This window comes from Anabas testudineus, chromosome 24, assembly GCF_900324465.2.
Source record: "Anabas testudineus chromosome 24, fAnaTes1.2, whole genome shotgun sequence".
NCBI classification, from domain to species: domain Eukaryota; kingdom Metazoa; phylum Chordata; class Actinopteri; order Anabantiformes; family Anabantidae; genus Anabas; species Anabas testudineus.
The window spans coordinates 4,249,319-4,391,018 of record NC_046632.1 but is presented as its reverse complement, the minus strand read 5'-3'; the positions used below and the strand labels follow the sequence as shown (position 1 = coordinate 4,391,018).

At 40.8% G+C, this 141,700-nt stretch overlaps 11 protein-coding genes and 1 non-coding gene across 19 annotated transcripts; 4 read left to right on the top strand and 8 right to left on the bottom strand.

Annotated features, from left to right (window-relative positions):
* Nucleotides 1–44,166: 44,166 nt before the first annotated feature.
* On the bottom strand, nt 44,167–47,644 carry LOC113149662 (alpha-1-antitrypsin homolog). Its single transcript, XM_026341884.1, has 5 exons — nt 47,564–47,644; nt 46,825–47,443; nt 45,529–45,799; nt 45,186–45,333; nt 44,167–45,011 (listed from the first exon to the last, which is right to left on the bottom strand). The coding sequence occupies exons 2-5, from the start codon at nt 47,435–47,437 to the stop codon at nt 44,814–44,816; spliced, it is 1,230 nt and encodes a 409-aa protein (XP_026197669.1). The 5' UTR covers nt 47,438–47,443; nt 47,564–47,644; the 3' UTR covers nt 44,167–44,813.
* A 1,980-nt stretch (nt 47,645–49,624) lies between these two features.
* On the bottom strand, nt 49,625–52,498 carry LOC113149663 (alpha-1-antitrypsin homolog). The gene is made up of 5 exons (XM_026341885.1): nt 52,460–52,498; nt 51,074–51,711; nt 50,679–50,949; nt 50,305–50,452; nt 49,625–50,143 (listed from the first exon to the last, which is right to left on the bottom strand). Exons 2-5 carry the CDS (start codon nt 51,696–51,698, stop codon nt 49,952–49,954), a joined length of 1,236 nt encoding a protein of 411 aa, XP_026197670.1. The 5' UTR covers nt 51,699–51,711; nt 52,460–52,498; the 3' UTR covers nt 49,625–49,951.
* A 4,424-nt stretch (nt 52,499–56,922) lies between these two features.
* zgc:100997 (uncharacterized protein LOC445211 homolog) lies at nt 56,923–62,433 on the bottom strand. Of its 2 annotated transcripts, none has more exons than XM_026341025.1 (10): nt 62,235–62,433; nt 61,796–61,857; nt 61,607–61,702; nt 61,181–61,264; nt 60,966–61,058; nt 60,632–60,858; nt 60,107–60,300; nt 59,729–59,811; nt 58,139–59,634; nt 56,923–57,777 (listed from the first exon to the last, which is right to left on the bottom strand). In XM_026341025.1, the coding sequence occupies exons 1-10, from the start codon at nt 62,308–62,310 to the stop codon at nt 57,651–57,653; spliced, it is 2,538 nt and encodes an 845-aa protein (XP_026196810.1). In that variant the 5' UTR covers nt 62,311–62,433; the 3' UTR covers nt 56,923–57,650. The 2 variants fall into 2 exon arrangements, with proteins under 2 accessions (XP_026196810.1, XP_026196811.1); XM_026341026.1 differs by having other exon boundaries at nt 61,607–61,665; nt 62,235–62,290.
* A 1,429-nt stretch (nt 62,434–63,862) lies between these two features.
* On the bottom strand, nt 63,863–64,138 carry LOC113149883. Its single transcript, XR_003297601.1, has one exon.
* A 71-nt stretch (nt 64,139–64,209) lies between these two features.
* Nucleotides 64,210–65,297, bottom strand: prkrip1 (PRKR interacting protein 1). The gene has a single exon (XM_026341029.1). The coding sequence runs from the start codon at nt 65,167–65,169 to the stop codon at nt 64,591–64,593; it is 579 nt and encodes a 192-aa protein (XP_026196814.1). The 5' UTR covers nt 65,170–65,297; the 3' UTR covers nt 64,210–64,590.
* A 154-nt stretch (nt 65,298–65,451) lies between these two features.
* On the top strand, nt 65,452–68,041 carry glrx5 (glutaredoxin 5 homolog (S. cerevisiae)). The gene is made up of 2 exons (XM_026341030.1): nt 65,452–65,869; nt 66,485–68,041. The coding sequence occupies exons 1-2, from the start codon at nt 65,572–65,574 to the stop codon at nt 66,655–66,657; spliced, it is 471 nt and encodes a 156-aa protein (XP_026196815.1). The 5' UTR covers nt 65,452–65,571; the 3' UTR covers nt 66,658–68,041.
* On the bottom strand, nt 67,831–75,102 carry ints9 (integrator complex subunit 9). Its single transcript, XM_026341028.1, has 17 exons — nt 75,094–75,102; nt 74,661–74,788; nt 74,497–74,557; nt 74,269–74,331; nt 73,812–73,951; nt 73,574–73,660; nt 73,301–73,421; nt 72,845–72,979; nt 72,083–72,194; nt 71,636–71,816; nt 71,433–71,493; nt 71,119–71,290; nt 70,881–71,005; nt 70,070–70,237; nt 69,731–69,829; nt 69,487–69,624; nt 67,831–69,175 (listed from the first exon to the last, which is right to left on the bottom strand). Exons 1-17 carry the CDS (start codon nt 75,100–75,102, stop codon nt 68,999–69,001), a joined length of 1,977 nt encoding a protein of 658 aa, XP_026196813.1. The 3' UTR covers nt 67,831–68,998.
* A 526-nt stretch (nt 75,103–75,628) lies between these two features.
* pla2g7 (phospholipase A2, group VII (platelet-activating factor acetylhydrolase, plasma)) lies at nt 75,629–81,613 on the top strand. 6 transcript variants are annotated; one of them, XM_026341677.1, is made up of 11 exons: nt 75,629–75,954; nt 76,473–76,604; nt 77,155–77,305; nt 77,711–77,804; nt 77,916–77,984; nt 78,983–79,154; nt 79,390–79,503; nt 80,460–80,551; nt 80,824–80,994; nt 81,074–81,222; nt 81,295–81,613. In XM_026341677.1, exons 1-11 carry the CDS (start codon nt 75,895–75,897, stop codon nt 81,393–81,395), a joined length of 1,305 nt encoding a protein of 434 aa, XP_026197462.1. In that variant the 5' UTR covers nt 75,629–75,894; the 3' UTR covers nt 81,396–81,613. The 6 variants fall into 6 exon arrangements, with proteins under 6 accessions (XP_026197462.1, XP_026197463.1, XP_026197467.1 ...); XM_026341678.1 differs by having other exon boundaries at nt 75,630–75,954; nt 76,476–76,604; XM_026341682.1 differs by having other exon boundaries at nt 75,632–75,860; nt 76,476–76,604.
* Nucleotides 81,614–82,347: 734 nt separating this feature from the next.
* Nucleotides 82,348–94,903, bottom strand: tdrd6 (tudor domain containing 6). The gene is made up of 19 exons (XM_026342203.1): nt 94,668–94,903; nt 93,624–93,701; nt 87,875–93,414; nt 87,634–87,698; nt 87,419–87,505; nt 87,109–87,163; nt 86,618–86,670; nt 85,946–86,000; nt 85,607–85,674; nt 85,456–85,519; nt 85,294–85,373; nt 84,964–84,982; nt 84,682–84,749; nt 84,258–84,312; nt 84,134–84,162; nt 84,001–84,046; nt 83,791–83,858; nt 83,108–83,162; nt 82,348–82,855 (listed from the first exon to the last, which is right to left on the bottom strand). The coding sequence occupies exons 3-19, from the start codon at nt 93,336–93,338 to the stop codon at nt 82,776–82,778; spliced, it is 6,411 nt and encodes a 2,136-aa protein (XP_026197988.1). The 5' UTR covers nt 93,339–93,414; nt 93,624–93,701; nt 94,668–94,903; the 3' UTR covers nt 82,348–82,775.
* Nucleotides 94,904–97,919: 3,016 nt separating this feature from the next.
* On the top strand, nt 97,920–100,444 carry sf3b6 (splicing factor 3b, subunit 6). The gene is made up of 4 exons (XM_026340715.1): nt 97,920–98,045; nt 98,707–98,825; nt 99,575–99,713; nt 99,916–100,444. The coding sequence occupies exons 1-4, from the start codon at nt 98,016–98,018 to the stop codon at nt 100,003–100,005; spliced, it is 378 nt and encodes a 125-aa protein (XP_026196500.1). The 5' UTR covers nt 97,920–98,015; the 3' UTR covers nt 100,006–100,444.
* A 2,362-nt stretch (nt 100,445–102,806) lies between these two features.
* On the bottom strand, nt 102,807–129,607 carry vsnl1a (visinin-like 1a). Its single transcript, XM_026340713.1, has 4 exons — nt 129,322–129,607; nt 122,898–123,064; nt 104,585–104,800; nt 102,807–103,693 (listed from the first exon to the last, which is right to left on the bottom strand). Exons 2-4 carry the CDS (start codon nt 123,057–123,059, stop codon nt 103,496–103,498), a joined length of 576 nt encoding a protein of 191 aa, XP_026196498.1. The 5' UTR covers nt 123,060–123,064; nt 129,322–129,607; the 3' UTR covers nt 102,807–103,495.
* A 297-nt stretch (nt 129,608–129,904) lies between these two features.
* Nucleotides 129,905–136,758, top strand: LOC113149492. 2 transcript variants are annotated; one of them, XM_026341651.1, is made up of 6 exons: nt 129,905–129,959; nt 131,111–131,163; nt 131,433–134,551; nt 134,871–135,020; nt 135,558–135,638; nt 136,316–136,758. In XM_026341651.1, the coding sequence occupies exons 3-6, from the start codon at nt 131,443–131,445 to the stop codon at nt 136,423–136,425; spliced, it is 3,450 nt and encodes a 1,149-aa protein (XP_026197436.1). In that variant the 5' UTR covers nt 129,905–129,959; nt 131,111–131,163; nt 131,433–131,442; the 3' UTR covers nt 136,426–136,758. The 2 variants fall into 2 exon arrangements, with proteins under 2 accessions (XP_026197436.1, XP_026197437.1); XM_026341652.1 differs by lacking the exon at nt 134,871–135,020.
* Nucleotides 136,759–141,700: the final 4,942 nt, after the last annotated feature.

Sequence of the window (141,700 nt, the reverse complement as noted above, 5' to 3'; positions counted from 1 at the left end):
GCCAATATTAATGTCAACATGTCAATGCTGTAATTTACCTCCTGTCACCCTGTCGCTGCATGCCAAATATTAGCCATCTGGTGTGCCAGTATGCGGGGGTACAAATCTATCCTATCTGTATACTGAGGAGCTGATTATGAGCGATGTTTAACAGGCAGTCAGCTGAAGCTTTTGTGAGTGAGGATTTCCATATCTCATTATGCTGCAAGTTTAATAACTGTAATCCCATTAATCCTATGAGTAAAAATACACATAAATCAAAGATCTTCATATTTCAAACGTACGGTTTCTAATGTACAATTGTTTATTATTTTCTGATGGATTCCGATTGGGCTGTCAAGTAAAACGTATGTCTTAGGTCACAGAATGAGTCAAACAATGAGTTTCAAACTACAATGACCGCCTAGTACTTTAATACAAACAATATCTACTACTGGGCTATTGCTTAATTTTAAATTCTTTTGTGTATTTTACCTGTAGCCTATACTGAATTTGGTTAAACACATAAGCTGATAAGGGCATTGACACTCTGACCAGTCTGTAACTACATAGTATCATATGCAGGAAGCTGTGACGCACTGTGTGTTTTGACACCTGCCAATCATGGCAACATTAAGGACTGGGACTTGCAGGAGGACTTGTCCCATTCAGATGTGCAAAACACTGGCGCAGCCTCACTCGCTTTGAATGCAAAGTGACGCGTGGATGATCGATTTTGCGCTAATCATATGTCCACTGTCGGTCGGCGGAAACCTCAGTTATAGAATGATAATTAGATAAATTGGAGCTGGTTACCCACAAAATACCTGACCCGTGGCAGGACTGTGCTGTAAAACACTGTGTTATTAAGGTGTAGTTAAGCCGATTATTAGTTATTATCATTAACTAAATGATAAAACTCCTATATTAAGTTTTAGGTTTGTCTTTTGGCACAGTGACAGTAGAATGCTCCCCTATAGGGGTGAATATAGTTCAGACATCCATTTACTATCTGGCTGACAGTCTTTAAGACACCTCATTAAGAAAGTGTACAGTGACCTTTCAGGTCATTAATTAACATGTGGTTACATTTAATGCAATTTACCCAAGTGTCTGATGGGTTTTCATGTACATGGTAGGGCTGCGGGTCAGTAAAACAGCCACTGTAATGACCTTTTAATAAAAACATAACCTGATGCTATAGCCAGCTATATATTGTACTCATCAATGAGGTAAAGAAGCCAAAGATGTGAAGGCATCATTAGAACTGGCTAACATCTGTGTTCATGAGTCTAAAGTAGGTAAAACATTCTCTATGGCAGGACACCATAAAGGAGGCTGAAACTATAGTGAACAATTTGAAAAGATGTGAACAAGTAAAAACTTCTTCCACTTTCACTATGAGCTTTTCATGGTTGTACTGAATAAAGACATGGAAGATAATTTGTTTAGATGGATATCTTCATCTGAAGTAATACTGATATTTTCATATCTTTACTCGATGCGAGGCCGTCTTTAATTACAGAGCCATGTGCCCCCGGAGTGTATCTTCAAAGCAATTAATAGGTATTAATCTCAGCCGTGGTGCCTCTCAGGCCAGAGAGACAGGGTAATGAGGTGCAAAGAAAGGCGAGAGGAAGCAGGTTGATCAGGAGTGGCAGATGAGCCTTTTGTCCGGTTGCAAGGTCAGAGGTGGATGTTTACAGTATCTAAATGAGCATTCCCCTTCTGCCATCAGCACATTTATTTATGTTAATGGAGTTTATTCTCTGGGGGATGTTTCGACATAGGGAGAGTGCAGCATTAATGTGTACTTTGCCTTTTCTCTAACACTAATCACGCCTCATATTACAATGCCCTAATCACACCTGATTTGTTACATGCGTCACAAATTATGCTGTTGGCTTTAAAGTTAGTCCCAAAGTACCTAATCCAGCTTAAGATAATGTGTGATAAAGGATGTTTTCTCTGGTGCCAGAGAAACTTCAGCCTGAGAAATTAATGTTAATTCAAGTCCCATTTCCCGATCAAGACTGAGATTTGGTTCAAAACAGGAAAAAAAATAGAAATCAAATCTTGAGTTAGGTTACTTTTTAGAATCGGATCGATAATGCAAATCACAGCATAATCATCAAGACCTTATTGATGCATGTTGTGAAATTCACAGCAGCTTTCAGAGTCATTTAAATTCAATTTAGAATTATTGCATTCAAAACATAAACATGTGGTTGTGTATGTGTACTTTGAAGAAGTTCTGATGATACCAGCATCCACATTAAAGTGACAAACATAGTAATACATCAGTTAATCTAATAAAATCATCTTGAATTGTAAAATAAAAAACATTCTGTGTAAATGTATTTTTTTTATTTAATTTAATTTAATTCACTTATATGTCTGCTGGATTTCTGTAAAACCTTATTTGTAGCTTAATATATTGCAAATTAGTTAGTCAGAGGCCAAACGTACTAATGCTGGTCAACAGTTAATGCTATCTCTGAGTGGATTTATTGACTGCTGCATTAGTGCGCGGGGGCATCAGGCTGTTTACCAAATGACAGCTCATTTATAAAGCATACAATGGAGGAGCAGACAAATGAAATGAACAAATTAGTAAACACATTACAATATATGTAATGTTAATGCTTTTTAAATAGTTTTAAATGACAGCAATTTATTCACTGCTTTAAGACAGTGATAACATTAAGTTAATAGGCACATATTATGAGTCATTTGTGAATAAGATTGACATTTTTTTCTTAGCTTTCATATGCATCTACTAAATAATCAGTGCACACGCATTGTGTAATCCTAAGTAAACAGGCTTCCTAAGACAATAGATAATGTAATACTAAGTTGTGTGAAGATGAAACTTAATAATTGTCAGTAAAAGTAGCACTTTTGGGAATGAATGGTCTGACATTTTCATTGTAAACTCTACGCCAAAGGAAAAAAATGTGCCAGCTCAAACATGGAAACCTAATTACTATTAATATTGAAATAACCAGTTTCCATTCTACTTTTCTAATTCATTACATCATAATTTGCATAAACTACTTGGACGGAAGGCCAGCTATTGTCTCTGCACATAAGTGATGCGCGTGTTTATGCTTACAACGACCTCCATAGGGTATCTGTGAGTGATGTCCTACAGCGGCACCAAGCAGCGAGGCAGAGCTGCGATGAAACCAACGTGACGGACCACACTGATTCTGTCTGGTCTTCAGCCATTTCGTAAAAACATTGTAATCATCACGGGGTGCTGCTGAGGACAAAGAAATCGTCCCAATTGTTTCTCGCTCCCGCTGCTATCTAGCCGTGCTGTTTCCTCTGCTGTCTGTCAAGATGGATTGGCAGGCGAAAGTGTGGAGCTTGTGTGTGTGTGTTTGTGTGTGTGTGTGTGTGTGTGTGCGAGAGCGGATACATTACCTGTGTGAGCAGGGTGATTGGCAGGCTGGTGTCTCGAAGGAGTGCCACAAAGCTGTCACCTCAGTTGATGTGCTGGCTTGTGTTGGTATAAAATTGAGGATGTGAACGTATTCCTTAGTAACTGTAATGATAATGCTGGATAATTCAGCTATTAGATACCATACGAACGCTGAATGAATACTTACCCTATGTAATTGTACCAGATCTATCACTGTTTACATCCTATGCTGCCATATTCTTTTTCTTCAATAAGTGTTATGGTTACTATAGATACTGATATAACATCCATACTATACTATGGATGTTATAATAAACATCACACAGAATATCTGGTAAAGAAAAAAGGTCATTTAAATTTGTATAAATAAAGGAAGTGATCTGATCAGCATTGTAAAGTAGTGTTGGGCTGCTTATTCCAATCTGGGTAGATAAAGGGAATAGCAATAATAAAATACAATCTGCATGTGAAAACTGCTTAAGTTAAAATCACAATTCCTGCCTGAGAGCATCTGCTTCAGATGAAAGAAATCGGAACCTCTTCAGAATTTCCCTTCTCAACTGAAGGCACTGAGCAAGTGGCCTGAAAGTGAGCCATGAGTGTTGTTTCAGTGGGTGTTGTGGCTTGTGTCACTTAGTCACACAGAGCAGCCGGCCGAGCCCACACGGTTGTAGATGTGCAGAGGCAAAGTGTGGTACTTCATCAATCAAGTGAAAATACAGAGGGAGACTGGAAGTAAACAGAAAGAGAAATTAAAGGGGTTCAAATTGAATTACATCCACCGTAACGTGCATGCATGGGAGAACACCTACGTACTGTACAGTAGTAATGTAGTAATGTTTTTAGCAACTGTTAGACTAAATTTAAGAAGTTAAATACATTTCACATTTAAATTATGTTCATTTGAACTAACATTAGCAATAACACCAAATAACATCAGCATTATGGCACAAAGTCAGAACAATTCTTATATCTGTGATATTCTGTGTTTTATTTTTTAGTTTTGTACTTCGCTTTACCCAGGACTGGAAAGCTGATTCGCTACCCGGTACCGTCCTTGGTAGCTTGAGCTACTGCACATGCATGATTTCTTGTGAATCCCTCTTGCATAGATAGGCAATCCCAGGAAAGACACATAAGACCACATAATAAAAACTACCACCAAGAGAGGGAATTGCAGCACTAGACACACCATAAACACTAGCTGAAACCTTTGACCAACTGAAAGACATCAAGTTATCATTCTGATCATACACTTGTAATCCATTGGTCTGATTGCAGGTTTAGGAAGGTAATCTAAAAATCATTACAGTTCTCATTCTGAAAATAATCCCCGCAGCCTGAGCTATCGGTGTGACAGTGTTGAGTACCTGCTCTCTGGTGTCTGTCACTCTCTGCTGATTGGCAGGTTGCATTCTGGAGGTGAGCCATGAAACTGTCACCTCAGCAGGCGCCTGGGGGCCTGGCTGTGCTGATATGATTTATGTAGGCGCTGATTGTGTCAGTTGCTCTGCAAATTGATTGTGTCACTCCCTCCTGTAAACCAGTGCCCTGCAGAGGCTCTCACCTAGTCAGGAGCGAAAACCTGCCCAAAGACCATTTTAAAGAGGAAACTGGGGCGAAAGGTGTTCTGCAAAACTTGTAAATTTTTAAATAAGTGTCAAATACCCTGATAGTACTTGTAAGTGTACGGCGGATGTAGGTCAGCGAATCTTTGAGCACGGTGAAGTGAGAGGCTTCAAAGGAGGAGAAAGAGGTGGTTCTGTGACCAAACACATGGTTCATCACGTGGTTCAGTCTCACTCATTTTACTCTGCTTATGCATCAGGCTGCTGCAGTCAAGAGGACAGAATTTAGATGAGGAGTGCACCTCTGGCCCTGATTTGGTATTATAATACAGCCAGAGGACACCGGCAACCAGAAAAAATGAAAACAGTGTTAAACTGTGGTTGAATACAGGTTGATGAGGTTGAACTGTGGCACTTCACAGGCAACAAAGAAAGATAATTCACCTTATATCTGGTTTTAATTAGAATTTACACACACATTCACAACAAGTGGGTATGTCCGCTTTTACACTAATGTGGATATTGATTGACAACCTGCCCCAGTACGCAGCAGGACTGGTTTAAACTGTTCGTAGTTCGGCCCACAGGAAGACTTCCACAAGCTGGCCAATCAGAGCAGGAAGAGAGGAGGGTCTTAAAAACACAGGACCTCAAACAAACCTTTTTTACTGCAGGGCCAGAGGAGCTGTTGCCTTCCTATTTCAGTATGTAGACATACTGTATATATTAGTTAAAAATAAAATGAGCTGTCTATTTGTTCAAATAGGACCTGCTCTATCTCCAGCATGGACCAGTTTAAAATGTTTTTTAGGCTAAAGCTGTTCTTGGTCATGCCACTGTTTAGCCTTGGTATTGATCACAGCAGCATTTTTAACTTATGTCGTTTAGATGGAGTAGAGTCGAGCAGTATAGATTTCAACTTTGGTAAATGTCAACCTTGTAAATTTATCTTGACGTTGCAGGAGTCGGAGGGAATCCAGAGACCTCAGAGAGTCAAAAATGGGCTAAATGTGCTATTTGGCATACTATCAATTTTAAATGAAGCAACACCAACACAGTTGTTTCTTGAAAAATAAAATCCATTTTCCATGAAAAGAACAAGATAACACTCACAATCATTTTTTGATTGATCTTAGGAAATATTCTAATAGCATAATAGATTTTTAGGAGCTGTAAGCTGTAATCATTGAAATAAAACAAAAATAGACTAAATGTTTTGCTTTAAGTGTAAATAATCTAGACAAGGAGTTTTACCATTTGAATTAAATTATAAAATAAATCTGCTTTTTCACAATTCTGATGATTTTTGAGATGATTGAAGTGATTGTACAGTATATAACCAGAACCACTAAGTACCACTGCAACTACTCAGCTAACTCTAACACAACTAGAACACAATTATGGAAATGCTTGTGAAGGAAACAAGTCCGAAATAGTCTCAGAAATACAAAGTCTGGCTTCCCTGCAGCAACAGTTGCTGCTCCATCACGGCACGATACCCATCTATTCTTGGTTGGCATTTAAAAACCAGACTGGGCAAGTCCATTTGCATTCAGAGTCAATTTGTTGGGCAGTTCCTATGAATGAATGCATAATGAATAACATTTTTGTCATTCTTTTTGGCTTCATAAAATACACATTACCACATTACCACACATGAAGTGTGTGCATGTGATACTGTTACTTCGCAAACTGCTGTTCCAACCTGGCAATGTTTAAATAGACGTTAATTAGGGCCCCTTTTCAGAGCATTATTCTGCTATGTTTGAGCAGCTGAAATTGCATTAAGTTGAGGCTTTGTTTCCAAAGTAGAGTATGAGCCAGCAAGAAGTTAATGAATGAGCTCCCAGTGCACAGGCGTGCTGTGCAAGACGGAGGCCAGCTAGAGCAGGAATAATACAAGGTGAGCATGAGTGCTTTAAATTTACATTAAAAGCTGCACTAATCAATATTTATATTTCTATGATACAAAAAATGTGTAATGTAGAACAGGTCACACCCAAAGAGATTCTCAATTATGCTGTTCCCCTTTTTCTTTTTTTTTTTTGGTTTTACAACATGTTGATTTAAAGTTTTCACCACCATGCAGATAGATACAGTTATTTACCAGCAAGTTATTTAGTGAAGCATTTATAAGGCTGCCAACGTTAATCTAGGTGAAAGAGAGCTAATAGTAGTGCCAGAATAATTCCTACTATGCTGAAGGTGCTGATCGATTCAGTATAACTTCATAATTTGATATTATGCTGTGTATGCTTTGTCAACACATAGTATTGTTTTTACAGTTTGCTGCACTTTTCCAAGTGGCCAAAACAATCAATGCATCCACTTTAACTCATGCATGATCTTCTGAATTGATCGTTTACTTATTTGCTGTTTTTTTATAGATAACCTCTGAAAAGAATAGTCTGGCTTTTGTGTTTTATGTGCCAGCTAAATTAAATTAAAGTAAACGTGAACGATCCAGTTTTACACTGAAGAACCGAAAGTCAAATTACACCTATAAGGTCATGCTAAGTGGCAGCAATAATCCTCGGGTGCTCCAGCAGCAGTGCCAGTGCGGTTTCAAAGCGTATTAAACGAATTAAATGGGTCAGACGAGCTGGTGCACGAGGACATGTGGAAGGGGCTGCTGTTCTGCCTGCTGTATGCTGTACTCACTGAATATTAAATTAGCTGTAAATTTGAGCTGCAGTGCCAATCACAAACGCAATCTGGGGGGATTTTTATGGCTCTGATATCTGCACAACCAACAGCCCGTCTGTGAGTGTAAACAGCAAATTTAGCAATGTGTTAACTGATGCCTCAATTATAAGGTGTTAAAAACAACACCAAAAAAAAAAAAAAACAGAATGGTCCTTTTAAAACTCTTCAGAATGGTGGGTGCCAAAACAGTCCAACCACTACAGAGGTGATGGGGCGTTTTCTGACCATTTTCATGTCTGCATTCAGGTTTAACTGCCGTGTTTGATGACTGTTTGCAATCAAGGTAATTTTAAAAATTAGAGGATTTGATGTTTTCGCAGCGAGTGACTTGATTGCTTTTGCTTGTGATTGAATAAACCTCCTGGGTGATGCCAAGCAAAACTCTCAAAGGAAACGTGGCGTTAAGACAAAGGGTTCTTAACATTTCTTGACTTTTCTTTGACAGTTGTTGTAAATGGAAAAGCTGCGGATGATGCACATGTCAACCCCCCCACACACAAACGAACACGTACTCAGGCTGCGAGTGTGTGTCCCCTGCATGAGACATCGCAGTCGTAGTCATCATCAGGAGGTCGAGAGCAGATTTTTGTCACTCACATTTTGTGTCTCCCCTTAATGCCTCGGTGTCATAACAGCACATCCCACACTGCAGACAGCCTATCACGACCTGATCGTCCACCCACACACTTGTCACGGACGGTAATTGTCTGGGGTGAACGCCTGCTGTAGACGACTGTTTTGATTTGTCTTATCATCTCCCTTGGGGATTGTCGGTTACGGCTTCGGACTGTTTGCATGAAACAACTAAATAATTTATAAAAGCAATAATTTATAAGTGTAACACAATTCCCACGGGCTGCTACTTCAAATGTCCCCATGCTTTAATATGTAAGTAATATTCTACTGCTAAAAAAGATTAGTGCCTCCAGCCGGCACAGCATTGCCATCTAGCTGAATTCATTTTAAGAGTTTTCAAAGTGAAAAACACTGCCTGCATCACTCACTGTACAGTATGGGTTTTGTTCAAAGGTATTAAACTGAAGGGGGAATTCGAACGATCCACTCCTACTTGCCATCTTCTTTAATCCTTGGGAAAACTGCAAAGCTTTTAAAATATAGAGATGACGATAGTTTGTCCCAATTCTCAGTGGGTAAGAGATTTTGGCAAAAGCATCACAGGAGGTCAGCTGGAAAAAGGAAAGCTGTGGCTGAATTCATTTGGGGCAATCGGGCTGTTTTAACAATATCAAAGATACGGACTCAAACGAACAATATCGTACACATGGATTCACTTAAAGCTGCGGCGACATCATCCCTCCAGGTCTGAAAACTTGAAACAGTGAGAAACTCTCATCTGCATCTAATTGACAGACAGCAGATAAGATCATTCAGGCGGTCTCGGAGGCCCCAGCAGAACCCTCTAGGATTACTAAGAGCAGAAACAAACACACAAGTCGTGTGTACTCGCGCACGCGCGCACTCCCAAACCCACACCTATAAGCTTGCAAGGAACTCAACGGCCAGATCCCAGCTCCCGCGAGAGCCAGCGTTGCCAGGTTACGTGTGGTAGGTTGCTCTTAGAGCAGCTGCGTTAAGCGCGGATGGAAAGGTCAGCAACGGGGTCCTGCCAAGTATTTTATCAAACCACACAGCTGTGTGGCTCAAGAGAATTAGAGGTGTGTGTGTGTGCATGTGTGTATTGGAGTCTTTGGGACCAGCTGTGCTTGCTCGACTTTTCTGATGTTGTCTTCAAACGCAACACGTAAAGGGTTATTCTTGTTGCTGTTGTTCTCAGAAACTACACTTCATCCTTGATTGAACATCATCCGTGATTAGAATTGGCTGATGTCACGGTGCGGGAGCAACAGCAGAAAAGAAGAAAAAAAGGGAGTTATTAGTGCCGCAGCCCCATGCAGTGGGATTGTGTTGAGACTGTAAATCCCATCAGTTTTGGGGCTTTAGACTCCAGCATTCCTTCATTCTCTGATTGGAACAACTGAGTCCTTTGAGGTTTTTGACACACAGAGAGAGAGAAAGAGAGAGAGAGAGAGAGAGGCCGATGGACGGGAAAGTGAAGGAGCAGACCGTGAGTCTCGAAGTCTGCTGAAATGCGACAGCAACAGATGTGAAGACATAAAAACAGCTTTTCCCTACAACATGCACAGCAGCAGTGGGCTCTGGTCAACTGTGCTACATCACGGGTGACACAATACATACATTCAGGTGCAGTGAGCGTGGCCCTCTCAGCATCACACTTCCACAACAGCTATAGATTTACAGACTCCAGCTAAAAGCTCCACTCTGAAAAGGTTTATGTGCAAAATGTGCAAAACATGATCTGTAATGTTGCTAAGTTATAGTTTGAGTTCATTTAAATGTGATTTTAATAAATTTTACAATGTGTTTATCTTACATATAGTATTCATTCATGTGTGAATTAATGTGTGTTATCCTCTGGTGACTTTTGGTGAAGTTTTAGCAATTTCCCATTGGAAATAGTTGGCAGCAGTGCCAACAAGTGGCTTTGAAAATGATCTACAAAACTCGCTACTACATACAAAGTTATGTTTAGCATTTTAAGAGACCAATGTTTCACTCGGGAGACCAAAATAAACTATAAGGAATGGGTATTAGAAAATATCAAGAAATTAGTTGCATGAATCTCAATTAATTTTGCCACACTGTCAAACAAATGATGTAAAAAAATACAATGGTTTCCTTTAAAACTTCGCAGTGTCAAGCAGCATGAATTAAACAGGTACTGCTCACTGGAGGACGTGTCGTCCTTTCTCTCAAGAGAAATGCCAACATTACCCAGCTGTATTTCAAGTTGCCATTCTGTACGTTGCCTTTACAATCATCAGTCTCCACTGCAATCACAGTCATACAAACAAGCTGGGATTTAACCTGCTGCAATATAACAGAAGTTCCATCTCTGTGTCCATCTACAGCGACGTGGCTATGGAAGGCCACCTCTTGATGCTAATTATGCCATCTGGGATGTACAAAGTGAAGCGGAGTGAGCGGAAGCGCGTGGCGACTGAATGGCCGGTTTGTGCATATTTGACAGATATGACGGCGGCTTTAGAAGGCAAGAAATGTGAAAGCATGAAGTGTGACATTGAAAAGGCATCAGCGAGATGATGTGACTTAGCAGGCAGCCTTGTGGTTGGTGGAACACTCAGCTGGTGTATGACTCTACCTCTTTTCTTTCTTTTTTTTTTTTTTATTCTTCTATTTCTGTATTACCCCCTGCCTTTGTTCGACCCTGCCGGGTGCAGCGCACTCGTCTGCCCAACAGTTTTTGCAATGAATACATTTAGCGAATCCCCTCTTTGTGGAACATGATGGATGAGGACTGTAGAAAATGCTTTACATTCATTGCTAATGCTTTCCCCTTGACCCAGTCTCGCAACCGTGTATGTCTATATTTTGCATTTTAATGGGCTTTGAAAGTTCCCCTTTTAGCAGCTTGACAAGTAAATGCACATCCTAACAAAGGAGAGGCTCTCCGTGCATTTCCATAAACACCATCCTTCTCCCGGGAGAGAAGCCACTCTCCCATGGAGCGAGGTAGATCGACAAGCAATCAGTCGACTCTTAGAACTGCTTACTTAGCCCATCACTGTTACTGAACTGCGCTGGTGTTAATACAGCTGGAAGGGATTTGGAGAAAGAGTGCCTGTAGAAGTGCTTCAGTGTACTTCTTGCCTCATTCTGTCTTCTCCTCCCGTGGCGTTTAGTCAGTCAAGGGAGACATTAGGGGAAGGAAATATATATTACAAACTTCCATCAGTCTTGGGAGAGCCATGAGCGCGATGTTGCTTCGGAAGAACACATCAATCCACCCGACCACAAGCTATAAAAGTTTGTTGAGCGAGTGTGTAATGAATCCTGTGACATTCTCCCTGCACACAGCCGAGCGGATCCACTGTAAATCTGGGATCCAAAATGAACATCCGACTGTCTGTCCGCAGGAACAGGCAGGCACCTGCAGATGCGATGCTGAGACATAAACTATTCACATGCAGACCCCTGAGTCCAGTCCACCACCGGTTACAAGAAATTGCCTCGAACATTTAAATCAAAATACATGTTTGTTTCTATTCTCACTCTGAGCACTGCATTTGCTTTTTGTTCACAGCTCACAGAGAACAGAAAAGCATTTACGCTCTCTGTGCTGGGGTTGTTTTTTCCTCCCCCTTGTCTTTTGAATGGAAATACCAAGTGATCTAGCCCAGTGTGTACAGCATTTTTACAGGAGGCAGGTGGCAACGTGCCACGAGCTACATTAAATCAGGTTACAGTTACGTGTTGTAAAGGGAGCGCGGGTTTTATTCACTGCTGCTTTGTGCGTCATGACAGTGGGATAAAAGTGTCTTTTGGTGGAGCTCCCAGTTTCTTCGGTGGGCAGGCACGGAGAGGGTGACTGCGATTTGCTTGCCCCTCAGTTGGAGCAGTGGACGGGTGGCATGTTTGGCTGCATTAAAATTTTACTGTGCGGGGAAGGAAGGAAAGCAAACTGGCTGTCGTGTGCATTCCTCATCGCTGGCTTTACTGGTCCGCCGGCGAGCGACGACAAAGAAGTCGAGAATTCATTAGAGAGCTAAAGCAACAGAGCTCTTGTAAAGAAACTGCTACTGTCCTTGAGGTCTTGGGGAAGAAAAAAAAACTGCAGCTGATCAATCATTTATTAATACAGTCATTTAGTCTGTGTCATCCTCATTGTGTCTGGTCTTCGAGGTCGAATTAAGCGATGAACTAATGAACACATCAGTAACACTTGGCTTGAGGTGATAAGGGATTATAACGCAGCACAAGCAGTTGATAAGAACATAATGAGGGCATTAGCATCATTATTATTAGGACATTATATAATATTTGGAAATCATCCCAAATCCCAAAGGATTTCAGGCTTTCTAGGGCAAAGGCATAACTAATAACATTTAGCTAACAGAGTCCTTGCAGATTTTAAATGTTTTTTAGAATTGTCTTACTTTTGACACATGAAATATTGTGTGACAGAGGAATATGAAAACACACAGTCCCCTCTAAAAGTATTAGAATGATGAGGCCAGTCCGTTTGTTCTGGCTGGACACTGAATGGTTCAGCCGGGTTAAAGTATGTTGTGTAGTTTGGACCATGAGCAGAGCCTTCATTTGTCTTTTCATCACTTTGGCTGAGTTGAAGTTTGGTCTCAACAGTCCATAAAACTTTTTTCCAGAGTTTTTGTGGCTCAACTCTGGACTTTTTAGTAAATTCCAACCTAGCCTTCTAATTATTACCACTGATGAAAGCTTTGCCTTTTGTGGTATGGCCTCTGCTCTTCTCATGACGTCTTCTTTTAATGGTTTATTGTGTGGCACTTTCCCTTGCTTCACACTTTCTGTGCGTGTTGCTCAGCACCACAGTGGTTTTTATCTTTTTCAAGACCTTTTCAAGACTGTTTTTACCATTTCTCAGATCCACATATCCTATGTGTGTAAATACAATCAAGTAAAGTCTTAGTTCATGTTTGTATGACAAAAACAGACAGATCAGCGTTGACATCTCATTACTTTTATTCGCTTATAACTCGCTTGTAATGCAGCTGCAACTCCATTATCAAAACAAGTGAGGGAAAACTTCATTAATGTATTATTGGATATGATTTTTATTTTTATTTCTCTCAAAACCTCTTTGAAATGTTCAGCAATTGTGCAGAGTTGTTTCATATAAAATTGCACCATTCCCCCTAATGGCTGTTCCCACTCATAGAAATGACAAATGGAACAACTGTGTGGATCTGAAGTGCCAAATGCGTAGCCACTTTCGTTAGCCTTAGTCTAATTGAAGAAAACATCTACATTCATTCTTTACAAAAAAAGAATCTACTAACGAGGAGCAATGAAAACTTTACAGCTCATTCCTGCGAGTCTAGTGGGGATGTCATGGAAAACATAATGAAACTCAAAGTATAGAGGTTTTTCCCTACACGTGCTCAAAAAAAAATTGGTTCTGTCGCCACAGATGGTGCTGGAGTCAATTCACAAGACGTTCTCTGTGCATAATTGGGTCACCTAAACAGACGTGCAGTGTCTTGATACGGGCCTTAGCAGACAAGCAGTCCCATGGAGCCTGAAGTGCACCAACATTTTATTTGCCCATTAACGGCGAGGATGTTCAGACAAAACTTTCACAAAACAACGCTCTCCCTCTTGTCAGTAGTTAGAGAAGAGAGGTGGAGACATTAGAGAGGCAGCGGGGAGTTTTAATTTCGGAAGGCTCATAAACACGACGTGCATCCACCGGTGTTTACTTAATGTTGCAGCAGCTGCTGCTGCTACTGTCTCTCCATCAGCGCCTGGATTTTTTTTTTTTTTTTCTTGGCCCACATATACTGGAGGAGGAGGAGGTGGTGGAGGATTAAATGAACGTACTGATGAGCCAGCGTGAGACTGAAATATTTTGTCACCGCAATCACGCACACAGTCATCATCATTATCGTCATCATCGCCTCATCATCATCTGTAAGAACACAGTAATTGTAAAAGATGTATTTGTGATGATTCTGAGAAATGATGAGATCAATTTTTTATTTATTTATTTATTTTTTATTTTGTATTGTTGTGTTCGGTGATATTCCAAATGCTGGTCCAACTAAAATAATAGCTACACTTTTGTTATCAGACTCATGTAATCCTATTTGCATGCAGGCGGAAATGCAATAAAAAGATTTCTGCCACTGTACAGAGGAAGATGGCTTCTATGTATGAGCTGTTTTTTTATTTAACCTTCATGTAATAACCCCACAGATGCTCAACTCAACCAGTGCACATTACAATCTGTGTGAACCAAGTTTCTTTTTCCTCTCAGCAGGCGCCACAACAAGCTAATCTCCTTCCCGCTAAGTTGTCCTATAGTAGCCCATTACAGTCAGCTCACAGCGGGCCGTGCCACTGGGCCCGGTGACAACAGGGCCTGATAAGCTATGAACATTCCTCTGATTTTGGCAGTCTGATTGGCCCGTCTGGCCTATCAGACCCCTTCAGTGGATCAGTGCAGCATGAGCACCCACAAGAAAATCTCTCTCCCCTTCTCCGCCAAGTTTCAAACTCACTTATATTTTCACTCACACATGGGTCATGTGCGAATAAAATGTGTCTTTCTTTAAAGTGGCCAATATACGACTGCAGATTGAAAGCGAGATTGCCAGGCTTAGCATCTGCGACCCTCCTCCTACCCCTCCCGCTGCTACTCCTCTTGTCTGCTTTGCAGCTATCCAACATTTCTGGCTCTGGGTATTTATCTGTGGCCCAAATATGGAACTCGTGTCACGCAGAGCAGCAGGCATTTCAGCAACATCACAAAGATGGATTAAGTCATGCATTAAATTGCCTCTTTGAAGGAAATGAATAAATAAATTTGAGGGACTAATTCCTTGACTGTGCACCATCTCTTGTGTGAGTGAGATTGCATAATGCCGGCTTAAATGTTTCCCTCCACTCTCCTCTGTTCTCTGCTGTGTTAATTCTAAAATTACATTTCCCATGACCTGGCAATGTCAAAACACTATAAGTGCATTTGTTTACTAAATTTATTAGCACACATTAAATCAATAACAAGTCATTTCTGTGCACAAAACAAATAACATGCCGCGTACACTTTTAAAAATCGTATGCAGGATTTGACTCTGAGTGCACCGTTTGTGCAACAGTAGCCCCCTTAAAACATTAAATGTCCTGTCACCGCAACCTGCTTGCATCCATTTGTCCTCTGTAAATGAGCAGGATTAATCGTTTTATTGAGAGTCACTTCTATTAATGCTTTTTCATTCTAATTTGACAACAACATGTAATAGTGAGCTATTACCTCAAAAATGTGCTCCGCAAAACAGCGTTTGACCTCATCAGATACAGTGGGTTTGGTAATGAGAGAAGTGCTTTTTAAAAAAGTTGGTTTTGGTTTTCAGAAATATCAACAGGAGTCTTTAGTATCTAGAAACCTTAGTAGCAGCGATCACTTTGTTAATATAAAACCTTACAAGCTGAACATTATACTGTATTATACTGTACAATAAAGTATATACAATACAGTATGTATTGTAATACAGTATGTACAATATATACAATACAGTATGTATTGTAATACAGTATGTACAATATATACTATGCAAACTGTACTATAGTATACTATACTGCATTATATCAAACTATAATGTACTATGTCATACTATACTGTACTATACCATAATATACTATACTATACTATACAGTACTATACCATACCATACTATACTATACCATACTATACCATACTATACTATACTATACTATACCATACTATACTATAGTATACTATACTATACACTACTATATCATACTATACTGTATTACACCATACTATACTGTACTATACCATACTATACTGTACTATAGAGTACAATACAGTACTATACTGTACTATATCATACTATACTGTATTACACCATACTATATCATACCACACTACATCTGTGTAGGTATCTTTATTGATTAAAATCAACACTGATTCTCAGGCTTAGTTTATATAACATCTGATGTCTTGAGCTTTACTTGTCAGACATAAGTTTACCATTACCTGAAATTTACCATTAATACATTTAGAGCAGTAATCACTTCATTTTAATTCCAATGATACGTTTTTTAACACTTAGGTTATAGTTTTAGTCTTTTTTCCAATACATTAAGTAAAAAACAGTCATGGTCTTTACATTTCACACGCATTGTTATAGCTAAAATCATGTCATGATTTTTGCAGCTAACAGTAAGTGAACACATCTTACTGGGAGAAGAAGTTTCAGAAAAGCAGCTAAGGAAGACAAGCTCTGGATGTTTCTGCACAGACTCGCTTCAATGCGCTGTCACTTGGCACTAGCATGCTCCTAATTGATGCTGAACATCTTTTTTGCCGTAGCTTATAATTCCCTCTGCATATTGTTAATAGAATCATTTTCTTTATTCCTTAGGTCATTTTGTTCTCACGTGGATTTAAATGTTACATGCAATGTTTCTCAACCTTTTCATCGGTTTATCTTGACTTGAATCATTCCAGCAGTGTGTTGCAGTGATTGATCAGGGTGGTAAGGGAGACTGTTGTAATCATAGTAACATAAAAATTACCACTCAAACGCCCCAGGAAGAAACCTCATGTGATTTCAATCATGCTAAAACTCTGCTCTCTGATTTCATTATTCATTACACAGTGCCTATAAAACAGCACACAGTGGGAAACATTGTGGCAGAATCTGTCAATATGACAATTCTGTACTCTATTACAGTAGTTTTGGGGACAACATGCACACTTTGGTTGGGTGCAGTGACAGTAGGAAACTATAGATTTTTTTGTCTGAAGTATTGTCTGAAATTGTATAACAATATATCAAACATAATGTAATCATATTAAGTCAACCCCAGGCTGTAACATAACCACCAGCCCCTTGAAAGGCTGTTTTCCCATTATCCTACCTACAAGGTCATGCATTAAATTTTTTTATAGAATTTTATTGCAATATATGTCACATGACTTTATTCTGACATACATAAACAACTTATATTGGAAAGTTTGTGAGTGTATCCTGACAACATAACATCATATAACGTGCAACCAGAGAGGTCTCCTGATGTAAAACCAGGTGTACTTAAAAACACTAGATGTAATAAAAGGTATCAGTGATTTACTGTGATGACACTTTAAAACTCAGTGTTCAGACATCTGGAAAAATTGTAAACGGCGACCAGTTCTTCTCTGACCTCAGCCAACATTACCACCGACCGAAAATAGGATGGCGTTAGAGGCCGAGGTGCTTTGAAATTGGACTTATAAGAGGTCATAAAGAGAAAAAGAAGTCAGATGAGACGCAAGGGGGAGACCCTTAGGCAGAGTTTCAGTCCTCTGTTTTGTTAACCCTGACATTCAGTTGGAAATCATACGGTTTTACAACTCAACATGGTTGTGTAGGAACCTTTCTGTACAACTGATGAATTCGTCAATATTGAAATTTATAACTGAATCACACACATTAACACCATCATAGGCTTCACTCTTTGTGCACCATGAGCTAATTATCATCTTCACTAACATCATCATCAGCCTTATTAGTGTCACTTATAAAGCAAGTACGGTGGCTCAGGTTTATCTACATTAGCTGAAAGGTTCCTGCTCTGTCTGGAAATGAGGAAAAGTCAATAAAAACAGTGACGTGGACCATTAAACCAAAAACAATGAGCCAAAAGGTGCTAAAACGTGCTCAATAAAGCTGAGTGTTTTATTTATTTATTTATTTTAATTCTTGTTTTTTTTTTTTTTTACAGTTTTCATTTTTCAAAGTAAAACACAGATAACTAAAAATAGTTCTTCTCTTTAAAGTGAATTACGTGCTTTAAATGAGCAGTGCATGCTGAAGCATGTCGTTTGGTGTTAGGTTGACTGTATTGATGCCGATGCTCACTGGGTACATGACAGTAAATGCATCAGGAGGAACAGCCCAAACTTAAATAAAGCACTCTGGCAGGAGATATATCAAGAGGAATGATAGGCGAGCCAATTTAAAAACATCTGGATGGGTGTAAGCGATGCCGTGTCTGCGCTCAGCAGACACGATAGAGGGCAGAGAAATATCAACAGCTTGGTCTATTATCTGGTCTAATGGAGGCCCTTCTGTTAGAAACAAAAGCCCTCAGTTGTTTTTGCATCAGCTCTTCTGATGATTGGCCGACATTCGTCCCACGTCGATGGAGTCAATTAAAAGCTCCATCCGTCAAGCGGCTCCGGCTCCCTGATGCCGAGCCTCAGTGGGGGAAAACACACGGGCACGCTCACTCACCAATTTACTGTCATGTGTGTCCTTTTTTTCCTATATTTATCTTATTTCGTTTTCACTTTCTTTACTTGTCTTTCTTTCCTTTCCTTAGTCTAAGTCTCCCTGCCAGGCTTCTAAAAGCAATTTCATCCTTCCTGTGCTGTCACGCTCTGTGTACACAATTTCCTATTGTTTGGTTTCGAGTGTGATTTCTAAATTTTCAATATATACTGAATATATTGGAAATATACAGTGCGTGCCGTATTTAATATGTACCTCATAAGAATAGCCTTGAAACTAAACCTGAAATTGCAGTAGCCACGGTGTATTGGATATTAAGAGGTATTTAATGAAAGTAGGAGCTGTAACAATGAGCTTATAAAAATTCACATCCACATGTTTGTATTTATCCTTAATAGCGTTATAAGGATTGTTCCTGCCAGTGCTCAGCATGATGTTGATGCACTACATTATATAAAGTGGTATGTCCTAATGCTCACACACAAACACAACTAGTGAACCTTGTTTAAACACTGTGGCATTATGCAGGCTATGTAAACATCAAATAGATGTTGCTGTTCTTAAATACGTGCTCATGGCCCACTTTAACTAAGGTGTAGAGTACACACCATTCAAGATGAACATCAGAAAAGGTTCTATTTTAAAACTGGCCTTAGCCGTCTTCTGCTTCCTCACTGGCATAAACAGTAATAAAACTAGATAATCTCTTAAGAAGTTACCAAATATCAATATTAATAACCACGTACACTTAGCCTGAGGGTAATATCGGTATCAAAACAGTCGATTAAATCACCTTGATGATGACACAGAACTACTAGGATTGTGTTCATTCACACACAAGCAAAGAATGGTGTAGAGGGAATAACTGCGGAGGTCCTTCGCAGCTCGCACAGAAAAAGCATCAGTGTGAGGAAAATAAATTTCCCCTGTGCAAACAGCCTACTTTAGAGCATAATTTGGCCATTTGGGCTGCAATCGCAACTGATTGTGGCTTTAAAGTCATTCATGAGCACAGCAATAAACAGCAGCAATCAATATTTTTAGATTAACAAAGGGGTCAAAATAGTGCGCAAAGTGAAGGGGGTCAGTTGTAATGACAAACATGCAGAGAGTTATCACCTGAATCTGCAGTCGCACAGCCAGCCCACCCCTGTAGCTTTTTACAGTCCTCCAGCTCATTGTTTTAGTGTGTGTGTGTGTGTGTGTGTGTGTGTGTGTGCACGGCCCTATGATTTCACTGCCTTGGTTTTGCCCTCCTGGCTCTCATCAACATTACCTTCAGGCACAGCAGGCGACTGTTTTCAGCACAACAGCTATGATAAACCAGTGACACTGTGCAAAAACAACTAGACAAACAGCTAAAGTGAATATTAGCACAGTATTTTACGATCTACCGTGTACATGTTGATTCAGAGTTACATTTTGAAGATACTCAGTTACTGTGTAGTTTGCTTTTTTGCCGTTAATCCCTTTGTAACTACCTAGGGGTTGTGTTTCGCTTAGTGTTATTTGGATAACCGTGAAAATCAATTAAACTGAGGTGCATATGCCACTGCTTTTCTAAATAATGCCCGACTTTTGTGAGACAAAACCACTTTTTTTCCTAAAGCGATAATGATTTTTTACTTCTTTAGCCAGTAGGGCCCGAAGTAATCTCACAAACGCTCACAGAAGCTAACCCATGAACATCTGACCTTCATCTATCATTTAGCAGCGAGCAGATTTTTTTTATCTTTGATAGCTGTTAAAGAGTCTTTAGTGAGGAGATTGTCACCTGGTAAACAAGAAGAGCTCAGTATTAGACTCTAATGCTTCACTGAGCAATAAATCAATGGCCAAGTGGAAAGATATAAAACAGACATCTGGGTGTTTTTCTGGTTGTTGTTTATCACAAACACCTGAGTAAAGTGCCCCTCTTCACTGAGAAAGAAAGAGTCCAGATGAAAAGCAAATTAAAGCCTCAGAGGCACATTACAGAATAAAGTGTAACCAAGTCCATTAGAAGATTTAATGTGCTACAAGTCTTAATATCATTTGCTATGAAAAACAGATTTAGGATAAATGATCCAGAAATGTCTAATGAACAAGCGGGACATGAGAAGACTCTCTGCCTGTGTGTGTGTGTGTGTGTGTGTGTGTGTGTGTTGTGTGTTCAAAGGTGATAACGAAACACACCCTCGCTACATCTTTAGTGGCTTCTTACAAGAGCGGTGACCATCACAGTAATGTAACCGGCATGAGTTGGTGGATTCATTTTTAACCTTGGTATTGTACAAGCTTTGTGTTATTAGCAGTGACAGTGTTACCTTTAAGTTAGAATTTGTGGACAGTAGAAGATGAATTTGAAAGTTGAAATATGTACCAAGACAGTTATAAACTAAATGCTTTGTAAAATATGAATTCAATGTTAATTGTAAGAAAACATTTAAATAAAACACATTAACAAGTGAATTTTCAAACTTCACAGACGAGAGCAAAACTATACCCAGTGGATGTAAATAGAGCAACACAAACAATAGCTTATGAGCCACTAATGCAGATTCTATTTTTCCTCAACCGAAGACCATCGGCTCATAATAGTGAATCCTTATCCAGCAGCCACATTAACCTGCAGCCATTACAGCCTCACAGGGATGCTAGCATGGCTGTAGACATTTGAAACACCCACATGACAGAGTGCCGGCATGGGTTTGAATATAAAATAGGCACGGATCAAGGCACAGATAAATGATACGATAATCCAGCGAGGTCTTGTTCCTCGAAGCGTTGTTGGAAAAACATAAAATAGACATTTGTATTTTTTATGCTGCCTTTTGTGACAAGTACATCCAACACTTGAAACAGACACATGACAGCTTGAACAGTCTGAACTGTTACCCAGTGTGACCAATTTATAAATTATGAGCTGGAAATCACACAGTGCTATCTTTAAATGATTATTTTCCATTGTGTACATCCACAACACTGGAGCCATTATAACTGCACCTGCAGTGGGCTTCAGTGGATTGGACCACAGAGCAATGGAAGGACGTGGGCTGTACTAAAAAAAAAAAAAAAACACATTTACTTTTACATCACATGGACAGCAGGGCGCATGGGCATCATTCACCTGAGAAAGGGATGGCACCAGAATGCATAATGGGAATAGGGCAAGCTGGCGAAGGCAGTGTGATAGTTCTGTTGGAGAACCTTGGATCCTGGGATTCACGTGGGTGTTACTGTGACACACACCACCTACCTAAACATTGTTGCAAACCAAGTACAACCAAATACAGCGTTCTTTTATTTCCAATTACATCAGCTCAGTGTTCATTCAGTTTTGTTTGTCTAGACTTCACAATTAGAAAGTTTTTGCCAAACATTTTATTCAGGAAATGACTTTGTAATGACTCATAATAACCAATCTCTTTTTATCAACACAATATGAATACAAATAATCTGATCTATACCACAATACAGTGTTTACGATAGTAATTGAATGAAGGGAGTGGTAATAAAAATATTTACCAATTCTTAAAAATTTCTGATTACTGTTTATTTGAAAGTTTAGGGTTTATTTTACTAATTTGCTTTTCCGCAACCATCTGGTACATGTTCATATTCATTAGTCAGAGGCTTTGAGAGACAGTCACATCCACTGCAGAATATTCCAGGCTATAATCAAAGCCATTTAGTTTGACTATTAACCAGTCCCATTGACCTATCCTTTCTATTATGTACCACTGCCCTGCATTAGCCTCTCTGCATCTGTAAACATTAACCTTTGCTGGTATTATTACACATGCTAATCCAGTTAGCTGGCTGCCATCGACATCCGCCCTCTCATTTTGCTCCCTGATTTACTTTCTGTCTCTCTCCATCTCTCTCTCTCTCCACTTCTGCATGCAGGCCGTGGGTTCAGAGCTCAGAAAGTCATCATTTGATAGCCACTGAGCTATGCTTATCTACTCCAGGGTCATCAGACAATATTTCTCCCAGTTATCTTCAACCCCTCCATCAAACCAGCCATCAGCTCACTCACTCACTCTAAATGATATATTGAAAAGAGGTGACGTGTCAAAGGTGGAAGTGCCTCTATTGGGGCTAAACAATGCACTTTTTTGATGCATTGCACATTTTTTCTGTCTCATTTCTGTCGGATGAGAGCGGGAGGCCAAGGACTCGCGTGTCAGCAAGATTCTACATTTTTCAAATTTCCTTGAGCGAAGCAACGAATCTCAAGGTTGTAAATTAAAATCTATATAGCAAAGAAAAGGTTGTGTTCCCGCGGCTTACGAATAAAATCAGTGCAAAAACAAGTTTAAAAGTCTGAAGCTCTTCAACCGAAGAGCATCAGTTGAAACTAACCTGACCTCTCTCGGACCTCAGACCCTCCTGTAGGGGGCTTATCATGTAGTCAAAATGTGTCCAATACTTTAATTTACAACTAAATACATGGAAAACTAATGGCTTTCCCATCAGTTCAAGCTCTGTTACAGCTCCATCTCAAGTTTCTTGTACGATAGTTTTTCACTCCACGATCCCTGCTTGACCTGGAAGTCATTCTGGTCTTACATCATGAAAAACGTCTGGAGACACACAGGACCATCCTTCATATGTTAGCATGGGTGTAAGCCCTGGATCTGACACACATTTGCTCTGTATACAGTGATAAGACTTGTAGATTAATCAGTTGAATAGATGCCAATTAATGTTCAATGAAATGAACCAAGCCACTCTAAATGAAATGAAATTCTTGGCAGGAAATAAAGCTGCCATCATCATTAAACATAGACACGGATCAGTAAGTAGGAGCCTAGAAAAGCCTAGTCGTGGTGGTGGTGTGGTTAACTGGATTTAAGAACACCAAGTGGCTTACTCACTCACTCACTCACTCACAAACACTGTCCCTTTGCTGTTGAAGTTGAAGCCTCCCTCTGCTGAGTGGATTCAGTCCTCTCACTCCCTCAGCCTGAGATAAAAATCAATGCTCTCCCGCAGAGTTGTAATCAATAGCCCGGCTTCCACTGCAGAGCCAGGGAGGGCTACAGGGAGCTCTCTCATTATCTCTGTTTGTGACACCTCTTTTTCTGTGGTAGTGGTAGATCTTCATTGACCAAAACTTTTACCATCATTTGTAACTCAGTCAGGGTGTTAAAAAAAAAAAAAAAGCAGATATGATGGGTTTGTTTTTAAAGGGCAAATTATTAGGCACAATTTAGGAACTGGACAAAGTGGAGCAGAAAAAAACAGCACTACCAGTCAAATAGCACTAGGAAAAGACTGAGTGACTGGAAATGTCAAACTCTCATGATGCATCCACAATTCTACCTTGGCCAGCACAGTGTTTGACCACTATACTAATGTTACTAGCAGCAGAAACATTTCTGTGGCCCGATGAGATGAAATTCAAAACTCTGGTAAATTCCTGCTTTGTCATGCTGACTTGACTTGACCGCGTGTAAATGGGTGGGAAATAAAAACTGCAACTCTGCAAGTGAAGTGATCTGAACAGCGAATGTAGCTGAATTACACCAGCGGTCAGCACACATACAGGACAGCAGTCACTCTTGTTTATTCACCTGTGCCATGCATCCTCCACAGTTGTTTTCCGGCTGTGCTTTTGTCAGCACAGCAGTCTTGGGTGAGATTGGAAAAGTCCAGAAAATTCGAAATAGCTTTTCACATCACAGCTGAGGTCATAGGTCATGTGTCGTAACCTTAAACAGTCGATTCTCTTCTTCTTCTTCAAACAATATGCGTAAAGCCAAGGAAGTTGCTGAATATAACACCATTACTGTGGGGATGTCTGCACGACAGTGTTTTATAGATTTGAACGAATAACTCAGCATTATCTAACTTAACATTGTCACGTTGAACTGACTTTCACTAGTACACTGAACAAGTCCCTATTTGAAGAGGGTCTGAAGAGTTCTTATTAGACTACAATGAATGGCATAGCGGTAAAAGGACATTATGTGTTCAATGTCTAGTATCAGATGTTGACTTTCCATGTAAAGAAACTCTTATTCAGTTGCTAGCTGCTTCTACTTACTGTCTTCTTCAAGCACAAGAGGAAACCAGAGCATCAGCTGCACAGAGAAAAAAGTCAGTTTGAAAGTAGAAATTTAGATCATGATATCAAATGTTTGAAATGATTATTAGAAAAGATGTCCCAAGCCCTTCCTAAGGATTGGTACTATCAGGGCCAAGCCAGGCATATTTTGAAAGGATCTATAGTGGCTGAAATAAAGCTGATCAAATGCAAGTTCTTTTTTAGCAACTCCACTGCCATGGTTCTTAACCTGGGGGTCTCTACTTCCCGCTCTTCTTTCCTCCGGTCTGCTCAGTGGCGCATATCACTTCTTCATGCTTTTGGATTCTAGCCATAAAAACGACCTGGATGTCCTCCCGCTGGCTCCCCTGCACACATGAATTGCATAAAATATGACACTTTGCGAGTTTTATTGGATCAAAATGATTCCATCCTGATGATAAGAGCCTTTACGCCAACATTGCTTCGCAGCCTCGCACCTTTGCTGGCTCCAATTGTGATGACTAAAAACAGAAAAGTTCAGTGTTCACCAACCTGTGTTTAAGGAGTTGGTAATAGTCATGGTTTTTGGTAACTTTTACTTAGCTAAAGGCGTCTTTGTCATTGTAACTGCTGATAGCTTGTCATGCTGCTGAAATCCAGGCCATAAAAGCGAATAAATATTAATGACCAATCTGGAGAAACCGATAATAATAACTTTATAGAAATGAACTCCTAAAAAATTAACATTTTAATTAGCTTTCCTTTCGGCTATGAAGAAAGTCTGACCATGGTGATGCTATTGAAGTGAACGACACTTTGCACAGACGATTCATTCATTTGTTTTTCAGTGTGAACAACTGACATTCCCACCTGTTCCCTACAGATTTTCAAATATTACAATCTTTATATATTCCTAGATGTTTCGTGTAATAGGGCATATGTCGGTGTTTTAATGAAACACCAGTGGGAAGAAAAAGAGGAGGCGGGCCACAGAGAAGAAAGAGAAAGAGGCTGCTGTCAGACTTATAACTTTGCCTCCACATAGAGACAGTTAATTAAGGACCTTTAACAGCAGCACATGGCTTTGAATTAATTTGTCCTCATTACTAGGAAAAAAAAAAGGTGTCAGTTTATTTCCATCTTTTCTCTTTCAATCTATTACTCTTCATATTTTCATCAGCAAGTAACTTCCCTCATTCGCTGTTCTTGTGGGGGGAGGGTTTCCCCCCTCCATGTGCATGGATTCACTGCTCATCCATCCAATTTAAACTGATTTCTCTCCCATCATCTTGTCACCTCGAGTTTCAGATGATAACTTTATGTGAGTTAGTCTACAAGTTAGTGTCACAGTAGATATACTGTAGAAGTTCTGGGTTGGCAGCTTACAATTGAAGCAGAATAGATCTTAGAGTTTGAATCATTGTCAGAAAAGGAAGAAGACGCCAACAGTTTTCTCAGCTAGTTACTGCAGTTAGTTTTGCAGGTGTTTGATGATAAATCTCAGCATTTGGTTTACACATTTAACTTGATCATCAACATTTTAAACGCAAATCATCTAATATTTATTGAGACATTTCGCTCACAATCAGTTGGTGACAGTAGAAGATAAAGTCAGGGCTCACCAGTCAGGAGGATGGTGATGGATATTGGTAGAGAGAAAAATGTAATACCAGTGAAAAGCATCATGGTTAATACTGTATATGCTCCTGAGATCACAACACATAGTGAAAACATAACGCTACCAGAATGAAAATGATGAATTCCGTGTTATCAGTGAGCAGGGATTTGCCCGGCCTCTCCTTTTCCCTTCTCTGCTCTCTCCCTCTCAAATACCAGCGTGTTTACCGACACAGTTCTCCAGCATGAAGAATGTCCACTCTGCAGTTATGTGGGCTGATATGGCTGCACGACGATTTTTATTGGTCCAATAATGCTGTGGCTTAATAAGTGTAATCTGTCCACTAGCCCAAAGGTTAAAGCCTGGCAATATATCAGTGTCCCACCGCTATATTGCCGATCTGTAATTGCCTTGCTGGTGGCTTAATTGTTGAGGTGTACATGGAGATCATTTGGAAATGATCCATCACTTAGTACTGTAATAATGAGTTTCCAATGATTGGCTGGGCTGAAGCAGCCTCCCTCGTTCCCCACAGAGGGAGTTGTTGAACCAGAGCACAGCACTATGTGGTGAGGTGCAGCAGAGTGGAATCTTAAGAGCAAGACTACGCATGTGAAGGGGATTGTTGATTGGTTTTGTTTTTGTGTGTATGTGTGTGTGTGAGTGTTCCTCATTGCATGACTCTTAATCAAGCCAACTCTATCCCCCTAAGTCCTCTAATTTGTAAGTACAAACCTGCATTGCATAGAAATCAGGACACGGCCCATACCTAATCCACGACGCTGCATCACTTTATATTGTTATGAGGCGAGGTTGACGTCTCTGTGTGCTCTCTCCATTTCCTGCCTCTCGCTCCTGTGAACTGTCAAATAAATCTAAAGTGGCCCTGTCTAAAAAAATAAAGGGACAGCCAGTCATTTCAGTCATTTCTCAGATGCTGACTCCATTCGCCGCCACAAAACTTCCATCACTTGCCCAGTGGACACGTATGCAACGCTCCAATTTGCAATTTTCATGTTTTAAATGTCAACCTGCGGTTGATTATGCGGTCTGCTTCGCCATTAAAGTAGCATCTCCAAAGGATTGAATGCACTCGCAGTGCAAAGGTTACAAGGTGCTGTTTTTGAAAGCCGCCCATTACCATAATAAAGAGCACGCAAATTCTGTAATCAAACAAGCCCGCTGTCACCACATGACCCCACATGCACGAGGTAATTTGGACAGTTTAAGATGAACTTGAAATTTCTGTAACGCCGATTGATGAGCGAGAGCAAAACTCATCTCTTCTTATGTTGGGACTTCATAATGTGACAGTTAATGATGGATGGCTTGTCAAGAAGAAAAAAAGCCATGAAAAGCTTAGGGGCGGCGGATAGTAGTTGCTGCTGTCATTGTGAAAAATCGACGCGCGACTGAGTCTTCAAAAAAAAAAACCTCTGTATCTATGGATTCACAATAAGTGAGAAAGTTGTCTGATGTCTTCGCTGACTGAAGCTATTTACATTTGCTCGATGCTCCCTACAGCAGAGAGCAGCACTGTGGTGACAGCTGCACTGTAATGAGATATCTTGTTTTTGTTTGGTTTGCAGTGATACACGATCATCACCCCGAGTTTTGTTATGTTGTTAGAAATGTTATTTCAGTAATATTTGTGTTCAGTGTCCTAACGGCAAAAATACATAACGATACGCTTGTTTTATTCATCTGAGCAATGCATCCTGTATGAACCGTCTAACTATAAGCCAGGAAATTGCCAGTGTGAGCAGTAACTTGAGCTAATAAGGTCCTTATTCATTATTATTTATGGTTATACTGTTAAGTCATAATCTTCCCTTCCTTAATGCCTGATTCTTTGTATGGATATGTGAATTATACCATATTTAACTAAATTACACATTTTTGCATTGAGCCACTATATACAGGAAACTGTATCTGGCATATGTACTAGATATTAAATACAGTATATGTATCATATATATCTTTTATTTCATATCCTGGATGAGTGTCATTCTTTTGAAATTGGCATTTTCTGTAAGGCCGCCTGAGAAGCAAAAATCCTCATACATATAATAATATGTATAATATATGTATAATATACTGTATATATAATATGTTGAATCTCACATGCAATTGACTAAATGTGAAATTCAATCAAATCAAATCTAAGACTGACATACAACATTTTACTTAGAAAACTATGTGCCTGAGGTAATTGTTAAAACTATATTAAATTAAGATTAAGATTAAGTCCAGTCGAATTCATAGCCCACAAAAAAGTTATTATTCACACAAAAATCTTATTAGAGGTACAATTTATGGCATTGTGGTATTGGATTTGATTAGATAGTGGAATTTTACCGCATACGTTTTTTTAATCTTGAATTTTTGAATAAAGAGTGTATATTATTTTGTAGATGTAAACTTTATAACACTTCATAGTCTGTCAGAAAAAGAGGAGGAGGACTACAAATCTACATTAGTATAGGTATATTTAACATATTTATTACATGTAGTTATGTACTGTGCACATGTAAACAATATTAAATCGTACAATATAAATTGTTGGTACATTACAGAATTAAAATCTATTATGTATGTAATTATGTTTGTATATATTCTGTCAGTACATCACTTCCTGGTGTATCAGTTGGTTGATATAAAAATTATACCAGTACAGGTTGTTAAAGCTCCTCTCATAAAACCTGAATATCGGAGGTCTCCTCCTTTATGATACATCTTTATTTAGTGTAAATTCTACACCACGGCTATGGTCTGGTCAAGCCACTCATCTCACTGTACAATTTAACTGTCTCATTTCTCCAACAAAAAGCTTTAGCCATCACACGAGTGATTTATATCTTCCTCGTGTGAGTTTTTCCTTTTCCTTCCTCCGACTTTTCTGGCAGGCTGAAATTGCTTTATTATTCCCCCAGAGTCTGTCAAATCCCCCGGCAGCTACAAACTCATCACCCATCACTGGCTCTTTGTCTGAGAGGAAATAAAGTGTCGGGATTTCCTGGGTGACAGATTTGTGTAATCGTCCTTCAGCCTTCCAGGCTGGGGGAACAACTCAGTGGACACAGAAGGAGAGCAGAGAAGAAAGGGAAGAGGAGAGAGAAGGGCGATGCGAGAGGGTGGCAGATCAGTGTGCTTTTTAAAGTGAAAATTGAGTTTCTTTGAAGGGGAGCTCGGCAGGTAGTGAGGGTGAGGGTAGTGAAGACCTTTCCTTTTGAATCCTGGCAAGAAGAAAGTCACCCTTCTGGTTCTTACCTCAATCCAGTGCGTTATTATTGACTGGCTGACAAAAGAGACAGCAGAATTCACTGAACCTTCGCTCAGTTATTCTGGGCGATTCGCAGCGTGTGCAGATCAGTTGCAAGTTGCTTTAGATTCATTTTGAGTTCAGGTGACACCATCGGAGTCTAGCCTGTTGCTGTTGGAGGGAAACAGATCATTCTGACGTTAGAGGACATCACTGGACTTTTTTATAAACATACTTATTCACTTTTAATGCCAAGTGTTAGATGAGAAGCTTGATACCACTCTTATTCTTGAGCATTTAATAATATAGCTCGGCGTTACTTTTTATTTTTTTTGTTTAGTTCAGTGAAAGATGTTTGTGTTGTGTGGTGACTATTTCTTGGCTGGAAGCAGTAATTTCCTGTAGGCCTGTTGCCATTGTAAGATCACAGACAACCAGCCCAAGAATTGCTATCCCAGAAATATGAGCCACAATAGCTCGGCACACAAAACCACACAACCTGGCTCACTGTTTACAAGGCAGGCGCCCCACCCCGTCTTCAGCCTTTTTGTCAAGCCAAGCTAATTGTCTGCGTCGTTTTAGGTGCATGTTAAGTTCAAGTGTTGTCATCTTAGTGTCAGTCAAACTGAAAGTGAGGTAAGTAGAAATCTAAATGGAAGCACCGACAGTGGCCTCGTTGTGGTTTTTGTGGTTTTTATGTTGTGAAAATCATTCACAACAATCATTCATTGAGTCATTTTCTCATCTTTAAAATGCAGCACATGGCCATACAGTATTCTATAATACTGTATTTGTATAGTTGCAGGTTAAACCCTGCAGTCATTCATTAAGAGCTGTGGAAAACCGGAATGCTTTGAACGAGTCTAATCAACCTACCATATATTTCTTACACCTGCCAGGCGAAGGCAATGTCCATGAAATCACCTCGCAAGGGAAACAGAGAGGTACATAAATAAGACTGACTGTTGATAGACAAAGTGCATAAAGATTTCAGCCAGGGCCAACGTTTGGTCTCAGTGGACACTCAGACTGGAGGAAATAAATAATGTGGTCCAAACAGAAATCACAAATAACTCACTACAATAATTACAAATCCCAAGAGCAGTGGAAGCATATATTTGTAGATAAATCAGTGGATTGGCACTGATTCGCTCCCTAAGTGTAGCGATATTAAAGAGACATTAAAAACAAGCATTCGTCTTCTTATCACTCGTCACTTTGACCTGGACTCCACAGACAGTCTGCCTGATAAACTCGCTACACGCCGAGGTCTTACACACTGCAGGTTTGAAGAGATATGTTTATTCTACAGGCTTTTCAGGGTATCTAAGGTCAGAAGATCTGTTAATGTCACTGGATCTGCCCTGTAACACAAGCTATCCCCAAAGAAATCTGACATTCTTTTTACCCCAAACAACTAAAAGTAAACCAACAGATTTTTCTTAGAACTTCATAATTCATGAATGTGATTATTGTTCTACTCGTGCATTCAAAGATGGATTTTATGGCTTCGTCAAAATCAGTCCGCTGACACGGGTTTTTGTCTTCATTTCCCTGTGCTTTTCTTGTTTGCTTTATATTTTAATGTCAGCCGTCTGTCCCACATTTCAAATACCAACAATAGTATATTGTCCCTAATTGTTCACATTGTCACACATCACTTTGTGCAGGCTCATCCTGCACGTCTGATGAAGCCCATATAATGGCATAATCACTCTGTAATTAAAAGAAAATGTGAAGCCAGAATTTTTTTTTTTCCTGAGGGGTGTCCAAATATAAATCTATATATAAACCCTGCAAACTGTGAACTGTGCAAAGATGTCACATTGTTAAATTGTATGAAGCTGATTAGTGAAATCATCAAAGACGTCCTCCTCATCACTAACTAAGCTAAACTACAACCCACCTAGTGAAATGAATCCCCACCAAGTAGGAATGCTGGCAGACAACACACACACATTTTTGTATGGGAGCTATTGTGAGGACACTCATTGACATAATGCATTTCCTAGCCCCCTAATTTACTGCCTTACCCTAACCCTAACCAAAACCTAAGTCTAACCCTAACCATCAAACCTAGTCTCAAGCCCGAAATTGCTCTTTAAACACTTTTCCCATTGTGAGGACCGGCTAAAATGTCCTCCTCACTTTTTAAAAATGTCCTCAGTCCAACAGCTAGGAATTCGTGCTATATGCTACACCAGACAGTACAGATGCAGCCAAGCAAGTGGGCGAACTAAAAGGTCCAAAGACAGCATGAGGTCCAAACCAATGCAGGTAAAACAGGTAACAGGTGGGTGTGGAAGGATACAGCTCAGCAGTGACATGAATGATCTGGCAGATAACTGACGAGGAAATTAGAAGCAGGTGTGTGTGTGTGTAGGCGGGGAAGGTAAAGTGTGTGAGAAAGGAGGGGACATTACAGGCTGCTCTGTATTTGAAGTAGAGATTGCCAAGCTCTGTCTATGCAGCCTGAGAGGAAGACCTGTAGACATTACTCAGGGCTTCCACCTGTTCTCCATTTTTACTGGATAAGATAAAGAAAGAATCAGTTACGTTTCAAGTTAACACTCTCATCAAAAGGATGATTTAACAAAGACAATGCTATATTTATTATTATAGTTATTATTAAGTATCACATTGGAAACAAACCTATTATAAGTGGCTTTTTCAGGCATTAATATTGCTCCAATTTGAATAATATTTGTAATTCCGGCAGCAGACTCTCGATATCATGAAAAGTAACAATAGGTTCTTTATTGGAGATCATTTACTATGTTGATATACTGCAGAAAACAATATTTAGTTCCTCCACTTTTACTTCTCTGTGGTCATACTGGTCGTCCACTTGCTGCTCACATGTATGCATGGGTGAATTAGCACCTATGAGCCAAATAATTTCATGAATCCCATGTGTTTTTTTTTACATATAAAAACGAAACAAAAACAAGGAGGCATCAATTTATACACAATAAACCCAGTTTCCACATTGTTATTTATCAGGTGTCTTACCAATTCTAACAAATCTTAATAACGTTTGAGCATGACCCAGAATTTGGAAACATAATTGCTGCCCTGTGAAAAAGATGCTCTCGTATTTTCCTGGATGCATCAGAAGAGCAGCCTGTTCCACCAACTTGGTTTAATTAAACTGATGTGAGGAGCCGGTGAGAGCTTGTTAAGACTCTATGATTGTTCTCCTCCGGAGCCCTTCTCCTAACTCTCTCCCGACAATGCTGTGATGCCCAGCATCACACCAGCTCAGTTATCCATGAAATATTCTTCCACATGCGTCCTGTGATGACACGTGATGTTAAGATTACTCTCTGGTTGTGCTTTTCAGGTATGCATTAAGACCTGGAGATGGTGCATTAAGACCTGGAGATGGTGATGCACGAGAAGCCCCTGTTTTCCGTTTTGCCTTGTTTGTGTCTTTAATTAGTCAGGGGATGGCAAATTGTTTATCGGGTGCTTTTCGTCTGTGTCCCTCTCCATCTTTAGAGGAGATCGGTGTACCACTGGTGGTGGTTGCCATGACAACAGCAGGGACACTGGCAACTGGTGGGAAGTTTGCCTTTCATGGTATGGATTGGACCTATTGTTCCACCTTCACTAGAGGAGGGATTTTAGGAGGTTTGGGTGCTCAACAGTGTAAAGGCAGGACTAAAATAAGTTTTGCTTTTGTAAAATGCAGTGGGATGTGATGTGAATGGCATCTGTAGAAATTTGAAGTGATCCAGCTTTTTGTTATTCAGCGCCAGCACTGCACTGCGATTGCAAAACCCAAGCCTCATCTTTAATTCATGATTTACCACTTCCCTCAAAAAAAAAAAAAATCAGCTTTTCCAAAATAATCCAGTTCTACAAACGCTACACGTGTGCTCTAAACTAAATCTGCTTCCCTGTTTGAATCAAGATATTCCTAAAAAGAAAAAAGTAGGAGTAGGAGAAGTAGTAGCAAACTGCTGTCAGGCAACAAAGCTGAACGCGGTAACGCTGGTGGCAGTCACGTAAGCAGACCCTCTGGAGACTGTAGGTGGTTGTATGTGCTGACAGGAAGACTTCACAGCCCATTCATATCCTGGTTGTTCAGACACTTGGCCAACATGGTACAACAGGACCACCAGGGAAGGCAGTTTTGTCACTAGAACACATGCAAACCCAGACACAGACGCCTTGCAGGGCCGAAACAACAGCGACATGCAGGGCTGCTTCTCGTGGAGGACAAACAAAGCGTCAACATCATCCCGGGAATTAACAGAACGATACAGTCGAGGTTTCAGAAAACTGGAATACACACACACACACACACACACACATACTGTACTGCACTTCTCAAGCTGAGCAGTCTCTATGCGGCTGTATTAGCATGTCAGTGTTGACTTGGCTTCAGATGAAAACAATGTGTAAAAACTAAATATCTTCCTAAAACATGCTCACATGCATAATCAACCTGAGAGAACACAGTTTCCAACAGACCGTGTGACATTTTCCAGTGTAATTGGTTAAACTCTTAACGTAACTAAATGTTCTCTAGTGCATGATGAGCACATCAAGAGCTCAGCATGTATAGGAACATACACTATGTAGGGATGCAGTCGCTGTGGGGGATGCTCAGATCCAGCGCCCAACTGAGAGAGAAAATCACTTGAAAACAACTTTGAGTGAAAGACCGGGCAGGTTCATCCAAGTGGCAGCCACTCGCTCAGTGCTGAAGCCAAATAGGGAACTAATTTAAAGCTGCATGCACTAATATTTTAAGATTACCAGTGGATCAAAAATGTGGGGTCTAAAAGGGACTAGGGGCAGAAAACCCTACCAGGAAGCAGCAAGCAGCCATTTTTTAATGAGAAAGCTCTGCTCAGTGCAGTTTTACAAAGTCACAACAACTGTCAGTTTATATTCCACATTCCCAATACAGCTTTAAATGCTGATTATTGCAGCTTTAAAATGAATGATGTTTGCTTAGGGTGTTTGCACCTCAGCTCAACAGCTCGCAGCCTCTGCTCTGTTGTCCAAATTAGGATTTTGGATCCTTGTTGAAACTGTTACCAAGGATCTGGAACATATTACCCGCTCTGCTCTGCCTCAGGAAATCAACTTGTTTTTCACAGTGGATAGGTTTCCACAGTGTTTCCTGGCTATCAGGTCCATCACATCCAAACATTTAGCAACTTTTAGTTTGTCAAGGGAAACCATCAAAGAGGTCATCATTAAAGCCAGGCTCTCGTTCCCGCGGAGTCATGCGAAAATATCCGACTTATCCGGTGTAACTGGATAAGAATTGCATTTATACCTGAAGTGATGAAAATCGATTGTTTGGTTCAAATCAGGAGCCCTAACTCAAATCTACAGCAAGCCGGAGACGGAGAGGAGGGTGTGCACGCAGTGCTTTGTTTGCTTTGATGATCACATTCGCCCAGATATAAATATAAATATGAATCCATCTCCAAAAGTATAATTGAAAGTGAGCAGGAGTGTTTGAACCGTATCACCGGTCTCACTCTGCCACACTAATAAGCAACAATTCTGCTTTGAAGTAGAAGTGTGTCACCTCCTGAGGAGAGGAGCAGAGGGAGGGACTATCCCCACACAGAAAGATGTTATCGGCGGATCAGCGAGATTTGAAGTGGGATACACACACACACACACACACACACACACACACACACACACATTAGCTGCGTCGTACATCAGACTGTTAATCAGCATAACAAGGATTCATCAGCAGCAACGGGCACAAAGTAAAGTGGCAGTTGGCTAAAGGAGAGATATCCATTATTGATTCACTGCAGATATGTCACACGAGACGTGCTGCTTTCATGACAAATTGTCAAGTGTAACGTAAAGAACAATAAGATGAAGGAAATTCATTTCTCATTCCCTTACAATATTCCTCTCATCTGACGCTGCTGTCTGCCTGTCAGTCAGTCTTTCCACCCCCCACCTCAACCCCCACTCATTAACACATCTTTCAACTGGGACATATAGATGACATTTAAAAATAAATCACAGCCATTAACATTTATAAACATGAGGGTTTTATGATGGCTCGGTAATGAGGTGTTATAAATCCCCGGGTCCGCGGTTCACGGTGCCAGCAGACACATAAACCGCAAGAGCACTTTAAGGAGGACACAACACAATGCTGCTGCACTCTGCTGTCCCGCAGAGACGACGTCTGAGATCCAGTGAAGCTGCTAGATAGCTGAGTCATGAGCTAACCCTGCCAGTAACAGGCACGCGGTATGTAAAAGATGCCAACATTAGACGGACAAGCCCACATGCACATCCCAAAACAGTGGACATATGCACCACACACTCCCCCAACGGCCTCCACTCTTCTGGCCACGAGAGTTGGGGACCTGGCTTCAAGGATTTAGCATTATAGATAGATAGATAGATAGATAGATAGATAGATAGATAGATAGATAGATAGATAGATAGATAGATAGATAGATAGATGTTTAGTATCTAAATGGATAAGTGCTGTAAGGAAGAATCGAAGAGTAGAAAAACAACAGCAATAAAGAGCAGTTTGAATGATGCTTGTGCAGAGAAAGCCATTAAGCAGTGGGTCAATAGTGGAGGACAAGCAGCTTGAGTATTAAACTGATCATGACATCAAGCTAAAGGCAGAGAAGGCCTCCAAAGACTTCCTTTTGGCAGCACTTTATTCATCTGCAGCAGAGCCTTTTCATTAAGCACTGCACATAATAGATGATCCATTGATTGTGTGTCTCTCTCTCTCTCCTTTTCCTTTTCTATGTCACTCTGTTCCTGCCCGAGTTTCCTTGCTGTCAAGCGCCGCAACATCTCAGAGTTTTCGACAGTACCGAGCAATCAAAAGCAAACATTCATCTTGATTATAGTCCACTCTAAGCCACAGGAATAAGATTGGTTAAGTCTATTCATCATGTCACTGCCTCGCTTAGTAGGAGTCGGACTAAACTGCAGCTATGTGCAAGGCAGCAGCTCTCCATGTTTTTCAAAGTGCACAATGCAAATAGTTTATTTTTTTCCTCCACATGGTAAATCAGTAAAGAATTACACTGTTTGGTTGAGAGGCGCGCTGCGAGAGGTGATGGAGTTTTGACCTGAAGCAGTTCGGCTGTGATGAAACCGCTCTGTTTGACGCAGACGCTCCTCCATTTCATCTGAATCTCACGCAGCACACACCTGAGGCTGGATCCACTGCCGAGTCGGAGCAGCACTTGGCTACATTATGTGCTGAAGGTCAAATCAGCTGCAGTCTTTTCACAGCTCTGCATCTCGGCGTATTGGGCCTCAGGACATAACAATACACCCAGAATGTTTTTACTGCAGGTGCAGAGTGATGCAAGTCTCACTGTGTGAGAGTATTTCAGCTGTAGATACGACACAAGCGCCACCAGAGGGCAGACTGTTGACAGCAGGATGATGTGGATGTGGTCCGACCTCTCCTTGCAGGTTTCTGAGGGGCTGCATGCATACATTGATGAGAGACTTTAAGGTGGTAGGCTATTATTCAAGCAAACACTGACGCCTAAATAAATTATTGACACCATATTTTCAACTAACTTATGTTTTTTGTTTTTTTTGACTGGATCTCTGTGGAGACATTTTTTAAATCAGCGCTTCGTGGCATTTAGTGATACCCCATGATGAACCGTTCCCACGCTGAATTCACTGATTTGCTCCATAGTTGTTTGACATTTGGGGAAAATTGCTTTCATGCTGTTGAGTGAGATGAGAAAATTGAAGGCACTTGCACGCCAACCGGTGGTTTTAGTTGTGGTTTTAATGTTATTGCATGGCTGGACAGTAAATATGATGCTGCAGATGGCAGCCAGTTAGCCTAGCTTAGCATAAAGACTGAATGGGATGGGATACATCTAGCCTGGGTGGGAGTCCAGCCAGATGTAGTGCAGTAAATCTAACAGTCAATTCACACATGATGTCATAAATTTAAAGAAAAGCCTTCCTGTAAATAACCAAAGTGCTTTTGTTGGATGATACACAACACTGTGGACATGTAGGAAGTATAACAGCAACACATGTGTGAGCTCAACTTGCATATGTTCGCTTACATGCAAAACGCACAAGCACAATTCGGCCTTTACGTCACTGCTGAAGGCTTCAAATATCGGCGTGGCTTGGCGTCAGTATGCGACACCAGAGGCCCTGACAAAACGTCATTATCTAACGCCCTGGGAAGGACAATTTATGTGTGTGCCCGCAGTGATTTCACCACGCATTCGATGGGATGGGATCAGCCACACACTGCCACACACCTCAGAGCTGCAGGTGTTAAAAAAAAACAAAAAAACAGTCAACACATGTATCGAGAACCCGGGGAGAGCTGTGTGATTCTGTGGGGTTGATGCGTTATGACAGGGGAATAATAATGAAACACAGCTGCTGTCTTACCACTGACCTGGAATGATACAGTACAAACTGAGACACAGAGGCAGTCGATCCTCCAACACGGAGGGGCCCTCGGTTAAAGCGCACTGTGTCTGATCCTATTTGTCAACAGCGGAGGCACACTTGGATTTTAGGGTCGCGACGTCGAACAACATGTTCAGACACAGCAACTGCCATTCAGGCTGTCTTCACACGCGTAACAGTGTGTGAGTGTGTGTGTGTGTGTGTGCACGCGCAGGCACAGATGAGTAGATCAGCGCAGTTAGTGAGTGACGTGCTTCAGACTGTCAGCATGACTTACTGTAATAAGACATCACAACCAAAGTGCTCTGCGCATGCAAACAGTTTTTAGTTTGTGCCACAGAGGTCTCAGCATTAAAGGTGTTCCCTCTGTACATCTCTACTCCGTGGCAAGTCATACATATTAAACATTATCAGTTTCCTCATTGTTCTCTGTCTTTGATGCAGGATGCAGCCTCCTTCTGTCAACTGAACTCCTCGTCTCCTCTTCCTCGTTGGTTTGGATGCACTTTTAACGAGACTATCCACCCAGGCATTCAGTGGGAGTCGGGCGTGTGCCACTGGTGTCTTGTGAACTCAGTGGATTTGATCACTGAGATTTGTGTAATTACTGTAAAAGTAAATAAGGCGCTGTTGTGCTTTTAATCCATAGAGATATAATAAATCTGACTCTTGCTGTTCCTCTTCTGTCCTAGTTGACAGAAGAACCACATGAAGACATAAATGGTGTTCTGTATTTAATGCTTTTTCCCTCTGACTGTGGTACATCTAGCACACAGATGATAACAGATGATGGGAGAGAGAGTGAGAGACACAGCGAGAGCCTTTCTGTGACCTTCCATGCATTCAGCTCGTTTGACTTTGATGTGTAAAGTAGTCCAATGAATGGAGGAGCGGCTGTGCTTTAATTTTGGTCTAAATTACAAACTCAACAAATGAGTGGAGCGTCGAGTGAACAATGGCAAGGTGCGGGAAGTCCACTGTGTTTCCCATGACACAACAGTGCCACCTACTGGCAAGTGTGTGTGTAAGTGTGTGTGTAAGTGTGTGTGTGTGTGTGTGTGTGTGTGTGTGTGTGCTTGAAAGCGTCTACAAATATTAATTTATATTAATTTCCCTGTTTTGTTTTGTTATTTGTTTTTTCTGTTTGCTTGTTTGTTTGTTTTTTGCCAAAAAATTCAATCTACCGTGGAAGAGGTGAGATCTACGCACAATGATAAGTCAAACATCCACAAAAAGCTACATCAAGTGGAAATATAAGATTTAAATTTCAAGTAGTCAGGAAGAAGTTGGAGTCACCGTCATCCATCCACTCATGCTCTTCATATAGACCTTTTCATTTTGTTTGTGTTGGACCCTCTATAAAGTTACTGTTGATTAAAAGTAAAAAACGTAACGTAACTTATTTAGCCTTTGTGGATGTAAAATAATGCAGGAAGAGCCTTTGTCACTATCAAGAAATAGGTGGAGTCCGTTTATTTATGAATATTCATCTGAATCAGGTTTAAACTTTTCAGGTCAAGTGAAAAACAAAAATCCCAACAAATTTGATTACGTGCGTTTATTACTAATTCAATGGTGACAACATCGATACGCACACACAAGGAAAAGGGAAAATACAAGAGGAGAGAATAAATGAGCATCCAAGAAGAAGAGTGGATGTTAGTGGGACTCTTGTGCTCACCCTGCGGAGTCGCTATTCTATATTACAGGATGGGGTCCAAATAAAAAACATGCTGATGGATTTGTGTTGACGGATGCCTTGGAAGGCCAGAATATGAAGCTGAAAGGTGATGGATGAGTGGGCCAGACTCTAGCTTTGGATAGGAGGAGGAGAGCTTGGCTCTCGGCTTGCTCTATTTTTTATCTGGAGTTTTTCTTCTAGGCTCTTGCAGGAAACTTTATTTGGAGTTTTTTTGTCAGGCTGCCCAGAAGTCGCTTCGTTGCCAATCACCAAGATACAGAGTGCTAGGGGCGGGCGCTCAGTGTCCAGGGACAGATGGGCATGTATTTGAAAACTGTTACTGTTTTAACTGAATGTTATTCTGGTAATAACTACATGATTGCGCATGTGGCAGTTTTTTAGATTTAGCACGTTGGGGTGTAACCGTCATGACTTGGCAACACCGGTACACTTCCTGCCTTAAGGAGAGTGGAATAAGAACAGATACATATATATTAACCACCAGCATTATATGTCTGAGGTTTAAAACTCCACACCACTGCTCTTTGTCCTCCTTTATCCTGAGAACATGTGTTCTGTATTTTTTGTGCAGGCGTGTGTTTCTGGCTCGTCCATATGTCTGCGCTGCTCTGGTCTTTGTCATTGGGACATGACGTGCAAAGAGTCTTTCACCTCATAGTTGTTGATGATACCTTTCAAGATGTGCTCTGCTTTTATGGTGGATTTCCTGGTGAACCTTGGTCTGCTCAAAATAAGATGAAAGGAGTCTCTGTGGGAGACAGGTGACTTATGATGTTGGGCTAATCTTTATTCAAGTGGTCCTTGCAGTTCGTGATGGGATGTTGACTGGACATTTCAGGCTGTTGGCTCCTGACCATCACAAGCTTTAAAGGGTCGAAGGTTTGCAGGATCAGGGTCCTGGTTAGACAAGGGCCCTTTATCTTGGACCTCAGTGTGTGCAGGCCAGTGAGTGAAAATGTGTTGTCGGCCAGCAGTCCTGGGGGAGGGTTGAAGATAGCGATGGCCCTGTGGAGGAAATCCAGTCTGACAGGCAGGTCTGTCTGCTCTTTTAACTGACTTCTGTAGTCCTCGCTTTCCTGAATCCAGGGAGACCAAACTGATGTGAACCACCCTAACTCCCTGCATGTCCACAAATGTCAAAGTCACCAGGGGTCACCTAGATTATTAACTGTAATGTAGTTACAGAATGTCAAATCCTAATCCCATTCACTAGTTGTCACTGCAAAAAGTAAATGACTGTACACTGCGACTCCGTGATATTTGTTGTCTGTACACATATAGTCATACACTCTCTAGTATGCACACGAGTTCATAAGGCACTGATCTATACTATGGATCTGTTGTTGTACTTCCTTTTAGCTCAATCAGCAAAGTTTGTCTTAGCTTATTCTAATTGATTTATGCCTTGTTGTGCATAAAGAACAAAAGAGAAGATGCTGGCAGGGCTGAGCAGAGACAGCAACAGCCTGGTGCAGCCATAGAGCCTTTTCAGTGCTGTTGCTAGGTTGCCCTGAATTGAACAATTTTCCTAATCCATCAGTATTACAGTGACAAGAAAAATGCAAGAAAGCAGAACTCAGTCTATTTTCTCATCCTCCTTCACTGGTCTTAAATAAAACACGATCATTGCAAATGAACCGTCTCCACTCTTATCCTGTCATCGCTGAAACCCGTAGGATGGCGTGCCTGATTTTCACCACTTGAGAGCAGTGAACATGACTTTTCCAGTTGATGGCTAAAGTGTTTTCTTCTTGCTCCACCTTAAATACACACCAACAACAGCAATCCAATGTTTACTCTCCTTTATGTTTTGTATTTGGTCTCCACCAACCCCTTATTAACAGTCCACTATGTTTGTTAGCCAGTCACTAATTAGTGCTGAGCGGATATAGAAGGGAAGGTTTATGAAGGCTGTTTTGCTGCTACAAGTTTAAAGAGGCAAAAAAAAAAAACAACAAGGCTGAAGGGAAGTGGTGATAATTATATGTGTTTCTCACTAGCAGTGACACCTTTCACAGTCATCTGATGCAATGTTAATAGGAAAATATTAATTATGACCGCTTTCAGTAGCAGCAACGGCTGAAATGGCTGCAACTTTTGCATGTAGCACAATTGTTACATGGACTTATTTCAACTGCACGTTGCATTTGTAGGAAACGAAACCTTTCCAGCCTAATTCACAGCTGGTTTTTGAACAAACTGAATTTTTAAGTAGTTCCCCTTTCAGATTGCATCAGTACCTGCTCTGAGTGTCACAGGTGTGTTGAACACTGGAATATAACGACGTGTGATGCCAAACAAGTTATCTCATCACTTCACATTTTATGTATTCCTTCTCCCTGTCCCTGCGTGTCAGTCAGTTTCACTGCAATTAGATGGTGTTTCTCCTCACGTCGCAATCGACAGAGTGCGCTGCGTGACAGCAGCAGACTAAAATAACCAGTGTTAGAACTCGCACAACCTCAACCTGACGGCGTATGCATTATAGATGCCCACTTCACAGTGCGTCACATCATGTCTTGATTTGCATGCGCGCCACCCATTTGATCTTCGCCGAGCAAGAACAATAACCAAAGCGGAGAGATCTGAGAGATTTTCCAGTAGCAGGAGGGAGGGAGGGTTGCGGAGCTTGACACTAATGAACGCATCTTTGTGCAGAGGCTCTGCAATGATGAATTTGAGATGTTTTCCACAGTGTAGATTTAACTTGCATAATTGAACTGCGAAAGCAATAAAAAAGATGTGCAGTTATAAGTACGGATGATGCATAATATTTAAATATGTACAATTAACATGCAACACTGATGATACTGAATCTCTCAACTCATAGTATGAAAACAAAGTGATTCCTTCTGATGAAAGCATGCTTGCCATGACACAATAATAAGCTCACCATACCATAATTGTCTTAACATTTCATAAGTACTTATGTTGCTTGGCATCTTTTAGTTACATGTAAGGCCAGGTATACTGTGTTTACTATTTCTTTACATGATGTGCGTCGCTTGACTGATTACAATAACAGCACCAGACAGTTGTTTCACATCAGGCTCGAACTCCACTGTCCTGTGGGAAAACCCTGTGTTTTGTTCGCCCATCTATCTAACACAACCTCCTTTCTTGTTTATGTTTAAGTTATATTTATATCTAATTACACAGGCAGTTCCACAGCAGTATTTTGGAACTGTCCAGCACATCATCCACTGTGCTATTTGTTATTCAGCACTTCAGTAGGAAGAGCAGTGTGATGTGCAAACATTAGCGTATTGGTATGCGATGATTCTTGATCACTTCCAGTCTCAGCTTCATCTTCAGGACTTCTCCTAGCATGACACATGACAATGGAAACATGACTGGTGGTCAGCCAGAGGAGCTTGAGTGTGTATAATGTCCATGTAAATTATGCACGTTGAATGCCGGTAGGAGGCGGCTTCTCTAACCCTCAGCTCTTAGTGGCTATAGACACAGCAACTGATAAGGAAGAGAGACGGTATTTGACTCCAGTAATCTAAAAGTCTTTTAGACTTTTAGATTACTACACTGATTACTACACAACTAGCAACCACTTAGCAAGTGTCACACTGCTCTCTAGATTCTTTTCAACATACTCTTTTAAATCATTTTAACTGCATTGCTCGGCCACAACAGCGTAACCTAATGTTCACGCTGATAGATCACACAGCTCAAACTGCTAAATCGTTGTTGTGCTGCACAGAAATTACTTAAAGGGGTACGGAAAATGCATGCAAAAATGTAAAACGCTGTAACACACACTTCTCACTCATGTCCACCACAGGCAGGAGACAAAGTGTATGTGTACCGATTGTGAAAACACTCCTGCAGCAACCCCTGTGTTTACAGGTCAAAGCGAGAAGAGTCATATGAGGCTGATGACCATCAGATCACAGATTAGATCCTGTGCTACTGTACCACCTGTTAAATAAAATAATGTCAAAGCACCAAGTGTACACTGTACAGGACACTTGGCATATGACAACTGATTTTCATTTTCTTATTGTGTGTCTTCATATTGCTGTGGGGTCAATGTGACATCACCTACTGTATACTACAGAAAGTTCCCTTGAGGTGAAGTCACACTCAGAGTAAGATCTTAGTAGCATACACACAAGGTTTCACTTGAAAAAGACACTGTGGTTCTCAGTGTTATTCAGGGAAGTCATGATAAAAATCTAATCTTGATAAAAACAATTATGGTGTGGTCGTGACGGTGGGGTTACTGACCCATAAGATCAGGTAAAAAGAAATATGTCAGGCTCTGTGCTTTATGTTTGCAATGCTCAGATAACTTGTGACTTCCCTCCCTGATTTCAGACTGATGTTACTAATATTCTCAGTACTTATCATCAAAAATATTCACTTTTCAACAGTGGACATTCAAAAGTGGCTATTATGTGATCATGTGACGAGGATATCTCCTTTATATCATACATAAAAGAATACTGGAATACTGATCAGGAATACTGATAAAATTATTAGCATCCTGTCCCAGTGCGATGCTGAAAAACCAGTGACATGATTAGAAAGAACATCAAGAAACTTTCAGGACAGAGTACACAAAACACTAGAGTCAGAATTCACTCCATAATATCATGTTGCACACTGAATACATATTTCTTTCCCATTATCAGGCCACCAGAAGACCCCAATATTGACTTCAAAATAAAAGACAATGTGAAGATGCTTTCATACAAAACCACTCAAATGGCTCCTCATGATGACACAGATTTATTCATATAGCGCTGCATCACAACAGAAGTCATCTCAAGGCATTTTAAACTGTAAAGTTTAAGTCCTATACAAATACAAATACATGTTTTAATATATTTGTGTGCAGAATTACATAGAAAACCCAAATGATGTGTCAATCCTCAGCATAGCCTGTCAAGTAACATAGTCATAGTCACTGTTCTAATCATATTCAGAAAATACTGATATCCCTTTATGGTTATAACATCATCATCTAATTGTTCCTGGGTACATTTTTAATACAATGTTTATTCCACAATTTCGAGTGTAGATTTTAAATCCACAATGAAACACAGGATGTCATTGTGTCAGTATTTCTCTAATGAAGATCTTGATGGGACTGCAGCTTTGTGGAGGCTTCTTTATTTTATCATTTAAACTTCTCAACTCATGGACTAGATACCTACTGTACTATTGTATTGTAATACAACATACTGTACTGAGTTATTCCACCTCTTGGTACCCCTTCAACTTAACTTCTTTACATTATTAATTCTTTACATCACTGTGGGATTGTTGATCTTTCCCATGAAGAGAAGATTCTCTGTACAATTCTCCAAGATGAAGAGCAAAAATGGTCTGTTAATTTCTATGGATGGTGACAAGATTGCTGATAAATACACCATCTCAATGGTGGTGGCTGCTGCTGCCTCTGTTCCCAACTCAGTGACACTCAGCGTAGCCTTGTGAGACACCTGTGAAGGAAACAAAAGATGAGAAACATGGTGCAAGTGCAGGAAAAAAATGTCTTTTACTATATTTGGTTTGAAAATATTCTATAAGGATGTGTAAATACACCACTTATCCTGGACTTCTGATTATATGGTGTACAATATTCCCACACCTTATGACCTTGATGATGATCCTACCTTCGAGACTTTCAGCCTGACCTCCTCAGACACACCAGAGAAGTCGCCGTTATGATCAAAAACATCAGTTATGCCCATTTCTTTCAGCGTGTTAGCCAGAGAGGCCTCGGCAGAGATGGAAAATCTTGGCAAGAACAGCTCTACATAACTGAGAAACACAGATCATCACCAGTGTCAACATGCCTGAAGCATACAGTTAAACTACAGCTCGTCTAATTTTCACATTCCTGTCATCCAGCCACTCATTATCACTCATTGTTGTTCTTGACATACATTTTAAAATAATGCAGTGCTACCTGTCAGACACAGCAGTTAAGGGCAAAGTTAATTAGATTCCTCTTACTTGTCAGAGACTGAGTTACACCAGTGCCTGACGTAGTCCTTGTTGATGGAGCCCTCCACCTCTTGCATCTTTTCTTCATCAGGCAGGACGATCATCATGGAGGTCTTACTCTCGTAAGGCAGAATGATGATGGTGGTGTGGTTGTCAGCATCCCGGTAGACTTTAAAGTCATCATGCATACTCATCATGTCCACCTGGACTGTGGTATTCTTGTCCACATGGAATTCTGCACTGTTTGTCTTGTGTCTGCTGAAAGGATTCTTCCACAGTCCTGTGTAAGGCAGTCAAGAGACAAAGAGAGGACTTGCTTCTGTGTTAATTTTCCTGTTGCATCACCTAACTTCTACAGAGTTTCAGCTGATGTACAGACATTCTCACATTATCCTGTAGGATTTTTGATAACTTTGGGAATTCATCTTAACCCCAATACCTGCGAGCTGGCCAGGCCCTGATGCAGCAAAGCAGGCCCAACTCATGATGTTTCCTCCACCATACTTTATGATTGGGATGATGTCTTTGTGATGATATGCAGTGCTATGCTGCTTTACGTCCTTTAATTGTAATAGTTCAATCTTAGTTTCATCAGTCTACAAACTATTTAGCTCTTTGTCAAACCTCAGGTGTGCAGTAATGTTCTTTATGGTAAGCAGCAGCTTCCATTGTGGTAAACTGCTATAGAAAGCCTGCTTGTTCAATGTTTTATCTACTGTAGAACATGTAGGACCTGAACACAGATGTTAGCCAGTTCCAATGATGCCTTCAAATCTTTGGCTGTCTCTCTGGGGTGCTTGTGTGTGTTGTGTAAGTGCTCTTGGGGTCATTTTGACTGGCTGCCCACTTCTTAGTAGAGTAGCCACAGTCCCAAAGTGTCTCCATTGTTTGCCAACTGCAGACTGGCTCACATAAGCATTTTCTTCTTCTGCGCAAGAAATTGGTTTTTGTCAGTTGACGTAGCTCTAGTCCAACCACCAAACAAATTTTCTTAACTTGTGCCAACACCTGACTCCAATTAGCTTTTTTTAAGGTCAGTATTAAAAGGGTTCATATACTGTTCTCAATAAAAACAGAAAGATCAGAATGTTTTGTGTTATTAGTTTACACATTATTACATATTATACTCTTGACTTACTTTAAACAGATCAGAATTTATGACAAATTAATGCAGAAAACCAATAAATTCCAAAGGGTTCAAATATTTTTTCTTGCATCTGTATATATGAGTGTATGTGTCCTTCCGGACTGTTAAACTTAACTAACTAACTAGACTAACTAAAAAAGACGTGAACTACTACTTACCTCTAAAGTAGACATAGTTAATGAGCATCATGACCATATCTGGCTCCAGTTCCTTTACCATATCTTTAATCTTGTCATGGGTTTTATTAGCAATGTATGTGTTGATTTCAGCCACAGCAGCGTCAGGTTTGGTCAAGTCCACGCTGAAGATGTCCCCAGAGTAGTAGTGCTTCACATCCCTCAGGAATTTCTCCAAGGGAATGAAGTCAGAACGCAGGGCCAAAGCGTTGCCAATATCCAACTGCTCATTCTTCAGGTTTTGGCCAAGTTTGTGGAGAAGATGTTTGTACACTTCATTGACCTGAGTTTGGTTGAAGATGCTGTAGCCCAAGCTGGAGAACAGCTGGCTGTGGGTTTTACCTCTGACTCCTGTAGACAGAGCTGACAGGGCGGTGGAGATGCTTAGAGGTGAGAAGAAGATGTTTTCTCCAGCAGTAGCCTTGGCATTCAGTTTTTTGTAGAGGGCAAAGGCAAAGTCAGCGTTAGGGGAGGACAGCTTTTGGAAGCTCAGCTCGCTTTCTTGGTGGTGGTGGTGGTGGTGGTGAGGTTGGTCTGACAAGGCTACAGAGATCAGCAGTGCTGAGAGAGCACAGCTAACAAAGACACCAGACATCTTTATCTGTCCATAAGAAAAAAAAAAGCTTTTAGATTAACTTGATCGTGTAAGGTCACAATAGTAGATTACAATATCCAACCTAAATAGCATCAATACCTAGGTAGGTATTTCAAAATAACCAACCTTCCTGCGTCCTCAATTCAAGTGAAAGTCCTGAAAATGTACACAAATGCTAAACGTTTAACAGAGAAGTCAGTGTCAGTGTCAGCCGTGTCAGTGTCCTCTGTGGTACAGTTTGATAGAAGCTTCCCAAGTTAAAACTGAAGGGGTCAGAGTCAGTTGACACTTCTATTAAAATTTAACAAGTTTATCTTCACTGATAAAACCCAAAACTCACATGTAGCTATGGTTTTAAATGGAGATTATCTCAGATTTCAAGTTTCAATTGTATTTTTCACATCCACATTACAGTATGCAGTGAGATGCCTTGTAGATTGGGAATAATTAAAGCTACAGTTTATTAACATTTTTGACTAGAATAAGTTTTAAATAAGCTGGTGCTGTGCTGACTCACACAACAATGCTGTATAGTTTACTTTATGGACAATTCAGATGCTAAAATGATGCACTAAAATAGACAGTTGGGAAAGGGTCTGTGAGGCACTTGTGGATGCCCCACCATACTGTGTAGGAAGCCTTTAGTTTTTATCATTCTGGTTTCATTGGCACTTTTATGACTTTTGGTGACTCTGAATTTATTTGACCTTTAAAAAAATACTAAAACTAAGTTTGACCTGAACATTTTATGATCAACTTTACTTTCTTCATGTTTAGTCTGATTCTCTCTGTGCAGTGATTACCCCCACCCCCACCCCCACCTGATTCACAACTGAAGCTCAATGTGTCAATTTACTTTTACTAAAGCAATTTTTCACAGGTACATTCATTAAATTGTCATAATTTTGGCTTTGTATACCACCACAGTGCATCTGAAATCAATCAAAAATGTTGTGCAAGTAGGTCTCATATGATGGTGATCCAGGTGGACTTTGTTTTAATTAGATCTAACCAGATCTTCCTGTTTTTTAGATTTACCAATGGTTTACAGCCTGTCACACATCCTCTTGTTACAAACGTACTTCTGATTGTTGACATACAGCACAGACACTCCTATCTCCTCGAGGGGGTTTTTGATCTTCACAACTGCTGTTAAGAGTTTTTTCTTCATCAGGAAAAGAATTCTTCTGTCATCAATCACAGTTGTTTTCAATGGTCTTCCAGCGTTTTGATGTTGCTGAGTTCACCAATGTGTGTTGTGTACCACACAGTTAATGTACTTATCTGCGCCTGCTCAACTTACTTGCTAGTGGCTCAGTACCTCATTAAACATGACATACGATCATATATGTGAATTTTACTAATTCCAAATGTCACAAACTTAATAAATGTACGTGTACAATCTGAAAGAATTTTGAACACTCAGCATATTTCAGTGTAGAGCAATGGTTATTGTTAGAGTCTCCTTTGCTGCAGAAATGTCACCGTAACAGTATATAATGGCAGAGGACAGCTCTATTAAAAATTAACAAGGACCAGATTCCTGATATAACTCAAGTCATGCAGTGAGGGGAGTTGAGAAATGCTGGTTATTAGTCCCCTTTGTAGAATCAAACAAAGCTTTTCATTTTCCCTGGCAATTAGCTACCATGTGCTATAATCTTATTTATTTCCTTCAAACCATAAGTTCAACATTTAACTTTACTTAAGGGACCGCGATGGCACTTGAATGCTTTAGTGAGAGGGGCCGCTCTGACAAGAGCTTCTTTGTAAGAAGCGCAATCCAAAAAAGAAAGCAGTCTCAAACTCAGAAAGGAGATAGTGTAAAGAAATCAGGTGCCAGACAGAGCCACTGGGTATTCCAGCAAGACAATGACTCCAAGCATTGGACACCAAAATCCCAGAGTGGGTTTTTCACAGCCTAGATCTCAATTCTATTGAGAATCTGTGGTGGGAGCTTAAGATTAATGTCTATGCTACCATGAGAGGTGCAAGTCAGTTGTGAGACTGATGATTGTCAGAGGACAAATAGTTTTGCTTTGTGATAATAGTTCTCTCTTGTTTTACTTCAACACCAGTGGCTTTAGCAGCTAGAATGAGCGGATTCATTACAAACTCATTAATTTCCCATGTTGTTTTTAAATGTATTAATCAGCATAAATAGGTATTTAGAATCACGAAATAACATGCAATGCCAGCTTTTGTCTTTATTTCACTTCATGTTAAAACATAATGAAAAAGTTGGTTCTGTGTGCCAGCAGATGCTTCAAGTGCCAAGTAGCTACTTATGTTCTTTATTACCTGTACCTCATACAAAAGTATGTCTGAAGCAGTATATAGGGTGATACATGTCATGGTGATAGCAAACAGATTGACTAATCAACATTTCTGTCATATATTGATCTGTTGTTACCGTCAATGTCTTGACCGGACCTTCAGATGCTGAGCGACACTGAGCGGAATAAATGTCCCAAATCTAATAAAACCTACTGCAATGTCTGTCTACTAGCAGCTTTATTCGGCTGTAGGGTTGGTGATCTTGCCCATGAAGAGGATGCTCCTTGTAGAATGCTCCAGGATGAACATCAGGAAAGGTCTGTTGATTGTCATGGTGTCGGGCAAACTCATGGGCATGATCTCAATGGTGGTGGCAGCTGCTGCTTCTGTTCCTGCTTCATCCACGCTCAGCACAGCCTTGTGGGAGACCTGTAGAGGAACCAGGAAGAGAAAGTCAGTGTCTAGTTTATTTAGGACATGCGTCTTGGAAACCTTCAGATGTAATGAGCTAGAAAAAAGCATGTCTTTGTAGAAAAACAGTTGTTTCGGTTGCAGTTGCTAACACGTGAAGGCATGATTGCTGATCCTACCTTTGAGACTTTGAGTTTTTCCTCCAGAGAGATGCCAGAGAAATTAGCGTTGTCTGCAAAAGCGTCAGTTATTCCTAATTCTCTAAGTGTGTCACCCAGGGAGGCTTCGGCAGAGATAGAAAATTTGGGGAGGAACAGATCGACAGACCTGAGATACACAGAACATGAGCAGTGTCAGAAGGACAAATCAAGTACAACCTGTTTTCTGACTCACTAGTTTACCAGGTTATTTCATGCTATCACTGATTATGCAGTGTCTCTGCATGAAAGCCCTTCTTATGTGACTTTAAATACCAACATGTTTGTGAAGAATCAACAGCACATTTATAACTGTAAGGGTAAGGATTCCCAACAAATTCAAATTGCTGTCTTACATCCTCCTGAGCTTGTCGTGCCAGTCCCTGACGTAGTCCTTGTTGATGGCGGCCTCCACCTCCTGCATCTTTCCTTCATCAGGCAGAACGATCATCATGGAGGTGTTGCCCTTGTATGGCAGCATGATGATGCTAGTGTGGTTATCATGGTCCTGGTAGAAGTCGTAGCGACCCAGCCTCTTCATCATGTCCACCTGAACTTTGGTATTTTCGTCCACATAGAAGTCTGCCTTGTGTGTGTCGGTACTATCGAAGGGTTTCTCCCACTGTCCTGTGTGAGAGGAGGTGCAGAGAGAACGATGAATGCAGTGTAGATAATGTTGAGTGTGTGTAGACAGTGTTGCAGGTACCGTGTTTCATAATTTGTTCTCTAAAATAATTTCTCTGTGTCCTACCTCTGAAGTAGACATAGTTGATCAGCACCATGGCCATTGAAGGGTCCAGGTCCTTCACCATATCTTTGATCTTGTCATGTGTTTTACTGGCGATGAATCTGTTGATCTCAGCTGTAGCCTCATCTGGTTTGCTGAAGTCGACATTGAAGATCTCAGCAGAGAAGCCACGCTTGACATCATTCACAAACTTCTCCAGGGGAGTGAAGCCAGTGCGCACCGCAACACCGTTGCCAACCTCCAGCTGCTGATTCTGCTGACTTTGGCCCAGCATGTGGAAAAGGTGTTCATATGCTTCATTTACCTGAACCTGGTTTAAGGTGCTGTAGCCAAGGGTGGAGAAGAGCTGGCTGTGGGTTTGACCTCCGGCTCCTACAGACAGCATGGACAGGGCAGTGGAGATGCCCAGTGGTGAGTAGAAGATGTTTTTTCCAGGAGCCTTGGCATTCAGATTTTTGTAGAGGGCAAAGCCAAAGTCGGCGTTAGGAGGGGAGAGCTTGTGGCAGCTCAGGTCTCCCGCGTGGTTGTGTTCAGAGCCGTGGTTATGCGTGTGGTGCTCATGGTGGTCTGCCCAGGCTACCACCAGCAGCACTGCTGCAAGTGCACACTTAGCAAAGGTACCACGCATCTTTACAGCCTGACTAGGGAAAATACGAGAAAGGGTTTTATGTTAGGCATATGATTCCTAGACAGTAGCTTATGGATTGACAGAATGAAGGGGTGACAAAGAGGAGGAAGAAACCTTTTGTAATTGTAAGTGTTCAGTAGTTCCTGTAAGCAGACACTTCCCTCTTACACCTCTATGCACTAATCATAAATCACTAGTCAGCAGGTTATATGTTCTATATACATCCAAATTTCCATCCTCTCTCTGGTTTAGGGCTCCACACAGCGCAGAATCTATTTCCCTGCATAAGAAAATTGCAATGTATGCAGTTCAAGTGTGGAACATTCCACTGGTGTCATTGCCAAAATCGTTTGGGTTTTAATGCATGTCTAATTTCACAAAGTATGTTGGCTGACCTCTTGTGGCAAAAACAAAAAAAAAGGGAACTGATGACGAAAGATGCCAAAGGTAATGGATCACTTCCATGATTGATTAGGAAATGGGACTGTATGTATGTATATATGTACTTTGTAGCAAATAAATTTGACTGTGTATAATTTGCTTGCTTTGGACCCTTAGACATGTATTTCCAAAGAAGTGACTTGACGTGTCATCTGATAGGCTGTGAAAGTGCTCATGTTAGAATCGCCTTTGTGTGATCAGCTACATGTTTAAAAGTACACAGAACTAGATTACGTCTCACACAAAGTCCAAAGATTAGCCTTGCAATAATCAGCATTGTCTGAAAATGTGGAGATATGTCAGTAAAGCGATGTGCTTACCTTTTATGTCCTCTTGCTGCAGAAAGTTTGCCAGAAACCTCCCCATTATATACAGGCTCTCGGACAGTCAGCTGACAGACGGGTCAAAAATTAACCAAGACCAGTCCCTCTTCTCTGTCCTGTCCTGAAATCTGGTTGGACTATCATCGCTTTTTTCAACACAACTCACCCAGCACATCTGTCCCGTACTGTATTTTATCACATACCTTCATGCTTACAGTAATCTTCATTTGCTTTGAATGTACAGAGAAACACAACAGTTTGTATCCTGATTTTCAGCGTGCTGAAAACAGCAAAAGCAGAATGGGGCGTCACATGTGTGACAGGTTATTAAAGCCGATCTCACAGCTGCTGTCATTCATCTGCTACTATTTTTGTTGTTTTAATCAGACAATGCAGTGATGGTAAAAACATCAAGTTCATCTGGAGCTTATATATACACATATATATAGCGACACAGGCCAGTGAAGAACCTGCCTGCAGGCAAGATGGTGGACGACGGTTGACATCCTGCAGGAAATTACATTTCAACATCAGGGGAAGAGATTGTGCATCTCTGTGTCTGGTTTCCTCATTGCTGCAAGTGGAGTGGTGTTTGGAACAGGTCAAACGCTCGATTTGAAGTTCAATGTTTAACAAATTATCTTTTCAAACTGCCGCTGTCTGTTGCTTTTTTCATCACTGTCAATCCCACTGTGAACTGCTCACATGCAATAATGATGTACGAGTTAGTGGTAACAGATTCATGATCTTTATTCAAAACGAGTGTCCTGTCAACGGTTTGTACATTCACAAATCTCTTATTTGATGTAGTGGTGCAGTATATGGAAAAAGGCTTTTTTGGGCCAGTGGAGATGTTTTCCATTGCAATACCAAGACTGACAAGCAGGAAAAATTAGCTGAGTGCAAAAGCAATTACATCACTGGCTAACCTGCACTCCATCAGCATCAGACACTCTGTGCAAAGAGCCACTGACCTGGAGCACCTGCAAACACATCAGGCTCACAGGAAGAGGTGTTCTTTGAACAAAGGCTGTAAAACTAATTATTGGAAGTGCGAAATATACATATCGACATTCTTCCTCTTCTTCTTACATGTGTTTCTGTCGCGTCAGGTCAATGATTCGTTTCTAGTTCTGAACGTGCACACACAAAGGCAGATTGAAAAAGTCGTTTATAATTTAATTATAAATTATAATTTCTCTATGAAGAATGCAGCTTTTAAGATTGTTAATTTGGTTAGTTACACATACGTGGGGGGGAACAATGTTCCTTAATAAAGTGGCACACCCCAGCTGGAGACAGGAGACTTCATAGTGGCTCTTCCCAGGAGCCAGATGAACCTTTCCATTTTAATGACATTTCTGCTACTTGTTATCTACCATCCATCATCTCCTGAATAAGCTAAATATCACTGGAACTTTTTAACAAGGCTTTCTGCCGCCGAGGTAAAAATGAACTAAAGTGCAGAGGCTGCTAAACACTGCAGCGGTGTGGAAAAAGCAACAATATTTCATGACAGTTTTTCTTTTTTTGTGTTGTTGAATGAGTCTGGTTGTTCTTGCAAAGCAATTTCTGATAATTGCATAACAAGATAAATGGTTGTTAGAGTAGGAAATGGGTAGCAGAGTGAAAAGAATGACAAAAGGGAAAATGCTTCGAAATTTTTTTTCAGTCACAGGGAGAAATGAATGCCATTTAAATCTTTTCATCGTTTGGTGTAAATGGAGAAATGATTCGGCGATGTTTGGAAAACGTGGGAGTAAAACAAAACACATTGTGCAACTTCAGTTAAATTGTCGAAAAAGCAGTATTAATGGGAAAAAGAGAAAGCTGTTACATAATGTAAGTAAATGCACGATGGTGTGGTGTCCATTTGAGCTAAGCCCTGCCTAGGATCAATGATTCCCCCCCCCCCCCCCCCTGTGAGCAGGATAAGCCCCATGAGTTCATCATAGATAGTGAGCGTGTACAGTATGCTGTGTCAAAGGGGACAGGAAGGTTTTTTAGGAGCATTTCTAAACTGATTTCTGGAGAGGCTGATTTTTTTTTAACCTAAATGTTTTTCAATAAACTGTCAGCACGGCCACAATTTTTACTCTTTCTACATAATGTCTTTACAGAATTAAAATCTATGTGAACCTTTTTACAGTTTGACACTTTTTTCCTTTTGTTTGTGATGTTCCTTTAAATAAGATCTTTCTTTAACTTGTCATCGGTCAGCAGCTTCTAAGTAGTTGACCTCTTTTCAGAAACAGATCAGCTCTCCCACGTAACTTCTACAGAAATTGCTTTTTCTAGTTATTGTTGATTTAGCATCCACACAGCGTCATTCATTATGGTACCCAACAACAGAATACAATGGACTGCAGGGAACCAGAGGGAGGGTGATGCTCTGTTCAAGGACATGAATCAATATGCTGCACACTCAAGGATTCACACGAAAAATAAATATATTGATCATTCACAACATTACCTCCACTTGGTGGTTTCAGCGTTATGGGGGACAAGGTTCAGCAAGATGGCCATAATGGACAAGTGTCAGTACATATAATGCACCACAGCTTGCTGAGTATGCTGTGTAGCCGCAGACCAATCAGAGTGGCCATGGTGCTCCGCGTCCACCAAAACATTACAGTTGGTATTAATGTTGGAACAAGTAGAACTGTTTCATGTTCTCTTACCCTTGAAGCTGCTAAAAAAAAGGTCCATGCAACTAGTCTGGAAAACACAGGAAAGTAGCTTTACACAGTTTGCACCACATTCCTTTTCAATCATTCGGACCTCCCACACACACATTTCAGCTTCCGGTTGCTGTGCGTGAAGCCGACATCAGAGAGGCAGTCCTCTGCAGGGATGCAGCTTGGCTTTAGGAAGCAGGATAAATGGGGTCAGGTGTTTTGAATAGGCCAGCTGCACCACGCAGCATCATCACCTCAGACGAGTCATCCCTGACCTTCATGGTGACCTCCATGCATGGTTGTAGCATTCAGCAGGATGTTTTGTGACGCTGCGCTGCTGCTCATACGGTTAGCAGCCAGATTCATGTGCGATTCAAGTGCGTCCTTTTTTATATGTGTTTTTAAGGGAACAGGCAAAGAATAAATTATATAAAAAGGTTGCACACATATAAAACGAAATGAAGCATCCACTGTGTAAATTGATCACCACCAACTGTCACGAGTGAGTGGCATTTATAAAAATGATGAAAAAGCAATGATGACAAAGCAATGCTCTATATGCTGTTCAGGGACTGGTCACAGTGGACACAATGAGAGCACACACTGTGCGCTGCCATTCCTATTCTAGCTGACATTCATTTCACTTACTTTGTACAAAAGTTAAATGAAACGAGCCGCTTCATCAGGTTGTTCATAATCTAAAAACCCTTTGAATAAATATAATTTCTGTGTATAACTTTGTCAGAGGCTTGCAGGTTTTTAATCAGTGTCTCAAAGCTGTTGTTTAAGGTGGAGTTCTGAACAAAAAGATCAACTCGGCTGACCCCTCTCCTATCTGATCCTCATCCTCAGTTCAAGTCCTACCCCTTGCCCTGCCATCTACAGTATCTAGCGGTACTGCTCCAATTTCCACCCCAGCTGTGGCCCCTATTCCAGACACCCCCAGCTCCAGCCTCTGTCTCTGGCCTTTGAACCCCTCCTCCCCCCCCTTCCTTTACTCCCGTACAGTGAGGCAACATTACAGCTCTGTAAGAGCAGATATGGCAGCCTCCAGGCTCTACTCTACTTTAGAGTTGGCTGCCAGTCCAAGGGTTTCCAAGGCCTGGTTCCAGCTCTCAGACCCACAGACATGAGACTGTAGCTGGAATCAGCCTCAGGAGAGTTGTGCTTTTGCTGCTGCCAGACATTGTTCTCAGTTCAGGTCACAATAAGGTTCAAAGTCAGAGCCTGTGTTTGGAGCTGATGGACTGAGCTGCTGTTGCTTGACCTCTCGTTCCTTTCTCAGGTTGCCTGCTGAAGAGATTCTCAGGCTTCTACCATTTGCTGAGAAACCCATTAGCAATGCCAGTGCTGCGAAACCGAACAAAGCAGACATCGTGGCTCGGCTTGATTCGAGACACTGTAGGTTGCACACAGATAACGCCGGCCAAACTCCAGATTTGGGGAATGTGTTGTTCTTGCGGCTCGGTGAGGGGGTGGCAGCTGTGTTGAAATCATATCGATTTCCAGGGATGAGCTTTTGACCCACGGGTTGAGCGCTAAACAAATGATGGCAACATGTTTTTTAGGTTCTTAGAATTTCAACAGCAGTGTGTGTGTGAGTGTGTGTGTGTGTGTGTGTGAGTATTAGGATGGACAGTAGAGGACAGAGCATACTCATTCCCCCCTTTAATACACACTCTGGTCAACATGGATTTTGAACACTTATGCAACTGGTGCATACTTATGTTTTGCTCCAGTTTCATGGTCTGCATGAGAAAAAAAATTGATATATGACACGAAGCAAGTATCTGTTTTATTATTTGTATCTTAAAGTATAAAATGAGAAAAGCCTGCATTTTTACCAGTTGTAATTATCACACAGTGTCTGGGATCAAAACAGTTCTACAGTACGCATTCTAAGCCACAAGTGGCACAGTGAGAGTGTGCGAAATGTTAAAGTGCTCATTAAATACTATCAGTTTAATCTCACCGTGTCAATACAGCTTCTAATTAAACAGAAGGTCCCACAGGAACCCCGGCATGCTGTACTAACAGCCTGACACGTGAGACAGTTGCTGTTGTGATGCTGCGATGCCACCATGTGGTCGATTACGTCACCTGAATTAGGACTGAAACAAATGTTTCTGCAAGGAAAAGAAATCAGGTGAACCGGGCTTTTTGGATATCAATTACGTAACAACGCCTCATGAACCACGTCTAATGTGTGCGGTGTGAGAACAAGCCCAAAATGTGTACAATGGGGAAGAACTACGTGTTTATCTGTAGCGCAAGTGACAAATTATATTTGCAAGCTGCAAGAGGAAAACACAATCATTAAATGCTGCCTTTGGGGAAATGCCGTGGCACAGATAAAGAGTTAAACCAGCCCTGAGTGTCTCTGTTTGGCTCATTAGTGGAAAATGGGCTAATAAGCATATCTTAATACGAGCGGCGCAGTGTGTGTGTGTGTGTGTGTGTGTGTGTGTGTGTGTGTGTGTGTGTGTGTGTGTGTGTGTGTGAGGGAGGGCTCAGAGGTTTATTTGAGGTAGGATGAGGCAGCAGTAGAGCAGGATCCACGAGAACAAGAGCATCTCCAGCTCTAATGGGGTTGTGTCACAAGAGGTCGCTAAAGACTGAAGGAGTCCTCTGTCAGTGCTGAGGAGTAGATAAAACACAGGCGCGCTACTTTCAGATTTACATTTGGCACGTCATTCATCATCTTTGTGAAGAACTACAAGTTACAGTAGAGCAACAAAACTAAATGTAACTAATATAAACAATAAGAAGTAATTTTAGCATTACATAAGTTAAGAGTAGTGTTTGAAACATTAAAGCAGTAATCTCCACTGTGTTGCTTGCATGTTAATCTTTTGCTTATGCTCCAATCCAAAGCACCTTCGGGTTTAGCTGAGGGCCAAATCATTTAATAATAATTGAAACACATTTTAGTAAGAATCATACTCTAACACCAGTGATAACTAGTTCTACAGTGCGAATCAGGAATACCATAGCCTACCTGAATGATTGAGAAGGCTCTCTGTGGGCAGAGGTCCAGCTGCTGTCTCCATCGTCCATGTTAACACCTCCACCTGTGTCATTTTTTGGAGCACTTTCAGCACAGTGCTTTACTGTTGTTGCTTTCTTCTCAGTGAATCTACATTTCTCAGTCTTCACTTCACTAACGTTCTGCTCTACTGTTACACCGGCCTCAAAACCCACTGAACTCTTGACCCCTGTGACGTGTTCCCCTTTGTTTTCATCCTCGTTATTATTGGTACGATCGTCCGTATCCTGGCATTGGACTTCTTCTCTGTTAATTCTAGTTGTACTGGTGCCTCTGACGTCATACACAGGCTTGTCAACTGTTTCATTTAGTCCTACCCCGAGACAATCAGAATTCACGCTTTGCTGATTTTCCCTGTCGTTCCCCTTTACATCATCCTCTTCCTCTTCTTCTTCTTCATCTAACTTTCTGTCCTTCCCTTCATCAAATGTCAAATTAGTTTCTTTTTTATCGTCTGCCTCTATATTCTCATTCACTTGTGAGCATTTTACAGAAAGACATGTTTCACTGTCTTCTGTAACCTCTTTCTGCCAACCAGCCATCTTGAACATCTTTGTTTTCTCTGCTCCGTCTACCCGGCCCTCTATTAAATCATATCTATGTGTCACCACTCTAATATGTTTTGTCTTCCCTTCCTCGCCACAATAACCATTACTCTGTCCTCTAACAACTTTCTCCTCCTCAGGGGCCTCTCTCCTGCAGCTTTCATCTTCCGGCTCCGTGTCAAAAGCAGCTCTGGTGTTTGTCATATGTCTGAAACTACTTTCTTTTTTGTCCACAACAAACTTCCTGTGAGCCCTAACTTCTGAGTCTAGATCACTATCTGCGTTTTGTGCAACCGAGCCTTCCTGATGTTTACATCCACTACCATTTAATGTCTCCCATGATTCCCTATGCTTTGACTCTTCATTTAATTCTTCCGCTGTTTCCTCTTCAACACTTGGTACTTGGCTTTTCAGCTGACTACGTGGTAGAAAAACCTCTTTGTTCAGATCGAGGATGTAGCTGTAGGCATCTTCCTCATCTGAGTCCAGTGCTGACAAGCTGTAGATTCCTTCCTCCGAGCTCAAAGAAAAGTCGTCCACTTTTTGCCTGTTAAAGCCCTGATCTGTCCCCCGCCTGGCTCCATCTGCGTCCAGCGGACTGAGTGGCTGTAAAACACTTCTAAATCTGCCTTTCTTTCTGTTTAACGGCGAGATGGCTGCACTGCCTGCACAGTGCTCGGGTGAAAAGACGTCATCGCTGCTGGAGAACCGGTCAGATCTAGCTGCTCCATTCATTTGAAACAAGGTGGCACAGGGGCTCGCTGGAGATGTTCTGGACCAGCGTTTCCACAGTAGCTGCTCATTGCTCTCCACAAGCCCTTTGGGCCATGCCTGAGCTTGTGGGTGATAAGCAGTGGACGCACACTTTTGGATCTCAGGAACTTGATTATCTGTTGTATAATCCTGTAATACAGAGTTTATTTAGCAGTAGCTTGTATATATGGTACACGTAAGTAAAATAATGTCTTTAGAAATGTATAGAACAAGCCGCGCTAACCTCATTTGTGTCCGAGCAGTGCCCCAGGAACATGGACACATAGGTGATGATGGACTGCTCATCTGGTGATGTGCACGTCACGTCTGTGTGAAGAAGAACAGGCTGTTTTCACATAGGACATTTTACTGCGTTACTCCCTGTAGTTGAAAGATCTGTTTGAGCTTCTATGTGATAAAGAAAACACAACAGAAATTACTACAGAGGGGTTCAACCATTAAATGGTTCTGCAGCGACTCTAAAGCTACTGATGTACTCCTACGACACTTTGGTTAGTCTAGATGCAGTCGTGAAAGTGTCTCAGTGAAGGTGATTCTGATACTTTGTCTTGTGGATGAATAAGTCATTTTGATGTACTCACTCCGTTCACTGAGCTCTCACCTTCAGGCTCCAGCAGCGGTGGTATATCCAAACTCTGATGTGCTATCATAAAGGCCTGCTCGATGTTTTCTCTTGGCTCTCTGGACAAGCTCTCCCTCAGGTCAACCACATCTGGGTTTACTGACTTAATCAACGCTAGGAATGCCAGCCCACTCCTCCAGCTCTTTCCAAAATCGTGCACCTCCACCCCAAACCTGCAAATTTAAAATCAATCAAAAAGAAATCTCATCAGGATACACGTCCCGCACATTTACTGCACACAGGCACACACAATCGTTGGCGCCTGTGAAGTCACGCTGTTGTACCACTTGCTGAGCGAGGCCTTGCATTGTGTCACTGGCTTCCCGGGTACAAAACACCTTTGAGGTTGTATAGTTGTCCCACTTTTGTCCCTCTGCATCTACTTCACACATTTGCAAGTTACCACCTCTGTTCAATTCTCACACATTTTTGCTTCATTCATTAAAGATTAGTTCGCTCGGGTTCTGGATGTTGCGAATTGGAACAGTTTGAACTGGAACTCACGTTGAGGTGCATCTTTGAACCCATTGCAGGAGAGTCTTGATTGCTTTCCCATGGTACTTTGAATCCTTGGCAACCTTTCTGCCTTTGCTGGGCAGAGTGTAGCAGGAGTATATGCCAGTGTTATTTGGCTGAGGGGAGAGATCACTGGAGGAGGGATAGCTGCTCATTGATAAGGAAGAGAGGCTGGAAGACAAATGCCTTTCGAGGCTTCCTGTCACCTCCTTTACCTGCATTACAGAAAGAATTGATGTACAGTCAGTGACAAAGACAAGCGTTTAGGCAATAAGAGATAAGGCACTAAGGCATTAGAGTTATGGGTGTTTGGAAAGCCTACCTGGAAGTACAAGATGATGTTCCAGACAAGGTTAAGAACAGCAGATGGGATGCCATCAGCAATACTAGAGGCATCAATTCCAAGCAGCTTCACCTGAGAGACGAGGAGGGAGGAGACATCATCTTAAATCAGGTTTGTCAGGACTGGAAAGTGAGCGCACTGTATGACATGTCAAAACAATGTAACTGTATCAACGTACAGACAGACACACTCACATGTCTGTCATCCAGGAAAGCCAGGGCCTTGGAAATGTTGTTCAGTCTGAAAATGCGGTGGGAGGACGACCTAAACCTGTACAGCTGATATAAGAGAAGAGTAATAAGAAGAGAATACTTAGAGAAATGGTTCAATATTTTGGATAAAATCAATATTATTCACATGGTAACTTAAAGATGAAGCAAAAGCCACTAGGTAGCTTAGCATAGCATCTGACCTACACTCCAAACTGTCCCCAAACGCCTCACTAGAGTTGGTGACGAGAGCTTTTTACCAGTACAAGTGACAGTTTATGTTTCATTTTGGATACTGTAGACTCACAAATATGTTGCAGAGCTCATGAATTTTAGTGAAATATATCAGGGAAATGTGATAATTAAATGCATTTTTTTTTCTTTTTTCTTTTGTATAGATGTTTTTCTTACTAGTTTGCAACCAGACAGCTCCTCCAGCAGGGCCATGAGTATTCTGCCATCCTGAATATCTGTGAACAGGTCATGCACTTGAACTGGTGGATTACACTGGAAGGAACAATACATTATCCTTATTGGTGAGTGCAGGTGTGGAAAAGCATCAAGTTTATCTGAAAGTATTGATTTTTTTGTTTGCCTTACTTGCTGGAGAAACACATTCATCCACCTGGTGAAGGTTCTCTTCTGCACTGCTTTCCTCTCATCTGGAGAAAATAAGAAAACAGGGACTTGACACAGAAAGTACAGCTGTTTTCCATATTAACGGTATTTCACAAGCGTGTGTTGAATACGAGCAGAAAGAATCAGGGACATCGTTGAACCATGGTTTGCACTGACTGTGTTTGCTGCGCAGGAAGACGGCAAATGATCAACAATAAAAAAAAAAAAATGTAGAATTGGGCAATCAGATGCCACAGTGCCAGAAACACCTACATGAAAAGTGACTAAGGAAGGAGGAGGGAACACATGTCTTGCATATATATTTTATTAGACATGTTTTGGCAATAGGCTACATTTAACGCACACGTTATTATTACAGTATAAGTTAGTCTAACAACCGACTGTGTTTTCGTCACTGTACCTTGAGGCTGCACTTGTTGATCTCTGATCTCTGACACTGATTTCTTTTCCGATTCCCACTTGGCCTTCTTCTGCATTCTTCCTTCACCTCAGTCACACTGTCTACTTATCATCCATAGTCAGATAAGATTAAAGTACAATTCAAAACGTCAGCTGCTCTGAGATTTCCCAACAGAATGAGGTTGAAGAAAATGCAAAGTGACGCAGTGTGTCTTGCCCGAACACGCTGAAACCTCCCTCTGAGGAGCTGATCGGCTCTAGCTCCACTCCCTATACCCCACCTGAATGGGAATTGTGTACGTGTGTCAGTGTCTTCATCTGTTCAGGCGGGATCCCTGTGTTAGATTAGTTTGTTTATGTGCTGCCTATAGAAACAAAAACATAAATAGTTGTAAATAATTGTTCTCAGCCTGCATTATTAAGTGTAACCAACATGATCAGACATTGGTTTTAAATCTTCATGTAATATGCTCACTTATTAATAGAATAACAATATTTCATTACAGGACTTTAAACCCTCATTTGGATTGTAATCATTTACTTATATTTCTGCAATATGAGCAGTGAAATGCTCTTCAAGCTTTTTCCACTGACCTACATTCAATTATAGTTACATTGTAATATTGATTTCTACCTGTGCATGGATCTTAAATTCATGTTTAATGTCAGAGGAACTTCATAAATAACATTTCCGACAGTTAACTAATCTTTTTATTCTGTTAAGGGTTGCAGCAGCACTGGAGCTCAGTGAAAGGACTGGAACACCATAGACGGGTCGCTCGTCTATCTCATGGCTGACATGTGCGGCCAACCTAGCTGTGGGTGTAAATTCATGCAACCTCCACACAGAAACCACCACACTGGCTTAGACCCAGAACAGGATATGTATGAGGTAGAATCATAAACCACTAAAAGAAAATAAAGAGTCTCAGCTTGTCCGGAAACAGGGTCACCCAGCAACTACTGATTATTATAGAACTCTAACTAAAATCTATTTGATTTGAGAGCATAAGTGTCTTCTTGGACAGATAGACTGCATGACTCAGTCTAAACTAAAATTATGAAACTAACCTAACATGAGTGGACACCTAGTGGACTACTCGGTGTGTTTGAACTGTTAAATCAATGCAGTGCTGAGGGTGGTAAAGGAAACAAAATCAGTACAAATGAACATATGGTGATTTTATTTCAGATTATCAGCACTTACACATTTCATGGACCACGAGCACAAGTAGAACCATTTTGAATGTAATAAATGATTTTAAATATGGAGGGCTAGTTTGTTAGAAACATGTACAAGGAGCACATGGAACTAATAAATGTCACATAATCTACTGAAATAAGGATGAGACACAGCAACAGTTCCTGATGGACTGTTACAGAGTTCAGGAGGTGTGGACAGTCCTGAAAGGTCTCGGTCTGGACTTTGATGTTAATTACAGTCCACATGTACGGATTACTGAGTGAGAACATGTTAAGATCATTAATAATGTTTATTATGGTTATGTGTTGATGTTGTTTTGCACATGTAACATTTTCGTGCATTTTTTATGTTTAAATGTAGATTTTTGTATTGTCCTTGCAACTTCAATAAAGATTTGTTAAAAAGCTAAACTAAATCAGGGATAATATTGTGACAGCTGACAGTGTCCGGCAGGAAGAGCTTCCCCTATACCAAACAATATCTGGCTGCCAGGATTTCTCTACCTGCCCTAAGAAAGGTGACAGCTACAGAACGAGACCATCACCGCCGTGGAAGGCAGGAGACTGTCCGAGGAACATCGCACGTGAAGCTCCTGAGCCTCCAGAAGTCACGCCTTTTGATCCCTTGACTTGCTTTGTGCGACCTTGTTGTACCCACAGGCAATAGTCCTTGCCAGGGGCAGCTTCACAAGGCTGCAAAGACTGCATTTCTAGCATCTCTGTCACACAACGTCAGTATAAACAAACTACATAACGCCTTGATGGTATATACATTCTCATTTTTATTAAAACATTTACAGGATCACGGATTACTATGGTTCAGCCACAAGTTTTAAATCTAAAATCTTGATGGTGCATTTGAGCCAATTCAAGAAACCCAAGACTGCTTGCAGAAACATGTAATCATCTGTCTACTGTGTGCCTAAAAATCACACACTCAGGCTCTTCTTGCCTATTTAACTAGACAGTCCATGTAGCACAGTGGTAAAAATAGTTTTACTACATGGCTCTTGAACCATTTCCAAAATGTCACCGTGTTTGAATCTCTTAGGTCCATCTCCTCCATGTCTTCATGATTCAACAACAACAACAACAACAAGCCTAAATACCACAAACACGTCCTGTCCGTCTGCACGGATCACGCTGCAGGACAGTCACTTCCTCCCCATGATGAAGCTGGGAGCCTCGGCATCATCCTCTGCCTCTCTCTCGACCTGCTCCTCCTCCTCCTCCTCTTCCTCGCTGCTCTGCGAGCTCTTGTCGGCGTCGCCCTCCTTCTTGTTCCTAGCTTCCACTTTAGCCTTCTTCGCCATTAGCTTTTTCTGTTTCAGCTTATCCCGCTTCTTCCTGCGCTTAGCCGTCCGCTCCTCTGCCGCCTCCTTGTTCTTCTCCAGCTTCTCCAGATATTCGTCGTCCTTGTTTAGCTTCTCTGAGATCTTGTCCAGAAAGTCCTGCCTCTGGTACTCCCTGCGGCGGAGGTGCCGGTAAACGTGGAACTCCCCGCTGCCTGCGCCGGCGCTGGAGCCCATCACGTCTCGAACGAACTCCGGTGGAGCCCGCGGGTTCCATTCTTTGGGTCGGTCCGGGATAGGAGCAGGTTTATCAGGGTTTCGCATCAACCTCTCCAGCTTCAGACGCTGCTCCTCCGCCGGAGTCTTGGCGATAATCAGAGGCTGAGCCTCTTTTCCTCCAGATTTCCCCTGTTTGTTATTCTTCTGCGTGTGCGCCGCCATCTTTCAAACCGCCGTTGTCTTCTTCCTCTTTGCACAACTCGCCCCGGAAGTTCTTAAATCCTTCCGTAACCTGTATATAATTAATTTACTTTTTTTTTACTTTGCTTCTTCTAGAAAGAGAAGCTGAATATGTGGTGATGGTCGGTATGATTTTTTAATTTTTTTTATTAAATCGTCGTCACCGGCGTTCCTCTTGTAACTGATATAATTGACATGCGGGTCTACCAATGTAAGATCAGATTAGATTCATTTGGGCTCAGCTGTCCAATCATCGTTCAGGTCCCGCCCTCCTCGAGAAGCGTGTAAAGTCACTGGGAACATTTCGCCTGGTTCAGAAGCAAGTTGGAGCATTTCTACGACATTTTTTCCTGCTTCACTTAAATCTACATCGTACTAACAATCATGCTAAGCCTCATTAGATCTGGTGCTCAGTGTCTGCGCTCTGGGGCCTCGGCCTATCTGTCTAGACAAGCCGAGGGACGCGTGTGGACGGCCTCGGCCCGGCTCCTGTGCTCGGCGCCCGGGCTGCAGAAGGAGCTCGGAGAGATGGTGAGGAAGGACAAAGTGGTGGTGTTCATGAAGGGGACGCCCGCACAGCCCATGTGCGGCTTCAGCAACGCTGTCGTCCAGATCCTGCGGATGCACGGGGTGGACGACTATGCTGCGTACAACGTGCTGGACGATCAGGACCTCAGACAAGGTCAGCAAACCTCATTAACCTGTCACAACATGGCAGCAACAAGTGGCCCCCGAGTAGTTTAAACAGCGGCTTTGAACCAAACGTCGTTTAATTCAGCTACACACTTAACTTAAAGTGCAGCGTTTATGCTTCACTTAGCCACTAACTGTCTCATTCAAACCGACCGTATCTATCAGGCTAATCTGGGACACGTCCGAGTGTTATCAGGGCTCAGCAGCAGCACCCAAGGGTGTGGTGCCTCCGGCCAAAAGTTACCGTTTCACCAGCATCAGAGGCTTTTTTTGGGGGCTTTTCGAGCCAAACTCGTTAGATTTTGTCGGGACTGGAAGCTTTTGGTTGTAGGCACTGATAACTGGTATGTTGAGGAACAAGGAAGCGCATGCGCTCTGATGGGATGGTGCCAATTCATGATGATGTTGCAACAGTGGTGTATTGTAATGTAATGTAATGTGGTGTCAAGTGCTGATATACGGCGAGCCCAGAGGCACAAACTGCGTTTATTATGGTGAGATCTGTGTTTCCTTAGTGTGTGAAACCAACAGGCTTCACCTTCAGCTCCACCTCTGTATTATTGTGGCCTGACAAATGGTGTGTTTGTTTCCCTACCTTCCACAGGAGTCAAGGACTTCTCCAACTGGCCCACGATCCCTCAGGTGTACTTTAACGGCGAGTTTGTGGGAGGCTGTGACATCCTGCTCCAGATGCACCAGAACGGGGATCTGGTGGAGGAGCTGAAGAAGCTGGGCATCCGCTCTGCGCTGCTGGACGCTGAGAAAGAATCCAAGTAGAGGATGAGTATGTAACTCAAAAGAGCCGACAGGACAGAGGACACATTTATCCGATATACCCCCCGACCCCCTTCCCACTCAGAGGATTGCAGATACTTTACTCTCAAGTGTGAGCAGTTTTGGCAGCAGCACTGTAGCTTTAGTCCTGTTAATGTTTTACAATTTTTCCAAACGTTTAATAGCTAGGAGTGGGATACAGAGCTCCCGCTGAATTCCTAATTACTCAATTCACTTCCTCTAGATGTGCACTGATTATTTCCCTGATAGATGAGGACTTAAATCTTGGACAGTGTCTTTGCTGGGATACAAAGTCAGTTGGACCCACAGCTGAAACTAACTGCAAGCACAGCACCCACATTATCACCTGGATAATGATGTGGCAAAGTCTTTAGCTCGGCTGTGTCCACCAGCTGGTTCATATCTTTGCTGGTCTGGTGTAGCGTAGTGCAGGTATTTAGAGCTTTCTTTGTTTTTTAAGTAGTATGAGAGCTGTGAGAGTCGAACACAATAGCGAAGTTGTGGGCCAGAAAACCAAAACGATGAGCTGAAAGGTGCAGAGCAGGAGTAGGGTTATAATTCTCCATGGGTTTGTAACTAATGGGCAACCACTTCCACATTACTTAGTTATTTAATACATTTTTATTATGAAACTATAGATTCTAGCAGATTTAGTATTTCTATATCACACATCCAGGCAGGTTTGGATCTTCAGTCATTTCGACATTTTATTCTCAAAATATCCAAAATAGCAAAGTTGATGGAATCACAGGCTTTTTGGGGATAAAAGCAGCACTGAACATCCAAACCATAACCTCACTGTATTTTCACATGTAGGCCAGCCTTCTACGGCCTAAGGAAGATTAACAGGTTGCCTAAGAGAGCTTTAGTTTTCACAGTAATGCTGGCAGCCTCTCTCCACTCCTGCTACCTCTGCTGTCCACTGCTTTTCTCAGACCACAGTCAGTTCAAGACCAAATCAGCCTCACTACCCACTGCACTAAGACTACAGCAATCAAAGCTATTTCCTAACATTTGTGGGGTCACACCAGAAACCTTCTAAATACACTGGCTGTAAATGTTTTACACTAGGAGGAAGAAGACAGAGGGCACAGTACGATAATAAAAATTAATTTAAACGTTAAGGCTGATGTTTTGTACAGTGTGTTAATTTAAAAAGCTGAATGAATTTATTTTTGACATGGACCGCACCCCACTGACCTTGTTACACATGTACTGCCTAAATGACTGTGATTGTTCCCTATTTCTTCTGCCAGGAACCACATACTAAATGTGTGTCTTCTGTTATGTCTGTATCCGCTGAAACGCAACAAACACACCACAAGACCTTTTCTCTTTTTCTTCAAGATGATGGATCTATAGAACATCTGGGGGGAAAAAAACAGAGGCAGTTATATTTGAAATTTGTCTGTCCGAGTGTGGCGTCTGTTCATTTGTCACTGAAGGAAAAGGAGTTTTGTGTTTTTGAGATTTGTGACTTGAGTGTAAAAACCCCTGACCTTTACCAATTCGTCCTACTGCACCTAGCTGTGTTATGGAAGCAATGATCATGTAGTACACTGTAAAATATTGTACATTGAAAGCAGATTATCAAATGCATTTTAGCTTCATGTAAACAATTCACCTATTAAATATTTTGTGACACAAATGGCAATTTATTTATTTTATTTTTTTTTTAAACAGAAGGCAGACTTGCTAAGCAAACAAAGGTTAGTTGTGTTTTCCTAACGTGTAATTATCTAGATAAGAGAGCCGAGCACAGTATGTCTTCAGGTTTTGGTTGCTATGCAAACTTGGAGTAAAGGAGAATGGAGAAGTCGGCTTGTCTGTAATTTCTGGGCACAGACAAGGACACAGATCACATCTGGCAGTGAGTCACCCTAGTTAGAGAATAACTAACTATGCTTGCTGTATCCCTGGGATAAAAGTAATGCATGTTGTGCCAAATTAAACTTGCATAGTAAGATCTGGATTGAGCGAATTTTATACACTTTTATAAACTGGGCTTTTATAAAATGGGCATATAAACGTAATTTAGCAGGAATTTTTATAAATGAGAGGGACTTAGAATATATGGCTATATGACTGATGCTCTCTACATTATCATGTTTTCCAAGATTCCAGTTTCCTTAATGATGAAGCTGCAGCGAGGAGTTTTTGACCCATCTTTTAATACAAAATACTATTTTACAAAATGTAACAACTTTACAATAAACCTGTTGTAAATGGTATATCGTGAGGAGGGGACGGTTGCCTTGTCCTTCATCCACAGTCCAACGCAAGTTCAACAAACAAACAGAAACAGAAATAAGGAGGAGTCAGGTCAAAGTTTCTGCAGGAATCGGAGAACCAGGTCTCTCAGTGTGGTACGAAGCGGCTCGTTGTTGTCACAGACAATGTGTGTCCCGTCTTCCTCCAGCTGAATCAGTGTGTCCTCTGCCTGCAGGTGCAGAATGTGTCCATCTGCTGTCTCCTCCACTTTTACCTCACTGATTCCGTGCTGCACACGCAGAGATAAACATTCTGTCAGCTTTTCACACATGCTGGGTTTCAGTCATGTAATATAGTGTTGGAAAGAGTGATATGGAAAAGTAGAAGTAGTGCAGAGTTGTAAAATCTGATTTTGTCGTTTTTTCCTGTTTTGTTTTTTTTTTTGTCCAGGTGTGTGCTCGCACATATAAAAATCTCTTTTAGACACTAGCAGATTGTAATGGGTTCAGGCTCCGCTGAGAATCTTTAAAGCAACCAGAGGGCAACTTTTTAAAAATATCTGAACCGCTGCCTCTTTTACAATCAATATAAGTTCCTTACCTTCTGTAATGTGGCCAGGAAAGCTTCCAGGGGCACCGCTCCACTTAGCAGGGGTTTGGGAGCCAGAACCACTGGGGGCTCCTCTATCACACGCTTCCTCTTCTTGCTGGGGGGCAGTGGAGGGGGTTTGGGTACCGACTGATGACACAGGAGACAACATTGTCAGTCGAATGCAGAGAGATTAGACAACTTGAATTGTTAAAATACATATTTCTCTTTGACAGAATCAGTAAGGCAGATGCACCTGTAGCGTGTGCTTGTTGTCCTTGGAGTGAAGCACTGCAGACACAGTTGCCACGGAGATGCCGGGTTTAATCTCAGACGGCACCAGGGAGCTGGCCAGCTAGGAACAGAACAGTCAGACATAGGAACTGGCCACCTTCTTTCTGACAGGAGTCTGGAGATTTCCCTAATACATTTCAATCTTGTAGATTGATCAAGCTGACTTAATTCAGCTTTTATTACACCATATGGCAAACACCAGAGAATCTAAAAGATGCACTCACCATCTGTTGATTTTACCTTTATTCAACACTGTCAACAGAATAAAAGGCTCCTTTTAATCAGACAAACCAAGACTCACCTCAGGCATTATGTAGACGCGTTCGTAGCGGCGTCTGAAGGGCAGGTTGAGCACAGAGCAGCGTCTATAGGGCATAGGAGGAGGCTGCAGCTCCAGCATCAGATCGGAGCGGTGGGACTGAGTTAATGGGGGCTGGGTGTACTGCTCTGGACACACCACATGGAGGGGCTGCAGGAGACACTCAGGTTAGCTACGCTGGACTAGTCCTTAAAGACTAAAATAAGTTGAAGCTTTGTAACAAAAGATCAACACGTTGGCCACCCTATTTATTGTAAAGCTGATTTTGGAATTGGAAGTGCGTAGAATTATGTTGTTAAATGTCACCTTACAAAGTGAGTAGTTTTTGTACACACTTTGTTTGTGTAAGATGATGTTGCCTCCCTGCATGTACAGTACAGACCAAAAGTTTGGACACACCTTCTCATTCAAAGGGGTTTCTTTATTTTCATGAGTATGAAAACAAGTGCTAAGCATCTCTGGGAACTCCTTCAAGAATGTTGGAAGACCATTTCAGGTGACTACCTCTTGAAGCTCATCAAGAGAATGCCAAGACTGTGCAAAGCAGTAATCAGAGAAAAAGGTGGCTACTTTGAAGAACCTAGAATATGACATATTTTCATTTTTTCACACTTTTTTGTTATGTATACAATTCCACATGTGTTAATTCATAGTTTTGATGCCTTCAGTGTGAATCTACAATTTTCATAGTCATGAAAATATTGAATGAGAAGGTATGTCCAAACTTTTGGTCTGTACTGTACATCTTACAGCCCCAATAGAGTGATAATTACAGTAGGGGTTAACAGCATACCTGGACTTCCTTGAGCAGTTTCGATACTTGGTGGAAGTTGAGTCGTGTATCAATGGGACAGTAAACACATTTCATAGCCAGCGGCTGGTAGGGAGCCAAAGCATCCAGGTAGGAGAAGTCTGGTTCTGGTGATAAGAAGGAAAAAAATAAATAAATCACAGGAGCTTTTAGAAGTGAAGTGTTTGCTTCCTAATTACAGGCTGTTCTCATTGGTGTGTGTAAGCCACCAGTTAGTTACCAGTAAAGATGATGGTGTTGAGGCTGGATTTGCCCCACAGCTCCATGAAGTGGACCACGTCACCGAAGCGCAGAGACGGATGGCCAGTGAAAACCACACAAGGCTGACGGAACTCACTGCTGAAGTCTCCGTGAATGCTGGGGTAGTGCTTTAGCTTGTTGGTTTGGATGAGCTGAAGGAAAAAACGTGGATGGCAGAATCATCCCAGTGCTTACTTGCTGGCAGAAGATCAGCTATTTCCAACTAGCTGCCATTTCTGAAATTTCTAAAAACCTTTGTTCCTCACTAGTAAGAGACAGAGCAGCAGGACTCACCTCTGCGTGGGGGAACGGAGGCTCTGGAAGATAAACCTTCGACTGCTTGTTGTGACACAGCCTGAAATGATACAGGATACAGCCAGGATGTTAGCATGTTGGGAAAAGAAAAAACAAGTGTTGTGAAACATTATTTAATTATGTTTTTCTAACTAGCAATCCAGCCCAAATGAAGTTTCAAGTTTTGGGAAATAAATGCTCACCACTCTGCAAAGATCTGAGAGAACTCCAGCGAGCTATTGGCAACTGGTGAGATGAAGTAGAAGGGTGTGGTCCCCAGGTTGGCGCTCTCAATGAACTGGTACAGACACTCCAGCAGGTCGTATATCACTCCGGAGGAGTAGCATGGCACGAGCACATTTCCTCCTGCACGAATGGTCATGGCTGCAGGCACAGACACAAGTACTATATACTGACATTTGTAACTCAAACAATGCCACTGCTCAGTCTAATAAACTATGTTTAAGGGATTATGCAATCCCTCCAACATATTGGAATTGCAAGAACAATTCACTTCTTCCTGTTAGAACAAAGCACTTTCTCTGTGTCAGATTACTCAAACATTAAGCGAGCCAAAATTTCAAAATGTTTATTGTTAGCATCATGGCTTGGACCAGCCATGATAGACTAATTAGTCCATCCGAACCTACCCAGGTTACTGCAGAATTCTCCCAGCATGCCATCTGGGTTGGCAGTGGGCATCTGGGTGAGGCCGGTCAGGATGAGAACATCACTGTTCTTCAAGGAGCTTTGATCCATTGGCTGGGAAGAAGAGAAGAAGAAATACTTCAAATTCTAGCCAATCCTGTCAAACGGTAGCTTTGTAAGTCACCACCCGTCAGCTTTGTCTGAAAAAACACTCATGGAAAACACCTTAGAAAACCAGTTGGACCAAATGGTGTTTTAGGGCTCTCTTACTCTTAACCTTCTATGACTTAGAGAGGTTGGTATTTCCCAACATATTGCACTATTTTGTTTAATGTGTTTGAGTTTGAAATCAATATTAAGCTCTCATAAAAAGTTACAACATGCCGTTTCCAAAAAAATGTACACTACTATCTACTAACAATTCTACAATTTATTTATGAGTAGATAAAATGTACCGTCGTAGTAGTAAATGAGTGACTTTGTCTACAGTGTATGTACTGTATGTCCTACTTTTTCAAAGATTAGCTCAGAATGGTGGATATAAGTACAGACAGAGTTCACAAAACAGTTACTGACAAACACTGACATATGGGGGGGGTTGACTGTGGTTGCAGTTTGAAGCCCATTTAAGGATCTCTCTTGATTTGACTGCACCACTTAAACTGTATTTCCACCTAAAGTCAAGTAAAACACATTTTGATGCAATACAGTTTTTATATTATACCCATATGTAATTTACTCTGGTGTTAGACCGGTTAACCTACCTGTGGATGAGTGGTGAGAAGGGATGAACCTGACACATAGGAAACTTTCTCATGGTGAGACTGGATGATCCAGTTTGAGCTTCCCAGTGAGTATCCTGAACTTAACGGGGAAATCTGCACAGCTCCAAACAACTCCTGGAGAGACAGAAGTTGTCATTATGAGGACATAAAAATATAGAAAACAGAAACGAGGACAGATACAGCTATCTTGGTGGCACAGAAAGCATAAACAAAACTTTCCAATAGGCAAAAAAGGTTTCTGAATTTAATTTTCATTCTAATAGTATATTTTAAAAAATCATCCAATGAACCACCAAAGGCTGGATTGAATATGCAGATAGTACTGCATTAGGTACTAGTTGTCTAGATAGGCTACATTAATCAAAGCTTCCTGTGATTTGTCTCCACTGAATGATATGTGTCAGTATTAGTGTGTAGGACAAGTGATGTTCTTACCACTTTCTGTGAATAACCCACAAGCTGTACTCTGCTGAGGGCAGAGTTGACCTCTTGCATGCTGTAGCATCGTTTCCATGTCCACACATCCACTGCATCCTTCAGTGGGCCCGGCAGAGTCCTAAAACAACAACATGGCTGTTTGACTTCTATCATATTGTATTAAGTTCAATCGATAAGTAATAACACATGGAAAAAGCTGAACGTCACAAAACACCATTATCTGACTCTTCTTTTCATTGTTTCTTAATACGTATGTAACAATACACCTACCTCTGTATTTCCTTATTCTTCCAGCAAGTGGCAGACTGGGCTTTAGGAACTCTCTCCATGAAGTTCACCAGCTCCTCCATCAACAGTCTTGAGGAAAGAACAAGAACACAAGACAACACAACTCAAGCTACATTTGGTTCAGGATATGATGTTAACAAATTTCTTGATCTTACATACATTATTGTTCAATAGAAACCACACACAAAATTAATGATTTACTTTGAATCTGTATCCTTACCTGCCAATCTGCAGGGTGGGTTCTGTGGCGTACACTGTCCCTGTGAAGCCTGTGTGCTCAGTGATGTAGGGCAAGGCCATCATACAGTGGTAGTTGGAGATCAGTATGACATCAATGGTAGACAGATCGAGCAGTTCTCTCTGTGGTTGATATGAATGAGAGCAAATTAGACTTAATATGATATACAGTTTTTAGTGTAGTATTTTATGTTTAAATTGTCAAATAAGGTAGTAAAGAGTCACTATAACCACCGTGATCCGTTTATCATAGTAATGAATTAAGAGAATAATGTTACTGATTACAGCCTTACTGCACAGACCAACACAAACCACTAGCTGGATGCTCTGAAAATTTCAGCGAACCTAAACATTTTTTCGGATTGTCCCTTGGGTACGTAAAAGTACCACATTATATACACAAAAACTTATACAATAAGTGTAGTGGCTGGATTTTCTACCTCGGGAACACAGAACTCTGGCTGTGAGTCCACAAACACTCTTCCTGCACACTCCTTCAGCTCCTAGAAAGATGAAAATAAATACTATATTCAGATTTATATGCCTGCATCAAAAGGCAAACAAAAAGAAATAACTACCTTAATGCATTAGACGTTACAAGCAACTACTAAACACAAACTGAAGTTCATAAAGATATTATATGCTCAAGTATAGCAAAAGACACGTACTTTCTCCAAGTTTACGGTTCCATCTTTTGAGATCCAGCCTGGTAGCTTGGAGAGTCTTGGGCTGAAAAGGACAAACACTAATTATTTTGAACTATTGCAGGTGTAGGACCCATAAATTATTAAATCAATGAAGAAACTACCACTAAGGACTGCCAGTTACTCACCTGTGCACTAGAGGAAGAGGCAAGAAGTTGAGGACAGAAGTGGTGTCCAGTCCACAGTCCAGCATGATGGTGGTGGATTTGAACTTGAGGACATTGCAAGGCAACGTAGGATGACCAGACAGACAGTACTGTAAAAGGAAAACACGCCATCAGCGAGACACGTGAAAACAATGTAGTACTGAGCCAACAGCGCAATCTCAGGTAGGATACACACATCATGTAAGGAAGAGATGCCAGCCTGTAGTCTGACTGTTAGCTGCTTTGCTAGCCCCAGTGAGTGAGACAGTACCAAACATCACACCAGCTGACAAGCTAACAAGTTAGCTATAACTCTATATACGAAAACCTGCTAACAGGCCTTTTCTAGTTAGCTCGGGTTGGTTGGGCTATTTATACACTGATTGTGCACTCCAGTGCTGAGTTGTTTACTCACCAACTTCATTTCTAAACACAAGCAACGACTGATGAAGTAGCTTGAGCCAGCCGGTTAGGCTAACACGCCATCCTCCCACTGGGATCGTCTCGTCTCCGCTCGTTTGTTTTCTGCCGCCCCCTACAGAGCGGGGGTTTAACTGCATGCACATTAAACATATACACGGGTCACATCACAAAAAAAAAAAATACTTAGCAAAAACAGCACGTTTGGGCTGCACTGAAGGGAACGATGTGTCTAAAAAAAAAAAAATAATTACTATATAAATTAAGATAACTGTTGTCAACAAATACACGTGCTGCAGGCTGCAGGGCTGTCTCCATCTAGAGCCATGTATACACTAGTTCACCCAATTTAACAACATAAAGAGACTAATGCAAGTGTTTAAAGGGATATTATGAGCTTGACGCACTACGTGGTACAAATATGACCACGCTTTAAGTTCATCTTGTTTTGAAGTTATTGGGGTGCGGAGCAGCTGCAGTAACACTGTCCCTCCACCGCTCTGCTCTGGCCCCCTCCTGTGCTAGCAGTGTGGCTAGCTAATGCTAACGCCAGCGGGCTGTCAAACTCCTCCCAGGCGACCGACGCCAGCTGTAAATGGCGAGAAACTGAAATAAGTCCGTTGGCAATGTTGCGAAATTGAACTAATAACATTGGCAGCCGTACGCCCGTGTCACCGGTAGGCCTTGTTTTGTGAAACGACGCTAAGTTGGACTAAGTTGACGCTTCGTGTGTGACCGCTAACCGGACGGTACTTGCCACCTGTGAGTTAACTCGCTTTCGAAACTACCGAGGTCGATGTTTGCTCATGGAGGATATATACGGTTATTAGTCAAGAGGCTGTGCGACTGTGCGAAGGCAGGTACGGCTTGAAATAATAGTTTTCACTGACAGCTCAAAGTCACTGGTAGAAAAGGGAAAACTAGCTGTTTGGCTGTTCCATCAAGATACGAGTCGCGCACTGAGCCGCCTGTGGTGGAGGGACAGCTGATTTCTGCTGAGCCATGCTGTCCTCCTGTCTGTCACACTTAAATCCTCCTGAGTCTCACTTAGACAACTAAAAAAAAAAGAGTCAACAACTGGAAGATCTGAGCAGAATACAGCAGACTGAGCTCACAGTCTAGTTCAGTATACCAAGTAATACTTAGGAACACATGGGCAATTAGGAACCATAGTAATGGAGCTATAATAACAATGTGCTGGCGTTTAAAATGAACTGCCTGAGATCAGTATCAGCACTCCAGCTGTGAGTGCCTGCTTTAGGTTTTGTGGTCAGATCATGTAATGTGAGCGTGACAGTGATCCTGGTGAGTTCATTTGAATTGTTTCCTGTGCAGATGATTAAATGTTTATCAAGCCTGTCTTCTTTTCATCAGCAGACCAGAGCGGGTAGACGCTCCTTCTCTTTGGCCATGGGGAACAGAAGTAGTAATCATCTCGGGATCCCTCCACCGAAGGGTCCCAGTGCTGTGGGATGTACTGACTTCATGATGGACCACACTGCACAGGTAGCAAGTAAACCTGTTTTTTTTTTTTTTGTACTTGCTATGTTCTATTGAAATATTCTAGTGACAGCTAAACAATGTGTTTCTTCATGAATAATATCACACAATGGAAAAGGAAGGGATACTATGATATGAGATTTGTCTACTTATATGAGCTAGGTCATCATCAAACTCACATCTGTATTTAGGTAGTGAAATCCAGCATGACAAACACTTACTACTATACTGTAGTATTTGAGTGTTATTGAAAGCTATGTTACATACAATATGTTGTAAATAGACCAAAATAGAACATTTGGGTATATGCTTGAATTGTCACTTATGTCACGCCTCGTTTCACAACTGAGGTGTGTGTTGTAAAGTTGTTTTGTTTGCAGTATTAAGAAGCTGATGAGCGATTCTCTCTTCCCAGCAGTTCGTCAGTGTAAAGAGTTCAGCAGGATAAAGAATGTCTTCACTAACAAGCTGTGAACAAAATCTTTATGTAATAGTCGGCATGTCTCATTAAATAACAGTGTATTTGTGTGAACTTTCATTGCCGTCTTGCCAACAGGGCAGCTTCTTCAGACTCTACTATCCTTGCCAAGAGACTGAAAAAGCTGAAAAACCGGACTGGGTACCAAGTAGGGAATATTTTAACGGCCTGGCAGACTTCATGAAAATCAACAGGACTCTCAGTGAAAGGATTTTTAACTACCTCTTTGGTAATTTAACTTCAGTTAGTAACATGCAAAACATTTCAATTGTGTCTCACAGTTTTTTCTCATTGATGATAAATGTATTATACTACAGGCGTACAATCTTATACCACACCACTGCTTATTATACTTCCTATTGATTCTTTAGTGTTGGAAACTTTTTAATGTTTCATGATCATGGTTTCGTTTCATTTCTGTACAGTGTAGAATTTTCACTTTTCAAATCAATTCTCCCATATAACCTAATAACCGAGCAACAGTAATGTAACATTGACTACAGGGAAAACTATAGTTAAAATAAATACTGTATCTCTAAGTTAGTATTCACAGTAATATATAGTCTGCATAATTTCTGCTATACATGCTGCTATTGTGGTTCATATGCTTATGATTTTCACGTGTTTATTCTAGGGTCCTTTAAGATTCCAGCCTACTTGGATGCTCCATTTAAATCAAATGGAAAATGTCCTGTTGTGATATTCTCCCACGGCTTGGGAGCCTTTAGGTACACATAGTAGTTTTGACACTGCTGTAGTATATTGTCATCATGAATTGGAAGTTTTCCTCACTGATCACCTTCTATACATGGTGTAATTGACATCTTGGTGTTTTCCAGGACGTTGTATTCAGCTATATGTGCAGAACTGGCCTCTCAGGGTTTCATCGTGGCGTCCGTGGAACACAGGTGACTGCACAAAATATTTATAAAGGAAGCTTCTTATAATGTACAGTTCAGGACAGCTTGACAGTTATTTGTGTATTGTTTTTAGCCATTCTGTATAAAATCTATGTGTATATTACCTAGTTTCTGACAGTATGTATATTGCAAAATTGAAACTATTGCCACATGTCAGTAGGAGGAAATTCTAGTTGGGTTAACCAAGCAAAAAAAAAAAAAAACAGCGGGCAGTTTCCTGCAAGCCACTGCCTGTTTATCAAGTGGAAAGGGTGTGCAGACAATAGTACCAACCAGGTCATCACATTTCTTTTCATTATAGAGACAAGGGGATCATATGGAGATGGACATAATGGCCACAGTTAGTGAGTCACTCATGTTGATTGGAGTATTTCACAGAATGTTAGCAGGTGGTTAAAGCCACAGAGAGAGCATGTGCCAGTGTTGTGACTGTGACAGTGTGGCCATGAGACACACTTTACATGTGATGATCAGAGGACGAGTTCAGCCAAACTTGCACACCCACCGTAGACATTTGCTTTGAGCGAGAGACATGGTAACCAAGCAACACTGATCCTCGGTTTGCAGATAACACATCAGCATTAAATTATCCGACTACTGATCTGTAATGATTTTCTCCTTATTCACTTGAAACAAGAAGTATAACCTTTTCTAAGTAACACGAAGGAAGTTGCATTTATCTGAAGTGCTGCAACTGTTTATTGTTTTTTCCATTACCATCATCTACAGATGCTCATTTAGTCACTGGCATGTTGCAGAAAAGTGAAAAATGGCATTTGCACTTCATCACAGCCTGTTAATGAAGCATGGGGCCAGAGATGTTTGGCACTTTTGCTTGAAGAATGGCATAAAACAACAATAACAAATTATTTTAGTTGCTGTTTTATCAGTTCTATAAAAAGGGAAGCTTCCAAACGGATCCAAATAATCCTTTTAAAACGCCATCTTAAAAAAAAAGCTTCATTGACTTTTCCTTTATAATGCAGAGACCAGTCAGCCTCAGCCACGTATTATTTTCATGAGAAGACAGAGTCGGAACAGGCACGTAAGAGTGCACCCAAAACTTCTGCCTCAGCCCAAGACAACTTGGTAAAGGAGTGGATGTACTACAGAACTCTGCAGCGCGGAGAGAGCGAGTTCCCGCTCAGAAATACACAGGTAAAAAGTATTTGCGTGGAACATTTGTGTACACTAGGTTTTAATACGACACAAACTGAACTTAAGCAGCACACAGCATGACACTTCAGATTAAACCTCATCCCCGTTTGGTCACCAGTCTCTAATCTTTTATCTGATCTTTGACATTTAAACTGTCCATTATTTGAAAATGTAGGATTAATCTGTGTGTTTGAGATTCTTCCTTTATAACATAATTATTTTCTGTCACTCTCAGGTGAAACAGAGGGCAGATGAATGCATTCTAGCTCTGGATAAACTCACTCAAATCAACTCAGGGAGACCAGTGCAGAATGTTTTGCAGACCCAATTTGACTGGACAACATTGGAGGTAACCTTATTATGAACTTCCATATATGTCATGAGCATCAGCTGGACAGCAGGATACAGCATTTAGTAATAGACAAGAACACAAGCTAGAAAGTGGCAGAACATGGCCTAGACCAAAAGAAGCATGAAGGATATTGCAAGTAGCAAACAGAAAATTAGCAGGTTATTTGGTAACAGAATCAGTACACAGGGACTGACCACCAAAGACTCAGTCTATGCAACCATTACTTGGTTTTGGTTCACTAGGACTGCACATTTAGTATTTTCACCATCTACGTTACATCCTATACAACGATTCAGGGACTCCAGATAAATCTCAGTGTGTAAAGACCAGGAGTGGAAATTACTATCGAATGTGTGGGACTTTGAAGATCTTAGGTGGCACTATATGAGAAATGGTCATGCTGCCAGGACGAAAATAGTCACATGGGTTAGACGTACTTTGGAAAACTCTGTTATGCAAGCTGATAGCTACACGTCAGTTTTGTGGAGAAACGTAACACAGTTGAACCTTGGATCAGTGCATGGGGAACTTGTATGTTGACCATTGTCACAGAGTAGCAAACTGAGATTTTAGATATGCTGCTATCAAGCTGCTGCTTTTCTGCAGGACAGGTGCAGTAACAAGATGAAGTTGATAGTTTGCAGGCTGTAGTGCCTCTATTACTTTTTCTTGTCACTGTATTAATTCATTTGGTAATACTTGTACTATGCAACAGTATTTTAAAATAAAAAGCTACAGTGTATGCGTTCATTATGATGTGGTTCACTGGTTTTTGTGGGTGCTCAGTGTTAGAAATAAAACGTATATAAGGTTTAGGATATGCAGTCAACATTTGTTCCAACAGAACGATGTGTGTCAGCAAGATTTACCCTTCAAACTGTGGTCAGGTGGCAGAAGCTAGACCAAATAAAAATTCTGTATCGCTCCTTTCTTCTTGTCTCTTGGGCCAACAGAACTCCATGGATCTGTGCAGGATAGCCGTGATGGGACATTCGTTCGGAGGGGCAACAGCAATTGAGGCTCTGTGCAAAGAGGTTAAATTCAAGTATGTGCATTTACAATATACATTCAGGAGAGGCATAATTTAGTAGATTTTATGTTTTACATATTTCTTTATATTTGAAACCTCAAGCTTGTGGTAGATGAAAACATGGTATTTATAACAGTAAGATACAGCATTGAGAAACAACATTTCTAATACCAATATCAACAACATGCCAAACAAAGCTTGTCCGTAGATCTACTGCAGATCTTTATTCTCCATCTCTTTGGATTTTCTAACAACCTTCTCTGGAAAACTCTAAAATCTAAAATCAGATGTGGTGTAGCGCTGGACGCCTGGATGTTTCCTTTAGATGACGAGGTCTTTCCCCGTGTGAAGCAGCCGATCTTCTTCATCAACTCAGAGAAATTCCAGTGGGCGGGGAACATCATCCGCATGAGGAAGCTGGACTCTGCCGTCATACAGAGGAAAATGATCACAATCAGGTACAACGTGAAGCAGCTTTTAAGCAGAGCCGAGTTCAAAACCTGTCGTTTCTGACACTGTTGTGATGTATTCCTGCAGAGGTACAGTTCACCAGAGTTTCCCAGACTTCACTTTCCTGACGGGCAACTGGATCGGGAAGCTCATGAAGCTGAAGGGAGAGATCGACCCAGAAGTCGCCATAGACCTCTCCAACAAAGCAACGCTGGCCTTTCTGCAACGCCATCTTGGTAAGATACAGACTTCACTGTCTTTTTAAACTTAAATTCTGAACTATACTAAAGTCGACTTGGATTTTGCAGGTCTGGAGAAGAACTTCAATCAGTGGAACCGTCTGATTGATGGGGAGGACGACGACCTCATTCCAGGAACAAACGTGAAGGTACTTCAGTCTGCCATCTGAACTGCCACTGTGCCTCACATATTCCAGGAAAAACCTGAGACTGCCTTACGATTTTGCCACAAGGAAGGGAGTCAGTGGAGCGCCAAGCCAGACCGACTGTACACACACACACACCTTATTTCATATGGACTGAAGATACAAGAGGAAAGCTAATCTCTACCTCAGCAGCAGGAAAGATTTGTTTTGTTTGTTTCATATAGGCCAGAATGTTGCAAACACGCAGCTCAACCCATCTTTTCATGGTTGGTGAAATCTTTATTACCAGCGATTTTTTAAAAGGAATACTTTTAATCATTCAGGCTTTTAGTTTGAAAGCCAGCTGAAGAAATGACCATCATACAATTACTGTAGGTCTCTGCGGATGAAAGATATTCCAGCAGAGACTAGATACTCTATGATTGCAGTGTGAATACGTAATAAGGCTTTAAATGAGAAATTCATTCAACCAGTGGATGCTAAGATGCATACAATTATAGATTAGTCTTTATACTAGAAAAATATGCATCCACCACGATTCAGCAGCTACATTAGCAAGTCAGCATCGTTAGGATTTTAACACTAAACATTTGCATCAAGATGCCATGTCTGAACTGATAATACTGTTCCCAGGTTATTGACATGTAACAGACTCCAACTTTTATACAATAACTGTCTGATATATTCTCATTTGTAAACAACAGAAATACAATAAATCTGGTTTATATACGCTTGTGTTTTTATGTCACTTCATCTAAATGACATCTTCCATGTGTACAGTCTTTGTTTGATACTATAAGGAACTCGGCAGAAGATTTTGAAGGTCAATGTAAAGCTTCTGAAAAAGGTTGTAATCCACCACCTGAGTCATCAAAATCCATTATATAGTAGCTTAAAGCTCCTCCAAACGAGGTGGCATGAATGCAGGCATTAAAAGAAAACCGACTCCTCTCCACTCATATGTAATTATATTTATTGTGCCAACATAAATAAATATTATGTGTCCACATCAAACAGAAAAACTGCATTCTAGAGAACTGTAGCATTTCACCTAACAACCATTCAAATCAGTTTTATATTTTAACAAAAGGCTTATACTTAAAGTGTTTCTTTATAAAGAATAATGTGGCCGTTAATCAGAACAGATCAGCTGTTAACCAAGCTAAAGTAACAGAGTGAGCAACTCTCTGTGGAACTCTTGTGGTTTTGTCAGCTATTGCATTACAAAGACAATTTTTAACCAAGTGGTAATTAGAATTAACAACGAAATGAGCCTTTAGACAAAAAAAAAAAAAAAAAAAGAAGAAAGGTTGACTCTAGGTGCAAACAAAACAAAACTGAACTGGAACAACTTATATATAGAATCTGTAACGAACACCTCAAATCAAAAGGAGCTGGAGGCAGCTACTCTTCTGGCTGCTGCTCAACAGCACAACTATCACTGATCACCAGAGAGAGGTGCGTTATCTTGAGCAGCTGGGCCTCTGGAAAAGAAGGACGATAAAAAAGCTATTGGATACTACATGCAACACACATCACTGATTTTACATCCAAAAGGAACATAATCAGAGCAAGTTGGGAACTGAAAGGGAACATGTCAGAGCTGCTGCAGACTGCAACAGATTCAATAGTTAGTGGCATTAACACAGGAAGGATAAGTGCTTCCTGCTGAAAAGGTCGACTTATCAAGTGAATCAAAGTGATAAAGACGGAAATCAAACAACAGCATGACTCACCAAAACTGTCACCCGGAGATAACGTTTCCTCTGAAAGCACATTAAAGTCAAGATCCTGGAAAATTAGCAGCACAGTCAGAACACGAACTATACAACTTGGCTCTTGACTAGGACAAAACATTTTGGGCTTATTCAGTCTGAATATGGTATCCAACGAGATGAAACGCCATTATACTGTACATTTGATTTGCATTGTTTTAACAGAATCAGGCTGCTGAATGCTCGGGCGGGGCAGTGAAGACAACACCTGCTGTGCAGCAGGAAGGGTTGTGAGCACTAACAATTCCTGCTTCTGCATGAATGAAATGAAAATGTTGTTTACTGAAGGCCACCTGCAAAAGAGAGAGGGTGACTGCAAGAATGTTCAGTGGAGACCAAAACCTTGAAGCTTGACGAGTTAGGCCCGCTTTGCTGCCTGCAGGCCCAGATAACCGTCTATGAATTCCAAGTTGTCGTAGAAACATGTAAAACGTATTTATTTGTTAACTGGTTTATCTAGTTTTAGCAATTGAAACGTCAGCTAACGTTTCAGGTCACATTTATGCAGAAACAGAGGGTTCACCGATGTTCAACACGCTGTAGTATAGCACCTCCTTTGTACCTCCAGGGTAAGGCTTAGAAACTCAAACGTGCACATATAGACTTGGCTCAAAAGGGCAGCTGTTATTTTCTAGAACGATTACCTCTTTCTGCTGGGGAGGTGTGTGCACCGCTGGCTCACTGTCTTCCGTGTCAGCCTTTGCTTTCAAGTCTGAAAGAACAAAGATATAATCTGTTTCTGCTTTCTAACTGTGGTATTATGTTTGTGGTCAAACGTGTAGGTCATGTGTTAATATTTAAAATGGGGGGACAAAAACAAAAAAAACTGTACTGTCGCTCATCAGGTCTGATACCTCTGCAGTTCGGACAGATCTTTGCCATTTGTTCAAGCAGGCTGCCCTAAACAGCAATAAAGACAACATTTACTTGTCAGTGTTGTGATGTTTGGCAAATTCATTTCAAATTTGATTTACTAATCTCTCTTACCATATCCAAGTCAGTGTCAGACAGCAGAGCTGCACAAGGAGAGAGGAAACACGTCACTTGAAGTGAAGACCTCCAGTAGTTAAAAGAAGGAGAGCAATGTGGAAAAGATGACAGAGATACAAACCAGAAAGCTCCTCTTCATCAAGAGCTGAGCTCTCGTCTTCAGAAACCGAGTTGCTCTGCAAAACAGCAACAATAATTAAGATTCCACCTCTTTCTCCAGTACTGAACAAAGCCCCCGCTCATGTGGAATTACCAATCAAGACTGAAATACTCCCTCATCTTAATCCACATATGGTAAATGATCTTTTAACTTAATTAGTTAATTTTTATTGTGGATTAGGCAGCGTGTTGTTATTTGAAATAAAGGCAAAAATGAGTAGAGAATTCAACTGAGAATTACATCAACACGACAACAAATTCTCTATAATTTGGTAGCATTAAATTAAATCACACAGATTTCTTTCATTAAAACCAGACGAACAAGTTTCCAGACTGATGTCAATCTAATATGTTTTAAAACGGACAGAAACTGGGTTCTGCCTTACTTCGTTTGACGTGGTCTCTTCCAGTGGGGAAAGCTGTCCAAATTCCATTTCGTGTTGTGAGCGCGCTTCTGTAAAGAAAATCAAAAACCCCTCCTCCATCATCACACTGCTGACGTGAACCCACAGCAGGACATGAACAGGTTTTCTGTAAGCAAAGCTGATGACTAGATGTGAACCTACTCGTATGTAGTAACCAGTGGTTAACATTAATTATCAATGTAACCCTAAGCCTGCTTTATTATTTCCTAATAAGAATAGTATTGAATAATGAGAAAAACTCACCAAGTGACTTGTTCAGGACCTAGGATTTAGCAATAAACATCATCATTTACATTTCACACAAAACCCAATACACACTATAAATACACACACCTGAGATTTTTGTCTATAAACTGCATTAAATAACCTGTCAAGTTAAAGTGAAAACATGTCAGAGCATAGCAGCGTGGAGTCGTATGCTAGCCCTAGTTTAAGTTCCATACTGCAGGTTTAATTGATTATACTACATTTTAAATTCAGTCTGTTTTTAGACCCACTTTGGAGCCACAGAGTTTTAAACTTCATAGAGAAACGTGAAAGTGCAGTGTGGAAACTCATTGTGATGTAAATTACCGTTTCCTCTGCTGTCACACTCCTGAGACGCTCATCTCCTGCACTGGTGACTTCGCTGTCATCACTCAGCTCCTTTGGATCTGCAGTACAAAGGAGAATTTTTAAAACAAATGCTGAATGAAGCATCACAGTGGCAGATTGTTGATTTGTGAAGTGTGATACCCGTGCAGACGTCTGTCAAACAGGCCTCTTCAACAGTACAGGTCACCTCTTGGACATCATCACCCTTAACAGCAAAATAACAAGATTCACGTGTGAGATGCAACAGGTTTTGTGGTTTGACTGCAGAAACCTGTGAATTCAAAGCCATTACCGTGTCTGGAGAGGGAAGTGTGTGGTCTTCAGGCTCATCGGCTGCTGTGACTGCGTCTGTGAACAGCGCTGCAGAAAGACAATCACACAGACAATCAAGGTGCTGGAAAAGGTTTGTGAATGCTTCCCTGCTTACTAAGAGTAAGATAACCAAGATGCCTTATTTTCCCCATGTTTAATAACCAGCAAACTAAAGAATGCAAATTCCATTATTTACATGGAGCAACTAAAAACGCCTACATCAATTGTTTCAATTACTTGTTAAACTATTGGTTCCAAGTATGACTTCCTGAAGTGTTTCTAAACAAGCAATTGAAAATGTGAGATTATTGTAACCAGCCTGAATATGAATCCTCATGATGAGTCACAGTCTCTTCAGCTTCAGCTGAGTTCATCTGGAAGAGAAAGAGAACAGAATCAGTCACTGAACCATTTCAGATGACTCATTAACTTCAGATCTTTGTCTGAAATGAATGATGTCTTGTAAAGCCATCACCTGTAGGGTAACAAGCAGAGGCCAAAAAAAGAAACTCCACCAACCAAGCAGATTTTTAATTCTTTTTTAAACCACCCAAATTTAGTCTGTTTTTTTGTGTGCATCACATATTATATACATATGTCTCTGTATTTTATTGAGATAATAAGGTATGTTGGAAACAAACTGAAAGAGAACAGAGAAACATGACAACTTGACAAACTGTGAAACACCAATGACCTGAAGTCTGCACGGCCCCAGAACGCTTCGTTTTGATAATGTACTGTGCAAATGCACAGTTTCAGTTTTAATGTAGCTCTGTGATGAGAACCGACCCACCAATCATGCAAACACTCTAGTTCTTTCACACTTACGCACCAAATAGAAAGTCTGTCAGCATTAATGACTTGGTGAGTGTTATTTTTGGACCCTGTAAGAAGCTACATTGGTATTTACTAAAAACAGCACTACTCATAAAGCTCCTTCAGAGTACTGCATTTCTGACATTACTTTGACCTTTGTGGTAACATTACTCACCTCTTCCTGTAGAATATCAACTCCACCTTCAACGTCCTGGTCTGTGGGAGCATCTGTGAAGACAATCAATCACACACTGTTGTCAAAATAGATGCTTCAGAACACACTTGATTGGGATTCTGTGAAAAGTCATTTTCTCATTTCTGTAAAATGACTTTTCACCAACTGTACAGCACATAAACCAAAAGATGCTACAGTATGTGGCAGGGTAACCTAGCCTCCATTAGATAATCTCATAGCCTAAGCATAATCTGTTCAACACAGTTTTCTATTAAGGCAAATTACCAATAGAAAAAGTATGCTGAATTAACTTTTAGCAGTTCCTGTGTACAGTGCACCAATGAATGTACAGACAATTACTTTAATACTAGGACAAACAAATATACAATGATTCCCATTCAGGTTCTGGAGTTTTGGTTTTTTTTTTTGACGTTAGAAACAATGATATACATGGGAAGCATGTTGTGTTGTGTGAAACAGGAATCACTCACTGCACAACTGCTGCACAGGGAGCTCAAGAGAGGGCAACACCAATGCAGTGTCAAACTGTGAAAAAATAAATAAAAAGATATTTTTCAAAATGGATTGTTTAACACAAAAACCTTAATCTCAACTAAAGCTTTTTATGGAAATGAAGTACAGGACATCACCAGATCTCAGCATATCACATCTGGTTACAAACTGGTGGCCTCTCTAGTTCAGAGGAGCACGTGCACTTTTCTTAAAAACATAAAACACTGTCCTCTTGTAAAGTCCTCATTATTCTGTGTATGGTGAATTAATAGAAACATCATCATGTACCTGCATTAAATCTCTTGAAGTCATTTCAGTTTCATTTGTTTCATGCAGATCAGTGCTCTTCCTGGGACCAACTGCTTCACGTGGGACCTTCAGATAAAGATGACGCTGTATTAGACTTGTTCAGCTCGATAAACTCGTACATTTAGGTCATAGATAGATAAACTACTGTATATTCACACAGTATATGTAAACGTATATGTTATCTCACAATTTACCAGTTTCACTGTTGTCTTACTGGTGGTGCCAGAACTGTCCCGCACAACAGTCATCTCAGTGTCATCTTGGTCACGAATATGCAAAAAATAATAATTTACATTTCCACAATTAATCACAACTTGCCAACACGTGGGCATGAGCAGGAAACAAAAATGTTTAAAGCTAGTCATAGTCAAACCTGTCATATTATGTATCAATGAAAAAAATAAGACAAAATGGTGGAATGAATGTATTGCTTACTTGAACTAATGATGTCAAAGCTGCTTCCCATGTCCTCCCAGGTGTTCTCCTCCTCTAAATCTGTTGTTTGAAGTTCCAACACATCTGGTGGATCTTTAAGTTTCTCATGCAGTGGAGAAATTAGGTCGTCTGTTCCAACAGTGTCCAACACCGAAGCAACCTCCACTTCAGAGCCTTTGTCAGTTTCACCTACAGTGTCACCTCTCAAGGTAAAAATACCTTGGTCATTTTTGTCATCAAGTGGAGATGTTAGCGTTTCTTCTATGCCACTGTCACATGGCAATGGGTCTTTGTATTCTGTCTGATATATTAGCGTAGTAGGTACTCCGACAGCCTTATTACATTCCAGTAAATTCTGGACCTTTTCTTCTATTGGGGACTCAGCCAAAGTCTCAAAATCAACAGAATCTTCATAAGTCTCACTGGCCTTTGAACTACTCCTTAATTTAACCTCATCTGCTGTCTGAAGCTCAACAAGCTCATCAGAGAACTGCTCTTCAACATGGTGGCTTTGAGGGTGAGCACCAGCAAGAGCATCACCTGGACCTTCAGGACACTCCAGTTGATCCTTAAGTAGTGCAGCTTCTTTCACAGCCGAGTCACGCTGCAGTGGTGGTTCATATGAAGAGTGGAGTCCCACTCGAGCTGGTTCTGTTTCTGTCTTGGTGCTGTTCCACCAGGTTTTCATCACCTCGTTTATTGTGCGACCATCACATTCCATCCGCACAAAGCATTTGGTTTTTTCGTTTCTTTCTACCCTAGTGACGGTCAGCTGTAACAACTTCTCTGTTGTAAGTGTGGACAACTCATCAACTGCACCACTGTTCCAAGATCCACATGAAGAATCAAAGCCTTCGATCTCACACAAAAAGGCCTGTGGAGGGGTTTCCACCAAGTAAGGGGGTATTTCCCTCACATCTGCAATGTTGACATGGGACATGTTTCCATAGTCCACAAATAGAACACAGAGATCATCTCCATCTTTAGTGATGACCTCTGCACGATAAAAAAGGTTATCATCTGAAAACAGGGCAATGCATGGATTGCCAGGGGAAAGGGACCCTGGGTTAACAGACTTACACTTGCCTGCAGCCACAACTTCTGAGACAGTTGATGTTATCTGATCAAGTTCTTCTGAATCAGAACGCTGACACCAAATGGTCTGAGCATCAGTTATGGATGTGATATAGACCTCCAACTGCTGCCCCTCTAAAATTTCTTGTGGGTGGTAATGTGGAAGATGGAGGTTATCTGGCACATGGATGGTATCGCAGTTCTGGCCAGGTTTTTCCTCAGGCTGTTCAACTGTCTCTGAGAATATTTGACTACCGTTGGTTGAATGCGAAGTGGGTGCTGTGCACAAAACATTAACTCCATTTTCTTCAAGACTGACTTCCCACAGTGACCCAGATCGCCTGATAAACCTACACTTTAGCATCTTCTCTCCAGTACCACCAATGTTCTCTTTGAAAGCCGACACTACTTCTTGATTGCATACTTCGTCTTTGTTAAGATCTACAGCACTGCTCAGCATGCAGTGTGTGCTGTACGCAGGAAGCTCCAGGAAAGACTTATTAAGTCTGCCTATCTTGGAAATTGGTGTCATCGCAGTATTTCCAAAATCAACAAACTCAACGAGTGCCATTGTGTTGGCGTGGACCTCTCGTACAACTGCTCTGTACCATGAGGAATCATCTGCAAACTCTGCCTGAACAAGATCACCTGGTTTCAGATATTTGAGGTCATTAGTCATCAGGGTTGATTTGGGATAGTTGAGCTTTTCAGCAATTGCGTATATTTTATCCTCCTCACTGACAAGCTGAACATAAAAACTCAATGGGCTGTTGCAGTGAGAGACGTAAACGTCTGCTTCCATACCCAACGTCACAGAATTTGTGGGCAGGTCTGTAACTTTAGGGAGTTCTTCAACGTTCATTTCTTTCCGAGATCCCGTACCAGGTAGCTTGGATTTGATCAGCTCTTTAGTGTCTGTCGGAAGACTTCCTTTTTTTAGTTCAACATGGGCACTTTTTGGTTTAAAACCATTACCTATATTACTCTGGGTTCTTCCACATGACAGTCTTTGGTGAGGAGACTTGTAGAGCTCTAACGAAGCAGCTTTGACTTTCTGGTGAGAAACCTGTGGTGCACATTGCACATTCGTGTCAACAGGCTTTGGCTCAGCCCTCATTTGATGTGCTGGTTTTGGTGCAGAGAAACTAATTTTGATGTCTTTTGTCTGATCTTCTCTTTCAGGATTTTGTTGTGGTGCAGCTTTTGGAGTCTTTTGTGCATGTTTCGCTACCTCAGATGTTTTTCGGCCGTGATAGATGACCAGCTCTTCTTTGTGCATCTCAATCTGAAACATCTTCTTAATCTTTGAATTAATCTGAGTGTTTCCATGATACAGCTCAACCAGCAATTTTCCATCAGGTTCTCGAGCCACTACTAGAGCTCGGAATTTACAGTCTGTTGCATTTGACTCAAACCAGCTGTTCATCTCTATGGGAACATTGGCAGGGAGGTCAGAGAGACTACACACAAGTGCTTGAACAGGGACAGACATGATGTCACTCGCTTCTCTTGGAACTGGGAGCAAGTCAGATTTGTCCACCTCAATTGTGTCACCATAATCCACAAAGTGAACCAGAACTGCTGGCTTTGTGGCCTTGATCTGTCCCCTGTACCACTTCCCATCAGTGTATTTAGCAAAGCACAAAGTTCCAAAGACAGCTGGAAGCTTTACATTTTCTAGCTGACAGCAGAGATTGCTCACTTTAATTTTCAGATCATGGATCACGTGAGCATTCCTCTCAAGCTGGCAATAGAACTGACTAACATTGTTCACACAAGTCACTGTCACCTGTTCCTCTGTCCCAGTTTTGACATTGTGCGTTGAGTAGTAGTATGTGTCCAGACGGAAAGATGGTCCAGAGGATTTTTTGGGAGGTGCACTTTTAAAAAGATTGATCATGCTGGTGCAGACACTCTCAAAAGGGGTTTCTAGGTCCACAATATTGAAAACAATCTTCTGCTCACTGTACATGACAGCGTATATGGTGCACTTTAAAATCACAAAGTTAGATGAAGCACTTTCTACAAAGTCATGGAATCTTGCTGTTGCTTCATCACTCCACTCATTTACAGCGGACGTAGGGTCAACAGGGTTTAACAGACTGCATCGAAAAGCTTGACCTTGCAGAGTGAGGAATTCTGGGCTTATCCTTCTCAGGTCATAGAGGGAGACTGTCTCTGTCTGGCCATAGTCAACAAACAACACGTCCACATGGGGTGTTTCATGTTTGTGAATTACAAGGGCCCTGTACCACATTCCATTGTCAGGGTGGCGAGCAACACAAGCGGTTTCTACAAAAGGCTGAAACTCACTCCCTGCATATCGAGCCTGTATATCATGCATGAGCAATTTCAAGTGTGCTGCATTTTGTACTAGTTGGCACCAGAAGTCATTTGGGCTTGTGATGTAGGACACACTGACATCAAGGACACTTCCAATGGGAAACATATGCTCCTTGAATGCAGGAAGAATTCTTTCACTGTTGGTAATGCCTACGGTGTTCTGAGTCTGGAAAGACATGCCATTGTTCCTGTATACACCTGAGTGTCTGCCATCTGGCAGTTGTGTGGAAGGCATAGAGGCAGGTTGTATGCTCATTTTGAATTTGGGTTGTGTCTGTGTTTCAGTTCTTTCAGCAAGGCCGGAACTACACATCAGTGTACCAATATCTCTTTCGTCCTGTGATTCGCGATTTGTTATTTGGACAACATAGCAGTCATTGTGTCTAGCTGTCACATGTATACTTAGTACTTTATCTGTGACTGCTTTGATGAAAAACTCACAGGCACTTTCACTCCATCTCCCATCTTTTGGTCTTACACCAGCCAGAGCGCATTTCAGTGCAAGCCGTGGCAGCTTTTTGAACTTGTCTGGAAGGGTTCTGATGTTAATCCAAAACTCTGACGGACTGGATACATGATGGACAACTGCCACATGTGAGGAGTTCAGAGAGAGTTCTTCAGCTGGTAACTTCTCTGCTAAGCCTTTCACTTCCTTTTCCTCCCCAGTTTTTCCAGGATATAGCATTCTTCTTTGATGAATGCTATATCTTTCTTTCTGGGCTGAAGACTGACAGCTGTATGCAAGGCTGTGGATGGCATAATCTTCTAGCGTTTTCTCACACTCAAGCAAGCAGCTTTCCTTGGAGCCAAACAAGTTATTAATGTTGGTGTTTTCATCCCCAAAGAGTGTGACATAGTTTACACCCTCAGAGATGCTTTGGTACTCAAATTTAGCAATCACCGTCTTGCACAGAAGGAGGTTCCTAAGAAAGTCAATCTGACTGGAGGTCCATCCAACACCTTTGTCAGTGATTCCATGGAGGGAACAGATGTACGTTACAACTGGCATCCTAAAGAACTCTGTTGCAAGTGGTCTCACGTTCTCCACTTGAACAAACTGTTTTGTTCCATAGTCAACATTCAACACTTCCACCACTTTGTTGGCTGGGAATACCTGTTGGAGAACAGAGCGGTACCACCTGCCATCACATCCTCTTGTAGCACATGGAAAGCCAATCATCTCTGGACCTACAATGCAACTCATTAATCTGCCCTCACAGCTTAGTTTCAGTTGCTCTGAGATTTTCTTTAACTCTTGTGAGAAGACCTTTAACTGGCAATAAACCTGCTGTGGATTTCTCACTTCTGTGACAATGACCGTCTCCACCGTTCCTGCTGGCACCTCTGGATACAAAAAGAGCTCTCGCTTGTGCAGTCGCTCACCTGCTCCCTTGGAAATGAATTGAGTCTCCGGTGACACTTGAGCTCCACTACGCGACTGTAGTGACAGAAGTACAAAGTCACGAAACCTATCTGAAGACAGCTTCTTGGCAAATCCCATTTCATACATTTGTGTGGCTATGCAGGGGATGTGCAGGAGAAACATCCTGTGGGGTACCAGTACATCTTGCACATCGGCTTTCACAGACTTCCCGCAGAGAGATTTCAAAAACTCAAGAGCCACTGGAGACCACCTATTCTCAGGTAATAGTGGTAATAAATTAGCTAGCACACAAAATTCCACTTCAGGTGGCAGTTGGAAGTACTCCTTCTTACCCCATGCCAGCTTGCTGGAGGTGGTGCCAAATGTCATCCCTTTATCAAAGAGATACACACTGTATTTCGAGCCATTCCTTGAAACTATGCGGCATCTGTACCAAGTATCATTTATCTGGACCAGGCATTGGTCACAAGGATTGCCTTCAAACTCTTGAAATGTGTATCCAGGTGACTGAATGTCTTTAGCCAGGCACTCATAATCTGCTGTCCTTTCCTGGCTAAATTTCCCCCAGAACTCCACAAACATGCAGTGGGGATGCAAGTGGACCCTGGTTATGAGTACTGTTACATTTGATCCTTGTGTAGGAAGTCCTGGGATCGAAGACATTCTGGCGGTTTCATGAATTACAGCTACCCATGATCATCTCTCTCAACAACACTGCTGTGTAACCACTGGATGTTATCTAGAAAACAAAAGCACACAACATATATGCACCCACATAAAACATTGATATAATATACAATAATTACTGTTCAGCAATATTTTAGGAGACATAACCAAATGTTGATCTACTATATAAATAATTTGGTCAGTAGTAGTAGTTGACACCATTTTTTTGGTTAGTGGAAGAGGAAAATGCTACCTGTATTAGCATGTCGCCAAAATACTCACTGCATCTATTTGGCTTTTGACAACCAGGAGATGACCAAGCTTGCAGAAATCTTGATGAGATCAGATGTGATGGTAAATCTGAAACCATGAAGCCCAAACACAAAAGAAAACTGACTTAATGCAGCTAAACAAAAGCTTTTTATATATGTGTATGACAGTCTCCTTTTGTTTAGAAGAAAGTCCGGGATGCATTCAAACATTCTTTGTGCTTTAGTACAAGGGTTTTTAAACATTACCACAAAACTAAACACTAAGAGTGATAACCAAGTTGCTGGTTTTTGTATCCACCTCAAATAAAGTGTAAAACAAAGCAAAAGCCAGAGCTTGACATGTACATTGTAATACTTTCATTTATATTTATTTATATGAATTTAATCGAAACCCAGCCCAATTATACACATTAGGTCTCCTAAATACCCTACAGTATAAGGTTTTATTTTGAAACATTAGAAAACATGACATTACAACCGCACATTGACCTTCACTACTAGAATATGTAGGTGCAAACTGAAATGCACTCTTAATATAAGAGTAAGAGACATTAACAGAGATCATTTTAATACAAAGCACGGAAGATGAAAGAGCATTAGACTATGAGTGTTGTGCTAATAAATGTGTTTTTATATATATTTCTAACCACCAGATAACAGCAGGCATTTCACACGTAGGTAGGACTAAATCAGTGCGTTTAGAATAACTGCAGTCACTTTAGCAAGCTACACATTTTGTTATCTTTTTTTTTAATATAATTTAACGTAAATCAACTAACTTTCCTCTTCCTGGTCACAAACCAGATTTATTAAGAATAATAATCATTAAACTCCTGCGTTCAATCACACTGTTAGCCAACAGAGCAGAGGGAGCACGTTTCGCTAGCTAGCTAGCTAGCTAGCTAACTAACTGGCTACACTCAGAAGCAACAGGTCCGTTTCCTCCAAACAAGAGTAAAAAGTCCTGAATAAACACATAATAAACACATAATGAAAAAAGCACAATAAAACAAGAGGTCGGAGCTGAAAAAGGAGCGGACTGTCGTCAACTCACCATCTCCTCCACGACAGACTTCCCAAATCAACATCCACCGAGCAACTCCACACGTCAGGCCGCCGCTGGCCGCCCTCACCTCCCACACACAGCTGGCTGACGGCGGACGGTGCGTTTCCACTCCCGGTGAACTCCGACGTGTCCGAGGATCCGTTAATCTGATCCACTCCACCGTGAACCGGCGGCGGTGACGGTTGATTAGCTGCTAACGCTAACTAGCCCGAACCGCGCACGTGCCTCCGTTTTTACGCTTTTTAACACGTGCGACCCGGAACTGTGGCTGTGTCACCCACCTCGTGACGGTCAAGTTCATGTTCGTTTTTAAAATAAAAAATAAAAAAAGTGTGTTGTAATCCGAATTCCTCCTTATTTTCTCTCAAAGTGGACTCAAGTCAGTCGATGTTACTCTTGTTAAAATGATCACAAATATCTTTCGTTGAAAGATTACAAAAATATGAATTTTTAATGTAGCATTTGTGTCCTGCGGTGTGTAAAGGTTAGTATTTAAAAAAATAATAAGAAAATACAGTCCCCAGATTGCGAAGCCCAAGCTGAATAATAAAACCTTTACATCACCTAGCCAGAAGTATTGTCACATGAAAGACTAGCACTGATCCTGAGTGTAGATCACAGTGGTACTGGCCTGAACATGGAGCTACTACACAAGGTGAATTACCTGCTCTAACATTTGTTTTAAGAACAAAAGAACAAGTACTCAATCAAGTATTTTAACTATTGGACTTTGTTGAGATCACAGCATGTACATCTACTGCTGATTTGCCCCACATGTGCATCACAGAATTCAGAACAGCAAATATATTGCACAGTCACATTTTATTGTATGAATATATTTCTTGAAATGTTTTGCTTTTAACGTGCGGAGCAGGGAAATATTTCAACATTTCAGTAAATGCAGCACACTGATTTCACAGTATGAGTTTGTGACTTGCTTCTCAAGTAGTATTCATATCCACTGCCATTTTTATTCAACACTTTTCCTGTGCAAAGACAAACAGGCGATGATTGAGGCAAATGTGTGAGAGCTAGACCTTCTGACAGATTGGTTCGAGTGTTAAAATTTACAGTGTCTTCCTCTGATTGGTGTAACACATTGCTTAAGTAGCTGTTTTGTTTCAGGGAAACACTGTTGAAGGCACAACAATGAGGAAAATGTTGCATCAGAAGTGATTTCAGCAGCACTTTCCACTGCACAAGACAGGATGGAAGCAAACTGCTCAGTGTGTGCATTATACAGAATATGAAAGCAGACTCGTACTCAGGCTCAACAATACAATACTTGTCTTCTGTCTTGCATAACCGCTACACCAAGCAAACTAAATTCATCATCATCATTCATTCATCAGTTCATCATGTGCTCGAGACCTGTCACACAGACTGTCAAACAGCTGGTTCAAAAATCATATAGTGCAACTATTCAGCACCATGAATCAGTAACAATGAAGTTATTCCAAATGACTGCACAGCATTACTGATCAAGATATTATCCAACCTTATCCATCATTTTCTTTTGCTGGATTACACCACTAGGGAGAGCCACTGCACCATAACCTAGACAGGATGTACTTACTGTCACATGTAAAGATCTGTGGATTACATTAAAAACACTTGATAGGTTGACAGCTATGTTGCTCAATTATTTATCCTCTCCCTATGTTGCCAGCAAGAGCAAGAGTCCTTTGGAGCCTTGGAGACGGGCTCCTTTGCATGGAAATTAACAAGTTGAGGTTTGGGAATTACAACATCATACGACAGCTCCAACTGCATAATAGTAATAGAGTAGTTTCAGTCTATTATGTGACTGTGTTTGACAAATCAGGCAGTCAACAGTTAAACATCCAGAATAGCATGTGTCCATAAAATCGTGTCATAATAACATAGAATAAATGTGTGCTTATCTGTCTAAATAAAAGAGTTAACCTACTTATAAGATTAAATATTTTTTTAAGATTATTTAATATTTTCTAAGATTAAAATTACATTCAAAAAAATAAAGTTAATACATACTTTATTGTGTAATGAGTTGGTTTTCAATGCAGGACACAAACTTGACTGGTCACATTTACAAAGGATCACTTCTGCAAGCCAGACGCCGGCTGTTGAACCTCATAAATGCAGAAGGGAAAGACCGAGAGCTGCTGTGGTTCTGGTTTGTTCGTGATAACTACTCGACTATCTCATCACACTCTGGGGCTGCTCTTTGGTGGAGACAGGCCACTGCCGCTGTTCTCTTCCTCAGGGTCTTACATCTTCTTCCTACGTCCGAGTCTTTACATTGCAGATATGGTAAACCAACAGTGGACTGACATAAGTACATGTCCATCAGCTCACTCTAACACAGCTGCTATGGTTGTCCTTCAGGGCTCCCAGCTTCAACTTCTCAAAAAGAAACTGAGTCAGTATAGTTAAAGGAAAATAGCACGAAGTCTGCAGCGTGAAACATAGTATCTGCTGGTACTCACAAAAGAGGAGAAGAAACTTTTCAAGCATTGTGTTCTTTAAATCTTTACTTCTGTTGACATAATGTTTGTACAGCACTGTTTAATATTCATGAAATACACGATTGTCTTCTCTGACACAATATAACAAAACAGTTTGTTTCATTGCCATATTCCATATTATAGTATGTTAGTGTTTCTAACAATATGGTTCCAATCCTGTTCAGTTGGCCAAGACCTGCTGAGTGTATAGTGATACCCTGGTAAATCGTTGTATCTCAAGATACTGATTACCCTTCATAATGCCCAGCCCTATTTACCAGGGCTATTCAGGTTTATTTATTTTTCCAGGACAGTTTTACTTTAAAGGCGTTGCATGAGCCTGCAGCATATAGAGATGGATTGGCTTTTGTTTTGTGGGGTTGTCATGTAGTAGACAAGCAGCATAATTGCTTTAATATAAATAAATATTGCCTTTTAGAGCTTCATTAATCTCTTATCCACTTGACTGACCCTGGATGTATTATTGTTGTAAGAATTTTTTTTTTTTCATCTCAGTTTGGATTATATTGCCATGCCACATCATCAGAAGGCTTCCTGACATGTCACACATTTCTGTCATTTTTAGATTGAATATCTTTCAGTAAAGACTGTAGGCTACTGTACAGCTCAACAGCTTGCAGGGTTTGTCAAACATTAGGCAAATGAAGTTCTGCGCGTCGCACGCCCTGCAGGGGGCAGCACTGCTCGTTTTTTAGTCCACTTGCTCAGACGGAAACGGAAAGTACGTCACCAGCTGGCGACAGCTGCCATTTTGGTGTTTGGAGTGAGGCGCTGGGACTCTGCGTGCTTATTGCTAATTGGTCTTATTTATACATTAAAACATTTCACAATGGCTATGCAAGCAGCGAAACGTGCTAATGTAAGTCTGAACAGTGTATTTTTTGAATAATATTGCAAATAATATTAACTTGGTAAGAGTTACAAGCTAGCTTCATCCGGCGTTAGCATGGGGTTAGCCAGTTAGCACAGTAACGAAGTGAAAACAATCACTGTAAAGTTATTATTTTATGTAACGTTACTTCTTCTTTCCCTGACTGTTTTCAGTAGAAAAGGTTTTGCTGTACCTATTAAGATGACTTCTCAGTGCTATTATTTGTGTGAAATCTGGTTTTAGAAATGTGTCGACATGTAGTTAGGCCTAGCTAACGCTACATGTTTACACATTTCACAAATCAAATGTATGCTGATGTAAACATTTGATCACCGTCGCCTTGACATTGTGTTATCTGTGTTTAATTAGTATTGATTTAGAATACAATTTATATTATATATAAGTGGATCATATGGCCAGTGGGAAACTGAAATGAATAGAAAATCAAGTTAAAAAGCTCAATATGGTAGAATTATAGCTGTAGACTTTCCATAGTACAGACTAGATGATACCACTATATCTATATTTATTTTTATGGTATATATTTAAACATAATTGCCTTAGCAGGGGTTTTGATGCCTTGATGGATGTCGTAGATCATCGCAGGTGTAGCTTGTGAACATATTTTACACTTACTGTTCTCTTGCAGATACGATTACCTCCTGAGGTGAACAGGATCCTCTATGTCAGGAACCTTCCTTACAAAATCACAGCAGAGGAAATGTATGATATCTTTGGGAAATATGGACCAATACGTCAAATCAGAACGTAAGTGGAAAGAGTTTGCATAGATGTAAATAACTCCGTTTATGTGTGTAAAGAGGGGTAGGGGCTAAGCAGCAGTACCTGTTTCTTTACAAAGGAAACCAAAACGTGAATTCTGACCTTTTACGTGTTAATTAAAGCACCTGAATTTTGCTACGTGTGACGATGAAACAACTTTACCTAGACTGTTTTGACTTTTATGTCTGAGGTTAGCTTGAAACAGGTGTTCATTGAGTGATCTTAGACCCAACACAAAAACCTTTTCATTGCGATTTAAAAGCCCAAGCATCATAAACGTAGTACTTAAGTACATCAGATGAATACAAAATGTAATAGTCCAATAAATTAGGATGTATTATTATGGATTAATCTTAACTGACACCTGTCAGTATATGTAACATGTTTCAGCTGCAGTTTTACTTTTGTTTACACATGAATGCATCAGTAAGGATCATCTACGTGGTAGTTACAGAGCATTGGGATTTCAAATAAAATATAAGAACACGTACTTCAACTTGAATGAAGTATTAGAAATGATGCTGAAGCTGTAGACTACTGTTGAAAGTACAGGTATTAGTCATTATAAAACAAATGTACCTTGTACCTCACTTGTAAGTCGCTTTGGATTAAAGTATCTGCCAAATGACTAAACAAAACGCAACTGCTTGGATTCCATAAAAATGTAGATACATACTTAACTTTACCCAAGTTGTAGGATCCTGAACATTATGATTGCTGTTTTCTTTCCTCAGGGGGAACACACCTGAAACAAGAGGAACAGCCTATGTGGTGTACGAAGACATTTTTGATGCCAAGAACGCCTGTGACCACCTGTCGGGCTTCAACGTCTGCAACCGTTACCTGGTCGTCCTCTACTACAATGCAAACAGAGTATGTGAGAGCATTACAGTGTCTGTAGATGCAGGCATACACTGCCACATGTACATACATTTAGTAAATGATATATAATAGCATTAGTTTGGAAATGAAAAGGTCATATAATCTAAATACCTAGAAGATGTGAACAGTGTATTGTCATTGCATCATTCCAAATCTAATTTATCTCTTTCTATTTTACCAACTCCTCTCCCAGGCTTTCCAGAAGATGGACACAAAGAAGAAAGAGGAGCAGCTGAAGCTCCTAAAAGAGAAATACGGCATCAACACAGACCCTCCAAAGTAACACTGTGGAAACCCTCTGCCGCCCATCTGGAGTTTTTTGCTCATGTACAGACTTCACATACGGCTTGCGTTGTGCTGATAATGATTACAGTTGTTGAAAATATTTTTGATGGTGAAATTAGACATTTTGTAACATGTTTTGCTTTTTCATGCTTGTTTCCTAAAATCTGCCGTCAGTTTTATTTTTACTATACAACCTTTTTGGTTGGTATTTCTGTCAAAGTGATTGACATAGGAGTGAGAATACAGCAAGAAAGTTTTTGACTAGTAAGACTGTTCACATCTTAAAATCTGCCCAGGCAGGTTGCTTCACTGTCTTGTCTGTCACACTCGCCTCTGTTTGCAGACTTTTAAAGTAAATCAAACCATGGTCTGCAGTGTTCAGTACACACTATGTACAGTATATGGTTTGTGTAAAATAAAATTTCCTTTTCTTAACACTCTTGCCTCCTCTCACTTACACACTGCACATGCAACATAGGGGAAGCCATGTCCTCTGTGTAAACCCTTTGACATCTCTGACCACCATGTATTTTCCACACAGGAAAATTAGGTTAAGGATTCACAGGATTCAATGGCTGGTGATGATACAGTACATTATGAATTGGAGTTTCTAGAACACAACGTCACTGTGAAAACTTTGTAATCAGTGGGGTGATGCCAAGAAGTCACGAGTAAACAACCTTGGCTTTTCAGTCATTCCCACTGAAAAGTATTTGTGTACACTGTTCAGTAAAAATGTATACTGTTGCATCTGTTTCATTGACAGGACTCGAGGATTGTTCGTTTCTGAGTCCAATTATCTTTTGTTGATGTCATTAGCCAAGCAGTAGCACCACTTCATCCACAGTGGTGGAAGAACTCAAATCTGCAACTTTAAGAAGGTTTAGAAATGTCATTTTTTACATCTCACTCCACCTCAAAAGCTTTTCAGCTGCGTGGTTCCACGGTGGTGGAACGACCAGCCCAGCTCTGCACGCTCAGCTGCCTCACTCTCTTATTTTCAAAAACTTGCTGAAAGCAGAACTATTTCAAATCTTTCTCTGCACCTAAAAAATAAAGAAAGGAAAAAATCTGAATCAGTTATTTCTAGAGCACTTTACTTTGTATCTTACCTAAACTACCTAATCTGGAGGAAGATATTAAGAGCAATATTTTAATGGAGTTCAATACCATTCACATACATGGGCTCCCCGAATGGAGCAATAGGAAGCAAGTTAGAAATTGGTGAAAAGGTAGCAACTGATAGCTGATTATGCAAACTGGACTAATCCAACCCAACAGTGACAACTGAATTTCCTTCATCTACCTCTAAGTGTTACTTAAAATGAACTTTATAAACTTTTCAAATGATCATATTCTAGATGCTGATGCTGAAGGTTTTCTCGACCTCACTGGGATGTTGTGTTATGTTTGACAAAAGACAAATAAACCTGTCAACCACACTGTCCTGCAGACCTCTACGTGAGGTTGCTTAAAAACACACCTTGTAGACTGAACATGTACCACAGCACACAAGAGCCCATAGAGTTCCTTTTATTAGATTAAACCACAACACAGGGAGTAGTGCAGCCATGTTGTCAGGGACACAATACATGCTACAAAAGAATTCTTGTACACGGTTGCCTTTGCTTACATTTGGTATGTTGATAGCAATAATAGTAACAACAGAGTTGGAATTAGAAACATCGTCTGGCCAAAGATGTTCATGTAAAGAAGTTCAGATAACAATCCTGACTGGGAGAAGCGACACTGCTGAGAGATGACTGGTGAAGGACTGGTGTGCTAGTTCTTTATTGCAGTGATGTATTTAATGTCTCCTTAAGCCTTCTTTAGCTCCTAGTATCGGCACAGGGTGGGAAGGTGTCTGTGGTGCTTTCGGGTAAACTTAGTGAAAGTCGCGTGTGACTTCATCGATGATCTTCCAAATCATTTCTAGGAGGAGCCACACTCCGCTTAACTTCTCTGCATTTAGTGTGGATCAGTACGTGTACAATGCGAGAGGGAAGGGAGTAAAAAAGTACAAAAAGATCGACTGACTGCTAAAGAGAAATACTTCGAGGGAGTGGGGGCGGGCGGATTGTTCGACCTACTAACACACAACTGGACGCAGCCACAGCGTTGAATGGAAACGCTGCTCACTGCTCCTCTCACTCCTTCATTTACTTCCACTGAAAAAGACATAAAGACATAAAAGCCTTATTTCCACTCTACTTAAACCCCCTCTGGATTCACTGTATTGATATGAGACCTGCAGGCTAAATGGAGAGGGAAACAGGATGTGATGGTGACACAGAGGTCATGACTACGCTTGATGACTTCTTTCTAATCTAACTCCAGCTGAGGGAGGCCTGATGGAGCTCACCAGCCTCCAGTCCACTGGCTTGGAAGATGTATCAATTTAGCTCTTTAAAGAAGAAAAAGAGACGCGTTCTTCCTTCGTTCAACACCTCCTGATCTGGAATGAGAGAGTGTTTCAATGCAGGGGCTGGGATTTAGTTCTTAGCGACATTTATTACGGCTAATCTACGAGGAAACATGCTCCCACAGTTAAAGCAGTCAAAAGCAAACGCCCCCATCAGAAAAATAACAACTTCCCCTCTACGACAATACTGCAACGTGAGTTTTTACCTCCCTGTTTGATAAAAATCGCTCTCGTGGTTCCTCCCCGCCCCCCACGCCACACGTGTCACGGCGCTGCTTTAATAAGGCTTTCTGTATTCGATTACACGATGCAAAATGAGGAGGTTTTTAAGGCAGAACCTAAAGGCATGCAAATAACTACACTTACTGTTTTTTAAAATTTTACTGACAGTACAAGCATGTTCTGGAAGGAAAAGTTGGACAGACGCTAATCGACCTCTGCTAGAGCTCATTTTTGGAGACAATGGGTAGAGTGTCTTATTGGAGGCAGATACATTATCATAGGAATTTGGTTCGGTTGACGTTACTGAGTATTATGAAACACATACAGCTAGCATCAGGAAACTGGAACAATAAATAGAGTAGCGGCAAATTCAACGCAGCACATCACTGATGCGCAAGCTCCAGTAAAATGAAACTGTATGGAAAATACTTTGCACACTTCACATTTTGGCAGTTGATCTTTAAATAATTTAAATATATTTCATATTTATATATCTATATATATCATTTGTGTGCGGTTTACATATGTAGTGACAGACTATGTGTGTGTGTGTATGTGTGTGTGTGTGTGTGTAGTGTGAGTGTGTCTGAGGTGCCAGCGTGCACCAGCACTCTTGCACCCCGCACACTGTTGTATATGTTGTGTGTTGATCTTTTTTTTTTTTTATAGCAAATAACATTCTCATGCACACGAGTGTTTCAAACACAAGAAGCAGATCCATTGAAAGGTAGTCCAAGCATTATTTTTTCAGTGGAAATAGCTGCAAACTGAATGGAACATGAAAATTCTTTCTGTGCAGTCCGTGGCGGCTGGTGTAGCGCTCTCCTCGCCCCCCCCCCCCGTCCTATTTCTGGAGGTCACACTGCAGCAGTAGTACGATGGACGGGTCGCTTTTGGCCGCCTCTTTGAACTCCTCCAGCGTGATCTGGTCGTCGTTGTTCTTATCCATCTTGGAGAAGATCTTGTCCACCCTCTGCTCAGGCGTCAGGCCGTCCTCGTTCATTTTCATCATGATCACCGTGCCCACCATCTTGTAGATCGCCTGCAGGGGGAGGAAGAGGACAGAGCATTATATGCCGAGTCTCTTAATACTTCCCTGTTTCCTTCACTTGTGTCTTTTTCCTGAGAGGTGTGAAGAACAAGCATGAGCAAAGGGGAAAGAGTGAAATGTGAACCGTCATCTGATGCAACAGTCCAGATGGATCACCTGTCAGTTTACAGTTTCTAGCTGCTCTGTAGTTATGTCTATGGATGGCTATGAGCTTATATGTGCACAGATACTGTTGACGTCCCAGTAATATTAAGGTGTTATTACTTATTATAATAACTGCCGATATATGGAAATCCACCTAAAGTTTGGAAATGATTGTTCTAACGCTGGATGCACAAAAGATATCAGCACTTTTTTATTTAATAATTAAAATACTTTAATAGTTATAGAGAAATAGAAATTAGCCAATGTGAGAATGTAGTCTCTGTTAAATGTACATTGTTTTCTACGTTGTTGTGTTTGTAGTTGGTAACAATATGAAGTATATCAAATTCTCCAAGAGTCTGCACTACACGTGCGCTTTTGCCTCTTGTAGCTTGATTCGTGTTGTTTGTTTTCATGTGTCTCTTCTATTCCTGCAGGCTCAGCCTTCTGCTGTATCACCTGGATAAAAAAATGCTGCATCCTTGTGACTCAGCAGGTTGTAAAGCAAACAGAACATTTGGAAAGACACCACATGCACCATTGCAGCCACCTAATAAAACAGGAGAGCTATAAAAACGCATTATAAATGACCAGTAAATGTGAGACTCTCATTCTTAATAACTTGAAATAACAAATTCATTAATTATTTTTAATTGCAAATTGATACAATATTATAAAACAATGAAGATAAAATACAGACAGTATGTAAAATCAATACATTGTTCTTTGCTGTGTTACCTCAATGATCTCCAGCATCTCCACCCGTGTGATCTTGCCATCTCCGTCCAGGTCGTACATGTTGAAGGCCCAGTTGAGCTTCTGCTCGAAGCTGCCCCGTGACGTGATGGACAACGCACAGATGAACTCTCTGAAGTCGATGGTGCCGTCGCCGTTCTTGTCGAAGGTCCTGAAGGCGTGCTGGGCGAACTTGGATGCGTCACCGTAAGGGAAGAACTAGAAGGAGAAAGAAGATGGTGGAAACACATGTACAGTTTTTTACAAAGTGATGCACATCATATAGAATACTTCATTAACAATTAATGAGGGAAGTGATTTTGCCAGACGCTGTGGGCTTTAGCAATAAAGCAGCAGATTAATGAAAACAGATGAGGTTCCTTGGAAATGTAATGTCAGGAATGGTTTGCATTTAAAATCAATGGTCATTCAAAGCCTGCAGTAATTAATGGCTCTTTGATTTCCTATTCTCATCCAGTACTTTTAAAGTCTACCTCAGCGAATGTTCTCACTGTGTCTGTGCTATCATCCACACTGTAAAGCGACTTAAAGACTGCAGATCTAGCTGTAGTTTGGCTACTTTAGAAAATGTGCAACTTCAACCGATCCACAGCCTGTGGTGTTTCCTGAAACTCAGCTTCTAAAATAAGAAACAGTTACATAGTAGTCCATATTGATCTCTGATGGGAAGTTGTCTTTTCCCTCAGGCCCCTGCACAGGAAGGTCAAGGTCATGGTCACAAAGCAGCCGGGAGCTGATGGAAACTTTCACACACTGGATATGTCCTGTGACGTGAATATGACTACTCCGGTTCCAGGACCTTCTCTCTCACAACCTCTGTTTTAAACTGTACACAGTGTTTTCAGAATCTTAATAGTAATAGCGCTAATAATATGTAATCATATATATAACATTTTATATATTATATAATATATAACACATTATATACATATGTATATCCTAAATATAAACATGTTGGCACTGCCTTTATGGTCATATAATCAACTGTGTGGAACGTAGAAACAGACCACTCTTTCAGTCCTTCTAAATTTGGATATAGAAGAACACTGCAAAAATGGAATTTACTTAGCTTTGACCTGTTTCTGTCCAGTGTTTCCAAAATCTCTGACCCAGGTCCACTGTATATTATTTAGTAAATGTTAGAGATCAGCTTTGTTCAGCTAAAACTTAAAGCCCCACTGCGTGCATCCCAGAGCTACATGTACAGGAGGTCAGAGGTTAATGCAGAAGCTCTGTGGATGACCCCCGAGGCCCTGCTCAACTCCTCATCTACTGTATACCATGAACCCTGTGGGTGGCCACGAGAAGCCAAGCTTTAACCCTTCACTTGACCTCTCTGTTAAAAACTCTTAGAGCTGATTGGTAAGAGGCTGCTTTCTGAGGACTTTCACAGACAGTTGTAGTAGCACTCATCAGTCCAGTCAACTTTGATGAGATATTCTATTTCATCCTAATACATGAGCTTATTTAGTACAGTTTTATTGCTGATCTCACTTATAAACTTTACATTCAACATCGTCTCTGCTTTGAGCCTGACTAGACCACCTGGCAACTGATGTGAAATTAGTCAATATCAGCAGTGGAAACACCACATGACGTATTAATGGACATATTATTATCAGTGTCTAAAGCTGATAACGCGGATCAGCAAACAGTTGTCCCTTTAACTCTATTTTGCTTCTTGCCAACTCTGCTGGGAGATTTCTGTTTATTTGGCAGCTAAATGCTCCACTCTGCTCACCAGCTGGTTGTTAAATAGTGACAGGTACAGCAGAACTTTCAAGCTCGATCACTGCCTGCTGTGTTTATATGAATCCACTCATTTTTGATCCAATCATTTTCTAGCTTTAAACTCTTAAACTCTTATTTTCAAATTACAGGGAAAGAATCTGCTGCAGTTGTAAGCAGCAAGCAACCGGAGGCACGTGTATTTTAGTTTCAGGCAGTACAAAACAGCTCTACACGGTGTCCTTGGCCATGTGTGTGCAGACAGTCTCGTCATACACAGAATAAGGCGAGGACGCTGCCCTAGCCTCTCTTAGGAGCAACAGCTCCAGCACCCACAAATTGTCTGGAGTCACGAAGGAGGGGGTGGGAGTCAGGACCATGAATCCTAATGGGAGAGGAGACATTGCAGTGGAGGGAAGATAAAAAGAGAGACGAGGGAGGCAGAGAGAGACACAGTGAAACATGAGGACGAGGAAGACACCGTTAGAAAGTGAGAGCGAGTTTGACTTGGAAAAGTGCTCGTCTGCAAAAGGGTCCCACCCATGTACATTCTGCTGCAGTAGCAAACTGATCAGACTGCAGTGAGGAATTAACAGACAGATGAGAGTGAGCAGGGCGGGTAAACAAAAAGATGTGGAGAGACCGACGGATGGAAATGGGAAAGAAAAGACTGATGAGCAAACTAAAATGAGTGTGACAGTCAGAGTAACTGGTAGAAAGGGGTGTGACAGTGATAGAGCCCTATCCCTGATCCAGGGCCTTCCGCTCCAGAGGAGCCCCCTTGGGACAGCAGGCTAGCTCTAAGCTGACAGGATAAATGCCGCCTGATGCTTTCTGCGCAAATGCAGTGTGGCTTCCTTCACACAAGTGCGCCACCCTGCCCCCCTATGGCCCTGCCTTCGCTCATTTGCCCGGCACCGGAGGAACAGAAGGAGGCACGTGGACAGACAAAGGAGGAGGAGGAGGAGGAAGAGGGTGTCAGAGATGTGATGCAGGAGAGATGCTGTAGAAGGAAAGAGGAGGGAGCGAGCGAAAGAGTGACAGAGAGAGAGAACCGCTGCGGCTCTTCAGCAATCTGGCAAGTTATGAAACACTCTGTGAAAACCGAATCACATGTTAAGCTTTGTCAGACATCAGAGAAATCCACGACAGCAGATAGCAACAAAAAACAAACCCTTCACTAGATGGCACACGCAAGCAAAATGACCCAGTCAGGACCTGAAGCGACTGTTTCCTCACCTAACAACAACGCACATTAGACTCTTCACGTTTCCTTTAAGTCTCACTACTTCTCTATTTTGGCTCTCATTTGCAATTACAACTGTTTGATATGGCTGTTTGGAGCCAGCCATTAGGGGACAGGCTGAATTCCAGACCGTTCCTGTCCTCTCAGGAAAGAGCCAGGCTGACAGGCACAGCTGCCTTAATAAAGGCTAATGTCAGTCTTTGTGTGTGCCTGGGAGTTTATGGCGAGGCCTATTCTGTTAAACAGATACCCTACCTCGATATCCAGCCTGCACATACACACACACAAACACACACACACACACACACGCGCACACCCAGCAGAAAACATGCTGCTGTTAAATGGAACATTAAAGCCTTCGTAATCAGCGTGCAAGCTGGCACTGGTGCTGGTCCAAAAAACGAGGAGAGGGACAGCCAGAGTGGGGTGGAAGAAGGGAAGGGATGAAGGGAGGGGAAGAGAGGAGAGAAGGCAGAGAAAGAAAAAAAAAAAAGCTAGAGAGTGGGAGAGAAATAGTGCGATGGAGAAGGACGCACTTGACTAGTCACACTTGCGGTGAACGAAGGCCATTTCACAATAACACAACAGCCTGCAAGATCATGAAGCAGATGAGCGTCGTGGCTCCGAGCGCTGCCAAACTGCAAAAATAATTGATTCAGGAGCAACCCTCAAATGAGAAGCTCATCAGTAACAAGCGACACATGACTGGCGTTTGGTTTGAAAATAACTTTCAGAGTTAGGTAACGGCAAAGTTTGATCCAGATTTGTATGTAGCGTGCATTGCCAGCTCTTCAGATAACAGTTAAGCCGGGCAGACATCTTGCAGCTTAAATGCCTCCAGTGATAAGCCTGCGGGGGTCAGGATTCAAACGCGATGAAGATTTATTAACTATATGCATGTTCTGTTGCAGTTTGGGAGCTGCATGTAACTGGATTACTGTTATCAGACTACTACAAAATAATACAATCTATATTAATCGGAGCCCTTATGAGTGAAACAGATCTGAAGCCGCCTTCAGGAAGTCATTTCTGACTCTGCAGCATCCAACACATGTAGTTTGAAAGCACAGAAACCAGGATCTCACAGAACTAAACCCAGAAAGTTTGACCACACTACGCTTTCCCTTCACTGGCTCCTGATCATGTCAGATCAAGCTTCAGGGTGCTTCTATTTACATATAAAATCCTAAATGAAAGTGCTCCTTTCTACCTGTCTAATCTCCTTAAACCGTATATTCAGTCCTGTTCTATTAATCCTGTTCAAATTCTATCAATCCTAGTACATACCTACAATCTAGCCCATGCTGCTGACAAGATTACTGGAAACTTTGTGAAAACCATTGCTTTTCTCTAACCCTCTTTTCAGTGTCAGCCCTCTACCTGAAAGCGGTCACCAAACTCTCTCTGCTGTGGATGACCACAAGACCTGAAGGTCAAGAAGACGCCAGTGGACCTTGACTCTCTAATATTATTAAAAATCGTATGTACTGTGCCTTAAGGTTTTGATCCGTTAATTTTAGTTTGATCCAATAATGTAAGACCCAGAGCCTTTTTCCTTATATACTGTATCAGCTGTAATTCATCACACCCGACAAAGCCAGCAGACATGAAAGCTGACAAGCTGCAGACCTGCCTGAACAGACCTTTCTCCGTCCACGCCATCTCACAGGAGATGACCTTATGAGTGATCGTTCATGCGCTCACCGTCTCATAATGCCTGTCCTGGGCCGCTGTCATGATGATGTCATTCTCTGTCATGTGTTTTCTACTGATAGGGTCTCAGTCCAAATCCCTCTCCATATCTTTCTCTTTGCTGGTTCTATAATCAAGAGATACCTTACGTGCTAAAACATGCAAAATATTAAAGAATAGAATAAAAAATAATACAACAGAATATATCTGGTGCACATTTTATAGGATTATGTGCTCTAATACTACGGATATACTTCCAGTTTTCACTGAGACCACATGATTTCTGTCCACCGTGTGCACTGCACAGCACTGAAAGTCACCAATGATCTTCTCGTAGCTTCAGACAATGGACATGTCCCTACTTGTCCTGTTAGATCTTAGTGCTGCATTCAACATAATACCTCACAATGCTTTATTACAGAGACTGGATTGAGGTTACAGGAACAGCACTAGACTGGTTTACGTCTTATCTATCTGATAGATTCCAATTTGTTACTTATAGACTAGACTATTGTGATTCACTTATAATAGGATGCCCAACAACTGCTTAAATTAATTTAAGTTAGATTAATGCTCCAGTTAATCCAAAATGCTGCAGCCAGAGTTTGGACTGATATTAAAAAGAGATATTTCTTTCACCTTAGCTTCACTCCACTGGTTCTGTAAAATATAATTTAAATGCAAAGCACCTAATGACCAAGCTCAATCATATCATATCTCTCTATAATACCTCACAGTACCATCATTCCAACAAAATACTTCAGAGTGCAGGTTTACGTGTGCAGAGCCTTCAGCTATCAAGCTCCTCTGCTGTGGAACCAGCTCCCAGTTCATGTTTGGGAGGCAGACACCCTCTCTCCATTTAAGACTTAAATGGCTTAAAACCTTCCTTTCTAATAAAGCTTACAGTTACTCTGAACTAGTTAAGCTGCTACTGACTTGCACTGCTGGGGGACCTCCCTTAATACACTAAGCTCCTCTCCTCTCTTTTCCTCTCCACCAGCTTGGTTTTGCCAGAGGCTTCTTTCGATAAAAGGGACTTTTTGCCATAAACAATATTTCGACAGTTCTTCACTGGCTATATTTGTTCATTTGTTGAAGTTTTCCTTTTATGCACTGTGGCAGCAGAGGGCTGTGTAAATAATACTGTATGTTTCATGCATCCCTTTGCAAACATTGTCAGATGCAGTCAAGCCTATTTGGAGAAACACACTAACAGGACCTTGGCTCGGCAGTGCTGGCTGTCGCTCCTATGGCCATTGACATTGCTTCGTGAAATCATTGTTGCTTCATCAAGGTGATGGGGCGAGAGAGAGAGGAGCACATGCATGATCTATCGCAAGGGTATTTTACAGTGTGTGTGTGTGTTAAAAAGAGACACACAGCTCTTGTGTGTACTCTTACATAAACCCTCACTGACATGCCAGGCGGCCACAGAGACTCAGCCAGCACACTGCCGAAGCTCTTATTGCTTCTATAGCTTCAGGGTCTGCACAGATGCAAAACACGCACACATGTACGAACACCCTTTAAATCCCTGCTGCTCTGTAAAATACATTTGAAATGATCCTCTTGTTACCATCAGGTGGGTGGCTGCTGCTATGTCGATGTCACCAAAATTAAACAACTTAGGAATTTATCCATGAGAATATTTTTAACACGTACTCCTGAAATAACACCAAAAAGTATTCTTGTTAAAACCCCCAGACTAGTGCTGTGAATCATACCAGAGTATTAACATTTTCACAAAATCAAACATTATCATTTATTGTGCAGAAGAGCTTCAATGTGACTCAATCTAAGATAATCCAATACTACTTGTGATTTTACTTCATCAACAGTCTCTGTTTATTTTCACTCTAATATTGGTGCAGTTAAACCACTGACAACACATTGACCCATGAGCTTGGGGTGTTGCCTTCGCCCTGCTACCTTCACCTGAACACTAGCTCACTGAACACAATGGCCACACTTTCCTCCTACCACCTAAGAAGCGGAAGGAAGGTAGAATCCTCCTGCACAGTAAAAGCAAACATTTTTGGTATTTGCAAGGGAACAAGTGGAGCAGCCACAGTGAGCTATTAGATGAAGAGCTGCACGCAACAGGTTGCAAAGTGCAACAGTAAACTTGCTATTGCAGTAACAATAAATGTGGCCAAATAAACAAAAGCTACAATATGCGACCTAAGCAAATGCTAGTATTTTGGAAAATTAAAAAATATGATGACTCACTAAATTCACTTTTTTTTGTACTGGTCCAGATCCCAATCTGTAATGTAAATTATTATCCTTTTGCCAGATAGCATCCAGTTATTTTGTCCTCTGGATGACCAATAAATCTGTAAAAAATTGATGACGTACCCTGGGACACTCTGGCCCATAACTGTGAGGGTGAGTTCCCTCTTCGCCCACATCCCAGTTCTGAATATATAAATACGGTCAACTGACAGCACTGCACGGAAGTCATTGTCACTGCTTTCCAAATCAGCCAGCTTTGAGTCAAGCGAATGAAACATCCCTACCAGCTGTTCTCCTTAACGGGTAGAAAGCACTAGTCAAAGGTGGGAACAGACTTTGACACAAGACAGATACAGACGTGTGTCAGATGTAAAATTTAGGCAGGAGAGTGTCCAAAAAGCCATTTGTTTAGACAGAGAGGAGCTCTGGTTGTGCCAGTGGCAATGTGAACGTGTATTTGTATCATGCTTTTTTAAAATCTCTTTAAAATCTGATTTGATTCTGATTACCTCATGTGAGAACGGCTCAAGCTTCATCTGTACTCTGACTGTCAAAACATGCTGCAATGAGATGACCGTGGCAGGCGTCTATCTTCGGCTACTGCACTGTAATCAGACGGGATTAATATACAGCATACATGTGGCTTCACTCATCCCTTTGATTTGTCACCAAATCAAAGGGATGAGCCTTTGATTTGGTGACAATAAGCTTTCAAGAACAGGGACTGTTAACAAAAATGTAAACTAAAGATGTGTGTAAGCGGTTAGGTGTGTCTTGTCTTGTCTATACTTAAAAATGACACCACATGCAAACCATAGATTGCGAAATTAGATAGATTTTGAATAATTGTGTGCAGTCTAGGCTGATTCCTAGACTGCACACAGTCGCTCAGTCTGTGACCTAAAAGGGATCTGGAGCAGGCTGGTCCCTGACCATCATTTATCTGTACTTACAAAACACCCATCTGGCAGCACTAACTCTGCACGAGGTGTGTAAATGACAGCAATAACAGCAGATGGCACTATTGAGTGTGGCAACATATTTCATGCCTGGGGAGACGTTGAGTAGAGCAGTTATTGGCATTGAGTTAAGAATGAGCAGAGGAAACCATGAGAGGTGAATACATCAAACTAGCTACCTATCAATATTCTCTATCAATAACCTGGATCCATAACTGTTCACTCTGGTACTATAATATACTGAGAAAAAAAAACACTTATTCATGCAATGGCACAAAACATGTCATGTCTAGTGCGTTCCACCAGTGCCATTTTAATGCCTTTTCAAAACCGACTCTGATCTAAATCAGATAGAGAAAAGCAGCCAAGCAGGGCAGGAAGCAGAGTGTGACTCACTGCTGGCTGCCAGGTTTGGCAGGTAGACCAAGGAGTTACCCTCTGCTCTTTGTGATGCAATTCAAAGGCAGGCAGAATAACAGAGGGAAAAAAGAGGAGGACTTGCTTTATCTTCACTTGCCAGTGGTATGTCCAGAATGGCTAGTCTCTAAAGTGCTTGGCAAGATAAATCTACAGCAGCTTGCGCAGTTTGAAGCCACCTTTTAAAGAGCTCATAATCGGCCCGCGAGCTTCTCCCGCTCAGCCAGGGCCAAGAGACAGCACCAGAGGGGAGAGCCAAAGAAAAACAAAGGAGGAAGGGAAAAAGTGAGATGTTGCCGTGTGTATTTGTGTGCGGGAAGGAGCCTGTCGAGACAATAAGGAAACATGCCTCCTTTGGAATTTCTGTCTACATTATGGGTCATTATTTACACTGTGCCTCCATTGTACATGACTCATCCAACCTCTTTGGCTATTTCTTCTCCATCATGCTGCTCAACCGTGTCTGAATATGTACATATGCATGAAAAGAATCCTTCTCAGTCTACATGGAAACATTTATGTGGCTGCCATCCACCTCGTATCTGAGTCAAGGACCCAATTTGAATGTGTACTGAAGTCTTTTGATTATGTTGTGTAGTGTATTAATGTGTTACAATGAGGTGAACCGTATTCCAGCATCCTACCCACCCCCATGCAGTGGGGCGCCTCTACTGTAAAATGCTGCAGGTATCTCTGCAAGATCCAGTGTAAGCCTACAAAATAAAATAAAACATAAAGATAATGTAAATTTGCATTACCAGCTTTCTTTTCTGCAAAAGCACATTCTCCTGGTCAGATCAATATTAGTGTATTAAACACAACTCTGTGGTTCTGTTTGCACTGGAATTCGTGATTTGCTCTCACACAGAGTCATTTGCATAAAGTCGACATAAAGTCCTATGAAGAGCAATGAAGAGTAACTTATAGGTTACAGAAATGTCAGAATAGTATAAATTGTTGATTTGGGTGCAGGAACAAGTTTGTTTTTCAAATTGCAAAATAAGTGATTGATTGATTATTAGGCTATAGGCATATTTATAATAAGCTAAATTGTGGAAATCTGTATTTGCCTCAAAAAGCCATTACAGGATTCTGGCCATCAATTCTTTTCTATCCTCCAGTTCTGATACTCAGTATCTTTGACTAACTCCAATATACTGTATGCTACACCCATAGACTGATTTCACATCTGCACACTCTTGGGAGGGAACCCTTTTGAAATTGAGCCCCTTTTCCCCTAAGACATTAGCTGAAAGGCTCATTACAAGGTTGGTGAGGAGAATATAAAAGCTTAAACACAAAGGTGTCATCTTTTTCTATTCCTCCAGATTAAAATGAATTAAATGTATGTATTTATCTGTGGATATTGATTTGATTTACTGAAGAACTTATGACAACACTCATTGTAGTTCTGTATAAATTAGGCTCTATAATTAAATGTAGAATTAAATCAAAAACTTTATAAGGAAAGATACACTTCCTGTAAAGTGATTTTAGAATTTAGCAGCCATATTATCTGACACAGGGGAATGAAATTCAGATGTTGCTGATGAAGCAACACTCACAGCATGACCACAGATCATACATATCCAATCATATAGATCCAATTATAACACCATCTGAAGTGTGCCATGAGCTGAAATGTTGAACCATTTTGCAGCTGACAGCTTCTGTCTTGTTTTCCTGCTGTTAAGTTTTGAAAATAGATGAGCGGTTGGGTCATGTTAAGTTATGCTGATCAGACAGCGGGGTCAGTGAGAACAAATGACAGCACTGCAAAGAACAAAATGTCCGAACAAAGTCTTCATCAAATCAAATCAGCACTGAGACTCTTCAAGAGCATCCGTATGCGAGCAATTATTTCTCAAAGTGGTCTGGACTGCTTCGTCTTTTCAGAGGGATGTAGCATTCTCTTTGATTGAGTCAAAACACAAACGTTACTTGACTTTCCTGAAGAGGGCTGATGCTTTAACAACAATCAAACAACTCCTTGACTTGTCTACAAAAGGGTAAGAAGTTGAGAAAGAGATGAAGTGAGTGGGTCAGGGGGGGAAACTGACAATGATGGCAGTAATAAAACTTGAGCTGTGCTAATTTAATCCTGAGACATTGTCAGAAATAAGTAAGGCTGTATCAATGATACATAAAAAGCACATAAACGTCAGAATTACTGTGGACTTAATACTGAACCCTGGGGAACTTTTTCTAAGCAAATGTGGTGAAGTGTGTTTTTTGTTAGTCACACTTTTACCAAAAACATAACTGAAGGTATTTATATCAAAGACTAAGGAAGACCTATAGCTGTCTTTTGTCTTACTTTGTTTCCCTGTTGCTGAACAGGCCAGTAACTGACAGCTCGTTTGGAAATGTATGCTGGTGCTGTGATGTTAGCTACAGCAGCAGGTGGTTGTAGAGCAGCTGGTGTGGCTCTAGTTAGCTTTATAGCAGCAGCTGTAACTTTTGTGTGGACTTTTTGTTGCGTTGCGTTACATTTTGTTCAGTCTGTTAATAGCATCTTTTCTCCTGTGGTGTTGGTTTAGACGCTGATGCAGATGTCAAATTATCTTTAATTCCCGATGAACGTGTGAAGAACATTTAAAAAGCTCTCTTACTGCTTGTCTCCCTCCACATGACGGTCAAAGGTCAGACTGATGGGGATTCAGTCTTTCTCATGGGTGGATGCTTGCTGACACGGTAGCTTGAACTCTTGTTAACCAGTTGAAGGTCATTTTCCCTACAGCCCCCCTGTAACACAGGGTTTAAAGCAGCGTGCTGACACTAACAGCTTTGTGGCCTGTTGCCTTCACCACTCCACTGCAATAATTGATTTATTCTTACCAAGGATGCCCTAATGGTTATACATAGCTCAATCCAAATATGATTTCCCCTCAGAACAGACCTATTGTCTTGCCTTGAGCATCTAAAGGCACTTACTCGCATCCTTTCTCCTCCTCTCACACTTCAGCAGCAGCGAAAGTAGCTGAAAGTTGCTGAATAATTCAATTACAACTCTAAGGTCCTAAGAGAGAGAGTGAGGAGAGAGAGCAGCTGACAGGTAAAGAGCAATGCATTTCTACAAATCTAACCATCTGCCCATCTGTTTCTCTCCCTCTGTCTATTTACCCTTCTCTCTGCCTTTCTGTCACTCTGAGTGTATTTATGTATCTGCTGTTGGATGCATCTCAACTGCAAACTCTGACAGAGACACTCAGCAATTAATACTAATTTTCCACTCTAACAGGCTGGAGAAAATTCACAGTAAAGAAAAAAAGAAACACACAGTTTGTCTTTGTGAAAATTACAGTCTGTTAATTCAGTGTCAGATTCCACTCCCTCCATGCTTTATAAACATAGTAAACTACTCACTATCATAATGAGTGAGTCATCTTGTCCCAGGTTTATCATTACTGTTTGTGTAAGGCAAAGTTTCTGAGTTTGCCTGATGTCTTACAGCAGGATTGGTTCTATATATGAGCCCAGTGCAGCTCCCAAATACAAGTATTTCTTCGAACAAGCACAAAATGTTTCATGTTGTTAAATTGTACAAAGGAAATTTTGTGTGCAAAGTTCGCCTCTGAACGTAATATGTATGGGTGTGTGTCTGTGTTGTCACAACGATGGAGAAAGGCATGAGAGCTTCTAAGATGACAAAAGCTATTTTAGGCGCGTTGCAGCCGCAAGCCCACTTGGAGACAGAGGGAGGTGAGAGAGGAAGTGCGTAAGGAGAGAGGCATGAAGGAAGAGAGAGACTGAGATGAAAGAAAGGGAAGATGGAAAGAGGGAGAAAGTGCGATATAGTGGGGCAGAGAAGAGGTGGCGAGACAAGTGAATTATGCAATGTTATTAAGGCGTAGGGAGTACACCGAAGCTTGGCTGTGTACTCCCCCACAGCCACATGCATACACACAAGTGGACACATTCTAGTTGACATCTAGTTACAGTCTGATGAGTTTACCAACACGGCCAATGATATCAACCAACTTTAGCTTATTGTAGACACGTTTACATTGAGTCATTCAGCAGACACTTTGCATATATAATATTCCTCAATGTATATATTTTTGTATGTTTTCACACCTAAAGCACAAACTTCGTGCAAAGCCAGGAATATGTTTTTGTACAGAAGAACGTTTTGTGCATCTCTGAATTCCTGCAGTTATGTAAATCTGTGATCCTGCTGGGACTGGAGCTAAACACTCCAAGCCTGGCAGAAAATATCACTGAGGAGAGGGATAATGTCCTAGTTAGCAGTTTGGTGTGATTAAAGGCTCTTCTTTTGTGCTCTATCTCGTCAAACGTATTTGCTCTTGTGTATTGGTCTGAAATCACTGTAGGAAACTAAAGGTTTCAGTGCAGTAATGCAGGAGATTTGTTTGAGGTAGTTCCAAACACTGGTACCACTACATAATTTGCCCACCAGAGAGCTCTCACAAGTTTATCTTTTAACTCTAAAATATCGCGCACAGTACATTTCCTGGTTCCTAACCAAATGTAATGGTCAAATAAGTAAATTGCTGATCAGCTCCAAAAATTCAGTATTGGTTAAATTGTGATTGACTGAATAATGTTTATTGCTCTAAACATCATTATTATAGAAATGAACATGCTTAACACACTGTCAGCACAGCTACTTTCTGTCAAATTCCTACAAAACAATCTTCAACATACAGTAACCGTTAGAAAAAGGGCCTCCTTATTGAAGCATATTTGTATTGTGACAGTCTAACATGCCCCTCTATCTCTTGTCTGTCTTTTGTCTCCTGTAATCAGGCGACATATGTTTCCTCACAGAAACGGGCTGCTGGCCAGATGATGTCAATGTCCGTCTGTTGCTCCATTTACCTTGTTATCATTTTGCTAGGAGATCTGTCTATCGGTCTGGGGAGGCAACGGGGATCTCACAGTGAGCACTGCTGAATGGTCACTGGTGCACACGCACATACTGCGCCAAGAAAAAGTATGTGAGCCTTTTGAAATTTTGTGGTTTCTCCATTAATTTGTCAGAAATTTTGATCTTCATCTAAGTCAAGAGTATTAACAAATATAATGTGCCTAAAATAATAACAAAAAATTCTGATCCTTCATGTCTTTATTGAAAACACCATAAAAACCAAACCAAATAAAATAATTACTTACCACCCCCACACACAACAACAACCTTGACCAGATGGATCTAGCTGTGGATACCTTTACACTGTCATAATAATGATATTATATTATATTATTAGTGTTTGTTGTGCTCGTTTGACTAGTTGCCCACCTCTTGGTAGAGTAGCCACACTCCCAAAGTGTCTCTATTTGTAGATTGTTTCCTAACTATAGACTGGTGAATTTCTATAGTCTTCATCACTTTGTAACCCTTTCCAGTTTTTCTTGATCATAGATCCTCTGAAAGCCCCTTTTGGCGCAGTATGGCTCACATAAGCTTAACCCTAACCCTTGTGCGGAGCAAACTCAAAAAGTGTTTTTTGTCAGTCGAAGTAGCTCTGGTCCACACCTCCAAACTAATTTGCTGAACTTGTGCTAACACAGCTCATTATTAACTCGCACCAGGAGGTTTTTATGGTTGTTCTCGAAAAAGAATTCAGATTTGTTAATACTCCTCTAAAGAATTTTATGACAAATAAACCCCCCCCCCCAAAAAAAAAATTTAATTTCAAAAGCTTCACATTTTTTTTCGCATCACTGTATACTGTACACCTAACCCTTTGCAAGCGAGATGCAACAGCGCAGACTTCATATCTATCCATACATTTATATTCAGGGTCAGTGGGACAATGACGTTTTCATCCCAAAGAATGTTTCTTTTCTCTCTTCTTTAAGTAAGTGTCTTCCATCAAAAGTGAGTAAACAGGAGTGTCACATTTTTCATAATCAAATATTTCTAAATATTTTCAGTCTTTCTTGACCTACACTGGAGCGGTGAGTAGCTACAGCTTAAAAATGCAATGTATTGCATTACTGTATTTATGCTCACATGTTTTCATAGAAATGACAACAGAGTAATACAAAGAGAAGATGCAGGGATTTGCTGTGTGTAGCAAAAACCATGATGAAGTCTATTAAAGTCCATCTGACATTAAAATACTCCCTAATCGCAATAACAGCAGAACACCACCTGGCAGGACACAGACCTGACGAAGATGTTGTGGATGTGCACGAGTGACTGATAGATGGGTGTACGTGTGTGTTCATGGTTCTCTGCAGCTGCTGTCTCTGTGTGCATCATGCTCAGGAAAAAAAAAATCTAGTGACAAAATCTATCACCTTAACATTTCAGGGAGTGTCGTTATCCTGTTACAAATGGCTCCCAGAGCGGCTGGCGTGTCAGGGATGAGAAATTTCACACACTGTGGCATGCAAGCATTTGAGTGTGAATTGTCACGGAAGCGTCTCTTCCATATTTATATGACTGGCTGGCATCAGCAATGCCACTAAACACGAAAATCCACTGGGGAACCAACACTGTCGCAGGTCAGTTAAATGATCCTGAGTAAGTTTGACTGAGATTTATGAATAGTGACGCTGATCTTTGAGAGCTGAAAACAAGACAAGCACAGTGTCATCACACCAAACATCTGAGTGTTTAGAAGAACCTTTTCTTGGTGCCGTAATAAAATCAGGTTTGTATACAAACTAACAAATTTATCAATTTTAAAATTGCAGTTTTTACGTTGTGCTGTTACAACCTGTGAGGCATTTTACACAAATCTAACTTTCTATACTTTCTTCTTCTTATGTTTCTAGTTAGAAGGCGACATGTATGTGGAATTGGAATTTGACTTGCCCACAGATTTGCATACCAATACCAATATTTACCATCAGCCAGCCATTTTGTCAGTACTGTACTCTGCGGGAACAGTGCGCTGAAAGGACTAAAATGGAGGAAGCTATTGTTGTTCCATCCAATTTCATTTTATCAGAGTTTAAACTCTGTTGCTTCAGCATCCAAGTTTTAAATTGCAAAACTGTGATCCTAGAAATCTGTTGCTCCCGCTTCAGTAGCACTCAGGTGAATAAAACAGTGTATACTCTCTTTGCCAGATGAAGAAAATGGCACAGCACAGAGGAAACAGAGAAAAGATTAGATAGTTGTTAGTTAGAACTAGCATGTTCCTGGCATCCAAGTACGTTTGTTAACTTGCCAGCTACAGTTGCTGACAAGTTAGTCCTGTGAGCAGTCAGCAAGCCTCTAGAAAATAACTGTGTGGTCGGGCATGTGCACATCAGAGTGCACGGGTGTGGATGTTCAATTGCACATTTTGAATGAACTAACTTATTCCGTTTCAATTTTAAGTGGAACAATGTTCAGCATTTGTAATTATTAACATATATTTTGATACAATTTCACAAATCATATGTTTTTACACACAAAGTTCGACCTCTTTAATCCTTATATTGAGTCTGCTCATCACAGTGAAACATCTGCATTCACTTGAATGCAACTAGGCTATCCCCCTTTAATTTTCCACATCAATGGACATTTTATTTATGTTATCATTTGAAAATCCCCTCAATTTCATTACATTTTACAATCTAAAATCTTCATGCGTCTGTCTGTTTAACTGTACTTCTGAATTCTACATCCAGAAAGTTGCTCAGATTATTTCCAGCCGGCACGCGACAACTGCTTTCTCTTCCCTTGCTGTTTCTTCCCTTTTTTTATTCTTTGTCACCTCTTCCTCTTCTCTCTTCCTCTTATTATCTCTCAGTCTCCCTTTTTAAAACCCAAAACATGATTGCCTCCACAGAAGTAGAGGGAAATAAAGGAGTGAGCCACAGAGCACAGGAGGAAGAACAAAAAACGTGAGAGCACAGCGAGTCTATGGCCAAGACAAGTATTACATTGATTCAGGAAGGCAGTGGAGGTAACACTGCATTTAAGAGGGGAGGCTTCTAGACAACTGTCACAGGTGCAGATCTGAACAAATGTAAGGAGATCTGAAGGAGGGATTGTAGAAAACTAAATATCTCAGCGCCCAGGTGTAAACTGAACCCTGCCTGTTTCATGGATGCATGCACAGCGATGGCTTAGACTCACACACACACACACACACACACACACACACACACACACACACACACACACACACACACACACACACACACACACACAACTCATCTGGTACATTTCTCATCGCTCTGTTGTGTGACTCGATCGGAGCTAATGACTAATAAAGAGCGTATAAAACACTTTCTTTCACTTGCTTACTTTTCCCTTCCCTGCTCCTATCTGATTCTCGCTTTCAACCAACGCAAACACTGTTCTGGCTCCCTCTCCCTCCTACTAAACATATGACCCCCACCACCACTACCACCACACAAGCGCACAGAGTCATTCTTCACAGGAACAATCTGTACTGTTAATATGAGGTCGCGGCAGACCTCTTTTCCACTTATCAGCCCTCTGGATTTAAATAAAGCCATATCACTGATACACTGTTGCCTAGAAACACAATAGGATGCATGAATAATAGGATTTACCCAGAAGCCTACAAGACCCCTTTAGATGTGAGCCACGTCGCCCCCCCTTTACACAGCTGGTTTCCTGCCACTGTTGCTCACATGCTGCCGTATTGTTCTGTAAAGAGATTTTAGGGGATATCCCATCTGATTTCTTTTGTGTGTATATCCCTCTATCAGAGCTGCCAAGTTTCTCTTATTTCCCAGGAGTCCAGCTTATTTTTTGTGGTTCAATTTTAAAAGGATTTTGATGCTTTTCGATAGCTTTTAATGGGACAGATTAGTTCAAATGGAAAATGTTATTCCCTGCGGTGACTTGTTCTGATGTTTTTTATTTTAAATCATTGCAGCCACACCTTCACTTATTTCTTCTTTCGGACACTTTTTATTCTCCTCCTCTGGTCTCAGCTGATACATGCTCTCTGATGGCATTTAGTGGAAAAGCACCCATGACCTCGGTGTCCAGCCGTGCCTTATGTAACGACAGCCCCCTCTGGTTATGAGGCATTTCCTGGCACCAGTGATAAAACATTAATGCCTGTTCTTACAACGCTCAGAGCGCTTTCTTCCATGAGAACTCTTGGGAAGTTAAAGGACACGTGACGCTGAGAACGGCCTGATGTTACCTCAAGATAGAGGCACAGTATCATTTTATGTACATAATATTATGAATCAAATTCAACTGATTAGAGCAACTGAAACAGGATGCGTCACGTGTGTACATTTACTTGTTTAGGTTACTAATGAATCAATTATGGTTCAGTAGATCACAGCTGAGGTATTGCAAGCATCTCATGTTGAGCCAGGAAAAAGCTTGGTATTATCAGGAGCACACATACAACTGCTATTAGTAATACGCTCTGAATATTAACCATTTGTTCACAGTGAATTACATTAAACATTTGTTCAGGTCTTTATTTAAAGCCACTACTTTATTGTTATTTCTCTTTCATTACAAATATCCATTGTTTCTACCAATGTGTTCCTCCGTGTTTTAAAAGACGAAATGAATAAATCATGGAATAAATTCACACTGCTCTGTCGGGGGTAATGAGATACGGTAGGCTACATATTAGCATTAGAAGATAATCATCGGCGCTCCTGTGATATCAGCCTCGCTGTTGGTTTTCTGCCCAGATACAGGACGGACGAATGGAAACGTGGCAGAATGCCTGCTAAAATCAAGCAGGGGGTTTATAATGGCCATGAAATTTCCCTCAATGGTTAATGTGGTGATTCACAGGGCATTTACAGTATGTTACCACAACCCGAGCCTGTTAATACTAATTGAAGGAAAGTCCACTGAAAGTGAATTTATTGGTCTTTGTAAAACGAACAAAGAGCTAATTATTACCACTGATCAGTCGTAAATCTAGCTACAGATGCTACAGACTCAACCTGATCTGGATACACTGCTTTTTTAGCATAGAGCTTTGCCAGATCTAATATCTGAGTGTGTGTGTGTGTGTGTGTTTGTGTGTGACCGTTGGAGCATATGTGTGTAATCCATCAAGTTTGGTACCAGCCTGGAAGTGAGTCAGTGGAGCTTCACCTTGACATAGAGCTGCTGGAACTCCTCCAGGTTGAGTCGGCCGGTGGGACAGTCCTTTAGGAATCCCTTGTACCACTGCTTCAGCTCGTGTTCATTAAACTCTGTGTTCTTCACAAGATCCGCCATCACTTCGGGGGTCAGCTTGCTGTTCTGTTTCCCCATTTTGTCTGCAGAAAGGTACAGACAGACAAACACACACAATTAACAGCGTTAAATAACTACCAAATAGAGTACAAGGCAGGGGCTCTACTTCATATTAAACTACAGTAAAAACCTTGAGGGTGTAAAACAAATGGGCTGTAATACGAGGCATCAGAATGGTGTCACGTGTAGGACACTAAACTTAATTTAGGAGACAGGTTTAACACTTTAATTATTTGCCAAAAAAACAGAATTTCCCTATATATAGGCTTTCCACACAGTCATTTCAATGTGGCAGATTCATTTCTATTCTATTTTATTTATTCCTATCCATTTCCTGTTTTAGCCTTCAGCTATTTACTTTACGCTTAGAATTTTGGAAAGGTGATAATGACATCGTAAAGTGGTTGGCCCACTGTGACTTTTTTAGAAAAACTCAAGTGTGTTTTGGTTTTTAATGTCCCTTAATTTTCTCCAGTGCAGCTGTTTGCACCCAGCTGCCTGTGTGTCTAGCTGTTCGTATCTGCACGGTGCCACTGCTGCCACTTTATGGCCTTTATTAGTTCATTAACCAACCCCTAATTATCATAATTTACAAAAGATGGTTGGAGTTTTGGAAGATTTCTACACTCACTCTCCGCTGAGATGTTTTATTAGACTCTTTAGCTTAAAAACACCAAGGGAAATATGAGGCGGCAGCAACATGCATGGTGCCAATCTGTCTCTGTGTGCACATGGTTAAGGAAGGAAGACTCAGGCAAACATCCAAGATGTGCGGCAGCCATATACTAAGATCTGGAAGATTTATGCTAAGCGCCATTTCTTTAAAGTGATCATTTTTCAAAGCACAGCATCAGTTCAGAGAATGATTTTCACCTTGCATGTTTATACTTCATTTCTTTCAGTAAAATATGAAAATTAAAGAGCTGGAGGTAGAAGTATGTTATTGCTTCCTGCTTTAATGCCAGTGTTGCATTATTGTTGTTTGTTAATGACACTGTGAGCAGGGACTGTTTCAAAAACTCTCCCCAAATCTAGAGCTGGCTGCCAAGTAGCAACCTTGTTACTGCAAGAAATTACTAAATTAACACTGACACTCTTCGCAGCATCCAAGCGTTTATTGATCATCTACTGGGTTGGATTTTGTCACAGCACTCAGGTACGTTCCATGCTTCAGCAGCCAGCTTTTAGGTCCCAAACGTCAGATTGTCTTGTACACACTATCACGGCAAAATGGTCCCTGCACACTACCACTTTACCACAGATAAGAAAAAGGAAAGGGACCACTGTGACAGATTATCTCAACCAAGTCTGCGTTGTTATTGTAGCAAAGTAAATGGCAACAAATTGCTCAGAAAAATGTAACAATAACTAATGCAGAGCAAATGTTATTTGTCATTATTGAGCTAAAATATGCAATATTACATATAGCACAAAATATAGTAGTGGGTTGATCGAATGTGGTTTTCTACACTGGAGATAAAGCCTGAAAAACATTAGGATGTTTTCTACTTAATAATGTGACACTGCCTGCCTTCTTCTTCAGCGTCACATAATGTGGCTGGGGTTTGATTTGGGATATTTGGGACATATTTGCTTTTATATTTTATTTTACAGGTGGGGCACTTTTGGCTAAGATGTGTGGGTCTATTTGGTTTCTTCTTGGCTGACATGTAGCCATGCTGTGGCCCACTTGTGGCCCAGATCTGCCAAACAGGAGTAGACTGCACGAGTGTCATGAGTCCACAAGGTGTGTGAGCTGGATCGACGTGTCAGATTTGGTTCACAGCTATTTTGCTACCTGGGAGAATCCCGTTTAAACCTTCAGAAAGAGATGAAATAGTCTGTGAAAAACAACTTGGGAACAATTTGTCTAAGAAAGATAATTGTACTATCCCTGAAATCCAATTTTGAAAAACCCTTTGAGTGAAGATCAGTATGACCCAAGATCACAAAGGAACCCAGGTCAATAAAATCCAATTATGAAATGACTAATCATGTCTTCATTCTACCTATGAACGAGATGTGCAAAATACAAAAAATCTAACTTGGTATGAAGGCTTTCTATATAGTAAAGCGACTTGGAATTAATGTGAAAATGCCAAACAGAAAGCGCAACTAAATCAATGGCGCAATGTAATAGTTTTAATAACAAAGAAACAATCTTATTAAACTCTACAGCTCTTGGAGGAGGACATTTCAACTACTTATAAATTTTTAAGCATCTCCGTTCGACTAATGCATTGTTCTTTTTGTTTGTGACCCCCCCGAGACAAACAAAAAGATTCATATTCAAAACCTTGGAATCCTTGCTGTGGAAATCGTGGATGCTCAACTAAGAATTATGGGCCATCTACAAAGGTTAAAACGTTCAATACAAAAAAAATAAAACAAAACACAGAACCACGACATTCCCATCCCACCTTTAATCGACACAGGTTTGATTTGTAGCCATGGACTGGCAGGCCATCGTGTGTCATGAACTGAGCGGGGAGTCCTCTGAGTGGCAGTCCTTATGCAACATGAGTGGACAAAAGTGTCCAGATAAACCTTCCAACGCTTAAAAAAGGAGCTTTTGAAAAGGATAGAAACAGCCTTGTGTACATGTGACCTGCCGAGTGCACTGAAGTTGCTTCTGAAAAGACGTGGAAGTTGTACAACGTCCTCATTCATTACTGACCCTGTGATCCTTCAACTGCAGTTTCAATGTGAAAATCAACAAAACTGGTGTAGTTAGCTTTTCAGCGACCATAACCGCTGAGCAGCCGTGGATCAGCTCAGTAAAACAGATAAAACAGCCTAAAAGACAAGATACTTCAAATAGTCTGTTTTCCTTCAAAACACAAGGCTGTCTGGCTCATGTAGCATTCAGAAGTCTGTTTCATATGTGGAAATCATGCTACAGCATCCAATGGGAGAAGCCTTTTCCCACAATTCAATAGCTTGTCATCCTTAATAACACAAAGTATTGTAGAACCTTTAACTGACAAATATTCTGGTGTTATGTGGTTTTAACTCAATCTACTGTTTTAGTCACACAGGTGTTTTCCGTGAGCACTTAAATGCACCATGCACTGCATAGTGGATGAGGACGCTGTGAAAGGAATCTCTGCAAGCAAATGTAACCTGATCCAAATGTGTCAGGAGATCTGTGCATGCACTCTCCACAATCTGTAAATAAATGCAAAAATATTTATAGATGTTTATTTGCACAGGAAGGTATTGAAAAGCACATTTTAATAGGTCTATAAACTTGAAGTTAGAAAAATACTGTACTGTAAAATACTAACATCAATTTAAGTTGTGTATTTATTAGTAAAATTTATTTCCATTTACTTGAAATGAAATTGTCACCCACATTTACACAGGTCACATTTGTGAAATAATATTGAGAAGATTTTTTCCCCATATATATAGTGCTCACTTTACAATCAATGAATTGCTTCTGAACTGAAACTGGCTGCTGATTAAAAGCCTGGATCCACACACAAAATGCAGCATGTTATCAGCTCATTTTAACAATAACACCAAAATAACATCCCTTTTTAATTCGACATGTTATGTGAACTGCTACATGTGAAAAATCTGCTGCAGTTACAGCGCCGCAGAGAATCTGAGGAGGCCGTGCATAGTGCACAGCAGGTCGCTAACACCTTTCTGTTACAATACAGGCCGTCAGACGAGATGGACTGGACCTGAAGACGGCAGCTGCAGCAGGAGACAGATGTGTCGTGGAAGAGATGTGAGCACGAGATGCACGACAGCCTCGTCCTCATGTCACCGTGTAGGTGAATGTGTCTGGGCAAGTGTGTGTGCATGATTGACAAATGGAAAGACAAAGTAAATCGACTGAACTGAAAAACTCCAAACCTCTTTTTTTTTTCTTGCTAGAAGCAGAGACATAGTTTCAGCAGGTTGTTGATTCGAGCTTCAGCATTTTAAAGTACATGATGAGCATTCTGTCGCACACACGACACATAAAACATGAAAAGTGAAGAATCCGACCTTCTCCTGTGTTACTACATGTTCATTCACTATGTAATATGTTCACAATGTGTTTACAATAGTTCACACTGCATCATAATGCAAGTGTTAGTCACTAGTCTGTCTCTCTGCAACAAGCAGCAGAGCCGAATCTGCATCTGTACAGTGTCAGTGTGCTGCTGGAGGCTCAGCTTGACGTCACAATGTGAGCTATTTTACTATATATATGTATATATAATTTAGTAATATGAGTGAGCCTTAATAATTAATACCAAATCTTAAGAACATCTAATTGTTGGGCAAAAATGGCCAAGTGATGCTTAACTAAATCACACTTTTATTTCAATACCACCCCCTCAGCTCACTTTACATAAAACCTGCAACTGCACAACGTGTGACGCAAGTGGGACGTGGTAAGGTGGTGCACTTTCAAAACACATCTATCAAGTTATCAAGTTCTTAAGGTTCGATGATTCTGATGGTTAGTGTGGACCCAATCAAAACCCACCTCTCTCAGTTACTTTAAATTTGTCTTGCATACATTTCATTCCCATATCAACACCTCCGCTGTAAATTTTCAAAGCCGCCTACGAGCCTTGTCACTATCTCAGCTGTTCTGTTTGTTATCAGCATATCAGTGTACTGCAATAAATGATTGGAAGAAAAATTCAAATAGTTTAAGAAGAACCGAAAGCCAGCCTTCAAATGTGAAAAATAAAATTCTTCATCTTAACCTGTTAGATTTTTACCATCTGTACACAAGATTGGACAGGAGACAAGCAAAAGACCAACGATGAAAGGGGGGGGTTACGGTGAAAGAGCTGCATGCAGGGAAACAGATATGAAATTGAATGGAAGTGTGATCAGTGACAAATGCAGAGGCATGACACCCTTGTTAGCACAAAACACAGAACACACCCTGCCCCTCTGTTAGCTCTTAATTTAATGCATGGTAATACTTTGCACCAGTTACTCATATCTACAAGAGGGAGGAAAAACCAGACAGCTGGTGCATAATCGGCAACTGTCAGTGTATTTTATTTTAGCAGGAGGAATGAGCGGGACAGAGTCAGGGACAAGACACGCTGGGTCAGTGTGCAGTGCAATGCAGTGCAGGGCACCATGCTGACTCTAAACCTGAGTCATAGCTCTTTGTCTTCTAGTCTATTGGGGCCTTGTCGGAGCCAAAAGGAGAAAGAGCAAAAAGAATTTGAGCTGTAGTTACACATGAGCAGACAAATTTGTATCATCAGATCAGTAATTGTACAGTGGTTATAGAACCAGCAGACCTGCCAATGAGCCGGGCGGCAGGATATTACATAACAATGTCTCTTCACCATCATTTGCCAACAGGGGATGACCTTGAGAGGCAGGCAGAGCCCCAGCCCAGAGAGACACCATCAGATGGGGACAATGCAGTTAAAAGATTTAATTCGGACAAATCTGCTAGATTTCCGTGTAATCCTGTTGTCTTCGTCTAGAAATATGTGTGAGCGTGTGAGTGCGTGTGCACGAGACGTGGGGGGAAACAATGAGCACAGAGGGGCTGGTGGATGAGATGTGTTCATGCCTGCACAGGTTTTTTTAGCAAGAATAAAAAAAAAAAAAAGTAGCTTCCCGATGAGAATAACGTGGGTTGGATGCACACACCGCACCTCCACCTGCCCCCTACACACACACACACACACACACAGGCTGCATGCACACCCTTACAACACGAGCACCAGTGCCAAACTACACCAGGATGGATCACACCAGCAACATGGAGCGATGCTGTACCGAGCCATCCCACGCAAAGTCCCAACGATAATCAACAGTCTGCTGATGTGTCTCTCTTATCACTTTTGTTTCTGAATCGAAATCCTAGTGTGTGTTTGTGTGTGTGAGAGAGAGAGAGAGAGAGAGGGTGAGGGGGGGGGGGGGGTAGTGTAGGCAGCAAGTGCAAGCTCAAGCAAGATACAACCATGTTCATGTAATGTTGACAAGTGCTGCCTGTAGGTGCAGAAGGTGCAAATGACGTCAGGAGCTGATAGAACAGCTGTGGGGGCTACACTGACATATTACATGTGTGTCGTTATAGTCATCTGCATCTCATTCATGAGGACCTAACCCACTGATACATCTATAAATTAGCCTTATGAAACCAAAAGGATGACGCACAACGTTGCACCAGGCTACATAAAAAAACAAAAACAAAAAAACAGAACACACACACATAAAAAAAACCGAGGTGTCAATCAGACAAAAGCTACATGTTTCCGTGCATCGGTGCTCATATAGCACGGAGCATCCTTCCTACCTGGTGAGAGTACGGAGGCGACGGGAGAAAGTCCGGTGTGAGGTCTGGAAAAGAAAAGCTGCGAGGACGGGAACACGTCGGAAAATGCTCCTCCCGTCGAGCAACTGCTAGCTTCAGGTGTCTTGTGTTTGATGAGGTCGTGTTTTGTTTTGTTGTTGTATTTTCGGAGAGAGAAAAGTCAGCCTCGGCAGCAAAGTGAGAGGTGCAGGTCCGTAGGGTGATGCTGCTGAACACACACTGCTGCTGAACACACACTGCTGCTGAACACACACTGCTGCTGAACACACACTGCTGCTGCTGCTGCTGAGAGGAGGAGACACACACACAGGGAGGGAGAGAGAGAGAGAGAGAGAGAGAGAGAGAGCGGTCTGTCTGAGGCTCTCTCACCCACCCAGGATGATGCCGGGAAGAAATCTAAATAAACGCAGCAACAATTGATATACACCAGTTTTCTCTATATAAAATCTAAGAAATTGTTTGCAAATGTTTTAAATCAAAAACTAAAAAAAAATAATAAAAAAAAACAAACGCTACTGTACCTGTGCTGAAGAGCAAGTGCGATTTTCGCGCCATTCGCGCATGACTACAAGCTATGAGTAGCAGCTAACTAATGCTTCAGTATTAGCTTTATTTAAAAGGTGAGTAACTCGGCAGCAACAAACAACATTAATGTGAGAGATGAAGTGACGTTGCTAACATACAATGTTCATAAAGGGCTTAAGTAGGTTTTAATGAAGGGGTTGGAGAGGTTGGAGAATGCAGTTCGCTAAGCTAACATAATGCTAGCTAAGATTGCTAATGGCACCTTAAAGTCATTAAGTCGTTCACTATATCGTAAACATCACACGCTGCAGGATGTGTGGTACAGTTCAAACAAGACTTCACTGGATTTGTGACAAAAATCTAGGTAATTAGACATTTTTCTTTTTCTACTTCAGCTAATTTGGGGTGAATTAAAGGTAATCTCTCAGCTCAGCTGAGACCAGGAGATAGCTGAGGTTATAATAGTTTTTTGGTCATGTTAATATGTCACAAGTAAGACCGGAAAGCTGATTTAAAATGTTTTTAAAGTATTAAGAAGTATTAACTGTTAATAAAATACAGAAGAAGATTAATAGAAATATTAGTATTTCATCCAAAATAAAGTAATACGTGCACACTTTATTTGGCACACTGGATGTATTGCACATTTGTTATGTTGTATTGTATCAGTTTCTATATTTTAAATGTTTTCAGTCTTTCAGATGTGATGCCAGGTACCTGGTGTCCAAAAATCATTTCTTCTAATGTTTTGCATGAGTGAGAGAATCGTAAGGGTGTGACACATAACTAGACCTTTTGCACAGAAGACATTTTGAAAAATAAAAAGCACATGCCTCTATATTAGGAAATTAATGATGTCTGGATCAGGGATCCAGGATCAGGTATTTCAGTTTCACTATTTTCACTGCAACACTTTATTGCACATTATTGTTTACTTGAATAAACACTTGAATAAAATGGATCCCTTAATGATGACATTAGAAACACCTGTGCTATTCCTACAACGACAAGTCAACATGTCTGATGTTAAAAAAAGGTTTATTGTGTACACAGTGTGTATTGCCACAAGGTGATGCACAGCAGTTCCTGATTGGAGTGCTAAAGCAGGGAGGCAACAGATCAGCGTCAGGCCTACAATGCCATCTCTGTAATCTGTACAGTGAATCACCTCCATGCTGTGAATCAATCTGTTCTGCCATAGAAAATCCACTCACTGAATGTCGTGCTGTTGTGTCCTTTCTTTCAGAGTTCCATTGTGAGATTACTTGCATTTGTTTTGAGCTGCACGTCTGGGGTGAGGTGAGTTGTTGTAGCCCTGCAGACAGAAATATAGACTAGTACAGGATTAGGTTTTTAAAACCATGGTCTACCAACCTGTTTTGAATTAGGCTGAGTCAGTGTTCCAGTTCAAAAAGTCAAAATATCTTCTAATCAAAGTAAACTATGCTTTAAAAAACATTGTTAACATGATTTCTTTCTTTTGATGTGTTTAACATTAATTGATCTCAGCAGTGTGGCTGTCAGATGCAGTGTCCACACTAAAGCTGTTTCTATTTTTGATTTTGTAGATGCATAAAAATGAGTAAAATCATAGAAGAACATAACCGTCTTCAAACAGAAATAGAGCTTACTTCACCACCCTCCCCAAAACGACCAAGGACACATTGTACAATGACAAATAACCACAATGGAGAAACCAGGTTTGACGTTCAGGAGGTTTTGGCATTTCAGAAAACCACTGACTTCCCATCAACAAAAAATACCATACAAAATGATTTGGTTCTAGTATGCACAGCAGAAAACGTGGATGGTGATGAAAAACCTTATAAGCAACTGCAAGATACAAAATTATATATCACCCCTATTACTAAGGCGACTACTTCTTGCACTGAAGATGCAGACAGGCTATCATCTAAAGTCTGTGTTATCACTTCTGAGAGATACATCGTACATTTGAGGAAAGATGAGCAACCTCAATGTACTGAAAGTGACAAGCTCAGCTCATACCTGCCAGATGAGGTAGGTAAGGCATTAGTAGAGTCTCACACTTCAAAAGACACCAGTACTGACACGTCCAGTCATGCTGATTGCAAATGGCTGGGGAAATCACTTCAACGTAAGGCCCTTGTTGGTTGCTACTTTTTCAATGGAAATGACAAAGATGGGAACCAGGTGCAACACAGTGCCAGTCAAATCCAAGCACTCACCCTCAGTTCAAGTGATGAGGAGGTTAGATGTCAGTGTGACTGCTCTCATGAAAATATGCTACATGATGCAGGTTTCTGTGACACTTGCAGCCAATATGATGAAGTTGAAGTGAGTTATCAGAAGATGGCTGAGCACAAAGTCAGTGAGAATATGCTTTTCAGTAAGAAAGAAGAGAAGGGCAACATGCCTGTATCTTGTAGTCATTGCACAGATTGTAAATTGAACAACTCATACCCTGAAAGGGAACACACTGGAAACATAGTGGAAGATTTAAAAAATGAAGAAAAGCTATTACAATTGCAGATTTGTGAATATGAAAATGTGGTCATTTGTGATGGGGAAACAAAAGGACAAGTTAATGAGAATGTCATGAGCGAAAACCTCCATTCTGTTGGTGAATGCGGTGAGTGCTCAATGGTTCCTTATGACATAGTATTACCCAGAAGAAATGCAACTGAGAATGTGAGCTTTGAAATTGATGACCTCTTTGGGGTAAAAAGAATGCATGCTGCTGGCAAGATGATAGCCAAAGCTTGGAATGAAATGGCTGATCACACAACAGAGGCTCCAATATCTGCAAGAATCAGTCAAGAGCCTGCTAAAGGAGATAATAATGCAGGCCGTTTCAGTGTAATTGACCCTGCAATCTGGAGTGAAACTGACAGGGAGGCTGGAGAGAAACACTGTAACTCTGCAAGTACTGCAGGTGTAGAATTATCTCCATCAATAAAAGTCTGCAGGATGGAAACGCCTCCTTTACTCTGTTTTGATGTCAGACCATCACAGGAGGTTTCGTCTCTCAACCAGATCAGACAGTTTAATCACCAACGCACAGCACAGCAGTGCAAAGATGAAAATGAGGACTTATGTCAGTCATATACAGAACCAGAGGTTTGTTCCTTCACTACCATTGAAGCACACATGGCTGGCAGTCCAGGCAGTATTTCATGCAGCCCTGCAAATCTTCCTTCTGCAGAAGAGGAAGGACAAGAATATCACAGCACATTGGGACTTCAGCTGAAAGAGCAGGACCGGTCAGACTCTTTTCCTATTAGCCTTGACAACCTGAGGACACAGTTGGCTGAACAGTCACAGACGGAATTTTTCAGGATGGATGGGACAACTACGACAAAAGAAAGTAAAGATATGACAAGTTTTGAAGAAAAAAAATCTGATGAACATGTGAAGTTAGAGAAAGTTGTAGAGTTAGGAGAAGAATGTCTGCATCAAAATGAGTTACATAAAGAAAACACAGCTTGTGATTGTATGAGTAATTACATAGAGGGAGAAACTGGTGAATGTGATGAAAGGTTAACATGTGTCAAAGACAAGAAATTTGAATGTTTTTCTGACCACTCATACAGTGCTGATGTGCTCACGACTGTAGAGACAACTGTGGAAGAGAGAAGGAAAGAAGGAACAGATGTGGAAGAAGAAATGAAAAATGACAGGATTAAAAACACAGAGATAGTGTTGAAATCACAAGACGATTTGCGGCAACAAAATGAACACAAAACAGACACAATGCAAGTGTCTCATAAGGAATGTATGCGTGAATGGTCAGAGGAGAACATGAGTACAAGTGGTAGCCAATTAACCCTGGTTAGTCAACACGAACTAGGAAACATACTCACTTCTTGTCCTGATCAACAACACAGAGATGTGACATGTATGGTTGAAAATATATTAGATGACCATGTGGCCTTAACATCTCCTCCAACAAGTGATGCCGTTGTCCCATGTCAGAATGTGTTAAGTCATTCACAAAATGCTAACAGCCCCACAAACCAAAACAGTAGTGGCAGATTTTCTCCAGTGCCATCTGCCTTCACTCTCTACAACCGAGTGCCTAGCAGATTTGATACTTTTGAAAAGATCCGGCTCTCACCAGATGAGGATGACGACTACAAAGCTGGCCTCAGCAACACTTATTTTCTCACCAGCTTGCCGGGGCATCTGTTGAAAACACCCCAGCAGCAACTTACCCACTCCGTGTCAGGGGCTGAGAGTGATGGGGATGATCAGGAACCAGAAGAGGAGGAGGAAGAAGTCGAGGGGGAATGTCACATGCCAAATGGATTTTTAAACAGTGGTAAAAGTTGCAATGATCTCCCAAACTTTACCTCAGCAGCAGATGTTATTGTTCTTGGATGGCCAGAGCAGGAGCCTAACTCTAAATCCATGCATTATTCCTGTGAGCCCATCCATGGTTACTTAAATACACAGTCCAAGTTCTCCACTGCTTTTACTGAGAATGACAGTCCTACCTCTGATATGAACATGTACCCTGAGTTTGAGATGAAAAAGCAATTTGGCATGGTCTTAAAAGAGCTGAACATGTTTTTTGATATCAGTATAAGTGATTTTGCAAGTGATAGAGCATCGTTGCATCCTATAACTGAACCACTGGGAGCAGACTCAAACTGCAAAGAACTTCTCAGCAGCCCAGACATTGGATGCAACAAAAACACATCAACAGGTAACTGCTAATAATATGATTAATCTTTACTTTACAGTATACTGTAAAAAAAATAATTGAGTGACTTAATCTCATTGGTCAAAGAACAGTTCTAATAATATTAATAGCGCACAGAAGGTACAGTAAGCACCATTAGAAAAATTCAGTTTACATTAATTAACTATCCATGGTTCATTTAATAACTTGATTGTAAAACGTTTTGGTTTTGGTTTTGTTTCAACATGCAACAGTTTAGTAATGAGAAGCTGTCAGTCTTTATTATCACCGCTATAATGTTCAAACAATGATGCCAGAAAAATATATTGTTGCATGACAATAGATGATGCTGATAAAGACCACAGTCTGGAAATGTGTGGAGGTGATCCAGTGGTTTCCGGTAATGCTGGCAGCAGTGATGGCGAGCAGGAGGTGCCCCTTGGCAGCCACATGTGTCCTGAAACATGCCTGTTCACTACAGAGAAACACAGAGGTTCAGAACTTCTTCCTAATCTTCCTTATTTTGGCCAAAATAGTAAAAGTATAGAAAAAAACAAATCACTCATTACAGCTTTAAGAATAAAAAATAACAACATGTAAGTTATTAGAACTGATAAAAAGAAAATTTGAGAGAGTAAAATAATGGTTTGACCAACCAAAAAATGTAAACTCAATTATAACAGTTTAGAAAGATATTAGATTAAAATGCTGTAATTGGGGCTAATTGTTCTTTTATTCCTTTGTTTGTTTGTATTCTTTACTCTGTCTTTTCAGAGCATTTGCCATAGACCTTCAAAGGTCAGCTAGGTTAATCTAGTGAGGAAATACAATTGCTTTTATTGATTTGTCTTTTCAAATTGACACAGCTTCCACTCAAGAATGATCAAATATGAATTTCCCTTCCTCAATTGGCCACCGTGGAATGATAACTCCTGCCTGAATTCATGTTTAAGACTAAACAGGGCAACAAATAAAGCAGAATTAGTCAGTTCTTTCTGATTGCTTCTGACTATCAATATGTTGCTTTCAGAGCCCAGGGAGATGGAGCAGAGAAGAAAAACGTGGTCTCCATCTTTCATGTGTCAGCCTTTGTTGGAACAACTCAGCTACAGTGAGTTTCAAGCTGTCATGACAGACAAAGGCTAAAAGCCATTTTATTGGTGAACTAGTGGACTGTCTATGGAGAATGAATGACAGGACCCTGCTAATGCATTTAGTCTTTACATTTGTAATTATTGGTAATTCTGTATTGGTCAGTTAGTCCTATTTTAGTAACCTACCATATATAATTTAAACCAGCTTTTTCTGGTCTTACTCTATCATTTCTACTTCTCTTTCCACTGGTCTCCAGTAAATTATGAACCCAAGTGTGTCTACTGGGGCTGGCTTCTGAATATTTAAAAGGAGAGTCAGTCTGACAACCTGCCTAGATGCAAGTGTTCACCTCGTCATTTTGAGCACTCTAAAAGCATGACTACCTTCTCCGCACGTTGAGAAGCATTATTGTACCCTTGACAGCTGTGGCAAAAATAAAAAGTACTGGGAAAAGCAGAAAGTCAATTTTTTGTTGTTTGCTGTGGTGAACCATTAACAGCAAAGAAAAGCTTGAATGCTCCGTAGAGTTTTGGGCCTAAAACAATCCATAACCAATGTTAAGTTGAGTGCAGGATGAAGTCATTGATGGTGCTGCTGTTAATGTAAATCTGCACTATTTGGTGTTGGCAGGCATACAGAACTGATCAATACACCAATGTTTTAATTTTATGTTGTTGTGTATGGAACCACCAGAGCAGCACAAGAGGCTGGAACCACTGAGAACCTGCACACGTCCGATCCGGGTAGGCCTTTCAAAGAGAGCCAGGACCAAACACCTACACCGTCCCCACCCCTACAAATGAACACTGGAAATGCAGTTAAGGTGATACACATATGAACCTCTTAGAACATGCTGTTTTCTCATTCACAGTTTATTGTTAATGGTTTTCATGGGTAGCTACTCAGTCAGTTTTTGTTATTAGGTCTGGATCCTTTTCATTTTAATGGCAACTTGATCACATTTGCAAATGTACATATTTATGCTATATTTATCAAACTAGTATTTACATATTTCACATTGTCTTAAATACATGCAGTTATTAATTTACAGTTATTTACAATGACTTTTATGTGTATTACCGTTGGTGTATTGATACAGTATACTACATGTTCCTGTTATATGTGGGCGTATTCAGTCAGGGTAAATGAGCTTTGCATGTTCTATTATTGCTGTGTTCTGATTTTACAATTAAATGTGTTGACGTGTGCAGTTTATGTTCAAGCAGCTCTGTGGGAGTTTAGCAAGAGTTTCAACTGATCTTCATGCCTAAGAATGAAATAGTATAATTACATACAAAGTATTTTTTTTATGTACAACATACATCGATACACATTACTGTGATACACAGGGAGAATTTACTCACTCACTTTTCACGTTTAAAAAAAACTGTGGTAGCTGAAAAGCTGGTACTGTCACAGAAACACAGTATAACTTTCTAAGGGTTTAGTCATGATTATGATGCTATGGAAATGTGGTTTTCTTTACCTGCCATCCCCAGCTCTGTAAATGTGAAGTATATAGCTTTTATTTATATTAGTTATTCTTGTTATTTTTTATTCTTAACGTTTTCTTAGTATCTTTATGCACAGCACATGGAACTCACAGAGAATGCATTGTATAAAATTTAATGCAAATAATTGCCAGGAGCCTTAACTTGTCAACTGAACAACCACTGTAACCTTATGTTTCTTTTTCCTTTTATAAAGAAGGAAAATGAAATGGTAGACATCACAGGATATATTTCATTTTTATCCTAATACTTTTTTTCCTAATAGTAGCTCAAATTGTTCCTTTTATGTTAGCATAAATGACACTGATCAGTGTAGTTTGTCAAAGCACTTTTATATTTATCCCAATACTGTCTAGTGTTTTCTGGGATTTTTCTCTGAATGAGTAGGATATTTTTCAGTAAATATACAAGCTTTTTGGGGAGCATTTTGTTTCAATGAGCAAGGTGCCTCAGCTGGCAGAGAGGCAAGAACAAATCAAAAAGAAACAATGCCATGGTAAGGCTTTCCAAAAATAATTGGATTCAGACGCTACACATTCAATCTGCCTTTTTAATCGGGCACAGTCTGGGAAGACTAAGGGTGTTAGATTTTATTTTATTTTTTGGTTGATAATGACTTTGTCACTGCTTGTTGTGTCTGAGTGGTATTTGCCCATTTTGTTATGGTTCTTAATCTTCACAAGGAAATAGATATTCATGTTTTCCCCCTTTAGATGGAAATATGTTCCTCTCAATCATCAGTTAAGACTGGTAACAACACCGGTAATGAGTTTTTACTCCAACAAGCGGACAACCCTAATACATTGTTCAAATGTCAATTTATCAACAATTAAATGTCCCATTCATCGCTTTTATTTGAGTCAAATTCCCATCTCCAGTTACTGGAAGGGCCTTTCATCTATTGTTATTTCCTATTGATTACACTAGCCAGTGTTAGCAACACAGTACCTGAGGTGAACCTGATGTGCTACTCTTCTAATAATTTCATAATTGTCACACTTCAAAATTAAATTATGATCAGGCATTGCCCCATGCATTGTAATGAAGGTGGAAATATAATACATTCAGTTCTTGAGTTCTAATGAACCTGACTCTTGTTTTTGAGATCTGAGGTTCTGTTCTAAATATTCACTTGGCCTACTTACTAACTGGAGGTAAAATTGAATTTTGTGAATGTGGAAATCTAACTGCTGCAGCTAGCAGGCGAAAAATATGTCTAAACTCAAAATAAGGAAAGTAACAGATCTTAAATCTAAAATTAATTGTGTGTTTACAAAATGTGTTTAGAAAGTTTTTGCATTATAGGACATTGTCAGTTGTTCATAAAATGTTCATGCAGATTTACAGTGTGTTATAATGATGAAATATATGCATACAGTGACAAGACAAAGTACGTAAACCTTTTGAAATCTTGTGATTTTCTGCATTAATTTGTCATAAGAAAACGATCTGTTCTTCATCTAAGTCAAGAGTATTAACAAATATAATGTGCCTAAAAGAATAACAAAAAAAAATCTCATGTTTCATGTCTTTATTTAGAACAACCATAAAAACCACATAGTGCGAGTGGAAAAAATAATCTCAACCAGGTACTTCCTGTAGCTGTGGATCAGACCTGCACATTGTTCAGGAGGAATTTTAACTCATTCTTCCTGCAGAACTGCTTTATCTCTGTTATATTCTTTGGACGTTTCGTGTGTGGCTCTCTTCAAGTCGTCATAGTATCTCTATTAGGTTGAGGTCTAGGCTCTGACTTGGTCACCCCAAAAGGTGGATTTTTTTTTTTCTGAAGCCATTCTGTTGTGGAACTCCTACAAAATTTCAGCAGACGTACAGACATTCTCACATTATCCTGAAGAATGTTTGAATACACTGAGGAATTCATCTTCCCCCCAATCACTGCAAGCTGGCCAGGGTCTGATGCATCAAAGCAGTCAGGTCAACAAAGGGTTCACATACTTTTTCCACTATTACTATTAGGTTGTTTTGGTTGTTTTCAATAAAGACGTAAAAGATCAGAATTTTTCTTGTCTTATTATTTTTGTATTTTATTATTTTAACATTATATTTGTTAATTCTCTTGACTTAGATGAAAAAAATCAGATCCCATTTTCTTATAAAATTAATGCAAAAAACCTTTTGCTACGATGTAATATATATCTGTGTGTGTGTGTGTGTGTGTGTGTGTGTGTGTGTGTGTGTGTGTGTGTGTGTGTGTGTCATATCTATGTCATTTTGTTGCCTTGTGGTAACAGAAATTGACACCCACACCTTCCCATCGATATGGATATCTTTACACATAATAACATTTGATGTTTCTGATGACTCAAACGAGGAGCCAGGCAGCAATTGTCCAATCCCATCTTATCTCTAGGCACAGCAGGCCCATCAAGCTTTGAGTTTATTATAAATGTGTTTGTGGGGATAAAAATTAAGCTTAACTAACAGATCTACTGTGTGATATTTCCCTATTGTGCTGATGTTGGTCCTAGATATTACTATGTCAGAGGATAGACTAATTATACACATCAGCAAAACTTGTTTTCCAAGATAGTGTGATGTTTAGCAAGCACATCGGCTAGTCCTCGTTCTAAAATCCTTTTCTCTGGTAGCATTAAAAATTAAACATATTGTTTCTGAATGCAAGGTAGCATAAATCTGATCTTTGACCTGCTTCTCAAGTAAGTAAACTAATTGTATTTAAGACTCCTTAACAGAATCAATTAGAAACGATAAAATAAAAATCAGTAAGAAACAATGTCAAATAAGTTATACAGCTTAAATCTACAACATACAGTGGCAAGAAAAACTTTGTGAAACTTTTGGAATTTCAAGGTTTTCTGCATTAATTGGTCATAAAATGTGCTCTGATCTTCATCTAAGTCACAACAATAGAAAAACACAGTCTGCTGAAAATAATAGTACACAAACATTATATGTTTTCATGTTTTTATTGAACATAACATGTAAACATTCACATTGCAGGGTGGAAAAACTATGTGAGCCTAATGACTTCTCCAAGAGCTAATTGGAGCCAGGAGTGAGCCAACCTTGAGTCCAATCAGTGTGATGATATTGGATGTGTTGCTGAAAGCTGTCCTGCCCTTTAAAAACACACACCAGTTTTGGGTTTACCGGTCTGAAAGAGCACTGCCTGATGTGAACCATATCTCGCAGAAAAGAGCTCTCAGAAGACCTACGATCAAGAATTGTTGACTTGCATGAAGCTGGAAAGAGTTACAAAAGTATCTCCAAAAGCCTTGATGTTCATGTGTCCACGGTAAGACAGACTGTCTACAAATGGAGAAAGTTCAGCACTGTTGCTACTCTCCCTAGGCATGGTCGTCCTGTAAAGATGACTGCAAGAGCACAGCGCAGAATGCTGAATGAGGTAAAGAAGAATCCTAGAGTGTCAGCTGAAGACTTACAGAAATCTCTGGCACATGCTAACATTTTTGTTGACACATCTGCAATAAGAAGCAAACAAGAATGGAGTACATGGGAGGACACCACGGAGGAAGCCATTGCTGTCCAAAAAAATATATTGCAGCACGTTTGAAGTTTGCAAAAGAGCACCTGGATGTTCCACAGCACTACTGGCAAAATATTCTGTGGACAGATGAAACCAAAATTGAGTTGTTTGGAAAAAAACACACAACACTATGTGTGGAGAAAAAAAGGCACAGCACACCAACATCAAGACCTCATCTCCACTGTGAAACAAGGCAGAGGGAGCATCATGGTTTGGGGCTGCTTTGCTGCCACAGGGCCTGGACGGATTGTTGTCATTGATGGAAAAATGAATTCCAGAGTTTATCAAGACATTTTGCAGGAAAGCGTAAGACCATCTGTCGCCAACTGAAGCTCCACAGAGGATGGGTGATGCAACAGGACAATGACCCAAAGAATACAAGTAATTCAACAAAAGAATGGCTTCAACAGAACAAAAGGCACTTTCTGGAGTGGCCCTGTCAGAGTCCTGACCTCAACCCGATTGAAATCTGTGGCATGACCTTCAGAGAGCGTTTTACACCAGACATCCCAAGAATATTGCTACACTGAAACAGTTTTGTGAAGAGGAGTGGTTCAAAATTACTCCAGATCGTTGTGCAGGTCTGATCTGCAACTACAGAATACGTTTGGTTGAGGTTATTGTTGCCAAAGACGGGTCAACCAGTTATTAAGTCCAAATGTTCACATACTTTTTCCACCCTGCACTGTGAATGTTTACATGTTTAATAAAAACATGAAAACATATAATGTTTCAGTAGTATTATTTTCAGCAGACTGTGTTTTCTATTGTTGGGTTAAAAATCGTAGCACATTTTATGACAAATTAATGCAGAAAACCATGAAATTCCGAAATGTTCACAAAGTTTTTCTTACCACTGCAAGCTATTATTAGATTCAAAATCAACCTCCTCTCCCTCCCTGCTCTGCTCTGCTGTGCTCTACCTCTTAGCACTTCAGGTAGCCGTTGTCATGAAATTATAGTATATTATATAGTAACAAATTCTTTGTTTGGTTAGAAGAAAATGTTTATTTTCTTTTTGGTTGAAAATAGCTG

What these genes read in the sequence shown, in the direction of transcription:
- LOC113149662 (XM_026341884.1), bottom strand. Translation starts at nt 47,437, where the DNA reads ATGTCTGGTGTCTTTGTTAGCTGTGCTCTCTCAGCACTGCTGATCTCT. An exon ending in TGTAACTCAGTCTCTGACAA is followed by an intron (nt 45,334 to 45,528) that starts GTAAGAGGAATC and finishes TGTGTTTCTCAG; the next exon opens with TTATGTAGAGCTGTTCTTGC. An exon ending in TCAGGCTGAAAGTCTCGAAG is followed by an intron (nt 45,012 to 45,185) that starts GTAGGATCATCA and finishes TTTCCTTCACAG; the next exon opens with GTGTCTCACAAGGCTACGCT.
- LOC113149663 (XM_026341885.1), bottom strand. Translation starts at nt 51,698, where the DNA reads ATGCGTGGTACCTTTGCTAAGTGTGCACTTGCAGCAGTGCTGCTGGTG. An exon ending in CACGACAAGCTCAGGAGGAT is followed by an intron (nt 50,453 to 50,678) that starts GTAAGACAGCAA and finishes TGTGTATCTCAG; the next exon opens with GTCTGTCGATCTGTTCCTCC. An exon ending in AAAAACTCAAAGTCTCAAAG is followed by an intron (nt 50,144 to 50,304) that starts GTAGGATCAGCA and finishes GTTCCTCTACAG; the next exon opens with GTCTCCCACAAGGCTGTGCT.
- zgc:100997 (XM_026341025.1), bottom strand. Translation starts at nt 62,310, where the DNA reads ATGCAGAAGAAGGCCAAGTGGGAATCGGAAAAGAAATCAGTGTCAGAG. An exon ending in AGCTGTCTGGTTGCAAACTA is followed by an intron (nt 61,265 to 61,606) that starts GTAAGAAAAACA and finishes CTCTTATATCAG; the next exon opens with CTGTACAGGTTTAGGTCGTC. An exon ending in GAGCCTTCTCAATCATTCAG is followed by an intron (nt 57,778 to 58,138) that starts GTAGGCTATGGT and finishes TCTACTCCTCAG; the next exon opens with CACTGACAGAGGACTCCTTC.
- prkrip1 (XM_026341029.1), bottom strand. Translation starts at nt 65,169, where the DNA reads ATGGCGGCGCACACGCAGAAGAATAACAAACAGGGGAAATCTGGAGGA.
- glrx5 (XM_026341030.1), top strand. Translation starts at nt 65,572, where the DNA reads ATGCTAAGCCTCATTAGATCTGGTGCTCAGTGTCTGCGCTCTGGGGCC. An exon ending in CGATCAGGACCTCAGACAAG is followed by an intron (nt 65,870 to 66,484) that starts GTCAGCAAACCT and finishes TACCTTCCACAG; the next exon opens with GAGTCAAGGACTTCTCCAAC.
- ints9 (XM_026341028.1), bottom strand. An exon ending in AAGAATAAGGAAATACAGAG is followed by an intron (nt 73,422 to 73,573) that starts GTAGGTGTATTG and finishes TTGTTGTTTTAG; the next exon opens with GACTCTGCCGGGCCCACTGA. An exon ending in TCCTGGCCACATTACAGAAG is followed by an intron (nt 69,176 to 69,486) that starts GTAAGGAACTTA and finishes CTGCGTGTGCAG; the next exon opens with CACGGAATCAGTGAGGTAAA.
- pla2g7 (XM_026341677.1), top strand. Translation starts at nt 75,895, where the DNA reads ATGTTTGCTCATGGAGGATATATACGGTTATTAGTCAAGAGGCTGTGC. An exon ending in TCCCGCTCAGAAATACACAG is followed by an intron (nt 79,155 to 79,389) that starts GTAAAAAGTATT and finishes TGTCACTCTCAG; the next exon opens with GTGAAACAGAGGGCAGATGA. An exon ending in AGGAAAATGATCACAATCAG is followed by an intron (nt 80,995 to 81,073) that starts GTACAACGTGAA and finishes GTATTCCTGCAG; the next exon opens with AGGTACAGTTCACCAGAGTT.
- tdrd6 (XM_026342203.1), bottom strand. Translation starts at nt 93,338, where the DNA reads ATGTCTTCGATCCCAGGACTTCCTACACAAGGATCAAATGTAACAGTA. An exon ending in GTAAGACAACAGTGAAACTG is followed by an intron (nt 87,506 to 87,633) that starts GTAAATTGTGAG and finishes CTTTATCTGAAG; the next exon opens with GTCCCACGTGAAGCAGTTGG. An exon ending in CCCTGTGCAGCAGTTGTGCA is followed by an intron (nt 86,671 to 87,108) that starts GTGAGTGATTCC and finishes TTGTCTTCACAG; the next exon opens with ATGCTCCCACAGACCAGGAC.
- sf3b6 (XM_026340715.1), top strand. Translation starts at nt 98,016, where the DNA reads ATGGCTATGCAAGCAGCGAAACGTGCTAAT. An exon ending in CCAATACGTCAAATCAGAAC is followed by an intron (nt 98,826 to 99,574) that starts GTAAGTGGAAAG and finishes TTCTTTCCTCAG; the next exon opens with GGGGAACACACCTGAAACAA. An exon ending in TCTACTACAATGCAAACAGA is followed by an intron (nt 99,714 to 99,915) that starts GTATGTGAGAGC and finishes CTCCTCTCCCAG; the next exon opens with GCTTTCCAGAAGATGGACAC.
- vsnl1a (XM_026340713.1), bottom strand. Translation starts at nt 123,059, where the DNA reads ATGGGGAAACAGAACAGCAAGCTGACCCCCGAAGTGATGGCGGATCTT. An exon ending in TCCAGCAGCTCTATGTCAAG is followed by an intron (nt 104,801 to 122,897) that starts GTGAAGCTCCAC and finishes TTCTCCTTCTAG; the next exon opens with TTCTTCCCTTACGGTGACGC. An exon ending in AGATGCTGGAGATCATTGAG is followed by an intron (nt 103,694 to 104,584) that starts GTAACACAGCAA and finishes CTCCCCCTGCAG; the next exon opens with GCGATCTACAAGATGGTGGG.
- LOC113149492 (XM_026341651.1), top strand. Translation starts at nt 131,443, where the DNA reads ATGAGTAAAATCATAGAAGAACATAACCGTCTTCAAACAGAAATAGAG. An exon ending in CACTACAGAGAAACACAGAG is followed by an intron (nt 135,021 to 135,557) that starts GTTCAGAACTTC and finishes TGTTGCTTTCAG; the next exon opens with AGCCCAGGGAGATGGAGCAG. An exon ending in GTTGGAACAACTCAGCTACA is followed by an intron (nt 135,639 to 136,315) that starts GTGAGTTTCAAG and finishes TGGAACCACCAG; the next exon opens with AGCAGCACAAGAGGCTGGAA.